The sequence below is a fragment of the Enoplosus armatus genome, chromosome 18 (genome assembly GCF_043641665.1).
Source record: "Enoplosus armatus isolate fEnoArm2 chromosome 18, fEnoArm2.hap1, whole genome shotgun sequence".
NCBI lineage: Eukaryota > Metazoa > Chordata > Actinopteri > Centrarchiformes > Enoplosidae > Enoplosus > Enoplosus armatus.
The window spans coordinates 13,940,350-14,076,523 of NC_092197.1; the positions used below are offsets into that span (position 1 = coordinate 13,940,350).

The 136,174-nt window shown below is 41.3% G+C and overlaps 3 protein-coding genes across 4 annotated transcripts; 1 reads left to right on the forward strand and 2 right to left on the reverse strand.

Moving 5' to 3' along the window:
* Positions 1-19,774: 19,774 nt before the first annotated feature.
* Positions 19,775-21,584, reverse strand: LOC139301615 (claudin-23-like). Its single transcript, XM_070925053.1, has one exon. The coding sequence runs from the start codon at positions 21,505-21,507 to the stop codon at positions 20,683-20,685; it is 825 nt and encodes a 274-aa protein (XP_070781154.1). The 5' UTR covers positions 21,508-21,584; the 3' UTR covers positions 19,775-20,682.
* Positions 21,585-25,355: 3,771 nt separating this feature from the next.
* Positions 25,356-98,874, forward strand: LOC139301028 (poly [ADP-ribose] polymerase tankyrase-1-like). 2 transcript variants are annotated; one of them, XM_070924276.1, is made up of 29 exons: positions 25,356-25,875; positions 27,350-27,465; positions 29,663-29,771; positions 35,211-35,306; positions 53,872-53,908; positions 57,742-57,817; positions 72,640-72,734; positions 73,491-73,557; positions 73,820-74,006; positions 77,174-77,295; positions 77,387-77,478; positions 77,720-77,798; positions 78,508-78,679; positions 79,265-79,344; positions 82,237-82,382; positions 82,534-82,699; positions 87,164-87,383; positions 89,067-89,176; positions 90,359-90,547; positions 91,095-91,175; positions 91,654-91,855; positions 92,011-92,090; positions 94,352-94,472; positions 95,143-95,240; positions 96,409-96,483; positions 96,675-96,780; positions 97,853-98,039; positions 98,251-98,407; positions 98,788-98,874. In XM_070924276.1, exons 1-29 carry the CDS (start codon positions 25,356-25,358, stop codon positions 98,872-98,874), a joined length of 3,873 nt encoding a protein of 1,290 aa, XP_070780377.1. The 2 variants fall into 2 exon arrangements, with proteins under 2 accessions (XP_070780377.1, XP_070780378.1); XM_070924277.1 differs by having other exon boundaries at positions 91,095-91,172.
* Positions 98,875-109,545: 10,671 nt separating this feature from the next.
* Positions 109,546-117,078, reverse strand: dusp4 (dual specificity phosphatase 4). Its single transcript, XM_070924595.1, has 4 exons — positions 116,709-117,078; positions 115,091-115,218; positions 112,694-112,913; positions 109,546-109,993 (listed from the first exon to the last, which is right to left on the reverse strand). Exons 1-4 carry the CDS (start codon positions 117,076-117,078, stop codon positions 109,605-109,607), a joined length of 1,107 nt encoding a protein of 368 aa, XP_070780696.1. The 3' UTR covers positions 109,546-109,604.
* Between the last annotated feature and the right edge of the window lie 19,096 nt (positions 117,079-136,174).

Here is a 136,174-nt window from a genome sequence, read left to right on the forward strand (position 1 = left end):
CCCGGCTTCTACCTGGAGCCTGACAACATTAGCTGCAAGACCAAAGGTACTGTAGGTCTCTGCTTGCATTCTGTGTGTCATGTGAATGTAATGCTTTTTAGCAGCTGACTGTAAATTCTTGGATCTCGGAGAACTCTCAACTGTTGGTGGTTCCTGTGCTCAATCGCATTATTGTCAGTATAACTTTACATATACTAACATATACTTCAGATATGGAAAAGAGAAAAATTTGAAAGCTCTTGTGCTAAAAAGTAGGGGATTTATTTATATTTGTTTCCAAAATGATCTTTGCTCTCCAGTTTTTGTGCCGTTATATTGGTCTTTGTCACTCGCTCTGGAAAAAGACCCAGAACAACTTACTGGTCGAGTTTCCATCTCCAGACGAGCCGTTGCTTCTGGCGTCTGTGCAGTCGGAGCTGTTGCTACTGGGAGTCCACAGTAGCACCTTGCATCTTCTGTCCTCTGCCAATCGACCCGTCTTCTCGCTGGATTATCACTGGGCCCAACAGAGAGTTTACTGGCTGAGCCCCGACTACCAGAGCATCCGCTGGGCGGACATGAAAAGTTCAAACAACAAAGGGACACTTATCAAAGGTAGGGCTGTCACAGGAGCTCTAACAGTGTAATGAGGTCATGTCTGGGTGGTTCACTAAACCAACAAGATTTGAATAAAATGATAAACTAAATGGGATGAATGTGATTGATTTAAGACACCCAACAAAATAATTTGGGGAGTTCAGACTGTAAACCTAATTTTTGTTACAGGAGTGAAGTCAGATTTTATCGCTGTGGACTGGGTTGGTAAGAACCTGTACTGGGTGGATGGGCTGGTGGGCCAGATTCTGGCTGTGAAGCTCAGCGATGCCACAGTGAGATCTCAGGACTACACTGTGGTCTTGGGTGAAGATCTGGAGCAACCAAGCTCATTGGTCTTGCTGCCACACAGAGGGTAAAAAAACCTGGTTTGCTCCCAATTTCAACCCCGAAATCTTTCATCATTACATGTATTACATGATCAACATTTTCAGGTTGATGCTTTGGTCGGAGATCGGCAGCACCCCTCAGATCGAGCGGTCTGGGATGGACGGTTCAAAGAGGAAGGTGTTGGTGAGCCGAGGCTTGAGCTGGCCAGTCAGTCTGGCCTACGACCTCCTGGACAACAGGGTGTACTGGGCCGATGAGAAGCTGCGCTGCATCGGCTCGGCCTCTCTGGATGGAGACAACGTCAAGGTAAACGCCGTCAGCTTATGGAAAAGTTTTCCTCAAATGATGCTACAACTTTGAGAATTTAATTTTGTTGTAGACTGTCTGCTGGTGAACGGTGACACTCTCTTCTCTCACTAGATCCTCCAGTTAGCCGAAACACCAAGCCCTTTCTCTGTGGCCGTCTTCAATGACAGAGTCTTCTGGTCCGACACGAAAAGAAGAACCATCCGCTCAGCTGACAAAAACACCGGCAAAGATCAAAAGGTCATTCTGAAGAGACCAGGGCAGCCATTTGGACTGAGAGTGAGTCTTCAACTTCTAATAGTGTGGTTGTAACTCCAGAGGAGCATTTTTATTAAATACATCACTGTTGGCTGTAACCATGAATATCTAAGAAGTTGCAAGGTTTAAATGAAATTAGTAGTATCTGGGCAGAAAGACCAAAGCGTGTAAAGTCACAGCTATGATACGTTTTGTGTTTCCTCTCTCCACAGCTGATGCATGCCCTTTCCCAGCCAGTTATATCCAGCCCCTGTGACCAGCTACAGTGCACCCACCTCTGCCTGCTGGCCCCGGCAGTGAGAGGCAGGTCTGGAGCACCGGGAGCACCGGGATCACCGGGAGCTCCAGCTGTGAGGGGGCCTACGGCAGTTTGTCGATGCCCAAAGGGGCTGCTACTTTCCAAGGACAAGATTACTTGCTCTCTGCCTATGGAGTCAACTTTCATCCTGCTTTTGTCTCATACCACAGTCTATCAGGTGAGTGGTCTCATTGTGGTGTCAAGACCAGCTAAGCTGCAGGCCTTTATTCCTGCCAAACACTTCCGACAAACAACTTTGAGAAACAAAGTTCTCCTTTCTATTTGGAGGCCTTTTTCATGAATGCACTTTCTTGCTTTTCTTCTCTTGCTCACTCATTACCTCTGTTTATCTCACCCTCCTACTACTTGTAGATTTACCTGCACTCCATGCATCGTGATGGTGTAGCTCTTAAAAAAATGCCAAACAGCCGAGTTTTAGCCCTTCCTGGGGTGACTGAGGCCTCGGGCCTGGACGTGTCCATCCAGGAGCTTTCTCTGTATGTGGCTGATGAAGGACAGGGATCTGTGGATGTGCTGAAACTGAGCAGCTCCAGGTCGAGACAGGGACTGACACCCTCTGGACAAATCCTAAAGCTGAAGGTAAAGCTGAAGGCGTAGTCTGCTTTTCAAAGGAAATGGCAATTTCTTAAATCTCGCCAAAAGTGACCCCTGCTATAAAATAGGATCGTAGCATTTACTGTACAGTTACTGTAGTTGACAAAAAGCCTTGAATGTTGTGTTTCATGACCTTTATCGTTTCCTGGTTTCTTTTAATATATGCACTCTTTGTTTGATTTGCGCTGTTCAATTGACAATGGGACAGTTTTTACTTTCAGGTAAGCCTGCGTAAATCACTTTGAACATTTTTGTCTATATCCTATTTTGAAAGAGAGACTTTGATAATCCACTACTGCTCTACTGTTAAACTATCTTGGACAACGTACATTTTCAGGTGGTTCATGACAGTTAGTGTACTCATATATTCAGCTTCACTTTCCAACGAGCAGTTGTCCAGTAAAAATTGTCACTCCTTGATGACATTTTAATATTGGAAACTAAACTTCTCCGTCCAACAAGGATGATTCAGTCACGGCTCTGGCAGTTGACTGGGTGACCTCCAACCTCTACTGGAGCAGCGCAGAGAGGCCTGATCTCCATGTGACCTCCCGCCATGACGGTCACACCACCTCCCTGCTGCAGGGTTCGCTGAAGGTGAAGTAGGCTTGGCTTCACAGCTCACATTTGTTCTTTTCTGCTCATACATCATCTCCCTCACTCTATTCTTCATGAACAACAAAAAAAATGGCACTGCAAAGTACAAAATGTCTTTCTCAAAATTGTCGTATTTGATAACCATAGTTGGATTTTCTCAGGAGTCTTTATCCTGTAAATTGTTGGTTAAAGTAAACAAAACAGTGTTGTATTAACTGTGTAAAAGTCCAGGATCCAGGACATCCAGGACATCCAGGACCTCTGATGTACAACAAGGCAGTATATGTATATGCCCCGTTCATTTCTTGCCTCAAGACACACTTTTTTTTTCAATGTTATTTTCTTTTCCTGGTTAATTTAGTCCTGGTCTTCTTTGACCTTTCAGAGCACCACATCCATTGCACTGCACCCCCCCTCGGGACGACTTTGCTACACAGCAATAGTTGCGGCAGGTGGGAAGAGCCAGACAGAGGTGGCCTGCGCCTGGATGGATGGCCGTAACAAAGCGCTGCTGTGGAGGAAGTCGAGCATCCCCACCTCGCTGGTCTTTTCAAACCAAGGAACCATGATCTACTGGGCTGACACAGGTGAGGGGTGAAAAGTCTCATACCTGATGCGTTAATAGAACATGTTTTTGCTGGCTTGCTTCTGCCTGTGTGTACCTGTCTGATTACTCTTTTCCTCCAGGTGAAGGCATAATCAGCTCTATTGGAGTGGATGGAACAGGATATAAACAGTACAAGACAGGGCCAGGTCTGCTCATGTCCTTCACACATACTGAGAACATCCTCCTCTGGGTCACCCTGGACAAAGGTAAGGATGGAAGCACTGTTTGTTTTAGTGTCTTTTTTTAGGCTAGGGTTAGGAGCAACACATCAAACACCCACGGTGTCTTTGGACTAAGTCTCAGGGCTTGGTGTATTCTTTCTGTTCCACTTTAATAACCCGTTCAGTCGTGCTTGTGGAATTTAATTCCTAGTACATCTTAATTTCATCCATCTTTATCCCCTTCAGGCAGCAGATGGCATCACAGACTAATGTACCAATTTATTATTCAGTCAAGCTCTTCTAAGCAGTCTGTACTTTTAGACTTCTTTAAATGTCCACTTGTAATCACTTCTCTCCATCAGGCTGGTTATAGTTTCTTCTTGTGTCTGTTTCCAAACTGTGTAGAAGTAACCAAACTGTGGTTCAGTGACGGTCTCCAGCCTAACCAACTGTGGTTTGAGACAAAGACCAGCGTGTTGGAAGCCAGAGCCTACAGCAGCGACAGTCAGTCTGGTAGGTCTATCGTGCTTTGATTCGACGGGTTGAGTAAAAAGCGGTCAATAGTAAAGCTACAATCTGCAACAAGGAGGCATGCAGAGTCAGCCGAACAACTAGTCAGGAAAATAACAGCTTTCACGCAGGTAAAAGGAAACCTGCAGGGATGACTAGAAAGCTACGGCAACATACACAATCTGTACTGAAAGCTGTCCTCTATGTACTGCACACTGGGGTTGGTTGGAGACATGAGGAGCAGATTAGCAGACAGGTAGCAGACAGCTGATCTCAACTGAGGTGACACAAATGGCCGCTAGATGGCAGGTGAGGCGTGACAGGATGTAGAAAATTCCTGAACATTCCTGTGAATGCTAGGAATCTGAAAAGTGAGACCGAGCAGGTCTCACTGTGACACAGATAAAGCAATGAGACCACAAGAGAAATATACAATAGTGTAAAACAACATAAAGCTAAATAAAATACTTCAAATCACAAAGTCCAAAGGAGGACAAAACTAAACTAAAAACAGTTTAACACTTCAGTTGCAAAAACATGGCTGGCTTTAAACACTTATATAACGTCCGGTTTTGCAGGTAATTTGCAAAGTCTTGTCTCTTAATTTGTAAAACAGAAACACACCAAACCAGGAATTGCACCACCTGCACATATTTTTCACATATTTTCACCTCAACTTTGCCTTCTGTTTCTGAATGCAGGAAGCAGAAAAGGTGTGTTATCAGACACTCTGGGCTGAATGAAAAGACTCACTTAAGCTCTGTTTGAGTTGAATAGATGGCAGAGTGATGTGATACCTGCAGAGAGATGGGGCTTGGCAAGCTGTGGGAGATCCCAGTCTGTTAATATGTGGGCTGCAGTGGGACAACACTCCTTGCTTCTTCTCTTAACCTGTCGCACACTCTTGCAGTCTAGGCAAGCATGCAAAAATGCTGTTTTCAAAGCAAAGTTTGTTGTCTTTATGTTGATAACTAAGATGAATATACTGTATGTAGGCACACATAATCACTGCAGGTTTTGTAACCAAATATGCTTTCCCTCTCATGACATAATATATCTACAACAGGGGCTACAATTACTAATACAAATACTGATCATTTACAGTATAATGTTATTAACACCAACTTCATGAAGTTCTTCAAAGCAGCATCTGAATCCAAGATACACAGCCAGCCAGACTACTTTGGGACCAACTGAAAAGACCAATCATATTGTAACCTTGTAAGACAAACTCTCGTGCTAGAATAAAGTCAGTTATCGGTTAATGCAATTTCAAAACTAGAATAGAAATGATAGTGTGGATATGCACAGTGACAGTGATAAATACTGGGAATCTTTGAAGAAGACGGTGAAAATGTGTCTTTTTCAAGAAAAATAATTTGACTTAAACTGTATTGATGAAACAAGAGTTTTTGGTAGTTGAAGAAAAGAAGAAAATAACTTTTTTTTTTAAAGTAAAAATCAAGTGCACATGATAACTTTTTCCTGTATAAAACCCAATGTCACAAATACAGCGAAGAGGAGCCAGATAAATCTACGTCTAATGGGCACAAAAGCTTCAATATTTGCACAATATTTCAAAACAATGTCAGTATTAATTTGCGCACATCCAGAAGCCCATGTCCCACTTTCACAGTTATCCATTCGGAGATGTGGACACACCTGTTTCTCATTTCCTGGACACTAACCAGACCAAAGCAAAGCATGTCATTACACACAGCCACGAGGCTCTGACTTGTGTATAATAACCATAAGAGACTATTGATTGACGTGAGAGGAGGTCTAATGGAGGATCTGGTGTGCGCCATTGTTATTCCCACATTACTGTATGATAACAGTAACCATATGTACACGAGAGCCTATTTACCCACAATAGAACATTCATTATTATGTAAAACTATGTTGAGACACGTTTCTGTTTGTCTTGTGTCTATAAAATATAAGACAACTTGCATAGAGCAAGCTATCTATATGTTACCACCCGGCTCGCAACATAAAACCAGATGGATTTGGTAGAATAGTTTATTTATTTGCAAGGAATGAAAGATAATTTGTTTATTTGCTCATGCTTTATTTCAAGTGTGAAAAGCAGTCACTTTAATTTCCTCCCAGAGACGGTAAAGGATTTCTGTTGCTTAATTTGCTAATCCTCTTTCACCCGTTTCCTCCAGGAACCAATAGCTGCTCCAACAACAACGGCGACTGTGTCCACCTGTGCCTGACCTATCCCGGAGGTCGGACATGTAAATGTGGGCGGGGCTTCTACGCTGTCAATGCCACTTCCTGTGCCCCGCTCCCCACCTGCCCCACTGGGGAAGAATCCTGCTTTGACGGTAACAAGTGTGTCAGCAGCAGCAAGTTCTGCGACGGACATGTGGACTGTCCTGACCAGTCAGATGAACTGGACTGTGAGTTTTCATTTAAATGAAGAAAGTGAAAAGTGGTTTTAAGTACTCTGTTTTGTTGTGACCCAAATACAAGAATCAGACATTTCAGTCATTGGTCACCTACTTTGTTCAAATTTAAGCCTGCGTAACATCCTCTTTTCCACACGTTCTGACCATTATCAGTCTTAATAGGCCCTCTTTTTGTTCATTCTAACTACAGCAATTCCAACATTGACTTTCTCTTCAGGTCCAAACACGAACTCTGCCTCCTTCAGGACCAAAGCCAGTGATGGCCGCGCTCCCCAGTCTTCCTCCTCGCTTCACCCCAACGCCCAAAAGAACTTTGTTCCTTCAGTTAAAGACTCTACATCCTGTGATCTCCAACACTGCCACGGTCACGGCATCTGCATCACAGATGGCAAAGCCACTCGCTGCCAGTGTTCGGCTGGTTACAAGGGAGAGTTCTGTCAAGAGACAGAAACCGGACAAAGCCATGTGGCTGCGATCCTGGGTGTCTTCTGCCTCGTTGCTATATTGATGGCTGCTACTTTTATTTTCGCTAAAAGGTACTGACCATGAGGAAGTGTTTTCACTTCAGCTCATTTCACTGATTGACACTTTGCGCCTGAGAGGACAAACTAAACATTGAAATCAGTTGCTGTAGTGTTTGAGAGACATCTACACCACTTAATAGCTATTGTGTGCCGTGTAACTCAGTAGAAAATTAAAATGTGGCTTTTTTAATCTCATTTCAACAGGAAAGCCTGGGCGTCCATCAGAAGCAGGTCTATAGAGAAAGAAACTCTGATGGCCAACATGGGCCTGCCATGTGAACACTATGATTCAGACTCAGAGGTAAAACAAAAAAGATTCATTTGTATAACTGAGCGGAGATTCATTTAAGAATATGTACCATTAATGTGACTTCTTTATATGCTAAACCAGCTGGTTAATTTGACAATTGACTAATCTGTTTACTCCTATTGGTCACCAATATGACATCCAGTCATAAATGTGGAGACAAATCACAATGTTTAAATACTAATGTTTCTGATAAACATGTAACTCCGACTTTAAGGCCCATTCAATATACAGAATGAGCCAATTCCCTTTCTTAAAATAAGTCATCAGTGGTGTCTCAAAAACTTGCAAGACTTGATAGATTATTTTCCTGTTCCTAACAATAAAGGATGATCATAATATAATGTAATTTATACTACTGACAACAATTTAGGTCCTCTTAATGCAACCTTGAATGAATAAACATTCCAGAGTAAGTTCATTTTTGTGCTTAAGTGATGATTTCTACGCCTTTTTATATATAAAGCACATTTCCTGCGGGGTTTTCTAATTTGTATATAAATTCATACATTTCTAAAGTATATTATGTCTTTATTAGTTGGCAAGATTTCCAATGAATGTTTCTGCTCTGTTTTATAAATGAAGGGGAATAAATCTGATCTTTTCTTCTCCCCAGGAGCTGGAGTCCCCTGTAGACGTGAAGAACCCCCCGCTAGCATTAAAGTCACTCCAGCTCAAATAGAGCTGGAATGACTTGCATTCTTGCATTCTGAAATGTGGCATCCAGTAAACACCTGGTGGACATTACATTTGCAGAGTTGGTTTCATGACCACTCTGAAGACCGCAGAATTTAAACATGCTGATGGAGACAGTCTTTGGTGTAATAAAAGTGGTAAAAGGATGAACCAAAAACCAGACTCTGCCTGTTTTAATCTCGACAAGACAACAACCACTTCTGAAGGTTCTGGTTTCTTACTAAAATACGTTCTTTTAATTTTGTCCGGGTTTCATGACTTGGGGTTTCCAAAGCAGGTATGATTATATTTTAATATATTGGCCATTTGTAAGCCAAGTTTTTGTTCATTAGCCTCCTAAATTCCAGCAATTTCATTCTGTCTCAATTTGTTTCCTAATAGTTTTGTAGTTTCCCTTTATGTTTTATGTAATTTGGTTATGACCAAACATCTGTACTATTCCCTGCAAACCATGCACCACCAGTCAACATAGAAAGTGCCACTGGTGGGAATGAGTTTTATTTGACCTCAACAGTTTCAATTATGTGGCTGGTGATAACTGCATGTCTTTGTACTGGACTCAACTTTGGGTCAAAGGTGTTTTAAATTCTTTCAGTATTGTAACTTTCAGATTGTGACCAAAGAGCTTACGGAAAAGTTGAGTTGCACTTAATTTTGAGATTTGGTTTACAGACCGCAAGCTGTTACATACGAAACGCAGGACAGGGTATATTTTAACTGCATCACATGCAACTTTATTGACATACAGTCCATTTGTTTTAGGAAGTACATATGTTTACCAATGGGCAATAATATCCACCTTAAATCTAAGTACATTTAAATGCAAATCTATGCAAGATTTCTTGCCGAGATTTCTTGTTTCATCCACTAGTGAACTGTTTTACTGATGAGCTTCTGACTGTCAGCCATACTGGAGGACCGTTAACCTTCAGCTGACAGCTCAGTTTCACACAACCCTTAACTCAAAGGCACACCGACATGTCACCATGTTTAATCTCTTCATGCCTCTCTGTCATTACCCGTCTGTCATTGTTTGGAGCTTCTTCAGCCTATATTTGTGTGTGTATATTGTGTATCTTACTAATGCTACTGTTGTGATACTGTTTCAGTGTTGTCATAATGATGCCTGTTTGCTAATGTGTTTGTCTACACACTTTTGTTTATTTAGAATTGGGGGTTTGGTTTGACTGTTTTAATGGTTTAATCTAAGTGGAGAAATGTTTAGATCGTATATATATATCGAATAGTTATGACAGATCTTCTACATTTTTACACATACACATACGTCTCTGAGCAGAAGGAGGTCTCGACCTGCAGGTTGATGGTTATTTTTAATCGCAGGTGACTGTCTGATCACATAGCAGTTCCAAAAGCAAGGAAATACTGTATACCATCCAAAGTTGATGGTTTAATACTTTGTGCTTGTTGGCCTGGAATTAGCACTTTTTCCTGTTTTCATAAAGTACGTACAAAATCCTAATAATTACACCACAGATCACTGAGAGCTCTCCTTTCAGTTTACGTGCGCTGCCAAAATGTTGTCACAGCTTTCCATGTTGGTCTGTAGCTGTTTTGTAATCTGATACCAGTTTCGACCAAATGCTTCCTTGTGACATTTTGGTTCCACAGAAACATAATTGGTGTGAAAGATCCCTTTGTTTTCGTACTTCCACCTATCTATCAGTCAAACACGATCCGGAAATAGTTGAGACACATGCTGCCCTACAAAGCTGATAGACACAGTAAAAGCAGGACAAAGTGAAACTGAATGAAAAAATAACTTTATTATCGTCATCTGACAAACGTATTCTTGATACAGAAATGGATGGATTTTTGTTGTTTGGTCCAGTTCACCCTTACCTTAGTGACGCATAAATATCTACTTTCCACTCCGCCTCCCACCTGAGCCTGAGAAAGCCAACATGGAGACCATGGAGTGAACTCCTCTGTTGACTCAGACACTCAGGTGAAACATCTGAAGGCAACTAACTGAAGGAGACTAAAACTTCTGACTTAAGACAAACATTTGGCAGATTTTTAAGGCAGTGACCAGTTCAATCATTATCTAGAAATGCTGCTATGAAGAGATGATTTACAGTATAGAAAATATATTATAACATACTAAATTGTTACTATTGTTTAGGACGTGTACCTGTTTGTATACTGTTATTGCATACTGTCGCGCATTATACTTATAAATTGTTTATTACATGTTTATATACTAAACATACATGCTAAATAGAGTGTCAATTCATTTTGTCACTTTAACACAAGCTGTTCTGAAATGGTGATCACCCACCGTCCTCCAGGTCCTCCTGGGAGATCCCAAGGCGTTCCCAGGCTGGATTGGATATGCAATCCCTCCAGCATGTTCTGGTCTGTCTTGTGGTCTCCTCCCAGCTTTGCAGGGAAGATTCTGGAGAGGCATCATGACCAGATGCCTGAACCACCTAAATACAAATCTTACCAAAAAGTACTATTATTTCCTTTTCGAGGCCTTATGAAATGTAAATCCATTCTACAAACATTTTCTGACAATCACACAACAAACATATGAAGTGCTGCATGTTACACAGACAGGTCAGTCCTGTCAGGTCTTGCCAGCTGAGTCTTGTTCTAACTTGCCTTCTTCTCCTTCCATCCCCCGCTGGTCTGACACACACACCTACTTTACTTCAGTATAATAGTCCTGAGGCTGAGGGTGTGTTTGTGAACATGTGTGTTGTTTATGTTGTTAAGCCTTCAATTCTCAGGAAAAATGAGGTGTTAAATATGGTCAAATCAGGGCCATATTTAACATCTTTTACACATTGTATATAAAATCTTTATTTTTCTTTGTCACATCATATTTCTGTGTTATTCCTTATTTGGCGTGCTCTAGGTTTATTTAATGAAACACTGTCTGAAAGGTGCCACATAAATTAAGTTTATTTTTCCCAGGGATGCCAGAGAGTTGAGTTTTGTGCGTCAGTGTGAGTCAAGCATAAGATTAAGCACTCTCCTTATGAAATGTAAAGTTGCTACATCAATGTCAGGGATATTTGGCGTGAGCAAGAGTGTGTGTATGACTCAACCCATTTAAAGATAAGGCGGAGGGAGGAGGAGGGGATATTGTATGTGTGTGTGTGTGTGTTTATGGAAAAAAAAAAACAGGCAGGTATTCACAGGTCTCGGCTTTCTTCCTCTTCCCTCCTTCCTTTTGTTGCAGATTCCCTCACTGAAAGAGGAACTTAACATTCTTTTTCAAAGACCAAGGACCTTTGGCAGTCACACGCAGACACCTGGAGGTCCTACAACAACTCCACCTCCTGCATTTTAAGACGCCACGTCTGCATTCTTTGCTTCTGTAAGTGTTTTTCATTTTGTCGTATTTTGATATGTTGCTATGTTATTTCACTATACTTGTATGCCTGCCCTGAAGCCAGTGCTGAGCGCAGTCCTGCCGTGTCGGTGGGAAACCTGAATGACGAGATGTAAAATAACTTCACCACCAACACTTATCTATCAGTTAACCTGCCACGCTGTAGTGCTTTGGATAATAGTCAGTCTTGTCTCTTATATCTCAGCAGTGACTTTTCCACACCAGTGTGTTTGTTGTATAGGAGGCGGTGACGTAATACTTTGTTTAGCCGTCAACTTAGTGTCTTAAGTCTTTATAGTGTGGCTCCGGATGGATCTACAATGTGCTCTTGGTTTCATTCACGTGTTGAGAACCTAACAAATAGAGAAGTAAGGCTTGTCACTGATACTGCAGGCATATTAACATCATTTTATCCTACTCTTCAGTATGTAAGTGAATGTGTACTGCACTGTTCAGTGTTTTAGGTTCAGTTGGATCATACTGTGTGCTTTAACATGCATTTATTTTGTCAGTATATCCTGATATTGTTGATGATAGAGCCGTTAGGAAGAGTACTTCCTTGTGTTTCTCATGTGGAAAGTGGAACTGCAAAACATTTCGTGTTTAAAGGCAAGATCCTTCAAATGGTTTCTTACGTTACTGTGTACCTGCAGTTTGACCTGAATTTCTGGTAAATTGTTAGCGATGATTTAAAAGTAAAATAAGTTTGAGGACAAGACACCTCCCAACAAGCAGCTCATAGTTCCATATTGTATGTAGGCAGTGAACATAGTTTGTAAAGCTACACTATCAATTAACTAAGAAGCCAACTGGGGATCGTAGAAAATTCAGACTGTCCGTGTCATATATGTTTACCACCTTCTTTATGGCGTACAAAGCATGCATTTCTATCAGGGACCTGAAGGCAGCGCATTCTTGAAATGTTAGTTTGAGCACAAAACAATCACTACAGCCATCAAACTGTATGAAAGGCACCAAATTAAAGTTGGCAAGGGGAGAAAGACAGTCATGAAATGTGATGAATTCCACACAGGAAAAAAAAAATACTGATCGAAGGTAAAAGGTCTGATCACCGTTATTTTCATCAAGTGTCTTTCCCCCAGCCAAAAATGGTCCTTGAAGTCAGTTTCCACAAGCTCAGTCCAACCAAGCCAGGACAATTCAACGCAAGTCCAGCCACTTACACAGAGGGAGTGCGCACATTGTTTTACATGTGCTAAACCCACAAGGCATTAGAGGCTTTTCACAGAATGTTTGCAATGCTTATTTCTCCTCCATGTTGGAAGAGCACAGCGGTCGCTGCAGTGTGTGCTCATTTATGATACATATATACAAAGAAAAGGGATAAACTGAATGTTGCCGGGCAGAAATCATTGCATGAGTTTATGACAAATTCTGCTTTGTTCAGTCAGTGAATGAGATTACTGGTTTGTAGCAGAGCGTCAGTCGATTAGCACTTAGCCGGAGTTACTGACTTACAGTAGGACAGCTAAAAACTCGCACACGTTTGACTGAGCCCAACTTCAGGACCTCAGGATTTGAGCAGTCCGACGGAAAAGGTTCTTCTCTTTGTCATGTTTCCTTATTGTGTTTCAGGGTGTGGCTTCCTTCCATTCATCTCTCTCCTATTCTCCTTCCACTTGTCACTCCCACCCTAACAGCCCAGTGTTCCCTCACTTCCTTCTACTCCCTCCTCTACGATGTCCACCTCTTTCCCTCCGCCTCAACCGAGAGGCATCGACCACAGCCTACCCACCTGTGGAGAGACTAAATGCAATGATCACGGCACCTGTGTGGCTCCCCCTGGTGGCGGCACCGATTTGCTGTGCGACTGTGAGCTCGGCTACCGGGGCGAATCCTGCGAGGACACAGTCAATGGGGCGTTAAGCGTGCCGCTGACCCTGAGCGTGCTGGCCGTCATCATCGGGCTGCTGATCCTGGCTTTCATCTTCGCCAAGATGAGGCAGAAGCAAAAGAAGAGGCGCAGGTACTGAAACATCTCAGAGGTGTCTTTTTCCGATGAAAGCTATTTGCTGTTTTTGACAGTGAGACGAGAAGAATGTCATCCAGCTTGTCTGTGTGTTAAAAACTGAGCTGGAATCAGGACGTGGTTAGCCTAGCTTAGCATAAAGACTGGAAACAGCTAACCTGACTGTAAAGTGAAAAAATATGTGCAACAACATCTTAAGCTCTCGAACACGTTGTTTGTCGGAAGTTGAACTGACAATAAAGTTAAGCTAAGAAATCAGAATATCCTTGTTGTTTGTTTTGATTTGTATTCTAATTTGGTGAAATTTTTTATTTTTTTGCACTGACAGCGGGCCAGGCAGAAAAATAGTTTGTAAAATTATGACTTTAATTCCAGTGGCCACACAGGAAGTTAACCAGCTGCAGGCCAACATTGTTAGCCGTTGTTGCTGTGAGTTTTGACAGTGCCCCTACAGAGAAGTACTGAGTGGATGGATAAACAGATTGTCAAGAAATTCCAGCACATAACTCTCTCTAAGATCACAAATTGTTATTTTTACATTTCTCTTTATGTGAAAGATATAACATGTTAATTATATTAATATATAATAATTAATAATTGTTTTGGTATATTTTTGAACATTGGACATAGCCAGGCTGATTTCCCCTGAATCCAGTCTTTATGCAACAGAAAGTGTATCAATGTAGAATCCAAGAAGAAAAATACACTGAAAAGAAGGATTTTGTTTACATTTGTAGACATGTCATCCGTCATGAAAGATCAGGGTTTCATCTGCAACTCAAGATGAGAAAATGTTCACTTATTAATTATGTGTTTTTGTCTGTTGTCCACAGGAGACATCTGGCAGCAAAACATGGCTACAATGTTGCTGTGTAATGTGGATAAATCTCCATTATATCTGAGGTAGGTATTCAGGTGGAAATATTAATTTACAAAATGCTTTCCATTTCAGGAAAGAGTGTCAAATTTGAGTATTTATATCAATCTGAAGTATAGAATGTAAAGTTTGTAAAAGTGTTTTTTTAAGGAAAAATGACTGCACCAAAAGTAAATTACAAAACCTCATAACAAACTAACTTCTGAAACTACCATACTTAAAGGTGCCCTGTGATAGCAGTTTTCTTCTTCACTGCCTTTGTTTGCACATTGCTACGTTTGTTGGTGTGTTACCGCCACCAGCCATCCGCATGTACACTATACAGAAAAAAACAAAACAAAACAAAATTTGCTCCATTGCACCACTAGTGGTCAAAATCTCCACAGGGCACCTTTAACTCACACAGCTTAAATCTGTGTCTAAATGTGGAGGCCAGAAACTTTTCTGTCACCATAATTGAGACACTAATAAATAAAATAATAAAAATAATAAATAAATTCAAGTAATTACTCTCTTGTTCTTGTCCAGGTTGACCATGACATTGTGGTCGGTGACACTATTGAGCTTCCATCAGCATCCTTCTGCAACAAGCTTACAGCGCAGTTTGTTGAATGCTGCATGAATTTTGTTAGAATGGAATCAGATCTGTGAGTCTTGATGGCTGATGGCTTGTGACTATGACTTGTGGCTATGACTCTTCGACTGACGCTGCAGCATCCCAGAAACTCAAACGCTGAACTGAAGAACTGAGCTTCAACAGATTTAACAGTGACACAACTTCACTCCAGTGATTATGTTTTTCATTTGATGATGGAAGAATGTAACTTTCAAGTATACCCTCAAACACATGATTCAAGGGCAAATAACATACATGTATCACAGAGCTCTCCAGCTGTTAACTTAAGGAAATAGATGACTGACTTCACGGTATGTTTAGAGGCATTTTAGGTAGCAGGACTCGGGGCATTGAGTCTTTACCTGGAGACCACAGCAGAGACCTTAAGCTGATGTTGACATAATACATCTGTGCTGGTTGCCTACAACAGCATACATTTAGGGATAAAAATCTAAAAATTATAATTTGTCATAGTAAATAGATGTGTGAAAAACATCAGTTTGGGAATGAGGTTTTGTCACTACCATTATTTGCTTATTAGCGCAATACAAATGTTTTCAATTTCCTGTATCCATCAGCAGCTACAAGTTTTGAACTTCAATGCAATGCTACTGCAATGCACTTATTTCTTTCTTTTTGTTTGTTTGTTTTCTTTAATATTCATTGTGTTATTTATAGAATTACGATGCTATGAGTTATTGTGGCTATCTAGCGCTAATGACCTACAATTAAACATAAACACAAATTGTAACCATCAATCCCAACAGCAGGTGCAGCCATTTTGGTGTTGTGGTCATAATTTTTGACTTTTATGGACTAAATGATCCACTGAAGGTGATGTTCACAGTCTGAATGTACAGTGAGAAATGTCAGGATCTGTGTATACTCACAATCACGATCTATTTCCTTGCCAACATTACCTGTATGCAAACGCTTGTCTCTGCAGATAAGCTGATTGCCTCCTCTAGCACTGGCTACATTTAGTAAAAGAATGCAAATGTTTACCTATCAGTTACTCTCTTTGATGGAGCAGTGGCTTCCTTTAAATACAGAGAAAGCAGAGGTGACTGCTACAGTGACGGTGAGCCATTCTTACTGCCATGTTTTTGTACTTTACACTGAAAGTTCATTCAAGTGGTGCAAACCAAAAGTCTTCAGGTGTCTCCATAGCAATCCATTTCACATGCCGGGAATTATAATGATTTGTCATGGCCTTATGATGAGGACTTTAATCAGGCAGGACACAACAACATGATGTGCAGTTGCTGCTTCATCGTACCATCCCTCTTGCATTTATCTGCTTTTAGCCTCTTTCGAGTGTGTTTGTTTGGGAAGCATCTGGTTTGCTCCCAGCTGAGAATAATCCCATTTTAATCCACTCCTAACAGAAAACCATCACTGTCATTCTTTATCTCAGCTTTCCGTCTGAATAAAATCAAAAAGGGGTCTTCAATTTGTTTTGAGAGGTAAATCTGAAAATTGAGATCCAACAGAACAGTTTCCCAGAAAACAAGCAAGGACAGAATCTTGCAGGTTGTCTCCAGATTTCCTCTCAGTTTACCACATTGTGCACTTTGTTTCATGTTAACTGTGTCTATGTGCTCTCTGAATCTCAGCTTGAAGATTGATTATGTCTCAGATTTATTTTGTCACATCAAAGCCGGACAGTGGACAGTATAGTCTGTTTCTTTTGTACACTACTGACTGAACTAATATATTTTATATGCCAAGCATCAGCAAGACGCATCACTTTTTTATAAACATGTCTGTCTCTGTTTTTGTGTCATACTTTATCAGCACGCTGCATGTAACTACTGAGACTTTTTGATTGACGATATTTTGACAACTGCATGTATATTTTTATGTAATCGTGCAAACACACTGGATTTTAGTCTCTCAGATTTATGAGGATGTGGTCTGTGTGTCCAGGTGTGTGTTGGGCACACTGAGCATTTTTGTATATAAACGGATTGTTAGTGGCTGAACCGTTTGTTTGTCGTTCTTCTGTGTAGGATGTGATGGGTCAGGGTGGTAAAAGAACTAAAAATATACACCTTAGTCCTCAGTAAACCACCGAAACAAACACTGTTGATTTTAAACATCTTGGGGCTGGTCTAGCACGTAAAAGTCACATGTAACCTGAATTTAGAAACTGTTGACCCTCACTGTTCCTGAAAGAAAAGTGTGCTTTTAAACCAAGAGAAAACATGGTACATATTTCCACTGGAGAATGAACCATGTCAACCATCTGAAATTGAACTGTGTGCACACACACATCTTCCCAGATCCTGTTTGTCTTCATTTTTAAATTCCTCTCCTGTCATACACACACACAGGTTTGGCACAGCACAGTTTAAAACATAAGCCAGAATGCTTTAATTGTCTGTTGCCGTGATTATTCTCTTTAAATAGCTCGTAGTGTTTATTTTTAGTCACTTTTGGCACTGAATATTTACCAGCAACTATTTCTATTTACTTTGTTTAGATAATGAGTTTTTTTGTTTCGCATCCTGTTGTTATGTCAGCTCTGTTTGTGGCTATGCTAGCCGCTAGCTTGTCGCAAACATTGTCCTATAAGTAAAAGCTGATAATATTAAGTTAGATTAATATTTGACGAGTTGATAATAAGTATCTTTTAGGTCACCAAAATAACAATAATAATACAAAGTAATGGGTTTGTCACTTTAAAATTGTTGTTAAGATGTTCTTACAAGCTTCCGTAGGGTGTCATTAACACTGAAGTGTGTGTGTGTGTGTGTGTGTGTGTGTGTGTGTGTGTGTGATGTGTGTGATGTGTGCACCAAAACATGCACCGCTGCCTGTTTAACCTCTTTCTGGGATCCAGTGACACTATAGTATCAGCTTCAGTGTTTACTAAACTCAACAGGAAGCGAGACTGGGAACGAATGATCTGTAATCATGCACGCTGACAAGCTCACAGTCTTTGTTATCAGAGAAAATATGAATCTGCTACAAGGAACAGGAAGGATCTGCGGTGAGGGCGACACCATGGCAACACCTGCTTTGCTAGTAATGAGCAGACTTTGCATGTTCGTTCCACAGAGGGAGGAGCACATTGGAATGAGAGCAAAATAAACCGCTGTATTAGAAGTTGGTGGATTGTTGTATGCTTGATTATTAAAGAAGACCATACATAATGGTAGGTTTAATAGCCATGGCCAGTACTACATGTGAAAAGAGTTGTATAATGTCCTCTGTGGCTGTGGAGGAGCTTCCAACAAGTTTAACAATATTAACCCTGAGACAGTGGACTTTGAAAGATGTGGGCCTTTTAATGCTATTGGTTGCATTATGGGAAATGTAAGATTTGGTATTTTATTAATTTGACCCACACTACAAACTAAAAGTCAGGATATTTCAACCTCTGATGCACCAGTCTCACAGTGCAGTACTACTGTAAATCATGGTTATTATGGTAAATGTGAAGATGTATACACTGATTCATTATTCGTGTCAGAGCCCTGGAGCATCCCAACAACAAAAGTAATATTGCTCTCAAAGACATTCTTCCATTTGCCAGTGGAGGTGGTAACACGCTACTCTCATTCATCTGAAGCTACATGGTCTGTTAGCATATAGTACCACTTCAGAGGAAGTAGGACTGGAAACTCTTCCAGAATAAAACTCTCAGTATCAGGATTATCAGAGCCTGATGAAGACTGATGATAGCACTCTCTAATGAAGCTGGCCCTCCTTTCTAAACAGAGTGAAAAGCAAATATTTGAATGTGATTGGTTGCTTTATCATGCACTTCGAAATTGAGAACTTTACAAAATCAGTGTAATGCTTTTCGTATGACAGTTTTCAATGATAGCACTGCTTTGTCAACTTGAAAATGCAAGAATTACTCAAAATGTATTTCTCATATTGTGGCCCAATCAGCAGGAGTTTCCATGTCAAGAAACCATTACTCAGAGTGGTCATTAAAACATACTATTTCTTGAGTTGTTTCTAGTTTCCACTCTTGATTTTACATCTGGAGCAGATTCACTCATCATGGCAGGGCCTTGCTCTAGTGCCTGAGCCTCAGACAGCATAAAAACAGGTAACCTTTGCTTTAAAAATATGCTACATCTAACTGCATTCGTTTTGGCTGTGGCATTCAACAGGTCCTGCAGGGAGAACCGCATCTTGCTTTCTTCGAGGCCAATTTAACAACAAAAGACTCACCAGAAGCTACACAGGGACAATTGTTCAGTACAGTGTCGCCTTGTTTGAGATGTTAAGCCAGTTTAAACAGACGAGGTAATGTTGTCAGACAAGATGCGTAAAGAAACCAACCTCTCAGACCGGTCGGGTTACATTGTCTGTATACTTACGAGGTTATGACTCAGCAGACAGGGAGGCAGAGAAAGAAAAATATCCCAGTGAAATGCAGCCTGTCTGTATGTATGTTTGAATAGAGTCCATAATGACTTCTGCCCTTTCTTTCTTACATGACTCTCTCAGCAGGACGCCAACACACAGACTAGAATCACTTTGCGTCTCTAAAATGTGAACGTTTTAGGTTCTTGCTCTAGAGGCACTCTGCAGCACAGCCAGACTCCATCAATGTGCATTTTAATTTATGCTTTCTTCTTGCTTCACTCCTGCTTTTTACAATAAGGTTGAAACTTCACCTGACTGCATCACCATCATAACCACAGCTTTTTCTAAGAGTTCAGTTGAGGAAAGGGACTCAGACATCTGTTATTAGGAAACACAGCGTACATTTAATGCAACAGCACTTGTATCACAGAGCAATTAAAACAATGTTGATCACCTCAGGATGCCTGTTGTCCTACAAGGTCGGCCATAATTGTAAAGTGCATAAGAATACAGTATTTACATAAAAATGGAGGGGGGAAAAAGAAAAAAAGAAAATGATTTATGCATTTGCCACTGTACACAGAAAAAATGCAATCGCTTCCTTAAAGATTAGGACTATGCTGGTTCAGCATCATTTGCAGCAACTTCAACTCAACATCATTCTTCTTCAGGCTTATTAAACAACGTCAAGAGCTCTTCACTTTCCAGACTTCCCTTCCATTTTCTCACATTATAATATTCATGTCATCTTTGCCTCTGTGAATAACTGCACTGCTTGAGGCGCACACCCATGTAATGTATTACCATGATGTTAGCATTAATCATCAGCAATGAGTCTCACCTGTAGCCATGGCTCTGTCACTCACACATCATTTGACACTATGATGTAAGGCCTTCAAGTATTAAACACTGTAATACTCAAAGAGGCGTTTAAAGTGGTTCTGCTTCAGTTAACAGTGAGTTTACAGTGATTTCACAATATTTAAGGTACTTGATCTCTTGGTACCACAGAAGCACTCTTTTATGGCCTCAGAATAAATTCTACATCACCCAACAATCAGTGTATGCTTTATGGTATTAGTATATCCTATATTACTACAATACTCCAGAATATTATATATAAGTACAGTTTTATTACAGTGGACTAGATTTGTAACGTTATAAAGTCGTTGAGTGATTACCATTACCATTGCTTCTTCCTAATATTTTACACTCTCAGTCCCTTTTGCAAATAGTCATGTCCGTCTTCAAGTCGTTTTGTGTGTCTCCAGATGTGGGCCACATGCCTCTCATAGGTCGGCATCATAGGGTCTGCCGCTGTAGGAGGTGTTGACTGTCCGGACTGCGGGACTCTTGGCCCGGGGGAAAGACACATCATCATCCATGGAGTCCTTGGAGTACGGGACGCTGCTGGCGCTGCTCCTGGCCCGGTTCAGGCTTGGCACTTCCACTCGTCTCGGCGGCGGCTTCTGGCGGCTGAAGCGGGTGCCCACTTCATCGACCCGTGTCTCTCCTCGGTTCTTGCCTCCGCAGCAACGGCAGATCCCGATGAACATGACGAAGCCGCCCAGGATCTCAAATATCCCGCCGATGTAGCCCAGGATGATGCAGTAGCCGACGCGCACGTCTATGCTCGGGGTCACCGATGAGATGTCGGGGAGGATGTGGGTGTACCAAGCGATGGGGATGATGGTCATGACGCCTGAGAGGAAGATCAACAGTCCGCCCAGGCCGGCCACTGTCCAGTTGGGCCTGTCTCTCCAGCAGCGGACCCCCGGGATGGCCACGGCCAGCCCGATGAGAGTCACTATGAGGGAGGCCACCATCAAACCCTGGGCGGGCGTGATGACCTCGTTGTCGAAATACGTGTCGTCCAGCAGGCCGCACTCCGCTCTCGTGTTGGTCGAGGTGGCCCTGCAGATTTCCCAGATGCCTTGCTGGATGAACTCGTCGGACGGGGTGCTGGGGAGGTTGTGGAGGGTCCTCCAGTTTGGGGCCACGGTGGCGGTCAGGTTCAGGATCCAGCCGCAGGGAGCAAAAACCATCCCAAAGATCAGGATGCCCGGCGTGCGCAAGGACAGCCGGATCCACTCCTCTGTTGATCGCCGCGGCATGATTGCTGCTGCTGCTGCTGCTGCTGCTGCTGTTGTTGTTGTTGTTGATGTGTATGTTCTTACTCTCGAAGTCAGTGTTTGGACAAGAGTGACTGAGTTTTGACAGCGACAGCTGGCCTTAAAAAACAAGTCTGACTGAAACCTGGCAGTGGGCGGGGCTTTAGCCTTACCTGTCTGCCTCTCGGTCCCCGAATAGGACAGGTGTGGCGCGCCGTGAGCAGCCGGGCTGAGGGCTGTTTCACCTTCAGCTGCAACAGTACAGACGAGGAGGGGGGAGTTTCGACGAAGCTGCAAATATGTGATAAGTGATAATGAACAAGAAGATTCTTGTCAGTGAAAGGTCTCAGGAGAGGGGTGCACCTGGTCACCAGCTTGCTCAAGTTTAAAAATAAAAAAAGTTCCATATTCATACCCCCTTTGTTAACTCACCCAAATTGTCATAAACGTTTGCATTCTGTAATGAAGGATTGTAGTCCTCAAATACTGTTTAAATAACTTAGTCATAAAGGATATAAATGTATCTAATAAAATAAAAAGTGTGTCTGCACATAGAGGACAGACTACCACATAAACAAACAAGCAAACAAAAGAATACATGATTAGTACTCAGGCTTGTTTTATGTAATAGTAAGTTTGTAAGTAGTAATAGTACGTTTTATTTAATAGTCCCTTCTATGGGCCTCAGCTCAGGAAAACATACTCCAGGCTATTTCTGTAACGTGAACCAGTTTCATATTTGGGAGGTTTTCATTCACATTCAAAGATCCCAGCAGGTGATAAGGTTTGGTTGATCAGACTCATGTCAGAGATTATGATGCTTTTGGTTTGAAAATGCCACCCTGGATGTGTGGGAAATGTTTTTGGTAAGAATGTCGTCCTGCAGGAATCTTCTGACAGCAGCTCAAATACCTTTCTGCCTCTTTATCTTCTCGCCTTCTCTCCTTGTATTTCTTTCTGCACATCGGTCTGTTTGTATTTATCTCTTTGTTTATCTTGCCTTTTCTCTCTTTCTAAAGCCCTGCTCTCTCTGAGGTTTCCTCTCAAGTCAATCTGATAAGCCCATGAAAGTGGAATATTCACAAATGCTAATGAAGTCTCTTCAGAGAGTAAAGTTAGGTGCATATAATGATGCTTAAAGCCCCAAACATGAACAGCTCTCATGGCATCATTGTGCACGGATCCTGAAAGCCATCACGGTATCAACCACACAGTTATGCCCAGAGACTACATTGTTTAAGTTCTCAACTTGATGGTCATCGCCCATCAACATCATTATATTTTTGGTGATTATGAATGAACTGTTATTTGAAAGATTGTTTTTTCATGTGTGGCATGTACGCAATCATATAATTGTTGTCGACGACACAAATCCAAACTATCAAGTCACATGCTCTTGGGATTTGCTTTGCTTTTGCACTGAGAGTTATTTCTTCAGACCAGGTTTGAGCTTTCACACACAAAGAGCAGTTGGAGGAAGTATGAAAGGTATGTCAACCAACCGACCAGGCAGACCTCCCCTGACATCACGGCCAAGTTTTATCACTTGTACCAGCTGAGTCACTGTTGTAGGAATTGTCACGTGTGATCAGCTGTCACATCATTACGTTACTCGTGGGAGACAAAAACATGTAATATAAACATTTGACAAAGGCTAAAAAAGCTTCAGATGGGCAAAATATACATTTGTACATAAAAACCCACAGAGGATCTGTTGTGAAACATATTTCCATTTCTAATTGGCCTTTCGGTGCTGATACCACCACTGTTTGCTGTACTACTACAGTTAAACCTTTTTGGCTTCTTTTTAAACACACCTTCCAGCCCACACTTAAACTTGAAAAGCTGGATATTGTCTGAAGGCTCCTCTTTAATTGCATCTTAACTGGTTATTGGGTCACCTCTGTTGTATCAAGTTTTACTAAGCAGCAGCTATTTTTTTGTTAACGTGTCATACTGTGTATATATAAATAAAACCCCGCAAGTTTGAAACAGATTAATCTTTTAAAAAGATGACAAATCATGGCTGAGTTACAGCTGTCTTTGCTCCAGATTTTTTTTTGGTGCTTTTTACGTAATCTACATTTACAGTTTAATTCGTCATAGGATTTGTATTGCAGATCACTCCACAAGTCATTGCATAATGCAAGTACAAGTTGCTATAATTGGTTTTTATGATTCATGGGAATAAATGAGCTGGCTGTCACTCACATACCACTGACACAGTGTAATAGATTCCTCATGGCTCTCATTATCAACCATCTGTATGAGCATAAATTGCACACCGATGCTTATTATTATCTACGATGGTGGTTGTAGATTTAGTGTTACTGAACTAGTCACTAAAAGGAGACGGGACTGATATACTGTAAAAGACCAAATGAGTCTAATGTAAATCAAAAAGGAGGACAGAACAGTCTATTTACTTTTCTCAGAGACACTCAAAATACATGCACACTATGCCAATGCTTTAGGACGCTGAACCTGCCTTTGACTCAAACACAAGGGTCTTGATTATGTACATGACCCATATTAGTCTATATCTAGTATTCAGTTAATACTGCGAGCATACAATAAGTCATGTGAGAAATTATGTTAGCCACAGTTTGTGTTGTAGCCCAAAACCTTGCAAGGCTATTAACATTTTTCCTGCAGGGCGTCTGCTATCACCTGGCGGCCAGTTAAAGTAATTACTATAATATTCTGTAAGTAAACTGTCTAACATGAAGGAAAGTTATCCAAAACTGTGTATAAAGTGTCTATTTTTGATGTGTGGCTCAGTATTTCAGTCATTAGTCGCAGTGTTGCTTTGCAGCGAGAAAGTCCTTGGCTCAAATCACAGTCTTATGTCTGTCTCCTTATAAACTGGTGGTCTGCAGGAGTAAAGCAGGACTGTTTCCACCTCAGATTACATGTTGGAATATACAGTAGTCTGTGATATACCTCTTAGATTTCTGAATGTATGTTTGTAGCTTAATTTGGGCAAGAGGGTGCAGCTTGAGTAGCTGAGGTGGAACAATAAAGACAAAAACCAGTGTGGCAACATGGCAGAGTGTACAGTAATATGCTTTAAGATTTAAGCTTATCTAGTATATATATATATATATCAATATTGTATAGTTTGTCTTTGATATAACAGTTATGTAATGTTATATAAATGTAAATTGTATAAAATATGTACTAAAATGTCCATAAGAGTTGTTGTATTAGCAGTGGGACTGGGGCAGTGTGCTGAAGTTATTACAAATGGTCTCCACTAGATGGCAATATTGTATTCAGCCAGGCCAGCTGACAACACTCCTCCACTACATCACATTGTAGAAACCAAAGCATAGATATCAATCAATCAATCAATCAATCAGTGTTGTAACAAAAACAGCATGCTAAAGAACAATGAAAACGTACACTGCCATCTGACAGATGTAGCATGCATAAACTCAAATAGCACATAAAATAATAGCAAATTTAAGATGTATACAATAAAAAAAAGAAGGGTGAACATGTTTAAGTAAAAAAAAATCTTTGGCCTACCATACCAGATATTTTAATTGGGTTCTTTTCTTTTCAATCCCCCCGCAAACATGTAATATAAACATTTCACAAATGCTAAAAAAGCTTCAGATGGGCAAAATATACATTTGTGGCAAGAAAACACATTTTTACAAGGTATTCAGTCTGTAATCCTGCATACAGATTATGTTAGTAATTAAATTGTCTTGATATCCCAGTGAAGCTTTATTAAACATTTTTGGAAACGTAATCCCAGTAAACCCGAGCGGAAGTTGGACTTTCCTGGGCAGGAAGTTGTCAGCTGTGTTTGTGTTGCTAGTGGGGACTGTTGTGTTGTGAAAATGGCGACTCCTCGTCGCACCTCTCAGCAGCAGCAGCCAAACTCCCTGCTGTCCTCCCCGCCCCGTGGCTCCTCTCTGCCCGTCACCCCGCCTGGCTCTCAGCCGGCACCCGCCGACGATGCCACCCCGCTTCCCCACAGAGGCGCGATGGAGAATGTGGCTGACGGGGAGGTAACCCCTGCCTCTCCCACCACCACCTCCCCAGCTCTGGCCCTCACCGCCAGCAGCAGCAGCAGCAACACTAGCAGCAGCGCTAGCTCCCCGACCACCACCGAGGGTAGCGGGACCAGCCCCGGCTCTACGCCCGACTCGGGCAGCGGCAACCCGGGCAGCAGCAGCAGTAGCAGCAGCAGCGGCAGCGGCGGCGGTGGTGGTGGTGGTGTAAACGGGGCTTTCAGGGAGCTGTTTGAAGCCTGTCGAAACGGGGATGTTTCGAGGGTGAAGAAACTCGTGGATGCGGTGAATGTGAACGCCAAAGACATGGCAGGACGTAAATCAACACCCCTGCATTTTGCTGCAGGTAACCATTACGAAAATCACTTTGTAAACATATTACAGCCTTGCCAGACTGTTAGTCCAACTGGTGAGCTGCATTTAGGGGGTGGGAGCGACCAGAAAAGCTAATTAACAGGCAGAGCGGTATGTTACCACAACATCATCAGTTTTCATGGTGACAGTATCAACAGAAAAGATTTGAAATGCACCAATAAAGAAAAACACCCTTTTTAGTTTATTCTCAAAACATATGAGAGGGTAATTTATGCTGGTTGGTCTGATTATTTCAAGCAGAAATCTTTTATTTATGATGTCAAAAACAACTCCCCATCTCTCTTTCTCAGATGTCTTAAGTTGTCTTTAAAGTCTTATAATAAACGGGGTGCCAGTACAATACAATAAGATAACAATACAGAGTGGCTTTGGACATCTTAGAGGATATTGTGCAGTCGCTTGTTTAGAGCTTATAGTTAGACCTGCTGCTTTTGCTTTTTCTGGTTTTCTAGTTTCCAGCAGTGCAGAAGACGCATTGTTTGTTTTGCTGCCATCCAATGTTACCAGTCCCAGTCACACCAGAAATCCAAAATTAAAAGTTAACAGTGGACTTGTATTAACACAATATTAAAGTCTATTATATTCTCTTTAAAATAAGGTACTCGCCAACCCCTCAGACAGAATGCACAAGTGACGATCAGATTATGTAAAAACACACAATAACCCAAATACCTGCATATTCAGTGAAATCTACATTTGACACATGGGATGTATTGACAGTTCACAGTCTGCGGCAGGTGAACACATCACCTAACATAACATATCAAGAGTTTTTGTCAGCCAATGAAAGTTGCCGAAATTGTTTTAAAATATTTGCAAACAGGCCTGCAACTAAACAACCAAGGTGGCCTCAACTCAGACTTCTCATATTTAAAAGTTTTTCATTTTAATCTTCACTGTGCTTGTTCATGAATCAAAGAAGACCAAAGTTACGAAAAGTACTCATCTTCACTTCAGGTCTTCAGTTCCAGACTTGAGTGTTTTCAATTCTTTCTTCAGTGCAGATTTCTCAAGCCACACGGCACATTTGTAGTGAAGACATAACAAGCTTCAGCTGCTACAAGTGCCTTACAAAACAAATGAACAAAATGTATAAATAGCAAAAACCTTAGATGATATGAGAGTTGAGTATTAATTATTGACTTGAAATAGGAATCAAACAGATCCAGCAGAAGTAATACAGGACATAAAATGAACGTTGAGAAAGTCCTTATTTTGAATGATGTTTCTGTGTTGCTCCTTAATTTATCAGCCAGTTTCTGGCCATCTGGAAACCTCTCTATAATCCTCTGTCAAAGTTTCAGATTTGATTTAATCCTGCACAAAAAGTTACGTGCAAGAGTTTCTACCGAACATCACAGTTCAACTGAGGTAACACCAGTCTCCTTGTTCCTTCTTCTCTCTCTTCCCCTCTCCACTTTCATCTCACCCTGATCTTATCTCAGGTTTTGGGCGGAGGGATGTGGTGGACCACCTGCTTCAGACAGGCGCTAATGTGCATGCACGGGATGACGGGGGTCTGATCCCGCTTCACAACGCCTGCTCGTTCGGTCACTCCGAGGTGAGACTTTACACGACAACATTTTGATGTACTACTATGTTGATTTTGTCATACTCATGTTGGGGGGTGGTTTATTTTGCCATTGTTGTACCTCTGCAGTATAGTAATTCATGATGTTGGAATGTGACTAAGTACGTTTACTCAAGTATTTACTCTACTTGAGTACAAATTTGAGGTACTTGTATTTTACTTGAGTATTTCCATTTTATGCAACTTTATACAAATATTATACTTTTTACTCAACTACATGTGTCTGACAGCTTTAGTTACTTTTCAGATTACAATTTTTCATACCCTTCCTGTCCAGTGAAAACCGTGTACCTCCAAATTTGGTGATTTTGAATTGAATTTTTCTGATAAACGGAAGGATGAAGTGTTCCTTTATGGGTTGAGAAAATTATCCTACTTCTTAAACTGGGGCTGTTTTTCTCATGAAAAGTTGACTTTTTAGAGATGCGTGGTTCTCACAGGACAGCGACGCTACAAACATATGATGATCTTAAAGAATATGATGCATTGCTGTAGATTAAACTACCTAACAGTATATAAAGTAGTTAAAATTAGCTAAACCTTAAACATCTACAGCAGTAAAATGCAACACACACATAAATGCAGCAGTAATATTAATCCAAAAAACGTCATGTATAGTAAAACACTGACAGGGACCGTTTTCTGCATAATGAATACTTTTACTTTCTATACTTTAAGTACATTTTGGAGTATTTTCACAGTGAGGTATTGAATTTGAATACTTCCTCCACCACTGGTAATTCAATTATGTCTCCCTTGTGTTTGAACTTGCCTACACCGTGTATATAACATGTATGTAACTATGCCAGTGCAGTTGTATGGTATCCGTTGTTCTGGGAAAGCAAGCGTGCCGAAGATACAAAAATCCACGTGAGGGCAGTGGAGGGGAGTGTGCGAGTACACATTAGGGTGACACTAAGGTGACAAATGTGTGCTACTCCTACTACTCAATATCCTGCTTGGAACAAGATATCACTCCCAAACAGTTAGTACTTTAGTAGAGTGTAAATGATTGCTGGTGATAAAAAAAAAAGTTCAGAAAGGCAGTTTTGGTGTGGTGTTAAAATCCAGAATGGATGTAGGAGTGAAGTGTAAGCAGCGTTGTTATGAGAGCAAAAGATTATTCTGTCCAAACATGCAAATCAGCTGTTTGCCTGTAAACTATAATGTGCACAGTCAGCCTTCAGGACCACATTGAGGAAAACCTGGACGTTCACTCTCGTTGCTGCCTTGATATTCTGGTCGTGCCCACGCAGGATGATGTTTTGGGATATCTGCGACAGATGTACTAATGCCTTTTGTCCCTCCTGGCCATTAACCACAGTGATCAATGTTTACAGTTTTGAATGTGTTAGAGGCTTTTTAGAGCTTTCTCTGAGAGCACTTTGCAACTTTGAACAGTGTCGTGCTAATGCAGCTGTACGATCAGAGGGAGGATTAGCATTGAGATGAGAGTAAACACTGCCCAGAGTGAAACCAATCACTCAGCCACTACATGGTTGAAAATGGTTGTTTGCCTTGCTTTTATGTTTTTTTTGGGTTCAAGTGTGATTTGCACACTTTAAAGTCTGGTGGGTGGGAGTGCACAGTTAGAGATATTGTGGAATATCTCTGCTGGAAAATGGAGGATTAAAAGTTTGGAGTTTCTGCTGGAAGTAAAGGAGTATCTTTTTTGAGTGTGAGATAGACAGGCGCGTAGGTGCGGTATCAGTGCAGGCATTGTGCCGGACAGGTATCAAAAGTTGGTATTGAATGGTTGGTCTGATTCTTAGTCTTGATAGAAACTTAGTCTTTGATCAGAAATGTTGCTTTGGGAATGTTTTCTTCTGTATGAAGGTAAAATCAGACACTGATGCTTTGAGAAGATTCTGTTCGGGAAACAGAAAAGGTTATTCTATATTATATATCTATTATTCTATGTCATTCTATATCTTTATTATATTGAAAAGGTCGAATGATACCCAGACTTAGTTGTTGTGAAAAGCAGCAAAGATTTATCATTACTAGCTTGTCTGTGCTAAGATAATGTTGGAATGCTAAACCAAGAGGCTTCACAACGTTACTCCTAGGAGAAAAAAAAACACCCGTGGGGGGCGGGGGGGGTAAAACCACCTGTGATTTTTGCCAAATAAAGACTAAATGCAGATGTTCTTCCTGCTGTTTCCAGGTGGTGTCCTTGCTGCTGTGTCAGGGGGCCGACCCTAACGCTCGAGACAACTGGAACTACACGCCGCTCCACGAAGCTGCCATCAAGGGCAAGATAGACGTCTGTATAGGTAAGCACACAACAACACACGCTGCAAATAATGTGGGCGAAGTGAAACATGAGTGTGTGTGGTATGTGTTAACTGATTTGCAGGATGTCTGATTTACACAGTGAGCGTTAGTGGCATCATAGGGGAGTTTTTTCTTAGCGTCTGTTGACACAGTGAGACTGACCTGGCTGTGTGGACAGAACAGAAGCAGAAACCAGCGGTACTTTCATCATCTGCGGTGGTAATGAGGTGGCAAATGTTTTTAGATATTCAATTCTCTGTTGGTTTTGAAGTCTAGTGTTTGTGTGTATATAATATCTCCTCTCTGGCCCCTTCAAAGTCATAGCCTGGAGTTCTGTATAATCACAGTCATTTTAAAAACTATAATAAACCACCCACAGACTGCACACTATTATTTTCCATTAAGCCGCAAATAACCTGTAAATTGCAATTACCGTGTTACTGCTTATTCTTATTCCCACACAGGGGACAAAAGAGCATTGATTTCTTTGTCTTACAATACATGAGCTGCCACCAACGTGGTTTTCTTTTTAAAAAGTGAAACAACACCACAGGCTCAGTTCAGAGAGGATCATCAGCGGCAGCAGTTGATCTTTTAAAGGTGAATTAAAAAGTAGAAAGGTTGTATTACTGATCCCTGAGGACAGTCTGAAGTACACAAGATATGCCACAGCATGAAAACTGTCTGAGCAGTAACTTGTAGGATAATGTTAATGGCAACTGGCGTTGCTCATTGTGAGTAGTAATGGCAAATGAGTGCAATGACAGTCGGCGTCACCTTGCTACCAGCGTCAGTCTGGAGTGCTGAGAGCAACAGGGAGGAGAAGTTGAATGGGCCCTGAATGACTGCATAGCAGCACAGGGAGCTCTGATGACCACTGTGCACAAACTGCACCCTTTTGCCAGGGCTGAGACCTGTTATTGATTATTTATCAGCAGTTATGAAGAGCAGTGTTTACATTACAAGTAGTTGAAAAGAACGCTTTAGAAATAAGACTATCTAGACACAGCGGAAACTTTTTTACACTTTTATTGTTTCATGAAGAGCAACTCCTGCGGAAAGATTTGTTCCTAAGTTGCACATATAAGTGATTGAAGAGAATTTATGCCACTCACCAGTTCTGTCATACTTTTTTCTTCTGTACAAACGAAATTCACAAGTAATTCTTGTGTACAGATAGTCCGCCGCTCTCCACAAGGGGAAAAACACTTGATTTTAGGATTTGAATGCTTTAATGTGAATTAATTTGGAGATTAAACATGATATCAAAAGCAACTACAATGAAAAAAGTTGACATGTTTTCTGACAGCAGTACTTGAAGCTCCACGGTGTTAAGCTCTTCCTCGTACTCATTTTCATGAATGAAACCTGCCCACGAGTCGAGTGGAACAGTTGATTATCCATTCATCAGGTCGAAATGATTTACGTTATAATTTAAGTTTGTGCAGTTAACAGAGTTTGGTGAATCCAAGAAAAAAGTGTGAGTGATTTAGGATAAAGATACTAAAATCTTCTTGCATGAGGCCTGTCTTCTTGGAGTTACAATCACCAGGCTTTGCAGGGAGCATGTCACGCGGAGGATGTTGTGATTGCTGCCACCTCTCATCCAAACACTCCACTAACTGTTCCGAGGCCACGCTGAGTTTAGTTGCCCACTATAACAATGTTACGGTGACATTCGGGGGCTCACGTCATTGAAGGACACAGACAAGTCGACCTGCCGTCATAGACCGGCTCTGATGAGCCCGGCAGTAAGCATGACTGAGTGCCGTCACGTCGGAGCGCTTCCACCTTCAGTCTGACACATTTTGGGAAGCAAGAGGATGAAAAATAACGTTATCAGCTACCAGTTCAAAAGGCAAATATTTTCAGGTCCCATTACCAATTTGTGAGATAATTTTAAAAGCCGCCGCCTTCACTGCTCCCACTCTCGGGTAACACATTTCACTTCCCTCTGGCACGAAGGATCATTATTCTCAAGTCCTGGACGTGAGCGTCCTCCACTGCAGCGACAGAGGGATGTTTCAGCATTAGAACAGTAAGACAACTGACAAAACATTGACACAACGTGATATATTGTGTATCTGACATGATCTGAAACCAATGCATGTAGGAAATGCTGTGGAAAATAGTCCAAAAATACTGTTTATAAGTAAGGTCTTAACACGGTGATGTTGTTTCCATTTCTGTTTCCTTTTTAAATATTTGTTTTGACCCAGGTCTTCACCTTTCAAATAATGTAGCGCAGGTAATTTAGATTTTATTCCATAATTGAACGGCATAATAACTTGCTTTGAGTGCTGAAAATCAGTACTCAGCCAGTCAACAGATGTAGGTGTGCATATCCAGTCCATAAAGCTTTTAAACAATTGCCTGATGAGTCCCGCATTGCAACATTTTTTGTTGAGGTTAAACCACGTCCACAGTGTTTTTGTTTAAGGTCACTGCATTACGTTTGTTTTGTCTAGTGTTAACCAGAGAAGGAAAGCTGACTTTTTGTTTGCTGTCTTAACTGCACAGTTACAAACAAACCAAGGCATGTAAACAAAAATCATATGACCTCCAGTGGCTTGTTTATTGGACAGAGTTTGTCGTCCTGCCAGGTTAGAGACTGCTGGCAGCAGAACGAGAGTCAAATCAAGTCTGATTCGACTGTAACTTTGGCTCAGCACGATGGCCGCTCTATCCTCTTCCCTGGTGTTTTCGACAACTTGAGTAAGAAATTAATCTGTCATTACCAGACCTGCATCTCTTCAAGCTCGCGGTCTGGCAACGAAAATCTCATCAACAAACTTGGGATAAGAAGATCTAAGAAATCCTAAAGCCGCTGTACGATTGGCTTAAGTTTAAAAACGTTCAGTACAGTTTTAACTGTGTCCTCACTTCTCCCCAGTGTCATTTTACTGGTTATTGATATGATCAGAGGCTGGCTAACATTTGTTTTTGAATTTCTCCAGATGTCAGCAAGTCATTAGTGCTATAAATATACTTTATTTATTTAATATCTGTCTCCCTATGCCCTCAAACCCCTGGTCCATTGTTTATTATTTGGTTGAATTGAATTGTGATGCTTGTTTTGTACAACTAACAGCCCAGCACCCAAAGTTATTGAGTTTACAATGAGGTAAAACAGAGAAAAGCAGGGTATTGACATGTGAGAGGCTGAAAGCAGTAAATGTTTGGCAAACTAACTGAAAAAATGAATCTATTATCAAAATCATTGAGAGAAGTCAAACGCTATGCAGCTCTGCTTTTCTGAGTTTTTACTGTTCAACAGTTACAGCGCAGGAAAAATAGTTTATAATAGCTTATCTTTGCAGGGGAGGTTTGACTTTTGCCCTTATTAAGTGCCTGCAGCTCTTTGCCTAAATGTTCCCTTTTGTAAAACTGGCAAAAAGCCACTAAAAATGTCTAAATGTAAATTTTGACCACACTCACTTCTCACAGAAAGGCTTTTACTGCGAAGCAGCTGTAGTGTTAAGACTGCATTACATATCACACATCTGCTCTCTGACTGTTGTCGTCTGCTGCTTTTATTCCTCAGCAGAACTTTGTCCGCATGATGGGGAATTTTTTTTTCACCAAATTTTTCTAAATTCAGTTTTCCCATGTGAACACCACACCTCAGTTGAGCTGAGAAAATCTGGATATCTCTGAGTTCATCACAATTTTGAGCAAGTTACCTACTGATTGGACATAGACATGGCAGATAGTCATAAGATAACTGTTGCAAATCCGACATTGTCCTGAAAACTAATCCAGTCCAAAAAAGGGATTTAGGTTGTTCAGAGAGGGCTTTTGCAAGTATTACCGGCGAGCTGTGCCCATTAGAGACAAAACACAGAATTAGAAGTTGACAATTGCAAAAGTGTTACTGACTGAACTGGCAGATTTGTTTACTGTTCTGTCCTGTATATATGTGTGAGTTTGTTTTGCAGTGTGTCTCTCTCTGCCTCACTATGGGCATATTCTTTATTCTCTCGCCGTTGTGTGTGTGTGTGTGTGTGTGTGTGTGTGTGTGTGTGTGTGTGTGTGTGTGTGTGTGTGTGTGTGTGTGTGTGTGTGTGTGTGTGTGTGTGTGTGTGTGTGTGTGTGTGTGTGTGTGTGTGTGTGGGATTGGTGCAGAGCTAAATCATATTTTTGTTGAGGGGTGAGTGGGTGACTAAGGTCTGCGTCAGTGCACACACGCGCACACACACACACACACACACACACACACACACACACACACACGTGCATACATATCCGCATGCATACACACAGGCCTGGTTTATCTCCTGTTCTACCCTCCTCTCTGCTGGGTAGTTTTGAAGTGTGCACAAGTCAAAGGGCATGTGCACCGGGAACTGTTCAGCAATCACAGCAGTGGGAAGCGAGATGGAGTGGAAGGCAGTGAGAGTATTGACATTAGCCCCCTCAAAAGAGCTTATTTACAAAAACACTGAGCGCAGGCAGAGTTTTGTTATTCAGCTCACACCTGTTCAGTAGTTGCATGAATCTGCCCTCTCTTCTCTTCTCGTCTTTCCTCCCCTCTCCTCTCCTTTCATTTCTTCTCTGCTCTTCCTTTTTATCTCCTCTGCCCTCTTCCCTCTTCTTTCCTCTCCTCACGTTTCTTTTCTCCCTTCCTCTTTTGTTACGACTTCCCGCTCTCTCTCCCTGTCCGTCACACAAGCCAACACTCTTGTTTTGTTTTGCTCTCCCTCCCCTCTTTTCGTCCTCTACCTCTCCCATCATCTCTGACTCTCACCTCCTCCCCCCTCCCCTCCCAGCCTTCCCCCTCCTCTCCTCTCTTATCTTTCTCTCCGCTGCATCGCTCAGTCAGTCGGAGAGGCGAGAGTCTCTCCGCTCGCACTGCCTCCCCGCCTCGTCGCTGCTGCTTGCTACCTCGAATAGCTGTAGCCACTCGTCTCTCCCTTCCTCACTCATTTTTATTTATTTTCTCAGCTTCACCATAGCCTTCCACCCCACCTCCATGGAAGTGTGATGTGTTTTGTAGCTGGTCACGTAGCCGCTTTGTAAGCTCCGCTGTTTCTCTGGCAGTGTGGTGTAGCGTAGCCTTCGCTGCTCTTGTTGTGGCATGTCTGTTTACATCAGCAGCATGGCTTGCGGGGCAGGGGCAGCCAGGGGCAGCCGAGGGAGCAGCGATAGCAACAGAGGAGGAGCAGCTGGAGGAGGAGGAGGAGAGAAATGTGAAGCAGGACGTGCGGAAGGGCTGCCAGGGGAGCCAGCAGACACAACTAGAGGAGGAGGAACAGGAGGAGGGATAGCAGTGGAGCAAGTGGGAGAAAAAGGAGGAGGTCCGGGAAGAGCAGTTTATGGAGCAGGATGTGGTTCAGGAGCAGGGGGAGGAGGAGGACTAGGAGGAGGCGTGTGTCGGGGAGTTTGCATGTCAGTCCAGGAGCTCAGCTACTGTCTGTGTCTGCCCTGTTGTTGCACAGTGTTACTGCAGCATGGAGCCGACCCCAACATCCGCAACACCGACGGCAAGTCCGCCCTGGACCTGGCTGAACCCTCCGCCAAGGCTGTGCTCACAGGTCAGTGTCCTGTCTGTCAAATACCACACACACACACACACACACACACAGGTCAGCACATGTCTATTTCTTTCTGTCTTACTCTCTATGGCTGGTGTTCTGTTGCAGGTTGCTTGTGTTTGTTTATATCTTTCCTGTTCTTAGTTCCTTGTTTGCTTTCTGTGTTTTTGTCTTTTCTTTAAGGGTGTGCATTTCCAGTTCTGTCTTAATGTTGCACTGCTGCAGGCGGTATCACCTTTTTTTTTTTTTCCGTGTCAGTCTATCACCCTTTTTATTTTGCAAGGCTGTGCCGCTCAAGTACTCATTATGCTTGTAATTCAGTCTTCGGGTCCAAGGCTGTACACCCATTGGTTACTCCATCACATTTTCATCTTCATCTTTCATCAGCGGTCGGAAGTGTTTGTGTCTCTGCTTTCTTTTCAACACTTTTTTCTTCTCTTGGACTCCTCTTCTGGCTGAGGCTGCATTCATTGATCAGCTACTCAATAAACTCACTCTCTGTGTTGGACTTTTGTTAGCTTGCCGTTCTTTTCATTCCTTGTTCTTTCTTTCTTTCTTTACAAAATAGAGGAATAAACCAAACAATGACACAGCAGACCTTGACTAAGCAGTGTTTAAAACAACACAATGTTGCAAACAATGACAAATTGTATTTAAATGCAGTTTGAGACTGTAAGAGCCCCACCCCTCCCTCCCCATCCGTTACATACTGCTGTGGCCTCATGGGAAGCCACTTGGGGTTAGGCCAGTACTGATATGTGTAGTATCAAGTCACTGAAAGCTAATAGTTTGCATTCAAAGCTTATCAATTTCTCGCCAAAATATTCAGTGTTTTCCAACAATAAAACTGCAGAAAGTGACTTACACACGGACAAGCAAAACAATCCATAAACCGGTTGGAGAGCTTTAGTGGCCAACATGGGACGCTAAAACTTTCCAGTGAAACTGAGACTAATTACTGGTTCTTTCATTGTTTCAAACTCTTAAAGGCAGCAGGACTCATTACACCTACTCAGTCGTAGAGGAACCACTGGGACACTGTTACAGCTTTTAAACGAGGTTCTAATTAAAAATATATGTCTTTTAAATAAATTAATTTTGGTATTTCTTCTTTAGTTGGACAGCTGTAAGTTCAGACAGAAAAAACATTTTGTAGGTTTTCTGGCCGGATTTTGTTTGACATCTTTCCTCAGCACTTCTCATCTTCACACCTTTTGATGAACGTCTTCATCACGTGTTACACGTGTACGTGCTGTATGTGTTGGCTGATGTGTTGTCACTGTTCCCTCAGATGGGAAAGGTTAAAGACATGGTTCTTATTGAAATAAATTAGTCCTGTTTTGTTTGTTTTTTCAGTCGTGGAGGAGTTTTAGATTTAAAATCTCTTTCTGTGTTCACTGTCTCTCTGTGGATATTGACGCGGGACCACTTCTGTATTTACATCATCAATTCCCCTTGTTAGGCCTCTGTGGTGAATGAGATAAACCTCGAGATACCACAGCGACGAGCTGTGCAGTGTCAAAACATGGGGAGGAATCTCACCGCAGCTGTCTGTGAAAAATGACTGTCCTTGCCAGCTAGAATTGAAATGAGGTAGTTTGGTGCCAGAATTATTATTAACATTGCCGTATATGCTGCAGTTAGCCCCTTTGCCCCTTCTCAGTATCACCCACGATACAAGTTTTACAGTGGAGCTGTCATGGACATGAGATTTATGAGCAGTAAAACTAGAATATTTAGCAGAGGAGTAATTGAATTGATCTTACAGAAAATGTTTACCAAACATTGCACACTTGATCAAATGTGTGTGTATATATAGTATGTAATAACTCGCGGAGACTAATAGTGTAAACAACAAACTGATTGAGACAGACTCAAACACGGTGTTGTTTACAAATTGGAGTGCAGCTTTGTTGTATGTTTAATGACGCCAGTAGAGGACAGCATCAAAGATGGCTCAAAATTGAGAAATAAGAAAAAACCTCTATCTAGTGCCGAAAGAAAGATGAAGAGCAGAATCCGTTAATCAAAAGAGGAACAGAGGATTCTCTCAGCAACATAGTCAGTGTTTTTGATATTTTAGACCCGAGGTTTTCAAACGGTGAGGCAGGGGGGTGCGCGGAGGGAGAGACAGGTGGGTCAGGTGCATGCTGGTGCTCTGAACACAACAGGAGTTAAGTTATTGTAGTTTTTCCTGCCTATTTGGCCTGCTTCCCAGCAGTCAGCGCTTGCAGCAGCAGTGCCTTTGACACACAGCTCATGGAGGCAATTAAGGTACTGAAGGTACTTCTTCTTGGAGTCGTAACTCAGTCAAATCTGAACCCAGAGACATGATACGCATGTTTTAGATGCAGTCTGACACTTTCCAATGAGATCATCTCTGATCTCCAAAAGTCCATTCATGGATCAATATCCAAAAGTCCTCTTGCAAATCGTAGAAAAAAAAGATCTTATAACTCCAGCATGCCTGAGAACAGTCACATTTTTAAGTTTCCTTCAGTGTAATCCGGAGATAGTTGTCTGTACATTCATGGGTACTTTGCAAACTGGGACTGCTAATAGCTAATTCAGCATACTTAATGATGCCAGTTTGCCAAAACTTAAACAAATAGGCAATAAATCTGAGGGTGGGCCCACCGTGTCAGACCCCTGTTTTGGTCTCCTGGTGAAACCCCTTACCAGCCACATAGATATACTGTCACATAGACAGTACTGATGTATGAGGTAGTCTACATTTTAAACACGATGCAGATCCAAATCTTATTCAACACTTTCTTTTGTCTTTTTTAGCCATGAGAACCGACTGAAGGCATCAGTGTGCAGCAGCTGCCTTCACACATTACATTCATTTATGAGACAGGGTTTTTCCTGCCTCAAAGTGAGGCAAAGGTCGTATCTCACCAGTGACCCACTGATCCTTTGATTTATTTTTTAAATGGAAATAAATTTTAAGCAGATGTATAATGCTCCACCTGCCACCTCTATAATGGAAAAAGTGATTTGGTATTAAAACATGTTTTAATTTACATAAAACAGAGGCCGTAATAGACATTCTTCAAGACATTTGAACTTGTCATTGTAGGAAAAGCAGAGGTGTAATTAATGCCACCTTTTCCATTTAGGTGATTCACGAAGCCATGCCAAGAACCAGTACGCACAATACCTGGATGTTGGAACTGGATCACCTAACTGGATTGCAGCCTTAATTAAAGTTATTAATTTTACCGGTGCTTTTTCCTGCCATGACGTGTCATAATGTCCTCTGTGAAAAAGGTCCATTAGATGGTCGTCAGATAGATACTCATACTCCTCATGTCACTCACGTCTAAGCCTCTAAAAGAACCAGATGGGTGCGTTTTGAAATATTAATGAAAAAGACAACAACGAGACATTTACAAGGACAGCTTAATGTGACCTTCCGTTCTCAACATCTGCTGATTCCAGAGGCATCCGACGATGCATTCGGGTGAAGATCAGCCGTTAACAGAGAAACTAGTTGATCCATAACACCGTCTGACTCTCCCCTCCATCATCGGCTCCGTCCTCCTGCAGGGCTTGTTCTGTATTCTGTTTGTGGTTCAGATCTGACAAATGTACTGCATCTTGTTAGTGACGTGAATTATGCTTTTTAACGGCCGACACTAATTACCTAAACTGTCGTCCTGTCACATTGTCTTTTTAACCCAGTGGCACCTTGGAGTGATTCCACTGTTGTAATTACTGTTGGCAGTGATGCATTTAACGTAATGCCCTTTCAAGGCTGTTTTATTATTGCTGGCATGGTCAGATTTTGGTAAAAAGCCCTTTTAAATTCTCTTTCCAGGAAAAAAACCCTCCAAGAGTGTAAATGTGAACATGTATAATTAAGTGTGTTTGTGCATTTGTAGCCTCCATATAATCTTCTGCAGTGACACCCTGCATGAACCCTTTTCTTCCCTGTCCTATATGTTCTGTGTCTACGATTTAGAGGTTCTGCTCCATTCCTCATCTCTGCCGCAGGCCAGCACAGCTTTCAGCTTCAGTCTGTGGTGATGGAAGTTTATATTGACCCATAAATTAGCTCTACTGCTCTGCCACATCCAACAAACTGCTCTCAGAAATGATAGACTCTGTTCCCTGTTAGCTGGAGATGTGGAACGGAAAGACAGAGAAAATTAGTTTAAAAAAAAAAAAAGCACCCTTCACACTGAATTTTAATTAAGTTTTTTTGTCAGACAGTTTGTTTTCCTGATCAGGGTGAACATACGCCAGACCAGGGAGGTGTTGATTGTCAGGTCTTTGTTTAATCCCTCAGACGCTCCTCAGATGTGCCTTTTTGACATGCACAACCAGGGAGTTCTGCAGTTTAGTCTATTGCAAGTATGAGACACCACTATTCTCACCGCACCCGGGGACAGACTCACATGCACAACCGTACTTCCCACATAGCGAACTTGATGACAAAGGCCGGGGTGGTGTGTGCCTCTTAATATTATTTGCAATGAGCTACTAAGGACGAGCTCATCCAAATAACAATGTGTATTGTTACCTGTCAGAATCTGCTGTTGCATTATCAGTTGCACAATAAAAAAGCAATTAAGTCTGATAGAAATGTAAATTCTTCAAAGCCGGGAATAAAAAAAAAAAAAAATCCTGGAGGTAAAACTCTCCTCATTACTGTGTTGTGCTTTTGTAGTGTAAACGCTTAGAGAGTCTCAAGTTAATTATATTGTTCCTTATCAGGTTACAAAGGAGAGCATGCACAGATCTGCTATGAGATTAGCTTATCGCTGAATTGGTCACCGGCTCCTGGAGCTAAATTCGGACGTCTCTCTGTACACAGCATTTATCAGATGTTGGAGCGAAGCTGGTCTGATTTATAGTCCTGCGGCAATGTGGAGCATGTTGAGGAATGCTAGACGAATTAGCATTTTGTGATCAAGCAAAACCCTTTCCAGTACAAACACTGCTCTGTACCACTAAGTTAATGAGGGAATGTACATTTTGGGTAGCCTATATCATCAATTATTTTCAACATGCTCATTGATGGACAAAGTATTTGACTGAATTCCTTTAAAACCAGCAAACAGTGGACTTAAATCAAGACTATTTTGAAGTTTTGCCGAACAGCGGCTTTAAGTGACAAATAACAGGATAATTGTGAACACTAAACCTAGTGTAAGGGCCGGCATGTGCTAGAAAATAACTAGTTTGTACGATGTCTTGTCTGACCACATCAGAAATCAGTTAATCTACGTTGACCTGTTCACACACAGGTGATTCCAAAGGTCCCTGCACCAAGGTTTTCGTCAAAACCATCAGACTGCAGATGAGTGATTGAGAGAAACACACAGTAATGATGTGAAAAGCCCCCCAAAGAACTAACCTAGGAAATAAAAACATTACCAGGAGGATTTTTCCTTTCATCCGTCTTGCCTGTCGTTGGTTGATTGATCTTCCTCTTGCCCTGGCAAGCAGCGATTAGGACACTTTCATCAAGTTGTCTCTGCCCTTGACCATTCTTCCTCTTCTCCCCTCATCTCTCCGTCGCTTTCTTTTCTTCACTCATCAATTCCGGCATTGTTTAATGAGCTTGCAAGTACAGCATGTACTCCATCCACCCCTCATCCTCACATCAGCCTCGATGTCCCGACACGCCCCCTGCTGTCTCTCACCCGTCTCAAGCTCTGTGCCGATCAGCCTCTCCACCTTCCCTTATTCTCTTTCTGCTCTTCACTTGAAAATCTCTGACAGTAACATGATTCCAGTGTTATATCAGTCTATGAAGTACTAGATAAAACTGTTGGTGCATCAAAGACCTCAGCAAACCCTTAAAGAAGTGTTCAAAGGTGGAGGTTGGGGATCAGCATCTCTGCCAAAATATAATCAACTTGTCTTTAGGAGGCTGTTTGTCCACTAAATTTCATCCAGATACTTTAAGATCCTGTTAATCAACCAGGCTGGTAAAACATAAGCTCTATGTAACTTAAGCGGTAGAGGTAATGTGGTAATCTCTCTGAGATTGTTTTAATTTTCTCTGGTATTAAGCTCTTGTAGCTTTGTTTGTTTTTGTGTCAAATAGGAAACAAACTGTGTTAAGTCTTGGCTAAATAAAAAAAATAAAGATTTCTTCTACACCTGTAGAAGAAGAAGAAGCTTTATAGATGCCCCGGGCTAGATGACAGAATGAGTGACAGGTGCGTGGGTTGAACTTTGAGCCTCTGATGGGGGAGGAGGGCGTGACTAACGGTACACTTATTGCACAAAGGTGAAAAGTTACATATTGTGGTGTTTCGTGTTGAGACTGAAAGTGCTGTTCAAAGTGTTTACAGCTGTATTATAAGAAACAAAGAACGTTGCATGATAAATGGAAGCAGTCAACAGGAATATGCTGGATTTTAAGTGGCAAGACTAAAAGTCTGCAGCCATGCTAGCAGCTCCGTGAGGCTGTATTTAGGCACAGTGGTGCTTTGAGCTAAATGCTAACAGCAACATGCTAACATGCTTGTAATCAATCTGACTCGTACTGATCTCAACAGGTTCGCTTCATGTGTCTAGATAAGGATGGTAGATCTAATATATATTTAACAGCACCTGTACTTTCTGTAATTTATATCTCTGCAACTCTAAGATGTGTCTGCAACTAATTATATTATCGATTATTAATCTGTCAGTTATTTAGTGTGTCAGAAAATGGTAAATGCTTGTTTTGTTTGACCAACAGTTGAAAATCCAGAGATTTCAATTTACAATTTTTCAATTTACAGTGATAATAAACAAAGAAAAGCAGCAAATCCTCACATTTGAGAAACCAAATAAGCTAATGTCGCCTGGCATTTGGACATGATTTTTAAAAATTGTTGGCAACTTGAGAAGAATGGCGACTTGAAAAGAATGGATTTTGGGATACCGAGGATACCGAGCTACAAACGATGTACCTTTTGCAAACGAAGGCTGCATTTCTCTGCTGCTCTTGTCTTAGCAGTGAGACAACATTTTCTACTAGTTATGATGTATTTGGTCTTGAAATGTGGCCTCAGAAAGGTGATGGGTCCCTGAGTTGGTACTCTGTGTTCCATTTGGCCATGTCGGTGCGCCGCTTGTTATGTAGCAGCAAGGGCATGGAAACAGGCTTAAATGGAGTGCAGACAGTGCATGAGGCAGCAGGCATGATGTTGAATCTCTATCAGATGATAATCAAACAGCATCAGGTGGTGGAGAGAGAGGCTGTGGTAAACTTAAGTTGGCAGAGACACTACAGAACCTTTTTCCATTTGGATTCAGTCACGAGAAGCCATGAGAAATGTGTGTATATTAGTAAATATTGTTTACAATGGTGTTGGTACACGTGGTGTTTTGTTTACTCGCTGCATAGAGGTGTCAGTTCAATGCTGAATTTAAAAAGGAGTAGACTCAAACGGCACTGGTAATGCTCGGATTTTGTACAACATGGTACGACATCGTCCGGCACCAAAGACCAATAGACCAATAGCCAATAGCAGAGGGTCATTTCATAACTTTGCCTGAGATATGGAAGTTTGAAATGTCTTTCTGGAAGCCTACAGCTTAGGACAGTAAATAAAAAAGGAAAGAAAAGAGTGAAATCAACCCTGTGTTCATTACTGCTACATAAAAACAAGCAGAGAGAGAAACACTGGAAGGGATGAATGGAGACGGAAGAGAGACAAGAACAGAGAGAGAGAGTGAGAAACAGAGTCCATTAGCTGCTATTAATTGCCTCTGATTGGTATTCACAGACTATCTGCCTCTGAGCCTCAGAGAGATCAATTCTCAACTCTGGACCTCTGTCAACACACACACACACACACACACACACACACACACACACACACACACACACACACACACACACACACACACACACACACTTGCTTTTCCTCTCACTCACACTTTTACACACATATTCCCTTTCTGATTTCATTTACTCTACAGACTACTACTAAAATGACATTTTATATAACATGAACTCCCAGTGGCTAGAAATGACACATGTAAGCAGAGTAACATCAGAAAGACATGTTTTCTTGTTTATACGAACAAATTGGCTTCATTTCAGCCGGACTGTGTGTCACGTTGCTGTTCGCTTTAAGTGCCAACCAGACGACATGATGTTGTTGCCCCTTTGATACGAAGGTACTGGATTATCTCCTTTTTAATTGCCCTACCGTGCTCCTCCTGACCTATGTCCTATGTATGTGTCCAGGATTATCAAGCATGTTTTCTAGCTTCACAGTTGGTGTTCGCTCATGTGTGCTGTGGAATGAGCTGTTCAACTTGTCACTTGAAATGAAACGACTGCAGCGGGCCTTAGCTTCTGATGTTGTGTCTCGTTGTCTTTCATCCTAAACCTGCTCATTCAAGCTGAAAAAAAAAGAAAACAACTGTCTCGCTTGTTGTCACGTCAGTGCAGGTAAATTCCTGCGAGCATCAGTGTGAGTTCCTTGTACAGTAGGCGGGAATCTCAGGATGTGTTGTAAATCTGTGCTGACAAAACATGGCTTCTACTTTTAGCTGTGTAAATTGATCTGGAGTAGACGTAGGACACCTCCAGTGACACTGTGAAGATAGCCTATGATCCTTCTTCTTCTTTTTATTCCTTTTGATGCAAACGTGTAGGCGCACACACACCCATGGTGTTGCTCAGTGTGGGTCAGAAAGTGCAAGGCAATATCTGTGTGACCTTTTACCAGACTGCTGCCGTTAGACAGGTGAGAAAAGGTCCTGTATTCCCCTATTGTTCAAAACAATGGATCAGAGGATATGAAGGATGTATCATACAGTCTTTGGATTAGTGGACTGAAGTTGCAGCAGTTTATTTTCTTTTCTTATCAAAAGTGTGGCTCAATCCATATATGAAAGCAGCAGTGTGACCAGTGTGAGTGAATGATAAATGTGAGTTATTGATGATCTTTTTTCCCCCATTGTCTTTCCTTGATGAATCCTATTACGTACTGAAGCAATGACCTGGTTGCCCTATGAAAATCAATTGACTCATCGTATGATCTTATTAATTCTGTAAAGCACGTTTGAACATTTCCAGCTTTAGAGTGTAATCAATATCAAAAGTTGAATAAAAAAAGCATTAGTCTCACTTAAACAGCCCGAGTAGTCAAAGTTGGCGTCACCCTTTAGGATTTAAATCTTGACTCTGGAGACTCTCGACGCTGGATTTTAGTCATATTCCTACATTCTTTGCTATTTCAGTGACAGTGTCGCTCGGTTCAGATACGACAGATACAGTATGTATTCCCCATATGGTGTCGGTTTTCAGCTCCATGTCCAGCTGTAACTCGCATCTTGCTTCGTCTCCAGTCTGTCATGAAGGCAGAGTGGGGAGAACTTGAAGAGGCTGAGTGAACAAATGCAGAATTAAATAACTTTGAACATGTTTTTTTTTTTGTCAAGAACCCCCCCACCTGTCATCTTGTCCTAGTTAGCTTTTCATCGTCAGGAATGAGTTACAGACGGCAATAATAGGCTGTCACGACAAAGAAAGTGCAGCTGCAAGGATATGCTGATATGAGTGGGACGGGGGAAAAAAAAAAGAATCTCCAGAGAATAAAATGGCTTTCAGTTGTCCTGCTTTTCTACAGTACAGAGGCTCTTTTCTCCTGCTCACTGCTTTGTTTTCATTTAGCTATTATTTTTTTATATAGTGGTTCCCTGTCACAGCTAAATCACCAGGAGGATTGAGTTTGAACCTTCGTTGGGAGGATAATGTATGACTGAAACTGAATGGACTACTGACAGCAGTGCTTTGGACAACACCGTGCCATAAATTACTACAGAAGATGGCCGCACTTTCACCTGTGAAAAGCATGAAATTCTACCACTGTCTCCCGCCGGAGAGTTAACTTAGCAGAACTCGACACGACTGAAGCGGACAGCAAACTCTATCTAACGCCATAAACTTTTCCCAGGCTCATGGAGACTGAAGTGAAGTCAGGTGCTGTGAATGTGATTTCTACCGGATGGGATAATCTGGGTGCAAACATTTACTCCCACGGAGGGCAACGTTTACAGCTTCAGCTCAGCCAACTTTGACCCCGGACATAAACACAGACACGCAACATTAAAACTAGACAACAGGTTTGAACCTCTCCATGAGAAAGAAATAGAGATGGGTACGAATAGGAATGGATGAGGGAAAATTATGATGCTTTTGAGCCAAAGGAAAAAGGCAAAAAAGACATGCAAGGGAATGGAGAGGAGGGGAAGAACTCATCTAAAAAGACAGTTCATACTGTAACTTTGCTTGTGGGAGACGCAGAGGGTAACTTACATAAATATAAGTGGTAAGACAATTAAAACATACTGCTTTCCAGGTGCTATGGTTTGTGATGTAAAAGAAAGAAATCCCTCAACTGGCATCTGAACACCCCCAAATTGATCAAATTATTCTACAATGGTGTTTGCTGAGAGCAATCAGAAGTACTAAAGCAGGATTTCACTGAGCTGTTTAATGGCCTTGACAAACTGGAAGGTTCAGCAGACTTTTATCACTGAATACATGGCTCAGCAAAACCTGCGGCCTGAAAGGGATCTACTACATTGATAACTTTAATCTGTTCTGGGGACGTAGGCATCTTTTCAGGGCAGGCAGCCTTGTAAAGCACTAAAGTACTGATGGACCATTTTTGGCTCAGCCTGCGACACCCAACGGCCCAAGATGATGCACCCTGACGCACAGCAGCCTCGGTTCCACGGAGACAAAACACCACAGCCTCATTGCCTTGCCTATTGTTCAGTGCCCCTGCCGTCTTGTCGTAACTGGAGCTGGTACTAATCCAGACAGGTTTTCATCTCTTGGAATCAATTAGGGCCTGTGTCCACCCTGCGCTGCTTTAAAGCTAGTAGTGCTGAACAGAAGCTTTGGGAGGCGTTTGTCCCTGCTCCTGCTGTTGCTGTGTGACTAGCAAAGAAAAAAACAGTTTGAAGCATGATGTACTTTAACAGAAATCATGTGCGTGTGTGTTTCCATTAAAACTGTATTCCTGCCATGACGTGCTGTCAGCAAGCGCTTCCACTCTATTGTAAATAAAGAGAAAAAGAAAATTGTTGCTTTGAAGAGAGGTCCGTGGTGGGCAGGCAGCTTTAACATAGCAGAAAATTAGCCAGCGCTCTCTCTCACAGGGGCTGGCGGAAAATGATGAGAGATTTAAGAGGGGTGGGGGGGCTGGGAGATGGAGAGAAAGTCGATGAATGAGGGGAGGGGGAAGAGAAAGAGCCGGCGTCTGAGAGAGAATAAGCAAGGGAAAAGGAAGAAGGCAACAAATGCAGGGAGTGAAAGGAAAGAGTGAAGGAGGCAAGATGAAGATACTCACTGGCTTGGGTGACAGACGAACAGAGAGGTGAACTGATGCGACGTCAAGTGAATGCAAAGACACAGGAGGAGAGGGGAGCTCTGATCGCTGTGTATGTTAGCAGCCTAATCATGAAGACAAAGGACTGCTGTAGCTGCTCTGAAGGCTTCGTCCTGCTAATGCGGCGGGGGCAAAGGCAATCCTGCACCTGTGTGCATCTTACACTGCCTTTGTGTGTGTGTGTGTGTGTGTGTGTGTGTGTGTGTGTGTGTGTGTGTGTGTGTGTGTGTGTGTGTGTGTGTGTGTGTGTGTGTGTGTGTGTGTGTGTGTGTGTGTGTGTTAGAGGGAAAGTGTGAATTCCTAGCTTTCTTCGTCTTATCAGTGACATGCTCATTGATTACCACGATGACTGCTGTTTGATTGGTCCCCTGTGATGAATGAGCCCCGAGACCCATTTCTAAAATGACCTAGCAAGAGAAGCAAAACAAAGTGACTATTTTTTTTTTTAGTGTGTGTGTGTGTGTGTGTGTGTGTGTGATGCACTTCCAAGGTTCCCTCACCCCATTTGGGCCATTTTCCTGCAGCTGAAATTGGCTAGTTTTCCACATGGCTGCACAGCTCCACAACACGGAGTGAGTTAGTGAGGGCAGTCGGCCACTCTGCGAGAGTAGGCTGACAGAATTTGGGTAATGAACTAAAAAAAAAAAAAAAAAGAAGTACATACTAATCCGTATCTCCTGGATGTGGAAATCTTCTGGAAAAGTGAAAGGATTTGGTTGGATTAAATACACGCCTAAAGACAACGCTTACACAATGTGTGTTGGTGAGTTTACTGGATATCTTCTTTGAAACCAAAAGCCTGGTTTGCCTTTCAGGAATTGTAAAATGCTTTATACTTCCACAATGATTATTTATTAATCACTGAGGAATACAATGCTCTTTACCCTCAGGAAACAACCAGTTTTACACTTAAGACACAAGAGTGTTCTCCATAAGATTACTTATCCGTTTAAAAGGGAGAGAAATCAAATAATAATAAAATATAGGAAACACATTCTGTAAAATGGTTACTGATTGAGGTTGCAACATATCCGTGGAATAGTGCAATGATGTGTTTTTCATTATCTGCCATGAGTCATTGTGTAGAGCAGGCCGGACCAGGCTGTGTGCTTGGCGGACTACTGAGGATCAGATGTGGAGGAATGAGCTGACTGCGGTCTGTTGTGTTTCTCCTCGGTTGGTGCGTGACTCCCGTTTGCGTGCCTCACTCAGGACCGCTACAGTATGATCTAATCTTATCCATCTTAGTTTGCCCTCAGCTAACTTTGTTGCTTTTGTTGTTGTTTATAGTTTTGCCCGTGAGAGGAGAGGAGTGTCCCTTGTATCCGTTTCGCGAACAGTGAAGGGAATCTGTGCTGATGTGTTGTGGCTTCTTTCGGCCATGCTAACTAGCTTCCTGATACCATCATGAATAAGCATTTTTGGGGTTTTCTTTTTAATCGTTATCCAGGAAAGCTTCTCACAGCCCTCAGGGCAGTGTTGCTCTAGCTGTGAGAGAAACATGTTTAGGGAAGGAAAAATGTGGTTTAGAATCATAGGAAGTTCTTCTACTCTGAACTCCAATAGAGGGGCACCTCAGCAAGGCACTTACAACTCTTTTGGACATTTAGTGAGAAGGAGGCTGGAGATGGAGAAGGATTTTGTCACATGTTCCACTTAAGGTCTGAAAGAAGCCATTTTTCAGCAAAGCAGGATCCAGAAGCCTCCCTGCTGGGATGACAACTGTCTCACGATGCTTGCAGGCGGTATTATTACTGTATAGATAATGGCACTTACTTACCTTTTGTTTCTATATTTTAAATCCTTGCAGTGGTTTTCAACTTGGGAACAAAAATGCTTTACGTGAGCATGTACTGTATATAACAAATCATGCTCTATGTGTATGAAGTCAATAAAAGCTTGTCTATAAACTTAATTATGTTCGTAAGAATCCTAATCTGTGTGCTGAATGAATTCTTATCGTTATTTTTGGTCACTTTGTTCAGTAACTTTTGCTTTCGTTAACAATATCACTATGTAATACCACACCCAGATTCTGGTGGGTTGACGGCAAACAGTAACAAACTCATTGAAAACACCGTAGAGATGAAGCGTTTATTCAGAAGAGTGATGAAAACCCAAATTGAACGCCCCCCGGCTCACCTCTGGCTACACCCACAGTGAATTGTAATTGCCCCAGAATGACCGCAATGAGTTTAAAGAAAGTGATTCGGCAGTGCACACTCAAGGTCACAGACAGATATTGTATCATGATAAATTACAAATCCCTCTGGTTCAGAGAGGTACACGCCAACAAAAAACGTCCAGATTCGTACGTTCACAAAACTCAGCAAAGTGAAAGAGGGTGGAGCGGGTGGCCAAAAAACACACAGTTAATCCATCCTCTTTGGTGCACTGTGTGAAGCAATTAATCACACTGGGTAAGTGGCGAGGGTGTGTGAAGTAAGCTGAGCCAGCCAGAACAGGGCCCAAACACCATCGCTTATGATTTCCGTTCACCTCCCATATATTTATTTTTTTCCCCCCCTCGTTTGGTCTCAGCGCGCTCAGATCCACTTACAAACTCAGCAGTTGCAACCTTGCCGGGGTTATAAGTGGATCTCTCAACTCCTGACTCAAAGCCAGTTGTTGTGTAACAGCGGATAAACTGCTCCTACAATAAATGATATTTGATTTGAACACACCAAACACACACACATATACACACACACATATACACACACACATATACACACACACATATACACATATACACACACACACATACACGCATACACAAGCGGACAGCTGGGCATTGAGGCGACTCATGGTCCAGTCAGCTTCAGTCAGCATCATCTGTGCTTGTACAACCACTTGGTACATGTACACACACACACACACACACACACACACACACACACACACACACACACACACACACACAGAGTATGCTAGGTCCTTGCTGCATGGTCAAGATATATATAGGATTGTGATGGTGTGACATTGACTTGTACTCACCTGCGCACGACCCTGGAAACATGCTCATGCATGCGCGCACACACACACTCACATGCATGAAGAGGAATGCATGCTTTCAAGTAACAATTGTAATTCAAACAGTGATCTCTGGTGTCTACTGCACTCTGCCAAGCGAGTGACACAGCATCACACACACACACACACACACACACACACACTTATACTCTCACTCTCACACACACATAATATCATCATTCAGGAGGCAGCTAGCCTGTCCCGAGCTTTAACCTGTCCTTGTCTCTTCTGTTTGGAGTCAGCAGGATTGTTGACACACACACACACACACACACACACACACATACACACACAGCCTGTCAGACTCCGATGTGTTCATACATACTTAAATGCATACATCCTCCTCCTGTCTTCACTTTGAATGTGTAGACGCAGCCAAACGCAGGTATCTGTTGCCTGTACTGAAATGAATATTTTCCTATTAATAAATGACATTTGAAGTGTTTTGCTGACTTTGTGACTCAATATCAATTACGACGAGGGAGCAGTCGTGTCCTGACTCAGTCTTGCTTAAAAGAAGCCGTTGGGATAAAGCCAGTTCCTCTCCTTCACATCCCTACCGCTGTTCTTTTCATCCTGGTCAGTTGTCATCGCTAACACTTAGCCACTTTAACAAGCTAGCCACAGCCCGGTCGGGGACGTGTTAACAACACGTCATTTTATTCTGGCAGCAGCAGGCTCGATGATGTGATACGGACTTGCAGTACAGTCACAAGGAAATGATAAATGACTTTGTTTATTGTTTCCCATCCATTAAATACTCTTTGATTGCATGTTACAGAATTTGTGTCTTTGGCGACTCCTGCTGGTAGTATCCAAAGGAAAAAAACTGTTTTTTAAGTCAAACATAAGACAGACTTAAATGTAATTTTAGTTTCACAGTTACCAACATTGTGCTGTATTTCAGAAAATAATAAGAAAATAAAGTCCGTCTTAGTTAGTTGGTTATTCCTCTATTTCTATTTCTCTATATCCTCTATTCTTATATTTAGATAGACAGGAAAAGCCTATGAAGTCTATGTATGTGGACATAAATATATTCTTGATTTGCAAATGAGGTGTAAGTGAAAAAGCAAAGTATAATCCCTGCAAAGGAAAAATGTATTATAGCTAAGTTTTGGTGTGGTGCCTAAAGTGTGGGAGGTATAGTCCAGCAGAGTGACAGCAGATTAACAGCCATACTAAGCTAACCTGTCCTTGTCCTTGCTGTGTGTGTGTGTAATTAAAACTGCTGAGTCACAATCACTTTAGCTCTCAAAGCATGAATAATATTGAAAGCAGACTGTTGCTGAGCAAAAAAAGTATATCTCATTGGCTACAATTCATTTGTACGGCTTCATTTGCACGCTGTGCATGACAGCAGACTCTGCCGAACATAATGACACAGAAATGTTTCTGCTCAGGTGTAAGTTACTCTCTAATTGATTTGGGAGACTGAGTCACTCCCTCGCTGTCATTAGTCTTAACTCAGAAAGTAAATCTTTCCTGTAGACTTTCAGACTTCAAGTGGAAGGAGGCATGGTGGAGCATTGTGATGTTTGAAGGGTGAAAGTTGTGGGAGTGAAATCTCTTGTTGTTTAGAAAACCACCGCTGCACAGAGAGGTTAACAGCATTGATTGCTTCACCCACTTTATCTGTAACAGATAACAAAAAGCTTATAAGCTTCATTTGAAAACAACAAAGTTTAAAGTTTGCGTGAAGTTCATATAGGAGCGGGTTTGAGCATTCCTCCCAACTCTTTCCCATTTTTACAATTTTATAAAAATCCATACAAATGTTAATTAGCAGAAGAAATAACACGACAATGCAGACATGTAAAAAATAATATTAGACAGTTAAAAATAGTTGATTAATAGCGGTGATAATGATTATAACAACAATAATGATGATATAATCCAGACAGCTGTAAGGACTGAGGCTGTCAGGTGTGCAATGGAAAGTGATTCTGTCTCAGCACATAAGTTGGTTGAAAACTACAGCATCTAATTTAGTGTTGATCTCTTTGTACATTTCTCTCTCCTCTCTTTGTATTCATATTTTTCTGTCTCTCTGCCCCTCTCCGTCTCCCCCTTTCTTCTTCCTCTGACTGTTCCGCCTTAGCCTCCCTAACACCAATTATACTGTGTCAAATCCATGCATGTCAGTTTCCAGATCCCTAATCATCCCTCCTCTCTTTCATCTGCAAATCCTTTGTTCCTCCCTCCTCCCCCTTTTCCCTTCTCTCTAACCTTTTCTTCTTCGCTCCTCACCCTACCCCACCCCTCCGTCTGCGCCGTGTACAAACAGCCCATCCTCCTCATCCTCTTTCCATTTATCTCTATCACACTTACCTCTCCATCTTCCTTTGAATTTTTTCCTATTTCAATTTTATACCTCTCTCTCTTTCTCTCTAGCCCGTTTCAGAGATGAACTTTGTTGCGTAAATGTGCTGGCAATTTTGCATATCGTGAATAAGCCCTCAAGTCACTTTTTAGTAAAAGTTGCAAGGACAATCTTAGGTCAGATCTTGTCGTGTGGTTTTCGGTAAAAGGCATTGTTTACCTAGATGGCCGCTAACAAAGTTCAGCTATAGCTGCTAGAGCTATTTCACAATAAAGGTCTCCCGCTGGTTTGCCATTGAAAGCTTTTAATGTGACACTGGTCTGTGAAAAAAAGGAATTAACAGAACATTTCTGTTCTGTTATCATTTCATGATAACATAACAGGTTTTTATTTACAGTAGTTGTCAAATATATTTTAATCAGAGTTTGAGCATTTCCATAACATCAACTTCCCTCACAGCACAGAGCAAGTCACTGCACCCAGAGAAAAATAGTTCCAGCCTGGTACTCCCCACAGTTGGTGTACAGATAAAACAAACAAGATATAACATGTTCATTAGTGATATTTAGAAGCTAAGCTAACTGTCTTCTGTGGCTCTGAGGGGAGCTTTCCAACAGATTAAAAAACTGATATCAGACTGGGCTTGAGATGTAAAGTCATGAGAAGAAAGCCTGTGTTAGAAACCAGGGAGATGTGGAGTTTGAAAGAAGTGGACATTTAAGAGGCAGGGAGGGTTTGATGTATTAAGTTGCATTGTGGGAAGTGTAGGATCCAGTGTTTTTGGAGCTTTATCCATGCTACAGACAAATAGTCAGGAATCATCACCTCTGCTGCTTGACTATTCCTTCCTTCCACATGAGTCTCACAACTTAATGGGAGTGAAGAAAGCAAATAAGCACTATTTCCCATAACTATTCCTTTTTTAAAAATGATATTTCAGTTCTAAATGTAAAACACATTTATGAAATTATCAGTGGATTATCACAGAGGACCAATCAGGATTTTTATACGTTTCAAATACATTTTATTTTAAAATCGAATGGGCAATCTTCTTTTTAATCATTGATAATCCATATGATCATCAAATGGAGCCCCCCCAAAGGAAGACATATGTTTTTTTTAGTGCTAGAAAGCCGTTACTAAACAGACAGTGTCCATGTCTGAGAGGAGCCTCCGTCTCCCCTACCCATGTCTGTTTCCCAGGCAGAAAAGACACATATGGGAAGGTGTGTGTGTTGTGACTGTAGTAGCAGGGGGGCAGGGCTAAGAGAGGGAGAGAGAGAGGGTGAGGGAGGTAGGGGGAGGGGTTTGTTTATTTCTGTTGTGTTTTTTTTTATGGTAACTGCGCCTCCTGAGCCCACAGGGGGAAAAAAGCAGGGAGACGGAGAGAGAGAGAGAGGGCGTGAGAGAGAGAGGGACAGAGATGATGGAGAACGAGGGACGATGGTTAGCAATATGAGTGGCGGCCGAGAGACGGGAGACAAACACGGCAAAGGAGGGAGGGATGGACGGACACATAACGGACGGATAGAGGCAGAGCGCGTGTCAGTCTGACGCTCGTCGCCCAAACAATGAACGTGCTGTGGTCGCTGCCGGCAACGCATCGTCACGGCAACCGGAGCCAGAGGGGTGCGCACTGACCGAGAATGGCAGAGAAGGGGGGGGGGGTAGAAAGAGAGATGGTGTCTTCCCCCAATAGATAGATCCTTCCTCTCTGTGTGTGTATGTGTGTGTGTCTTTACATGTGTGTGTGGTTGTTCTCTGTGCATGATCATGTGTGTCTGTGTGTGGTCGGTGTGTGTTCACGGCCAGTTGTCTGACACCATGATCTTCTGTAACCATCTAGGTGAATACAAGAAGGATGAGCTGCTGGAGGCGGCGAGGTGAGTACCAGACTCTGCATGCTCTTTGTTTTCATTTCTCCTATTTTCTCGCTGTGTGATGCTCTTCCTTTCCTACTTTGTGACATCCTCTCATGTTTTTTCTCCTTCTTGTTCAGCTGTTCAGTTCTGTGGTTCCCTCTCGTCTCTTCTTTCCATGCTGACTTTCTTCTCTCCTGTTTTTGTTTCCTCTCTTCACTTAGCTCCTTGTCTCCTCTACTCTCCTCCCGTTTCACCATCTATTCTCATGTCATCTTCTTATTTTTATCGTTTTCTCCCTTTCTCACAATTGTTTTCTCTTTTATTCTTCTTTCCATGTTTGCCCTTCATCTTCCCTCTTTTCTATTCTTTGCTTCCTCCCCTTCCTCTCCTCTCTGATCCAGTTATGTTTTCTGTTTCTGGTCCTTGTTTCTTATCCTCCTGTCTCCTTTCTTGTTTTCTTGCTACCCCTCTTCCGTCTCAGCTCCTCTCTTGCTCCTCATTTCCTGTCTTTTCCTCTCCCATCGTTTTCCCTTGTTTCCTCTTCTTGATTCCTCCTCTTCGCTCTCATTTCCTGTCTTTTTTTCATCCTTTCTTGTTTCTGTTTCCTTTCCACTTCCTCATCCTCTCCTCTTCTCCTTCCCTCTCTTGTTTCCTTGCCTCTCCTCTCCCTCCCTCTTCCTCTCTTTTGTTAATTTTCTACTTTTGTTTGAATTCCATCATTTGCTGCCGCCTTCAGTTTTCCTTCCAACTTGCATTCAGTCTTGTTTCCACTCTCTCACTGTCTGTCAAACTGTTTATCACTTGTTCTTTCTCTCCCTCCATCACAACCACACACACTCACACTAGACAGGTGTTTGAGATCCAGAGAGCTCAGTACAGGGACACTTGTGCATTTTGGAGGCATGTTATGGTTGCAGGCAGTGCATGTGGGCAACGTGTGTGTGTGTGTGTGTGTGCATGTGGAAATGGCATAGCTTTCGTTTGGGATTGTGTGTGGGTGGCTGAGCGCTCAATGCCTCAGCAGCCCCCCCCCCCCTCACTATCTCTCTCTCAGGCGCGCACACAAACACACACACACACACACACACGCACACAAGGAAGCAGCTGGCCTAGCATAGCAGTACCTCAGTGTATTATGGGGTCAGCAGGCTGTTTAAGTGTGAACTGTGAACTCAGTGTGCCTCTATCACAGCTGAGCCACTGACTGGCTCTTCACCAACGTCATTTTTCAGAAGAATTTCTTTTTCTTTTTTAGTGTTGTGTTTGGTCAAATAACTCCCACACATGGCTTATGGGATATTGTTGTTTTTCTGCCTTATTTTTTTGCCTTTTTATTCATGTCCCACATAGCATACTTGCACAGCAGTATAGAGGAATAATGAGTAGAGCAGGTAAAATGGGAGAGTCTGAGAGTAATTCAATGACTCGATGCATTGACTGAAAAAAACTCATCGTTAATGTTGATGACAGCAAATGAAATTATATTTCTGTCCAGTAAACCCAATCAGTCCCTTTAACGCTGACAACAAGCAAGTGTAGTCTGGTTGCTTCAAAGTCTTTGCTGGGTTTCTCTCATGATTTATTGGCTGTAATATTGGATGTTGAGTTAAATTGAGTTCCTATAGATAAACACAGAAGTGAGGCTTAATATTCCACACAACCAATTTATTTAATGTTTAAACCCGCATTATTTGATTTGTTTTCGCCACTCGGGGGCAGCGAAGCACTCTTTAACACAACACTCACATATTATCATAAACCCAGCAGACGCAGAGCAACATTAGCGTTCATTTGTTTCTGCTAAACGCTCCACTGTGTTCACCAGCTAGTTGCTAACTTTGTCTGTCTGCTGGTTGATGCCGGGCAAGTAGTGCCAGTGTTTGAAGAAACACACTATCTTTTACTTGACGTGAAAGTAGCACTACTACAGTGTAGAAACAAGTAAAAGTATAAAACTATTAGCATCAAAATATACTTAAAGTACTGAAAGTGAAAGTACTCATTATGTAGAATGGAGTAATATGTATTATTCTGTTGAATTATAATTATTAATGCATTCATGTGTCACTTTAAAACCCATAAAACCAAAACAATGAGCTGAAATATGTTAAAATGCTCCCTGGAGCTGGGGAGAGTGGTGGAGTCAGGTGATTAGTTTCTGTGGGTTTTTACTACAAGTGACATCTTTTCATATTACATCTAGTTATTTGATCCACTGAAGTAAAAGTATTGATTAGATCAGCTTAACCAATCCCAATGTAAATGTTAAGTACCTAGAAGGCTGTTGTTTATCTTTGGTTACTTCATACCGTTAACATGCAGCTAAAGTGATTTGGAAGGCTTTGAGATAAGAGTTAAGATATAAGATAAGTCTAGATGTAAGAAGCAGTGAAGATCCAGTCTCAGAAATGCATTTTCATTCTCTTCACGTTTAAAAAAAATAAAAAATAAAAAAGCTAAATATTCAGGCATGGTTGTGAGCACTGTCCCTTGTGGGCCACTGTAGATCATTTTGTGAGAGACCAGACGTGCCTTTAGAAGTCACAACAACAAGATAGTAAACTGTTACTGATTGTGCCTTTTGAAGTGCCTCAGTGAGACAGAGTTAGACAGAATCAAGATATGATATATGGCTCTTTTCTCTGGATTATTTGCTTTCTTTCCGACAGTTAGATGAGAAGATTGATACTACTGTCATATCTGTCCGTTAAATATGAAGCTGGGGCCTGACCACGGTTAGCTTAGCTTAGCATAAAGACTAGAAACAGGGGGTAACAGTTAGCCTGGCTCTGTCTGAAGGGTGACGTCAGACTGGAGACTTCCTATTTATTCAACAGACATGAGAGTATCTTCTCGTCAAGAAAGCAAATGACCTAAGACCTATTCCTTAATTTTTTTGGTTCTGTCTTTTAATTTGATTCGTGTTGTTTTTAATTGACCAACTAAGTTGTACTGTCCATAAATCCATTAAATAGCACACACACAAACATACAACGCCATGTCCTCTGTCCCTGTTAAATCCTTTAGAAGTTGTTTGCATTGAAATGAATGCTCTCTTGTGTTAGGGTATCCAGCAGTATGAGAAAAAGAAATAAAAAAGAATGAGAGAGCTAAAAGGAGGATGCTGTGCAGTGGAGGTAAAGGTGGAAAAGAAGAAGCTGAGTGCGGAGAGGGAGGGTAAAGGTGGACAGCGTGGATGAAAAGAGAGTGAGAGGGTAAAAGGGTAGGAGAGCAAGAGACAGTAGATAATGGTGGTTGGAGAGATGAGAGGATGTGAATGTCCTTTTTCTGGAGCGACAGTGAAAGATATAGAAACAAAGAGAAGGAAGGAGAGGCCCAACCGGAAAAAAAACAAAAGTAAAAGGAGAGAGGGAGAGGAGGGGAACATAGGAGAATAGAAGAATAATCCTTTTCTTTCCATCTGACAGCTTCTTCCTTTACGGCTGTCACGGGGATGATGGTTGGACTGGCCGCTGCCTTGGCAACACTTTCTTGGTGGTCACCCAATGCCAGGGCAGCGAGCCTAAGAACCAGGAAGCACAGATCAACAACGTAAACAAAATCTCAACTCCTCTGTAGCAAGGCTAAAGGGCCTTCTCTAACAGATTTTTTTTTCTTCAGCTTGTTGCAGTCAGGTTTACAAGAAAACACACACACACACACCCTGCAATCCATCCCCCAGTCTGTTTCTGCAGATGAAATTTCTCAGTCTTTTCCCTTCAGTCTCAAGCCTCTTATCTCATTCGCCCTCATTTTCTCCCCCACACTCTCCTGCAGAGGAACAGTGCTAATCCTCTATGGTGTTGGATGTTTTCTATCTAACATGTGTGTGTTTGTGTGTGTACATTTTGCAGGAGTGGAAACGAGGAGAAGCTAATGGCCTTGCTTACTCCGCTCAACGTCAACTGCCACGCGAGCGACGGCCGCAAGGTAAGAGCGAAGAGTGCGCACGCAAAAACACACAAACAGCAATGCAGTAGCAAGCTCATCACTGGCGTTTTCTGTCAGAGTGCACCTCAGGAAAGTCATTAGGGTTACAGATTTTATTTTTTATTTTGACCAGGAACGTGGAACGGTTGTACCAAGTAATCCGAACAGCCAGTCGTTGGCTGTCACCTTAGCTTTCACTGATACCAACAAAAACATGACAGCAAATAATACATTTCAAGTGTTGCTTTTTCTGCTCTTTCATTTAATTAAGGAATATACAAAAGGTGAGGATGTTCTTATTTAGTAAACATGTGTCGCCGTATTAGCGGTGACCGTGGTTCCTTCTGATGAATTAGTTTTGAAGCCGAGCCGAGCAGACAACAGTATTCCTGCAGCTGCTTCCTAAATGATCTCACTTATATATCGCTTTTCAACCTTCACGGTTCAATCACACATTCACACCCCGATGGCAACCGAGCTGCCATGCAAGGTGCTGGTCTCCATCGGGAGCAACTTAGGGTTCAGTGTCTTGCTCAAGGACACTTGAGAAGCCCGCTTTAACCTCCTTTACCTTACCATGCCGCCCATAGTAAACACTTTCCAGCAGAGAATTGAGTCTAGCTTTTACTTTGCAAGAGTTTCAGGAGAGCACTCCCCACTGTGCAAGAATTTAACCGACATTGGGTGAAGTTTACACAAAGACATGTTTTTGTGAGCATTAGTTGGTTATTTTGGCCAAGAGCTTATTGAAGTTTGGGCGAACCTGAACCTCTGACACACATAATGAAGATAAGCAACTGCTTACCCAGCCTCACGGTGAGCCCAATCCATCCAAGAGTAGCACTGGGCTGTGAGGCAATGTGGGCGTAGTGCCCGCAGACTGAACTACAGGTCACATGACACACTCTGGCCCAAAAAGACTGTTTCTCATACTCAGTGATCAAAAAAGAAGCGTGGAACAATGAATACACTTTTCTAAACTTCACAAACACTTTGACATTGCTCTTTGTAGTATCACTATTTGGTGCACTGGGTCCAATAAAAACAAAACAAGCCTCAATGATGAGACTTAATTGATCCCAGAGGGGAAATTCACATTACAGCACAAGAAACAGTCGAGGAGGTAGGAAACAGATATCAGACAGAAAAATAAGAAAATGAAGTAAATGAAGCTGTATACATGTCATGTATATGTATCATATACATGACATGCTTTGAGCAGTGTGTAGGAAGCTGTGCAAATACGTACTGCCACATATCCCTATTTGGTAAATACAAATTAGTCTGCAGATGTTGTAGTCCATGTGCAGTAATCAGAGTCCAGAGCTCTGGAGGATGCAGAGGGAGAGGAAGAAGTGGTTGCGTGTCGAGTTCAAAGAGCTGCATCTGTAAGCAACATTTTTTTTTCATCATTTGTGCCCGGTGAGGAGAGGTAGCTCTCACGGGAACAAGTGGGTCGCCATCTTGTTCTCCAGTTCTCCAGATACATCCATGGTTGAGCCAGAGAAATCCGGGTTAATTAAGAGCCACCCAAGTGTGGGTTCATTTCCGGTGCTGTGATGCACAAAGCTCAACATATTGAAAGAGTGAACTAGAATGAGTTTACAGTTTCTCTGAGTTTCTTGTGCTGGCCACCTCTGTGTTATATTATGTGTGTAACCTGTTTGTAATTAGCTGTATGTTTTGCTTACTTGAGTAGTACCAAAAATTAGATCAGATAGATGGAACAGCTAATGTCGCACTCGGGAGTGAAAAATGCTGGACATGATGAATGAAATGCCAGGTAACACCAAAGGTACATTTGCCAACAGAGGGAAAGTGCTGTTTTATATCGTGTTCGCTTAATCGAAGTTATTTTGTGACCACAGTTATTTTGTGACCCTTATGCATCCTCAAGGAGTCCTGAGCCTCGGGTTGAGCTCCGATGCATCACAGCAGTACGCCAGGCTTGTGACTGTTTACTCCCTCGGATGAATGACTGGAAGAAAAAAAACAGACCACTTTCTAGTTTGGTGTTTTGTAGCTTTAGTTGAAGTGCTCCCTGTAGTCCATTGTATCACTGTTTTCTAACCTGACAGAAATACAGACTCCTGCTGATCCTTTTTCCTTGAGAACTGAGCGAGATTGAAGCTCCGCTCTGCAGTGGCAAATTGGCCGAGTTTGGTGTCCTTCTTGAGTTCTTGGCGCTCTGCTCTAAACCATTATCCTTGTCGCAGTTTCTGAAACAACATTTAGATTATCATGTGAAACTAAAACTCTCCATTAAAAACCTAAACTGCTGACATATTACAGTGCAGAGGACATGGAGAGAGAGAGAGTTTCATCTGATTGGTCAAAGACATTTTTTAGAAAACTGAGATTGCTGTAATTTATTGGTTGCTAAAGCAGAGCCCACTGTATTTTTATTGGTTGCTATGACGACTGTTGGGACAACCAGGGAGCCAAAGGGAGCCTTTTACTCTGTACTCTTAGTAACTGTCATGTAAATGCTATAACAGCCTTGACAGGGCTCTTTCCTATAATTATGGGTTCTTGAGGGTCGCTGATGATGCTCAGCTGCAGCTTGTATCCATCATATCACCGACATACCCGTAATTGTGAGAGAACATCCTCTGGCTATTATCTGCACAGGTGGCCTGCCGGGGATGTGATGCCCCCGAGGGGAAACCGTGTAATTTGAAATTCTTTGGAGATGCAGGGAACAAACACAAGGGATCATCGAGAAACGCTGGAATTTAATGGTTCATAAGTAGATGAATGCGACCATGTCCAGAATATGAAAATGGTGCTCAGACATATTCTGAAATGACCTCGCCTACGCAATTTGTAATGCGCTTTAATTGCTCAGACTGAAAGCAGCCACGCACAGCAGATGGAATATATTTTCACGCCAGTGCAGTTTCATCCTCGTTATGGTTTTAGGTTAATTTAATGGGGTGATGGGGATTTACATTCCCACAGCTAACAGAAATTATTGAGTGAATTCTGTGTAATAGCTATATAGGCTTTAGGTGAAACTGAGGGACAACAAAAATGTTCCCACTTGTTGTTCTTGTCCTTTGACCAAATCCACCAATGGAAATCAATAGATATATAGAATGGAAATAGCCCATTACATGAATACCAGGGATGTAAACAAATGAATACATTATTGGAATATGAACAGATAATGTGCTCTGAAAGATGATCCAGATTATTATAATAAATCACAATTATCAATCACATCAGTCTCACACATGCTGGGCAATAATTGATTATCTGAAGTAAGAGTCCGTCTCAAAAGTGCATACAAAATAGCCAAGAGAGCTTTTCAGGTGTTCAATATTTTTCTCTTTTTCTTGTCATTGATTCTTCAGATAAAGTTTGTTGTCAGCTTGGCCTCCTCTCATTATACACACAACCTTCAGGTTTTACAGGAAAATCATACAACATGACCAAATGCAGTTGTTACTTGAAGGTGGGGTTCAAATACAAATCATGTTTTATTATAGGATTAGTTTATGTACCTGGTTTAAACATGATGTAGTTTGGTATATTTTATAGTATGACGAGTGTGAATGGCAGCAGAAAACAATTTAACACAGAGTAAGAGGCCATCTAGACAATTCCTGACAACAGTATATGTATGTGTATACTCTGCCCACTTCTGGTATCAATCCAAACACAGAGATCTTCGTGACATAAACAAAGACATGCGCCTTTGATGTCTACGAGTGCAAGTAACAGACAATTAGATTCAAGTATGATAACTATTATATAACTAATAAGAAGTGATTTAGAGAGACACAGATAACGGTGTGACATTTTGAAGAATATTTTCCAGATTAAATTCATGCAGACATGCAAAAAATTACACTGTCGGCGGCACATCAAGCGTCAGTCAGACCACACACACACACACACACACGCACACACACACACACACACACACACACACACACACACACGCAGACAAATTGTTACGAGGACACTAATGATAATCATGGACAAGACAGAGCGTGGCAGAATCCAAATGACTGACAATAATGATGCTTCCCTTAGAATTAGACAAGAGCCACTTCCTTCTTCTTCTCTGTTTCATTTTAATTGAAAGTGGCACAGTCCCCTCTTCAACCTTACACTCGCATACAAACACACAGATCTGGAGCATAAATGTTGATTGCAGCCGCCTCTTGGGGAATTAAAAAAGCTCAGCTTCAACACAACATACACACACACATAAGAAGAGAGGGAGAGAGTGATACTATGTGGCCACAAGCATGTCGATGTCATAATATTATTGGTTGAAATCGGTTGTATGTAAGCACATATCATATTTTGTTTTTACAGGAAGAAAACATGATTGGATTTTAACATAAGAATACAAAGAAATACATTTTTTGTAATTTCTTTGGCATATATTGTTAGAAGGGTGCACAATATGATCTAAGGGAATTTTTCATTTCATCTCGATTTTAGTGCCCATGTTTCTGGAACAAGATGTTCATCAATCACATGTGGGTGTAATGTTGCATTGTCCACATACTTTTGACCATGTAGTATACTGTTCCTTTTTCTGGCAAACAGTTTTCCCCCCACAGCTCCAATCCTAGTAAGAGCTTTTTGTTCTTGTTACACTGCTCTATAGTTTAGGCAACAGCAGTATAACAGCTGCCTCTCTGTGTGTGTGTGTGTGTGTGTGTGTGTGTGTGTGTGTGTGTGTGTGTGTGTGTGTGTGTGTGTGTGTGTGTGTGTGTGTGTGTGTGTGTGTGTGTGTGTGTGTGTGTGAGAGTGTAAATGTGTGTGAGTGCGTGTGCGCGCACACTCGAATGATTGAGGGCCCATCAGAGTGGGATATTATTAACACAGCTGAGTGGAGAGCGTTATCAAGCTGCCTCTATTGAAACTTACCGCTTACTCCCCCACACACACACACACACACACACACACACACACACACAAGCGGACTCATGCACGCACACACACACACACACACACACACACGCTTGCTACTGCAGACATTGATTCCTCACGAAAAAAGCCTGTGCTTTCTAACTACCCACTGAACACACACACACACACACACAGGCCACACAGACTCATTTATTTTTTCCCTCTTCTTGTGTGCTTCAGCCAGACTGACTGTCAGTAGTTGTGCTGGAAATTCTGTTTTCTGTTCGTTTTTTCAGGGAATACATTTCATGTTGAGCTCCGTCTGTTGTGAATGTGTGTTTGCGTTTGTTTGTGCGTGTTTGTGAGTTTTTGGATCTATATCTTACCAGTGAGAATCATCGCACCCACTCGCGTCCTAGCTGGCACCGACATCAAAGAAACAAGACAGCTGAAGAGCAAAAACCAAGATTCAGATTCAGAGAGAGAGAGGGAAGAGAAGAGAAAAGACTTTCATTGAAGCCTTGTTTAAATGTTGATTATGGGAGCTTATCCTGCTGAGAGCACCACGCTGGCTGTTTATCATCCGTATCTGGTGAAAAACATCTATCTCCAAAAGTGAACTTTTCAGCACTAGAACATAGTGGATATTTGACTTTAAGGCCCTACAATATTATATGCCATTTGAAGACAAAGAAGAAACATGTAAAGAAATGTTATATTTCAGTCGACCACGTCAATCACTAAGATTAGACGAATTGTTTACTATGGAGCCCCAAAACTGACTAAATGTAGTAAAAGGTTATCAGACAATTTAAAAATGATTTTTGTTTTGTTTAGTTAAATAATTAAAATGGAACGTAAAAAGAAATTAGTTTTATACTTTTTTCTTTAACCTCCAATCAGTTGATTGCGCCATTGGCCATCATATTGAATATGCATGAGGAGAAAAGGGAACGTGGTTACGAAGGTTAAAGAAACAGTATAAAGATGTATGCTTCTTTTTACACTCTTTCTATTTAAAATGATTAAATTGCAGTTAAATTATTAAAAGACAGTATTATTTATTCATGTATTCAGCTATAGTTTGACTTGTCTAATAATCATTTATTGCTACTTTTACTCAGTTTCGGGGCTCCAGAGTTTGCATGACAGCACTGCTATAAGGAAAAGTTGCAAGCACACTATGCTGACATGTAAGGTCGGCAGTTTCCTGAGACTCTACAATCGAATGAGGTTCTTTTCTCTCCAGCGTTGACATCTCTGTGAAACTCTCCTTCGATATTAAGCTCTCATGTGTTTGGTCTCCTCTGGGGTCCCGATGAGTCCGCAGATCAGAGTCAACTCTTGTCTAGGCGGAGGTTCGCTCATGTTTACAAATCCATGGCGAACACGAACAAGGTCGTAGGAATAACTGTGAGTTCTGCTTGACAGGAGATTTTTCATAGAGTCGGTGTGTGCGTGTAAATGTAACCTGATGCCCTGTCTGAGAGAGAGATTAGACTGCTGCTCCTTCGAAACAAAGAATAGAAATATCCAGAGGCATTTGTTAACTGTTCAGGTGACAGATGATGAATAGGGTAAGGAAAAGTTTTAATAAACTTTTGTCAGTGACAAATTTAACCTCTTGCTTTCATGCAAGCCCCTGGCATGTTGTTGTCTGGGGAAGATGTATGCAGCTGCAGCTCGCTTTAGGTAGTTTATCAGGAAGAATCAGCAGTTTCCCAAACTAAAAAACGTTAAATTAAGTGCTAAAATTACAATTAATTAAGTCATTTAAATTATTCTCCCTTGAAACACCCTTGAAACATCTATTAAATCAATCTGTATTGTCTTTTCAGACTGCAATTTTCTCACCTAAAATGTCATGCAAGATTATTTTGTTAGTTCTTCTCGGGCTAGGAGGTTTGGCTTTACAGTTTAATTGTTGAAGATTCCTGATGAAATGATAAATGAAGGAAGAAACTGGACAGACTGATTAAGAAGGCTAGCTCTGTTCTGGGATGCCCCCTTGACTCAGTGGAAGTGGTGGGAGAAAGGAGAATGATGGCTAAGCTATCATCCCTGAGGGAGAACATGTCCCACCCCATGCAGGACACTCTGGCAGCACTGGGCAGCTCCTTCAGTCACACGCTGCTTCACCCGCGGCGCGTGAAGGAGAGATACCGCAGGTCTTTCCTCCCTGCTGCTGTCAGGCTGTACAATCAGCACTGCTCCCAGTAGACCACACACACCCAAATGGACAATCCACTCTCATGCAATATTTCTGAATGTATAACAAATGGTGCAATATCTATATCTCTCTATGTGCAATACAGTATTTTCCCTCATTCGTTCTGTGAATTGTAAATGTGTACATTTGTAAACTTGTAAATTATAGTTGTTGCTTTTTATAATTGTTCTTATAGTTTTTTATAACTGTCTTTATTGTTTTTTTATTTATTATATCTTGATTTTTCTTACTTATGGCACTGCTATAACAATGCAAATTTCCCCGCTGAGGGATTAATAAAGATTATCGTAAAACATATGCTTCTGGTGGTTTGTACACCACATATGAACATCATAATATCATGATGTTTTTTTTATAGCGCAAGTCAACCCTGTAGATGAACCCTGACATTTTAGCCCAGTATCCCCAGGAATTATGTTCATATTGGATGATTCTGCGGTGCTCAGTGTATGCCCAGTGCCAATGCAGGAAGTAGTGTGCCCTATATAAGTAGACAGTGAAGGTGTAGGGCTCAGGGTGGTGGATGGGTGTGTAAAGGTTCTTCTACATAGGAGATGCTTCAACCATTTTTTTAAGTCATCCGTCTCACGCTTATCTCACAGAAAACATAGCTTCTACTTTAATCAGTACAGCTTACACCACAATCTTTCCATACCATTGTTGCCATGTGCAGATATTGAAGAAACAAGTAATTTTAAAAAAGTTGGCATTGTACATAATCCGTAATATTAATATTCTTTTCTGGTGATAGTAAGCAAGTTAATAAGTAACTAAAACTCCAAACCAGGGTTACAAAGTGTTCCACTGACATTGAAAAGCATTTGAATAGATATTTAAAACAAGACAAGCTAAAATTTGCCCTAAATGGAGAATAAAACAGGTCCCAGAATTGACCCTTGAGGAACTGATGAGGAGTTGATACAAAGAAGTCACAATTAAATAATACCCACTTCCTGAGACAACCTAATAAAATATTTGATCTATGGTATCGATAGGGTTGGACATTTTGTTACATTGGTTTAGAGGACTTTTCATTCTACCTATAAGAATGTACAGCTGATGCTTTTGAAATATGATCCGTCTGAGATTGAAAGTAAGGAGGACACTTTCTGTTGCTTTCGAGGAGTGTTTTTCCTCAAGTAACTTTCTGAGCTGCTGAGCTTTAAACTTTCCACGGAGCCCTCAGCTCATCGGAAAAGTCAGTGTTTATAGCTGAGAGGCAGAGCAGATTGACAGGTGATGGCTGAGATATCAGCGTGTGTGTGTTTCTGTGTGTCTGACTGTGCGAGTGTACATGGAGGGCATAAGATGAGAAGACTTGCTGTAGGTTGTTTATCTTCCAAGCTGCTGGCTGGCTGAGCTGTCTGCAACTTATACAGTACTGTGTGTGTGTGTGTCTGTGTGTGTGTCTGTGTGTGTGTCAGTCAGAGGAAATCCACAGATTTGCTAATATGTTTATTGATCCAGCCAACTGACACTACTCATCTCGTTACTGCGTCCACCTGCTGATGTGCAGCCCTGACCGGAGTGCTAAAACAGCTGAAAGAGTCGAGCACAAATTACAGAGAAGTTCTGCTGTTTATTTTAAAATAAAAGTTTTAGCTTTACTCTTATATTTGAAATGTATTTTTTACCAACGACTTTGGAAATGTGTTAACAGACAACAGCTCACAATTCTTTTAACCTAATTTTCTAAGTCACTGCATAATGAGAAAATCTATTTTAATTGAATGAATCACTGTGACCACATACACTGATGGTGGGGGGTGTTTGACTTCAGTTTGACTGAATCCTTCATTTGATCAGTGTTGTCGTTCAAAGAGATAATTTCAAGAGAGACCTTGAGAGAAATGTGGGAACAGAACGTCTAGTTTCAGATTAGTTTTGAGGTTATATGTATCTGAACATTGAAGTACAGTCTGACTGTATAGATTTATCCAGGTAATCAATATGGGGATGTCATTTCGATGAATTATGAAATTCAGCTCTCAGCAACAACCCGGTGGATTGTTTTAATTTGGTTTTGACGCATTAGAAAGATGTTTTTAATGCATATTAGCCTGTAGCACGGAGCCAAGACTGCTCTGAATACCAGAGGAGTAAAACCTGACTTACTGAGGAACATCAGTGACTGTTTATCCACTATCGAGCGCAGTATTATTGCACCCATCCATGCCTGTCAGTAATGTACAGTGAAATATAACAATTAGATGAATGTGTGTGCCAACTCTACCAGGTGTATTCTGTGTTTCTGTCATCCTGCTGATCGATTGTAAAGAATCTGAACACCAGTGGCCTTTTTTTCTTCACAGCAGAAGATGTTTATTACCCCAAAGTGCATTTTTTTTATCAAAGGATAGCTTGTCTTATATGAAACAGACAGATTCATTGGCTGATTGATGCTCAAACCGATGCTGTAGATCACATAGCTGCACCTCTAGTTTCCACACCCACAGAGCGCAAAAGGTATATATATCTTAAGTTTCAGTTCAGGTGGAGACAGCTATTGATTCTTCCGTCCGTGGGTTCTTCCTCTTTTCACTGAAAAAAAATGTAATTGTAAGTCATTTAAAGAATTTTCTTGAATCTATTTTCTTATACAAGTGCAGCAATCTGTAGTATTATCATTAACAGTTTAAAGTGATCTTGGATTGAAGTTGAATAACCTCACCCCACTGGCAGAATATTTTCTTGTCTTGAGCTAACAAAATTGATAGGACAATGTTGTTTGTGGTGTGTGTGTGTGTGTATAATATATATTATATATATTATATATATATAATCAGACTGTTGAATTTACACATTTCTTGTATGGGATAAATAGGAGACTGTTAGGTCCTGCAGGGCGAAGTTAAGGCATGACATCAGAGCTTCACACACACTCGTGCAAATGACACCAAATAAAAAAAGTCCAAATGTGGCTGTTCGCCCTCCCAGGTACATCATGTCTCATTGCTATGGCAACTGCTGACAGCTAGCAGTCACCGTTGTCATGGGAACAGCTTGACAGGCTCGTAAAGAAAATAGGAAGACGGAGAGGGAGAGAGGAGGATGTAAGAGAGGTTAAAGAAAAATGGAAACACATAACAAAGAAGGAAGTAACACAGCAGCAGATTACACACGCCATATGTTTTTAAATGGTGTGTTAAATCTAAATGTGCGATTGATATTTGTCTGACTTCTATTTCATGCTGTTTTTGAGACGATTGCGTTTCCTGTTAGATGACCAAATAATGTAATGTGCTTGCATCACTTTGCAGCTAACATTCAGATGCATAGTGTTTCTGTGGAGGGGGGAAGGGAGACATAAAAAAGAAGATAAATGCTACCATGGGAATTCAGAAAGAAAGATTAGTATTTTCCATCTTGGCTTGAACATGCCCTCTGCATCTCTCCTCGCTTCCTGCTTCCTTCATTTTCCTCCCATATTTCCCTCCTTCACCCCCCCCCCCCCCTCCACTCCCCACACACTCCCCACCCCCCTCACAGAAAGGCTTTTAGGTGATTAAAACACAACAGAGTGGGTATTTTTATTGCTATTGTTCACTTTCAGTCTGCCACTGTGAGTGCTGATTGCATCTCTTTGAAATATCGTCTACTAGGTTTTTCACTTTAGAGCAGTATATTTCATAAATTCTCAGAGGACTTTATGGAGAGAGAAACCAACGGTTGAAGGACGCAGGCACCAAAAGCTGAACTACGTCTAAATAACTAACTGGTCAACAGTCACTTTTACTCTTACTTTTTAAAAGTAAATGGAAGATAATGGAGCTTTGGACACCCAGTGCATGCAAGAAAACAAAAATAAACCTCCAAAACAAAAACCCCCGATATTAAAGTCATGACAGAGGTCCTACTCTGTCCTGCACTTTAAAGGAATAGACAGATCATCTTCTCATCTGACTCTCAGCAAGAAAGAGAATAAGGGTATTTCCCAAAAAACTATTCCTTTAATTTCTTTATTCAAATGTAATGTTGTTGTAATGTGTTTGTCAAAAATTGTCACCCTTCTTTTCAGTGTCATACATTATTCCTACCAGACATCAATCACATATTCCTAGAATAAGCAGAACAGTCATTTTCAGCAAGATAATTTTCTCCGGTGTTGAGGATAAATGTCCATATAACTGTTTAGAAGTAATGTACAGTATAGATGCTCCTTATGAATTTAGGTCTCGCCTCATAATCGTCACATTTTCTTCAGTATCAAAAGTAATGCAGTAATGTAATGGTTTTATCTCAAAATCTATGGTTACATGCATTTTTGACTGTACTAAGACATTGAATTTTCTATCAACATGGTTTTCTTATATCCCTGCATATTTGGTCATCAACCAACTGGCGTAGTATCACTCACATGACAAATGATGGTATTTGTGAGTGACCCAACTTATCCTGAAAATAACATGCATAGCTAAAACATGAAGTGACGATGCCATAAACCTGTAAATAAAGAGTGAAAACCACCGATCAAAACCAGCCCAGGGTTCAACATGTTTTTAGGCTAAATGCTCTCATCTCTTAAATACATCATTTGTCATTTCAGGCAATTGTGTAAGCAGCCTAATGTGACCTTCGCCACACTTGCAGCATTGGCAATAGCACAAATATTGTGCTTATGTAAACACAGGAATATTTAAAGACCCTCGCGTTTGCTCACTGCACTGCTGCTGAACTGTTGACTGTCTTTAAAGAGCATTCATAAAAAAGAAAAAGAAAAGAAAAACTTTACATTTTTTTCTTTTCCTCCGTCTGAAGGGTCACCATGTAGCTTTGCAAATACTGAAAACAAATACATCTTTGTTTCATAAATTCAGTGCACTAGAAGAAGAACAGGCTGCAGTGGGGGATAGTTGGAGGATATTGGATGCATCAGATAGATAATAAATGGGCGACACCTTTGATTATCGGCAATATGGGCTTGTGGCTGCTGGTCAGAGGATCATAATAAAAGTTTCAGCTGGAGCTGCTTTTTTATTACTTAAATCCAAATAAGCTTCTGTGTGGAGAATCCAATACAAGACTTACTGAGGCAGTGATGGTGTTTATGTGTGGCAGTGTGCTCTCTCTCTCTCTCTCTCTCTCTCTCTCTCTCTCTCTCTCTCTCTCTCTCTCTCTCTCTCTCTCTCTCTCTCTCTCACACACACACACTCTCACACACACACACACTCACACACACACACACACACTCACACACACACTCTCACACACACACACACACACACACACACACACACACACAAATATGCATGTACCCGCTCCTCTCACAGGGTTGGCAGATTGAGGAGGTGGAGCTTAAACTACCCAGTCTGACCCTGGCAACAAAATCATGGTGATGCAACAGTGTGTGTGTGTGTGTGTGTGTGTGTGTGTGTGTGTGTGTGTGTGTGTGTGTGTGTGTGTGTGTGTGTGTGTGTGTGTGTGTGTGTGTGTGAGGCCTAACTGATGACTCACTGGTAGCTATAGGTTTAAAAATGTACTGAGGAACCGATTAATGCTTTACATTTTCGGTTTATCTACATCCACACCAATTTGCAATAACAAGTACACAAGCACAAGCACACACACACACACACACACACACACACACACACACACACACACACACACACACACACACACAGAATGACGCTTCATTTAAAATGAGGATGATGACTAGCTGTGTACCATGTCCTGCTCCTTCCAAATGCTGCTGTCACATCCTGTAAATACGAGTGCACCATCTGTCCACCCGGCTCTGCCCCTCCGTCTCAGTGCTGCTGAGTGTGCAGCAGAGATCACCCAAGATGATCTGTTTTTCAAGATATCCTGTGACATCTGGTCAACACTGATCACGAAGCGAAATGGCACCTGGAGCTAAATTGCGACTTTTGTATGACTGTTTGTCGGTTGCAACCTCTAATGCCGTTGCAACCTCTAATGCCATTTTTTAGAGGTTGCCCAAGTGTAACGTAAAAGTATTCCTTCTTTGATAAGACTTCCAGTATCGTGTCGTGTCATGTAACCTTTTGAAACTGTGCTGCATAATTTACAAAAGAGGCAGCCAGCAATGAGGACATGAGCATCTTCTTCATTTGGTCTGTAAAAAAAGTTAGAGATGAAAGTTAGAGAGGCTCCACTTTGAAAACCACTGCTTTGTAAACAGTTTTTATGTTTTTGATGTTGCCAAGGTTTTGCATCATGTCTTATGAAATAATGTTGTAGTGTGACTCTTTAAAGAGAAATGGTTCTCTGTAAGCGACCTGTGAGTGACCTTTTTATGGGCTTGAAACAGAAAAGTATGAAGAACACCAACACCAATACTGCCAGTGGCTATGGTCAAACCTTCGGCTGTAGTCTGTTAACTGCACTGTAGCATTTCTGAATGCTGCCATCATTGTGTGACTTCTGTGGTGGGCTTTTTTTCAATTCATGTTTTTGGCGACATTGATAGTAGTTGACATCCCAAAAAATGCTGGTAAGTTTGTTTGCTTACAGCTGGCTTGCTCAGCTGAGATTGATGCACTGTTTTGGGGTTTTTAGATGGTTTGTTGGTTTGTTGGATGGATATCACGCTGATGTTTTGTCATAAGATCTGGGTGAAGTGTGCTACTGTTCAGCCTTCACACCACCAACACCAACGCTATACACCAACATCGTCAGCTTGCTGCCGCCCCACAGTCATGACTTTCCAGCCTTCTTCTTTCAGAGCATAATGTGGCTGTCAGCAGAATCACTTGCATTGCAATGACTGTATGCGTGATGTAGAGGCTCACTCCAAATCCCAGAGGGTGATGGCACTGAAAAGAGTCAAGAGTTGCTACCTCACTGACGATCAGCAGACATTAGGAAGCGGATTGAGTATTGGCAAGAAGTGACCAATCCACATTTCTTTGTCAATGTCGTAATAAAATTTGACTCAGTTTTTAGTGCCACAGCAATGCCTAGCCGCATGTTACCTACAGATAAGTGATTGCAATGCATTTCAATGTGTAGGCATGTGTGAAAGTATAACAGAGTCTGGTATACCGTACTTAAGGCATGTTGTTGATGCTCCAAAATGCAGCACGTCTAGTTAGCTTAGTGTGTTTTATCTAAGAACTTTTCTATCTCCCTGCTGCATGTCGTACCTTTAATCCCAGCCCTATTCACAATTCGATCTCTAGTACATTCGGTGTTGTAAAACTGCTTTTATATCATGACTTATAGGCAGGTTTTCCATTACTTTTTTGCTGTAACAAGTTCCATTTGACTGAATAATGGGAAGATTCTCATGGCCGAAGAATGGCCTTTTGCTGAGAGCATATAGAGGAGACTTTGCACGGACAGCGGATGCCATCTCATCTCAGTCCCATCTTAAAGCATTCAGAACTGCAGCTTTTCATCAGTTTAATGGAGGAAATATAGTCAGGCTTTATCACTTTAGACTGATTCAGTGGTGGAAAAGACCCTTTCTCTCCGAGAAATCTTTCCTTTAGAAATGTTCGTACATCTGGCTGCTCAGTGAGAACCAGAGTGTGTACTTCCTTATTGCACTCTTTGTATACAGGACTGATGCTATGAAATCATGAAGATAGGCTGTCGTGCTGTAGAAGAAACATGTGGGCTAACATTTACTTTATATTTCTCTCTTTCTTTCCTCCCTCTGTGTGTCTCCTACTTCCCCTGTCTCTTTTTTCTCTCTCCTCTTGCTCTTATTGTCCCTGTTTGTCTCTTTCTGTGTCTCTTCCTGCCTCTCCAGTCCACTCCACTCCACCTGGCAGCAGGATACAACAGGGTGAGGATAGTTCAGCTGTTGCTACAGCATGGAGCAGATGTTCACGCCAAGGACAAGGGGTACGTACAAGCAAATCAAAGTAAAATAAAAAATAAAGAGGGTTTAAAAGAAGACAGGAAGTGAGAGAGCAAATTTATAATGTGCCAGAAGTTTGACCTTTTGAAGATCTATAATATTTGGATGGTAGTAGTGGTAGCAAGTAGACTGGTTAATATAGGATCAACAGAGCTTTCTATCACTGAGACATCGTCAAGAATCCTTGCTACATCTGATTGTATGAACACACCACTCGTAGGGCTTTCATTGGCTCTCTTATAATTTTCAAACTAAACCCTTTTTATCTAGGGCCACCACGAAGTGTGGTTTTGAGTGAAATGTCTCAAAAACTACTGGATGGATTCCGAACTCACATTCACATCCCCCTCTAATTGTAATAGCTTTGGTGATCACCTTATACTTTTCATCCAGCACCATCATCAGGTCAAAGTTTGTCTGACCTGATGAGACAAACTTTCTTTGGTTTTATGACCAGACACCTGCAAAAAGTAATGTCATTCCCCTCAGTCTCAGTTACACTTTGTGTTTAGTGCTAATTAGTAAATGTTAGCATGCTAAGCTAAAGTTGGAACATGGAAAATATTATACCTGCTAAATATCAACATGTTTGCATTGTCATTGTGAGTGTGTTAGCATTTAGCTCAAAGCACAGCACATAGTGGCTGGCGTGTCTGTAAAGACGGGTAAAGAATGATGCTGTTTTTGAATAGTTAAATTGTATATTTATTGTTAATTAAAATTGTGTTTTGCCCTTCCAGTGGTCTGGTGCCTCTACATAATGCTTGCTCCTATGGACACTATGAAGTTACTGAGCTGCTGCTAAAGGTACACACTCACACACACTAGCTCAGTATTTATTTCAGCAGTGGCATTGATTTTGGTAATAACAAAAATGGAAATTGAATCCCAAGAGAATCAAGTTCCACTGTGTTGTGTTTGTATGGACTGACTGCTTAGTTACCTTTAGAACTATCCAAAATGAAATAAACGATGCGAACTTTGCTCTGTTTTTTCCTCACTTTCTTCCTGTTACTCCATGCTTCCATCCGCCATCCATTCATGTTTCTCTGTGTTTTTTTTCCTCCAGCACGGCGCATGTGTCAACGCCATGGATCTGTGGCAGTTCACGCCGCTCCATGAAGCGGCGTCTAAAAACAGAGTGGAGGTCTGCTCTCTGCTGCTGAGCCACGGGGCTGACCCGACCCTCCTCAACTGCCACAGCAAGAGCTCCGTGGACATGGCGCCCACTCCCGAGCTGAAGGAGAGACTAACATGTGAGTGGGGCGCTTCATTTACATAAACTGCAGCTGCAGTGTGTACTGCTAAATGTGTCACAGTGCTGAATTAATGAATAGCTTGTTTTAGGAAGGATGTGTTTACAACAGTCATGTTTGCAGCAGTTGATTTGAACTTATTTGAGCTTGGAGACGGTTTTCCTTTTTTGATAAGAGAACTGTTCTGTGTTCTGGAGCTGCAAACAGGGAGTTAAGGGTTAAAGGAGAGGTAGATGCTAACATCCAAAAGCCAGAACAAAATGAACGAGGACCTCTGTAGCCTGCTCCTCATCTCTGCTCGAGGCTAGCGGCTCGAAACTACATCAGCGGCTACTAGCATAACACACCAATGATCTCCGACTGAACTGTTGCCAGCCGAATTGCACTGTGGGTTCCTTGAATACGTAAATGTCTAGTCCTCAAATATAATATGATCCCCACTTTATATTAGTCTTATATTCGGACCTATACAGTAAAATAGTCACGATCGAGATTTACTGGTAGAAGAAAACCAGCTTTGTTAATAGTTAGTACCCATGTTGGGACATGTACTGTACACACACCTGAAGAAAGCAAGCAGAACACAATTAAATGCAAAGAATGCTAGAAAATGATCTGCCTCTTATGTAATGATGTATGCAGACATTTACACTGGCATAAAAACTGACATATGTAGAGCTAATCCAAATCCATTACTTTCCCACTCGACTGACGCTTTATAGCTCCTGCCTTTGAGTTTCTTTCATACAGCAGCTCATTCATAGAAGCACAGCACCTTCACTTCAGGATGTCAGCCTTTCACTCCAAATGTCCTTGAACAACTGTGCATCATGCTCTGTTTTGATTTCAACCTCTCTCAGTATATTTGTACTTCTTTCCATTGTTGCTTTTAAACATGTGTTTTTTGTGTGTTTGGAGCATGTGACTTGTGTTTAAGCAGCTTTAACAACTGTACATGCATGTGTTTTCTTCTTCTTATCTTATCTTATTGAGCATTTTTGCAGATGTGTATGTTCATTGAAAGAGCACTAACATTAAATCCATTTCTTCAGAACAGCAGCGTTCCCTTTACGTCTGCAGCTACCACAGAGTCAAAGCAGACAAGCTAAGCCTTTGTCTCTGCCAGAAAGCCCTCTGCAACTCTTTGAAAGTTAATTAGCGAGTCAGTTCTCTCGGCGCTGCACTTGTTGCTTTATCTTTGTAATGAGGCAGATCAAAACAAAAATCAAATGCTACTCAAATCAAAAGCCGTCTTCAGTTTGTGTACAACTGCAGGACAATTGCTTCTGTTAGTTGTGTCTTTGTGTCTCAGCGGGACAACAAGACTCATCGCAGGAATACAAATATAATATTTTAACAGAATACATATTTTGGTATGTATACAATATACTTCTAGTGTGGAGGTGGGGCCTCTAGCTGGTAGGGTTTGTGTCTCTGTGTCTGTGTTTGGTGAAGGTATAGATCATGGGAGTTCAGATGAAACTCTGTGCCAGCCCTTTTCTTCCTGCTTTTCCTGGAAGAAATAGTAATCTGACCAGTACAGGCTGTGAAAAATACTTTGGATGTGTTTTACTGAACCTTTGATACTCTGACAAGTTTTTTGTTGCATAGAAAATCAATGAAAAATCAGAGTCTAGTTTTCTATGATGAATAAGTGAAAAGTGAAGTAATTCTGGGTAACTGGTTTTAAATAAGTAAGTAAGCCAGGTATAGTACTTTAATGGGATAGTCTGACATTTTGGGAAAAACACTTATTCTCTTTCTTGCCGAGTCTTTATCATCGTGGGGTTGCCAGGCAACCAGCAAAGACTCCGGGAAGTCACAGCACCCAGCCAAGAAATAGTCTGCACATAACATTTTATACTTAAACAAATTAAAGAAGCAAGATGTGACTTGTTAATCAGTGAGCTTTAGAGATGCTAGTAGGTGCCTGTTTTTAGTTTTTATGCTAATTCATTCATGAATTCATTCATGTCATATTTACCCTGCAGATATGAGAGTGGTATCAACCTTCAGATTATTGCTCTAAAAGTTCCGTATTGATTGTTTATGGCATCATGGAGTTGACAGGAAATTGATGAAATGCATAAATCATGTACATTGTCAAATGTCGATGTCGAATTGTCCTTTAATGCAACAACAACAACAGCTTATAAATCAGATGAAATGTTCACCGTACTAAAAGGTTGTCTCTCATACTGTCTCTGGCATGAAAGTAGCTGCATGTGAGGAAGGAAACACTTTGTATATTTGCAGTAATGTAGAATATAGGCCATTTGTAGAACATTCACGTAAGACCACCAGTAAGTGTCTCATTATCCTTGTGATCTTAAACTAAATTCTCCATGCATGTAACTCTGTTACTGCTACACAAAATTGTGTTCATAATATCTGACTTTTTAAGAAATACTGGATACTTTCAAACGAAACAATCAGAGAAGGAAACACCACTTTGGTTGACCTGCTCACAGCGCATGTCCACACAAAGGCCGTCAGCTGTGACGAGGGCTCTAAAGCGTTTCTTCATTTTAAGGGGTCACAACAAGACTAACAAGAATGAAAAATGACTTTAAGTTTCTCTTGAAGAATAAACTGCAGAGTCTGCTTCTGTTTCCCATTCATCAGCTGTTTTTTTTATGTTGTTGATTTCATCTCTCTCGTGACCACGTTCCCTTGAAGACGTGACTTCTGTGTGGCGCTCACACCATTTGTCTAAGTGTCTGATTATAAATGCATGAATGCTGTTGCTCAGTTGGTAGATAGACTCGAGCGGACTCCTTTTTTTACGCAGCCTGAAATGCTTCTGAAGCAAAATAGTTTGTTGTTTGTAATCTTCAGTCCTCGGGGGGGATAATCACTTGTTTCCGCTCCAACTTCAGCACACAGACTGTTGCATCATAAGTTATTAGCTCGCTGGCAAAAAACTTTTAAGTAATCTTTCTGAAGTATTGGTGTGCTGCAGGGTCATTGCAAGTGAAGGAATATATTGTTATGGTCTGGTGAGAACCTCCTAACTCCAGTTCTGGTCAAGTTTTTCACCCAGTCGGAGCCCCAGGGGCTCCTGTCAAGATAAACTCAAAATGTTCTTCAAACTGAAGCCGAGGCTGTTTTCTCTGTTCCTGACATGTTTACATTGTGTGTGTGTGTGTGTATGTGTGTGTGTTCAGATGAGTTTAAGGGCCACTCGCTGCTTCAAGCTGCGCGGGAGGCTGACATGGCCAAGGCTAAGAAGACCCTGGCATTGGAGATCATCAACTTCAAGCACCCTCACACACACGAGACTGCACTGGTAAGATAAACACACACTTTACTGCTCACACAGATTCCCACACTGGCGCAGAGATGCTAAGATGCTGTTTCCATGTGTGTGTGTGTGTTAGCATTGTGCAGTAGCATCGCCGCACCCGAAAAGGAAGCAGGTGACGGAGCTGCTGTTGAGGAAAGGCGCCAACGTAAATGAGAAGAATAAAGAGTGAGTGCTGTTTTCATCTGCTCAGAAACACAAAGGGACGACATTATATTTGTATACAAAATAATTGAACACATACAGGTGATTGAAGGTTGATACGTAAGTGTTTTTGGACTGAAGCTGCCAGTAGGTGGTATTTTGTGCTGATAATCAAGTGTTCGTTTTCGTTTTAATGTGTTATGTTTCTGAATAAATTATCATTATGTTTCTTTTGTACCTTTATCTCCTCCTTTTGTCTCTGCAGTTTCATGACTCCTCTCCATGTGGCAGCCGAACGTGCTCATAATGACATCATGGAGGTGCTGCAGAAACATGGTGCCAAGGTAAACCAGGACTCTATATTCAGTTAGCCATTTGTCGTCTGTCATTTCTGTCACATCTTCATTTTCATCTATTTGTGCATCTCTTTACTTCCACCTTAATCCTTTTTTAAATATATGTAAATATGCCTTTTCCAGTCATATATAAATTTCTCTGTTTGTACACCTATCTGCTTATCCACACATGCATATCAATTGATGTCAGAAATGTTTTTATTTTGTCTGTTTGGTTGTTTACACATTGACAGAAAGTAGACTAGAATGCATCGCAGCAGCAAGAACCTGGTTTTTCTGTGAAAGTGTAGACTCATCTTTTCATTCGTGGAAAATGTTGTCCTCTTGCTCTTACTGTGCTGTTGCTATTGATACCGACGCATGCAAGTGGACATATTATGCACATAACATGTATCTGAATTTGGGTAAGAATACGGGGACAAACAGGATAAAAGTCGCATGACTGTAGTTAATGTCGTTTCAGACATCAAACATCAGATGGTCTGATGAACTGATGTTGTGCAGAAAACGTCACCTTTGAGATAAATAAGTGGACATTGGACTTATATAACTTATAAAATCTTACCTGAACCAGACATAATTTAGATGAGGCTATTCTGATAACAGATAATGACAGATTTATTACCTAAAGGTGGATTTTTAAAGAAGTGATGAAGGTCCTTTCAAGAATCGTATACAAAGGTTTTTGTGTTTGCAGGTGAACGCCCTGGACACGCTGGGTCAGACGGCGCTGCACCGAGCGGCGATGGCAGGCCACCTTCAGACCTGCAGGCAGTTGCTAGGATACGGGGCAGACGCCTCGCTGGTGTCGCTGCAGGGCTTCACTGCTGCTCAAATGGGAAATGAAGCCGTACAACAAATACTCAACGGTATGCCACCCTTTGTGCGTGTGGGTGGCTGGGCGTGCACACGTGTTTTGGTTGCTATGCACGGGCTAGCAACGGCAGGATTAACTGGAAATGTTTTTGAAAGGTCAATATTGATACTTTCAGACTGTATGCAAGTCAGTTCAAAATGCAAATCACTTTGAACTGACTTACAAATGACATATGTGAACAATAAATAAAAGTCTGCAAAAATCTGCAAAATGGCAGATGTAACTGGATGTAGTTGTAAAGGAAAGTTGTACGCTTTGCTGTATGGGGTGGCAGAAACTTTTCTAATGCAAGATGTCCACCCTTGAAGTTGTCCACAAAGTGACATCAATGTGTGTAAAGTGAATTTAAAGCCCTCTGTATGAGCTTCTTGGAGTTTTGCGACACATCCAGCAGTGACATCCTTGGGTTGGGATGTGGTCGCTGACTTTTGTCTAATGTCATCTTCTCTCTTCACCTCCACCCACTTGCAGAGGATACATTTACTGTCATGCTCTTTTGTAGCTTTTACTCATGTTTGTGCAAAGCATTTTTGGATCTATGTTTCTCCAATGTTCTCCTGTGTGTTCTGCTCTGTAGAGAACGTCCCGGTGAGAAACTCAGACGTGGACTACAGACTTCTGGAAGCTGCTAAAGCCGGAGACCTGGACACTGTCAAGGTAGTTTGGTTGTAATTTGTCTCGTTTTGCAACTGACAGTTGACATGATTGTCCCCAACTTGAGTGACATTAACATGAATAAGTAATGTATTGATAGATTACACTCTTCTTTTGTGGTCATTTTGGTGACGATAATTCAGATGCTCTACAAAGTGACACATTAAATACAGTATATGGTCTACCTCTACCTTCAGACCAGTCTGTCCAACAACGTAATATATCTTTGAAAACTTTATGTCCACATTTTTTACAAGGGTCTAACTTTGTTTTCATTGAGGTAGACCACACCTGATAGTGGTGTGGGTATTAAAGGGTTAAATGAGAGAAAGAAGTCCAAACAATCAATAATGCCTTAATTTGATAAATGGAAATGGACATGGGGAAGAAAGAAGATGACCTCAGTAGCCTTGGTATGTGTAATGAGACCAATCCTGGGAAATAATTTGCTCTGAGGGAGCAGAAATCTTTTTAATTGCCTCATTATGGTTTGGAAATAATGTGGGGATCCTGTCCAGAAAAAAATTGACCAGCTGCATGATTGAACGTGGGCTGAATTTCATAAAACCCTAAAAAAGGCCCGAACTGACATTCCTCCGGTTATACACCGGTTGAGCTCAGTGGTGGGAAAACACGATAAAATATATTAGTTTGTTGTCCTTAAATCTATAAAGAAAATAATAATAAGAAGAATTTAATCAGTAATGAAGGACTTTGATTAATGACTAAGTGACGCAGTGACATACAACAGAAAATGATGAACCATAGATGGACTAAGAACGTATATATAATGTAAATTTGACGGCGACTCATCTTAGACTCTTTGTTTTTCAATGAAAATGGATCAAAATGTTCTGACCTTTGCCACTGCTCTTGTCGCTCTCATGGAGTCCTGGTCGAAGTGATTTTTCTTAAATGTCAGGTGGATATTTTTCACCGCCAGTTGAACGTTTGCTGTTCACGTCTTTGTAGTGTTGTCCACATTGATTCCAGTAAAATTGCAAACCTTTTGTTGTTGTGAAAGGCCAAATTTCCCACCTCATAAGATTCCTATAACATAACACTCAGTATAAGCACCGTCATCGTCTCCAGCTCATTATGCTGCCACTGTTGGCAATTTGATTTGCACCGGGCCCACTCGTGTTCAAAATGTAGCCGCTCGTGATGCACTGTAATATGCCTCAGATAAAACCACCCACCAAATGTCAGGACCTGGTAACATTCGCTCAAGTATTTGACAGAAGTATCTGAAGTGAAAATCTGCGTCTTTACCCGCCGAGACAGACAGTAATGGGGTTATCCAGATGAAGAGGGTCTGTCAGCGTCTGAAGTGTGATGCTTTGGCAGGCTGGCAGGGGATCGCAGCAGAACAGACGATGAGCTCTGGTCTGGCTTCTGTCAGTCTCTTTTTACCTGATGCGCGCACACATACACACACGCACATGCACTGGGGTTAACGGTCTGGCTGAGCTACTGATTGACGTTTTAAAAAAAAGTAACACTTTAATCAGTCAGGGACTATTTTCATTTTCTGTAAGCTAAACACACATTGGTTTAGGTTTAGGGCTGTAACTAAGGTTTATTCTCATCATCGATTAATGTCATAAACATTGTGAAAAATCCCCACAGCCCTTTATATCTTCTTATATCTTTAAAATACATTTCTGTCTCTGAACTAGTTTGAAGTAACAGGAGAGTAGCTCTGTTATTTTCTGTGAACAGCAGGTGTCTGCCTCAGTTCAGCAGAAGTGCATTTTTTTCTCAACTTCAGTTAATGACTTCAATATTGTTGTTGCTCCCTTAAACCCCTTTTTCCACATATTTCATTTCACGGACATATTTTTCATCATGAATCCAGGTGGTAGGGCAGATGAGCAGTGCTACTCTTTTCCTTGTTTCTTTTTCTTGCTGTCTCTTAGAAGTACTGTTTGTCTTGTTTGAGGGTGGTTTCGGTTCGTTGGCAATTTTTTTTAGGGTGTAAAAAGGATGATATAAACCTTTGAGTCTGGGAGACATATCAGGGTGATATATCACCTCTTCACAACATGTTCCTACTGGACATTTGTCCCAATTTCCTAGCTTACATTGAGAAAAATGTGTTGTTATCTGGCGTGGGGTTAACAAGATGCAACCATGCTAGCAGTTCTGTGAGGCTGTACTTAAATACAGAGGTGCTTTAAGCTAAATACTAATGTCAACATGCTAACATGCTGATGTTTAGCAGGTATGATGTTCACCGTCCTCTCCATCTTATTGTAGTGTGTTAGCATGCTGATTTGCTAATTAGCATTAAACACAAAGTACAGCTGAGGCTGATGGGAATGTCATTAGTGGTGGTACAAATGTACAAATGTGAACCTCATGGTGGCGCTAGTGTGGCTAAAAAACAGAATTAAATTAGTTATAACGTGAATTGTTTCTCTTAAAAATGACACAGTAACAGAGACGCCAGCTCAAAAGAAGAAGATTCTGGTGAGGAGCAAAGATTAAATCTGCTGAACTCAAGGGAGAACAGAGAAATGTTCCCTGTTCATATTTGTCTGTAAATTATATTCGATTTCCCCAGTTATCAGAGAAAAATGATGTGTCCTCTTTCCAACCAGACTTTTTTTTTACGACTGATCATCCATCTTCATTGAGAAACTGGTGTTATTGCACTGAACAATCAAAAACACTGTCTTCATGCCCGCATTTTACTTCAACAACCTCTTGAAACGATCTAATCCTGAAATCAAATCTCTAAACAATAATGAAAATACATTTAAAAAAGGATTTCTACATGATGCCATAGATTGGAGATTTATTTCTTCCTGGCTCTTTGGTGGATCAGCTCTTTCATTTGAAAACAGATATTAATTTTGATCTTCCCTCGTTGTCTCCTCTGTCTCTCTGCAGTCACTGTGTACGGCCCAGAATGTGAATTGTAGAGACCTGGAGGGACGGCACTCCACTCCCCTTCACTTTGCTGCTGGCTACAACCGAGTGTCAGTGGTGGAGTACCTGCTGCACCACGGGGCCGACGTGCACGCCAAGGACAAAGGGTGAGGCGCTTACGTTGTTGTTTAATTTGAGGCAAACAGTAAAGTAAACATTTACAGACATTTTGGGTTGCCGTAAATTAGAAAGTCGTTGCAAAGTGATGGAAAGTAAAATTAAGTATGTGTGTGTCTAACTGTTGCGGTCCCTTTACAGTGGTCTTGTCCCCCTCCATAATGCCTGTTCGTACGGTCACTACGAGGTGGCCGAGCTGCTGGTCAGACACGGAGCCTCGGTCAACGTGGCCGACTTGTGGAAGTTCACGCCGCTCCATGAAGCCGCCGCCAAGGGCAAATACGAGATCTGCAAGCTGCTGCTCAAGGTTAGACCTGCACTTTCAGTTGCATCAATGCATGTTCAAGCCCGAGCAACCTGAGCAACTTCAAGTAAGCCTCGACCACGAATCAATAATGAAAATGATCGTTGGCCTAATCATTTCTCGATCTAAAGGAACGGAGAAAGCAGGGCTCACGGCTGTCGTGTTTTCCCTCTGTTGTCTCTTTAGTTCCCTTGATAAAAAACGTCACACCAGCTGCATTTGCAAACATCAGCATGCTGTTTGCAGTGACCATACAGGACCTCTGGGCATGTTGGAGTCTGCAGTATTCGAACATTTAAATTCCACTGCAGTTTTCTTGGTGCAGCTTAAACGCTCTGTAAACACACTTTATCCTCTTCTACATACAGTTTCAGAGGACAGTATGTGCAAGACATCAAACTCACACAAGACACTCACACCTGGCGGCCTGTGAATACTGTGTGGTTCTTAGTTTTCAGACCAGTTGGGATAAACTCGGACCAATCAGAAAATAGCTGTTGCGTAATACCTGATTGTCACGTCTTATGGAGTCTAAATGAGACCTGTGAAATGTTGCAGTTTCACAGCTGAATGTGTTTTTGTTTTTCCCATCATAACAACCTGCAGACAAGGCTACATCACCGCTGTTGTTGCCATATGGGGCTGCATAAATTATTATTAGATCAACTCCGTTGAATTCACGCACATGAACGCACGCACCAAAGCTAACACGCATCAACTGCAGAGAAAATAATGTGCTGCTTTGAGACTTCACACTGTCATTGCACGGTGAGATTGAAGTTTGAAGTTTGGAGCTGATACGGTCGGACTGACAAACTGGTAAAAGAACGAAGTACTGCACGCAAACAGTCACAGCAGCAAGCACTTATCACTTTGAGGCTAACTGCCATTGAGCAGTGCTGGTGGAAGTAAAAGTTTGATGATGCAGTGAGTGAGTGAGTATGGATGGGGTGTTACTTTATTGATCCGTCTGTACTGAAACATCCGAAAGGAACCTGATTGACAACATTTCTGATAGCGATTAAAGTCATTTATCATGGAAAAATTACAAATGTCTCTGTCAGTAAGTGTGTTTGCTGTTTTTACGCTCGGCTGAGGAGGAAAAGTTAATGTATCGATTAAAAACAAGATGCAGCAGAGTGCAGTTGAAACAGACTCGGTGAATAAATCATGACTAAAAACTGCAGCAGATGAAATCGTCAGATCTGTGTGAGACTGTACCGTTCCTCAAATGAATACACAAGTTAAACACAAATGTCGTATCTCCACGCGGTTTTCCACTGCTGCTGTTTTAATTACGTCATCTCGTTGTGCTCTCTTCTTCTGCAGTGGTTTCATGGCACCCGACTGGAGAATTAGTGCCACCAGCTGTTTATCTTGATGTGCTCAACTCCTAATATTCACATAACTGCAGTTTCATTCACATTTCCTTTTTTTCGGTTTTTCTGGAAGTTTGGGAAAACGTTTGGATGGAAACCTGACTATTGTTGATTAAATATCTTTAGGTTTTGAACTGTTGGAGGAAAAACAAACAAACAAGCAATTAAAGGGTGTCACCTCCGACGACACCCATGAATTGTGCTTTTAACCCTGTTGCCAAGCATGCAGTCGCGCTCGAGTGTTTAGGGTTACGGTCTGCTGGTTTGAATGTCCTGGTACACGGAGGCTACCTTGGTATATAATAGAGTGAAAGCGTTAAAATCTGTTATTGAACTGTCTATTATACGGTATGTGTGAAAGGCGAGTGAAATACTGTTATCCATTGTTCTGATTGCCCCAACAGTTTGTGATTATGAGGGCCACAGGGTAATAGTTCAGGGTATTGTTTTGCACTGAACTAATACAGATGTGTTGCAAAGAAAAACCTGATTAAATGAGTAGAGAAATAGAGAAAATGCAGGTGCTTCCTAAGAGAGCACGAGGGGTCACTGCATGGTTGAATTGAACACCTGTGGGGGACTTTGGATTTTCCTCCGGGAGAGTTCCAGAGACTAGTCTAGTTGCTAACTTGTGGGAACAGTGAGATGTGCTGCGATGCTCATGAGGGCTGGAGCTACAGTAGCTGGTCAGCGCAGGACTTCAGCACACGTCAACAGCAACGCCGTCTGCCTCAGCAGCTTTGTTTGTGTTCATCCAACATAAGACTCGCTTTACATAGTGGGAGTACAAGTGATTATTGATCGTCGTCTGGAACCTCAGTGATGGACTCACTTTTTATTTTATCCAAAGCAGTTCGTTGTTGTTTTTGTTGCTCCATTGGGCAGATCAGGACGTCTGTTAGGGGCCGTCACCCTTGTCCTTAGCTTAGCTCCCTCAGGCCTCACTTTCACCGATTTGAGGGTTTCAGTAAGAGGTCTTGAGGCAGAGATTAGAAACGCAGACAGATGATCGATTGGTTCAAGGTGGTGGGAAGGTTTGGTATTTTTCCACTCTGGTTAGAATATTCTCACACATGCGAATTTCGGCTGGATTTTAAGCATGTGTTTTGATTCCTGTGTACCCATGGCAGCGCCCTCATTTCCCCTTTAACACACACACACACACACACGCACACAAGAGTGTTCCCGCACTTTGGTGTTAATCTGCCATGGCCTCAGGATGGAACTGTTCCCCTTTCTGAATAAACTGTTCCAGAGTTCAGCAGTAGGTTTTTCTTTGTCTCCTCTGTTTGTTGTCAACTTTCTATTGTCCCTTTTTTTTGTGGGGGATTTGTGCTCGGAATAAAACTCTGCTGCTTTTGCTCCCAGTGCTGTGATATTCTGCGGGGATCTTGTGAGATATACAAAACGCTCATTATCATTTTCTTTGTTAGGAAAGAAGTGCAAGAACATAATGAATCTCACCTCAATTAAAGAAGAATCTGTCTCGTTTGCACTCATGTGACTTATGATCTTGGCTGGATGTGTTATCATCTTGCAAGAAACCAAACGGTCGATCAAGAAGTGTGACATCTTTCTTCTGTAGGTCTCTTTCTTTTGTTTGTTCAGCCGTTGTGGCTGCCACTGTTCCTGATAAATACCCAGCTTTGTTTGTGTTTGCTGCCACACCAGCGGCATGACTCTAGGGATGGCAATGTCAGTCAGTCCACCACTTTGGTCCAGACGAAATATCTCAGCAGCTATTAGATGGTTTGCCATGGCATTTGGTACAGATATTTATGGTGCCCAGATGATGAATCCTAATGACTTTGGTGATCCTGATTTTTTTTTCCTCTAGTGCCAGCAGCAGGTCGACATGTGGGGCTTTTCCTGAAATATCATCTACTGGAAGGGTTGCCATGACATTTGGTTCAGTCATTACATTTTTCCCTCAAGATGAATTGCAATCTCTTCAGTGGTTCCTTAACTTTTCATCTAGCGCCATCATCAGGTCAAACTTTCAATTAGTTCTTACTTTTATGACAAAAAATCTGCAAAACTAATAACATTCCCATAATTAGCTTTAGTGCTTATTATCAAATTTTAGCATGTTAACATGCTAAACTAAGATGGCGAACATGGTAAACATTACACCTGCTTATAATCTGCTTGTTGGCATTGCCATTTTGTGCATGTTTGCCAACGTTAGCACCACTAAGCTCAGCCTCGCAGAGCCACTAGCATAGCTGTAGACTGTTGACAAGAGCTTTCAGGTTTTAAAATGGTTAACTGCTGTAAATGGAAAATCTTTCATAAACTGAATGTAGGCTAAATCCGATGGAAGAGCAACAAACCCGACATTTATTTATATGTAAATTTCCCCCAACTGTTACTTAAATGGGTCTCTATTCTAATTTTCCTGGACAGAGAATAAATTACAGTGAGGATGTGATTGCATCAGCAGCAAAGAGATAATAGAAATGGAGAAGTAGGGCAGAAAAATCATAACATGGATAGGCTAAAAAAAAAAAAAAAAAAAAAACCTTTAAAAAGGGGAATACAGTCATGAGAGACGTATAACGGACAGTTTCAGGCCAGCAGTGCAGCAGATACCCAGGGGAGGGGTCCCACGACATCAAATTTTAACGAGCAGATTTCAAAACTTACAATGAAATGACAAGTTAAACCGTAACCTAGGAGACAGTTGAGCGATGAAAATGTCTGCCCCCCCCCCAGCCCCCCCCCCTCCATCTCCAGGGTATGTGGTGTTTTCCACTTCACTGGATGTCTTGTCCTCACCTCTCTTCCTCCTTTCGTCTCTCCCTCTCTTCTTCTCTCCGGTGAATTACCTTCATCCACTTCTCAGTTGTCACTTGTCATCGTCTAAGTGAAATGCTTCCCCTGGTATTCAAACGATAAGGAACTTTGAGGACTGATATTTTTTAGAATTAAGTCAATTGATAGCTAATGTTTTGCACCAACATTCGGTCTTTAAATGTAGTCTTTATTAAGATGGGTTGACCTCTGCATTTGGATTGGAAACACATGATAGATGTTAGTGTGCATGGTGAATACACATTTCTCCTCCATTCTGGCCTCCTCTCGCCAGCACGGAGCAGACCCCACCAAGAAGAACCGAGACGGGAACACGCCCCTGGACCTGGTGAAGGAAGGGGACACCGACATCCAGGACCTGCTGAGAGGAGATGCCGCGCTGCTGGATGCCGCTAAGAAAGGCTGCCTGGCCAGGGTGCAGAAGCTATGTAGCCCCGACAACATTAACTGTCGGGATACACAGGGACGCAACTCGACACCTCTGCACCTTGCAGGTAAAATGACTGTAGAAACACCGAACAATGCACACATTTTAATGAAGTAAACATCTCCCTGATTAGGTGAAGCTGACACATTGCAGACACACTAAAATGAGGGATAGAGCCAGAGGTTTTTAGTTTCCGTTTGGCTGAAGTTTGCAGGATTTAAGCGACTTTGGACTTTTGCTGGTGCCAATCACTCCGGCTGCAGCATCTCAGAAACAGCCGACCTCCTGGGAGTTTGGCTCAGTGCAGTGCCAAGAACAAGGCAATAAACACATCCAGACAGCTGAAGTCTTGAGGGCAATAACACCTTGTTCATAGACAGGCGGGCTGGGACAACTTAGCAGTGTATCAATGATGTTTGATGATACCATTTCTGAGACGAGTTATCTGTTTTTTTTAATACATAGGGAAGGTATCGCCATCATCATCAATGAATATGAGCTCTTTAATGTCAGCACCGGACCAGCTTATGTAATTGTTGACATAGTTAAAGAGCCATGTGGTTCTTTGATGGGCATGACATCCCTGAAAAATCCTGTCAAGTTATAGTCAAGTTATATCCAAGCAGCCAGATGTGCTCTCATCTCCTTGTAAAGAAGCAGAGTTTTGGTAAACGGATTTATGAATGGGACCTGAACAGATCTCTCTGATTAGAGATTTAGATGAATTCAGTTGGTTTTGTGCTATCCATCTTATCCCATTTAATAATATTTAAAGGAAATATGGGTTTTCTACTAGTATGACATGCTCAGTCATCCTGACTAAGGCTTTGTTTCTGCCCACTGACAGGATCAGGATGTTTTTGAGCACTGGCCTGTTAAAAACATAAATGGTTTTCAATTAAAATCTGCAAATATCATATGCAATATATCAATATAGATTTATAAATATGTCCTAATTTATCAATGGCTCAAAAGACCATATTATCTGACTTTACTATTTTATTGAACAATATAACTCTAGTAGCTGTACTGAACTGTAATGACCTTGGATCTCACACAAAAGAAAATCCAGATAGCAGAGACACACACACACCCAGATACTCATGTATTTATTCAGGGTCTGTATAAATACATGAGATAACATCAGCTTCAGAGATAACACCATTCTGTTACAGCACCTCACAGACATAAACACACACAAAGCTTGAAAGACACAGTTTGCTTGAAAAAGTTTGCTAACAGCTTACGCAGGGTTAGAATAAAGCAGGGTGTCCGGGGCGTCAGGGTTGCAGGTAAATGTCTCTGTCTGTCTCTCAAACTCCTTCATGTTTTTCTAGCAGTGTGGAAGCAGCTGTCTTTGTCTTCCTTTAGACTCTGTATTTATAGAGAATGTCGTGACCAGAACAGCTTCAGCACGATGATAAAGTATATCTTAATTAGAAAATGTTTTGTGGCATGACTGGCACTTTTAAAGTTAAGAAACTGCTGAAAACTGCTGATTTTTTTTATTTCATAGATCTGACCACTTAGACACACACCCACGCACCCTCTGCCTTCATGTACCCGCTTGTAAAAGGAAAACATGATTATACGCTGTCACACTGCAGCTGATGTAGGCTGACATGTCTCTCTTTCTTTCTCTCTTTATTTCCTCCTCTCTCATTATCTGACTACATTTTTTCTCTATTATCTCTCATCCATCGTCTCTGTTTAACGTACAACCCAACAACCCCCCCGCAACGCTCTCTAGCCGGCTACAACAACTTGGAGGTGGCGGAGTATCTGTTGGAACATGGAGCCGATGTGAATGCACAGGACAAAGGAGGGCTGATACCTTTACACAATGCTGCTTCGTACGGGGTAAGACACACACACACACACACACACGCTTCACTCGAACTGCAGACTGGAGTTCAGGGATGCTGCTCTTATTGGTTAGTGATTCTGATAATCAATTGTGTATTGATTTCAAATTTGGTGCTTGTTTTTCTGTAAATTATAAATGGTATCATTTTAATTTGAATACCTACTATTTGTTAGACAAAATAAGCAATTTGACGACATCACGATGGGCTCTGGGAACCATTTTTAACACTTTCCTGACATTCGATTGACTAAATGATTAATCAAAAAAAAAAAAAAAAAGGAAAGATTCAATTGATTATTTGACTTCCTTTCCATGCTCTCGTCGTGTTGTCGTCTGTACCAACGCTGCTTATTCTGGCTCATTTGTGTTGAGGTGAATGTCATGAAGTTAGCTAACTGTTACGGCGACATTTACAACTTCTTATTTAAGGCTTTAAATCCATATCACATGTGGGAAACGACAGAATCTGAATGTGTAGCTTACATCTACTTAGTGCTGATGGGGACTGAAACTAGTCTAGTCCTGCAGATATTTTACATTCTGTTGGTTATCATAGGAACATCATTTAAATCATTATTATTATTATACTTGGGTTAACTGAAGGAGTGCATGTATGCACTTTTCCTTCCTCTGGACTCCTTGTTTGTCTCTCAGTCACATTTTACTTATAGCTCGACAGCATTCTGCTACTGAAACAGTCTTGAAACACGTTTGAATGAAAACTTGATGAGCTCAGTGTTTTGGAGACAGACACACTCCCATACACACACTTTACACTTTAGCATCCCCCACTGGTACTCAGAAACAAGCTACATAGTGTTTGACGCTAAGACAAGAGCTGGAGACAAGACGATGAGGGAAAAGAAGGGAAAGAAGGACCGCCGGGGAAAAACAAGAATCATGATGGAGTTAATAATTCACACGTTTTCTGTTCCAGAGGATCCCACATATTACATTTTCTCTGATCACGATTTTTATAGCACTCATTCTCCAGACTTCACACATTTGCTCTTGTTAAATGCTCTTCCTCCTCTCACCACCTCCTCTTCGTTCTGCTCTCATTTTCTACCATTCTAATCTTGCCTCTCTGCTTTCCTTTACATCTCTCCTCTTTCATCTTCTGTCTTGTTCTCTCTGTATCCGTCACCACCACCTCCTTCCTCTCCTCTATGTAGCACGTGGATATAGCCGCCCTGCTGATCAAGTACAACACGTGCGTCAACGCCACGGACAAGTGGGCGTTCACGCCCCTCCACGAGGCGGCTCAGAAGGGGCGGACTCAGCTCTGTGCTCTGCTATTGGCCCATGGAGCCGATCCCACCATGAAGAACCAGGAGGGACAGACGCCGCTGGACTTGGCAACGGTATGAAAGGCTTTCTTGGAAATGTTTCACATCATTCGTCCTCATTTCTTCGTATTAGGAGCCTCACTATGAGTCAGCATTTGGCAATATCATTAGCTTCAACACATATTTGGCTGGTTATGGTCAACTATGACAGTGGAGCACCGTGAAGAAAGTTTGCCGACATTTAGAAAGTGGAACAAGGTTGCTTCCAAACTCCTTGCACCCTAATGAGGCTTCCTAATAAGCCCCCCCAGTAAGGTTTTGTTGTTTGACTGTATTTACCACGTCACCAGCTGACACAGGAAGTGAAGCACCACTTGTGATGTTGCCAACATTAAGTTAATACAGTAGACACTGTGCAGTCATGTGATTTATTGACCATCAAATGGAGCCTCAGCTCGGCACTGGTAGGGCACTCCCAAGAACAACGTGGATAATCCAACTGCTTCTGCGAAGAGAATTAAACAACAGAGCTGACTGTAAAAAATAATTTGATTTGATTCTAAATTGAAAGTATGTCTGTCTACATCTTGTCATTCTGTCTGTCTCTATGTCTCTGCTGCAGGCTGACGACATCAGAGCATTGTTGATTGACGCCATGCCGCCAGATGCCCTGCCAAGCTGTTTGAAACCCCAGGCCACTGTGGTGAGCGTCCACACACGTGCATACAAGTATAGACAGAGGGCGTCCGGCTGAAACATAATCCTGTGGTGGCCACCTTATGTGTTTGCTATAAGAAGAAGAAACGGCGAACATATGTGGAAACTACAAGGCTCAATTCAGTTTAAGCTGAAGCACAATAAGTGTGAGAGATGAAGCGTAAGCAGTGAAAGGAGTTGAATTGTCAGTTTAAGAACTTAAAAGAGCTGAAATCAGTTGAAGTGTGATGATTGAAAGCATTCCAAAGTTTCATAGGCTATTGTCTGTTTACATGTAAGCACTGAAAGCAGTTAAATCATAAAAGTGCAAGAGATGAAAGCAGCTGAACTGTCGTATACAGTTACAAATAAAAGCTGAAGTGTGTGCACTGCAAAAAGTGTCAGTCATTATGAAATGTCAAGTTTAGCAGTAAAATTTGACTTATTGGCCCTTTTAAACCAGAACTTATCTCTTCCTCTCTCAGGTGAGTGCAAGTGTGGTGAGTGCAAACGTGGTGAGTACAGGTGCTGCAGGGGGCGTGGTCATCTCTCCCTCTCCATCCCCGTCCTGCCTGTCTGCAGCCAGCAGCATAGACAACCTAACCACGCCCCTTAGTGACATCACAGCGGGCGGGGCCACCGGACCAGCAGATGGAGCATCTGGGTCTGACAGGAAGGAAGGAGAAAGTACGTACAAACACGCAAGTTGCATCTTAAGTCAGGGGCTGGTTCTTTTGAAAATGTAAAAAAATGGCTCCATAGGTGTCACAGATGTTGATGTAAACATGTGTAATAGCTGGGAGTCTTCTGATAACCCTGTTGACATCTCTGTGTCGCTGCAGGTCTGCTCGACATGACCATCAACCAGTTCTTGAAGAGTGTAGGGCTGGAGCACCTCCGAGACATCTTCCAGAGGGAACAGGTACACACACACACACACATTTATTTTGTCTGTCTGGGAGAAGACAAAAGTGAGAGGGAACAGCAAAAGGTGTGAAGAACTGGGGTGGCACATAGATGCAAGAGGGATAGAGAGACAGGGAAAGTTGGAAAAGATGGACCAGGAAAAAAATTCAAATTGCGAGTGTAATATTTTCTAATGTAAATCTTTGTAATCATCTTTTTAGGCTTGTTGTTTATTTCTCTCAGGGTTACATACTCATTCAGACTTCTTTTGAACTAATTTATTGACATTTTACATTCCTCGTGTTAGTTTTGTTAGTTAGTTCTGGCGAGGGTTGCTCAGGGGATGCAGTTCTGTTGGTCCACCACTTTGGTCCAGACTGAAATATCTCAACAACAGATGGATTGCCATAAAAATTGGAAATCCATGTTCCCCTTAGGAAGAGCTGTAATAACTGATTTCTTAACTTTTTATCTAGCGCCATCAAAATTTGAATTTGTCCAACACTATAGCTTATTATGGCTAGCTAATATCCCTGATATCCCATCAGCCTCAACTGTAATTTGTGTTTAGTGCTAATTAGCAAATGTTAGCTTGGTGACGCGCTAAACTAAGAAGATGAACATCGCACCTGCTTAGCATCAGCATGTTAGCATTATCATTGTGTTAGCATGTAGCTCAAAGCACTACCATGCCTAAGGGCTGCTTCTCAGAGCTGCTAGCATGGCTGTAGACTTTTATTGTTGTTCTTTTGTAAACGTTAATGTACAAAAAAAAAAGGAGAGACGTACAGAATGAGATAGAGCAACAGAACCAAAAGAAGGATTCAGATGGTCGGAGTGAGAGGACAAGGAAGAAAAAACAAGAATCTGAAAGAGACAAGGAGACAGACAGAAAATGAGACAGATGGAGTGACGGAAAGAGGAGAAAACAGACAGAAATAGAAAGTGAAATTGAAAGGTGACAGCGGGCAAAAGGCTAAGTGTCGAAGGCTGTGTGTGTGTGTGTGTGTGTGTGTGTGCGTGCGTGCGTGCGTGCGTGCGTGCGTGCGTGCGTTATATTATATTATATGTATTCTTGGTCCCCCTAAAGGGAAACAAGCCATCATGAATATTCAGATGAAGAGTGAGATGGAGGTGAGAGTCAGCTGGATGTTAATGAAAAGTACATTTTTATTTCAGAAGAACACAAACAAGGAGTTATAACAAAGAAATAGACATTAGTTCAACTGATTTCCGTCTATTTAATAGAAATGATTGTTAAAAAAAAAAAATACTTTTACGTGGAAATTACAATATTGTGTTAAAAGTTGAACCAAAGAACACAACTTATTTTAGCTGTAATGATTAATAACTCTTATCAATTGTGTAAAGCCTCCCTGCTCACTTGTTTGTTGTTGTGTAGAGGAGGATTGGTAGAAAACCTTTGTTTGATGAAACAGTTTATGCTCTGATGCTGCTTTTTCATATCACTGTGATGAAATTTTAAGATGGCAGCTTGAAGCTTCAGCCAGTGGTGATGTGTGTCTTTTATTAGTTTTAGATGATTACATCAAATTGGGTGTGACAAACTATTGTTAGAGGGATCATACAGGTTTCTGCAGAAGTAAAAAAGCTAAAGTTTTCATCTCTATGCGGTGATTTCTGAATTGAATCAGGCATTTTTTGTATTAACTTTTGGTTCCAGACAAATTTCCAGTTTGTGTTTTGCTTATTTCTGCCTGGTGCTTGTATCAGTAAACTCCCAGCAGAGTTTTTAGGCTAAGATGATTTACACCTGTAGTGGTGATCACAGCAGCACAGAGGAAAGTAGATAAAGGTTACCGTTTGAAAAGTGGAGTTCTGTCTGCCTCCAGCATGAATCTCATCTCTGCTCTCCCTGAACAAACTTGCAAACTTCACCATCATCAATTTGCATATCAATGGCTGACCTTTTCTTCATGCCGCTTCTGTCTTTCTCTCATGAATATTTGTCAGACCTATTGTCTCTGCAACATGTCTTAGATCACTGAACTCATTATTGTTTGTTGGCAATTTTGATGATCAGTTGTAGGATGACCTACTGGTGTTACCACTGAACTGTAATGTTTTTTTTTGTTTGTTTGTGCAGAGTTTTACAGTTAAATACAGAAAAACAACATTTGATTTAGTTGACAGATGTATAATTAGAAGTATTGCTAGAATAGTCTAAAATAAAAATAAAATGTAATTTTCCTGGCAATTTACAGCAGACACAACCATGAACAAGACTGACATGACTTCTTTGTCGTTTCCGGGCAGATTTCGCTGGATGTGCTGGCAGACATGGGTCACGAGGAGCTGAAAGAGATCGGCATCAACGCTTACGGTCACAGACACAAACTCATCAAGGGCATCGAGAGGCTGCTGGGAGGCCAGCAAGGTCAGGAAACACACACACACACGCTTAAATGAGGGTACACACTGTTCCCGGGAAAAAACAAACAAAACTAAAACTATTTCAGATAATGTCAACGTGTAATGTATTTATTGTATTGAAATTAAATTGATATTCAATCTTAAAATAAACAACACTAGGGGTGCCCTGTAGCTCACCTGGTAGAGCAGGCGTCCCATATCCAAAAGCTGACTCCTTACCACAGCAGCCCAGGCCCTTTGCTGCATGTCGTCCCCTCTCTCTCGTCTGTCACTATTGATTAAAGGCAAAAATAAATAAATAACACTGGAAATGTTAAAACACATCATGATTGATGTGTCTTCAACACAATCAAGCAAGTTATCCTGATAGTGTAAAGTTGTCCTATCTTGTAAACCTGCCTCGGATCAGCTGAGACACACTCAAAATACTTATTTTACATATATACACACCACACTCTCGGGTTATATGTGTGAATTATGTCATATGTAATTTATGATAAAAAAAATAGCTGATTAGGCCTTAAAAGTGTTAACATGCTTCTGTAACAAAGCCATCAAACAGACACAGAGGTGGTTTTACTATGATCAGAAATTGGAATACATGACATGTAGGCCAGATACCATCATCATCATTTATTCTTTGTTTGATGCATTTTCAAAATGTGTGTTTGTAGGTGCAAACCCATACCTGACGTTCCACTGCTCCAGCCAGGGCACCGTGCTGATCGATCTGGCACCAGACGACAAGGAGTTCCAGTCTGTGGAGGAGGAAGTACGCAAACATACGTTTTATCCACACATCTAACTTTATTTACACAGAAACAGAGAAACGCTACACACACTTAGGTTGATAGTGGTTATTTTTTACCTCACTGCTTGCATGACTGTATAGCAGTTTGGTCAAATAATTGAATGATTTCTCTAGGTGGGTTTTTAATTTTAAATGTGTGCATGTCCATCATGAGTAATTTCAGCCACCTGGCAGAGGACACAGCACACAGTGTCACCACAGTACAGTAACACGACAAGAGACTCCATATCAGTGGAACTGCTCCACTGACTATATTGCTCTTGTAAATGAAAGCAGTAACTCAAAGAGACAGCAGATATCAGTCTGAATGGGTTTAAAATTAATGAGGACCGTCAGATGTTAACAGAAATTTAACGGGTAATTTAAACTGTAATTTTTACTTGAGAAGTTGAAAAATGACTGACATGAGGTCTCTGTAGACGGTTTCTAACACTAGAAAACGTAGCTCAAGTCCCTCTGCATGTCCACACCAGTATTTTATAGTTATTAGTAAGTTCAGTCATTAGGATGATAAAATCACCATCATTTTGTAAATCCAGCAGTTGCAGCTTCTGTACTATTTTACTTTATGTTCTTCTTGTGCTCAGTTCTGTCTTCTTCACTGCTGATGCCACACCGTCTCACCGTTTATTAGGCACACCTAACCAAAACTAATGCAGTCTAATACAACAATCCCTCCATGAAGGGAGGATTTATTGTAGACTGCTGTATTAGACTGCATTAGTTTAAACTAATACCTAATAAACTGGCAACTGAGTGTATGTCTTTGTCCACAAGTCAGTAACAGCTGAAACACCAGATATCAATCTACAGAACTAAATAAACAATGTCAGTTAACAGAAAATACAACAGATAATCTTTTAATTGTTAATGGAGGTTAATAGGAAATCACTTGCTTTTCTGAATACGAAAACACACCTGGGCTGCCGAGGTAAAAAATGACTCATTAGGTCTCATTGTGCTAATGCTGTCCAGAGAGCTGTATGAATCACACCTTACGCTATTCACATTTACATATGTGGAAACTGCATTTCATTAGCATGTTTTATCCCACACATTTCCCAAGTGTCAAAAGCTTTGCATATGTGTCTCATTTTGATTGTCTTCTGTCTGTTTGTATCCTCCTCAGCTACAGAGCACCATCAGAGAACACCGCGATGGAGGCAATGCAGGTGGAGTCTTCAGCCGGTACAACATCATTAAGGTGTGTACTGAACACACACAGACCAGTTTTCTCTCTTGATGATCACAAACGAGGCATTTGAATTTAATTAACTTACAGTCAAGTTTAAATGTGGCGTTTGTCTTTTGCAAATACATTTAAATTCTTAATTCACAGCACAAGTGACACATACCTTTCTCTCTTCATCGCCCTCTGTTCCTCTGACTCTGCAGATTCAGAAGGTGGTGAATAAGAAGCTACGGGAAAGATACGCACACAGACAAAAGGAAATTGCAGATGAGAATCACAACCATCACAACGAGCGAATGCTCTTTCACGGTAAATTAACAAGTGATATAGTTCAGCAGGGTGGCTTTCCTCATTGTAATAATCATAATAATCTTTAATTATATTAAGTTTTTCAGCAGTTCTTGTTGCTTTACTGTCACTTCATTTTTATGTCACTTTTTGTGACTGGTAGGGTTAGTTTTAGTAAAAATGCAATCGCATGACATTGTTGAAAGAGGCAATGTATAAATTCAGAAAAGTTTGGCAAAGTCATATATAACTCTTTGTTTTGCTGCTAAACCTGGCTGTTTGACTGTATACACATATCAAGACACATCTTGTTTCCAAGATGCACTAGACTTGAATGTGTTTCCCTCTTCATTGCCTTTCTGTAGCTTCAGTCACTTCCTCTTAGTTGTCAGAAGTAAACGCAGCTTGATCTTCTGCATCAAGGTTCAACCATTCGTGTGCTCGGAGATGAACTCCGTTTTGTACTGCAATGTTTTCATTCTTGCAGCCTGACCGTAAGCTTGAATGAATCTCATTAATCTTCCACGTCCCCCTTTCAACCACAAGGCCCAGTCAGGACTGCAGTCGTGTTCTGTTTCTTTAAACACTGTAGAGTAGAAAATCCCAGGAAGTCATCTGGCTTCTGTGATGCCTGAAACGGTGCGTCTGGCACCAACGATCATACTATGTTCTAAGAGCCTTAGATCACGGATTTCCCAGGACAACACTTAGTCAAACAGTATCTGGATCTCTCTACCTTGTCTGCATTCTTTATACTTTGTGCTTTATTTGTTTGTGATTCACTGTCTCGACAAGACAGCTGTTTGGGCTGTTTATAAAAGCGGAGGTGCACTAATTGCAGCGGATGGTAAATATAGACTTGACATCAGAGACACTATGTTTTTATGACAACTCTTTAAATTAGTATTGTTAGCTACTTCCATTTGGGGCTCCAGAAAAGGATATAATACTGTTTTCAAGCAGGTTCCCATAAAGGAGACATGTCCACACAGGAAGTGTCCCTGTCTCCACAGTGGAGGTCTGCAGACAGAGTCTATTGCATGGACTTAATATGAATGTGTCCTTTCTCCCTTTTGAAAATGTCTCCTGCCAGGTTCTCCCTTCATCAATGCCATCATCCATAAGGGCTTTGATGAGCGACATGCCTACATCGGCGGCATGTTTGGCGCCGGGATCTATTTTGCTGAGAACTCCTCCAAGAGCAACCAGTACGTGTATGGGATTGGTGGAGGCACAGGATGTCCCACCCACAAAGACCGCTCCTGCTACGTGTGCCACAGGTCAGACCTCTTATTACTTTAGATCAAATGTATATAGCAAAGGGAAACTTAACTGAAACTAAAAAAAAACTAAAACTTACTGTAACATATTATTACTATCATGTATGAATTAAACAAACAAATGATTGAGTGTGACATCTGATACAGACTGCATATGTCCATTTATGTGACCTCACCGTTGACAGCATCATTCTGTGTGTTTGTATTTCAGGCAGATGCTGTTCTGCAGGGTGACGCTGGGTAAGTCGTTTCTTCAGTTCAGTGCGATGAAAATGGCCCACGCCCCCCCCGGACACCACTCTGTCATAGGACGACCCAGCGTCAACGGACTGGCGTATGCAGAGTACGTCATCTACAGAGGGGAGCAGGTTGGTACACAAACACACACACACATTTGTTTATGTCTGTTCATGTGTGCAAAACACCTTTGTTACATAATTGTATGAAATAAGTAGAGTTATGCCAGTTATTTTCATTATCAATGAATCTGTGGATTTTTTGATTTTATCTATAAATATTTCAGAAAATATTTACAAATGCCTCACAATTTCAAACATCTTCAAATCCAAAAGATATTCAATTTAAAAGGATATAAAACAGAATGCAGCAAATCCTCACATTTAAAGAAATGACTTAAAGGCTAATCCTCATTCATTTATTTTCTGTTCTATTAATATGCGTTTGTATGCCTTCAGCACTAGACCTAATATTTAGTTTTACTTTGATATGATGTGTTCTTTGTCCACAGGCTTACCCAGAATACCTGATCACCTACCAGATTGTGAAGCCTGAGAGTCTGGCCACGCCTGCAGCAACCCCAGAGCAGAAGTCCTAAAACGGACTAGAGACACTCTCTAAGAGGACTAGAACTGAACTCTAGAAGCTGTTTCAAACCTCAGACCCAAAATGAAAGTCTCCACAGCTGAACTTGAGGTGGGTCAGGTAAAGTGTCGTCCTGGCAGTCGTCAGATGGCCCTTGGGAACGAGACGTGGATGTGTCTAAACAGAAGAGGAAGAGGAGGATGAGGAGGCTGAGGAGGCAGTGTCTTTTAGTTTCGGGGTACAATACAAAGCAACAGAGAGCAGAAATCCATCAGCTTCTTTAATTAATTGGGTCTAATTTTGCAGGAGAAAAAGAAAATCGTTTGATCAACACTTCTGGAAGTGTACCAGTGAGCTAATTTTTAAATGTGCAGGCCTCTGGCTGAAACAATTACGAAAGCAATTAGAACAGGACACAGTCCAAAACAGAACAAACATCCCTGATTTTGCGCCTATGCACTGCTCATGTATTCTACCCCCCATTTTTAATGTGTTGTTTTGATATCGTGTCCTCTTTCGGCTTTGTGCATCATCCACAGCAACAAAACAACACCCCGAGGCCACTTCCAGAAACAGCAATTGTCGTGCTGAGAGAACAGAAATCCAGTGCATTTTATGTTACAGCTTGTCACATTTTCACCAATGAAGCTCGTGTAAACAAGACACAGCTTTCTGTGTTCTCTCACATCTTTTCTGCTGCAAACAAAGAAGAAATGATGAAACAAGTGTGAGCAGGGAGTAGTAAAACAGATTACAGCGGACAAACACCCAGAAGTCAATAAGCAGAAAACAACAGACGACCACAATACACTGCTGCTACAGACTGTCCACCACACCCCAGACCGGGACCACCGTTTTCCAATTCAATGTAATCCTGTGTTTCGGACTCAGTATCTAACGGTCATTATCGGAACTACATCTTAAACAACTTCCACATTGGCTCTGACAGTCAAACATGGTGGTTGGTCCATAATTGACCATAAGAGAGCAGACTGTTGCTCTGTATTTACAAACACACACACACACACTGCACCCAAACTTGACTCATACTTTCCCTCTTCATTTGTATTACAGTTCACTCAAAGCTGCACGTGGCAACTCAACGTCTCGATAAAACAATACTGAGAAATCTTGTCAGGTGATGTCACTAAACTGCACACAGCAAGCACTGTTTACTGACCTAGCCAGTGTGTGATCTTTTATGTCGAAAAGACAGATACAAAGATAAAAACATTAAGTCAGAGTGCTTGCTTTCTGATGTTGTAAAGCTTAGTTACATCGCCGCCTTTGGTGTGAGAAGTTACCAACACAAGAAATAATTTAGGGACAAAAGTTTGACTTTGATTGGGAAAAATATGGGATGTTATTGTCTCTGAAGCCCCACGTCGTGATTAATCCTGATCTTGTCACGTGCAGCTTAACCTGTGTCTCTCATGTACATCTGGAGCATATTTTTGTTTTGTGTTTTAATCTCTCAGAGGGACCCACATTCCCCCTGTGTTGTTGTTTACATGAACCTGCTGCCTTCTTCCCCCCTTTCCTCTCAACTTGTAACTGTTGATGCCCCCTAGTGGTGCAACCGAGGAGTTGCTGGCGTACAGTATTGAGTTGTTGGGTACAAATATACTGTATATCAGGAAGGCATTTATGTCGGGACTCATTTTTACACAGAACTGTTTATTTGTGTTTGTTGGAGGTATATTCCATTTTAGTTTTCTTTTTCCATAATTTCTAGGTTGTCTTTATACTCTGAGTTTACACTCCTCAAGCATTATAAGCAAATGTGAAAAGTGAGCCTGGTCACTGTATCTTAGCAAGCCATTCAGCGGGCTGGTCACAGGCTTCAGGAAGATATTTATATAACCAGAAATCTGCAGGTTTACTGAGGTTGATGATGACGAAAAGGATGATGGATATGTTGTACATAAAGCTGAGCGATCACACATCTGTTTGTATTAACCATTCATAGTGACACACTAACAACAAACTACGTACTGTAAGCTTGAACGGTTTCTTTTTTCTTTTCTTTTTTTTACTATACTGACCATGTTCTTCTGTTGATAGTTTATTTATGAGTATTGTTTTTAATTAATGACACTGTACACCACACGGGGCCACACACAAGTTTTGTTTCTTTCATGTCGATAGTGTCAGGTCATGTTAAGCAGTGCTGAAAGAAATTCCTTGAAACCTTCCTCGGAATGGAGAGGCAAATGGCCTTAAAAGTTTTTGAGAATGAATAAATTGCCTTGAAATCACTTGGAAACTCACATGCAGCAGCAAAAGACAGATGGCTGGTTTATGTCTATTACAAAAAAAAAGATTTTTATCAGTTAGGGACGGGCAGTTTCAATTTGACAAAGCTGTTCTTATATCTGATTTATTTTTTTATCCTGACTTTATTATTACAGTTTCTGCCAGTCAAACTCAGATTTCAGCTGATTTGCACTTTCAAAGTGAAGATGATGTTGGTCTGAGGAAACTGCAATCACACATTAAATCCGTGTTAAGTGTTAACTGAGCCTAAAATCTTAATGTTTTCATTGGCAGGTTAAAATAGCCGCCCCTGAGACTATTACACTAAAGCCTTTTTGTCAGACTATTTTCCAGCCGTGAAGTTTTCACATCAGAATTTTTTTCCCTCCACTCTGCAGCACACACATTTGATTTCAATAGTTCATCCCAATAACAATGAATGAGAAATTATTTGAGTAGCATCACATTTCAGCAAATTACAAAGTGATTCGTTGCAGGGAAAAGGAAATGAATTAAATGCAATAAGTAAGTACGTGGAACAACAACTGATGACTCAAATAAAAATGAGAAAAACTAATCTGCTTGAAATTAAATTGTAATGGGAAAATATTTTCAAAGGGAAACAAAAACAGTTACAGCACTGAGACACAATTAACTCAGTATATGGCCCTATGTTTTTTTGTTTGTTCGTTTTTAAGATATGACTGAAATTATGAGACCTTTCTCTTACACACATAATGTCCATCAAATTATTGTTTATCCTCACAAAGTCAGTTATTTTAGATAATTTCACAAAAGCATTTATGAAAATGCCCTTATCTCACTTTATGAAGCTTGGATTCCATTTTTAAACAGGTAAATGACTAACAAAGCGAGTGTAAAGTCGGTTTTCGTAGCTTTTCCTCTTTGTTTGTTTTTTTAACACCTTCTGTGTTGATAAGTGTTGACTGTTGCTGATCAGAGTCAGCACTAGGAGAAAGGTTTCAGATAAAGTGGCAGCGTCACTGCCGGCTCTCTCTGCATACAGAGCAGGTGGAGTTTATGGTGTTGACCTCATTAAGGTCAACGGCACTGTATGATTTATTAGCAGAGAGCCGTGGGCTTTGTTTTAAATCAGTCTGTAAATAAACTAACTCCAGATGGGCCTTTTAATGGCTCTTTTATGGATGATTTTGAGTTTATTTTGAGTTGCTTTTTTCCCCCTTTGAAAGACTTTTCAAAGACTTTTTTATGTGATAACTATCTGAATTGTGTTTTTGCTGGTCTGTCTAGAGGGCCAGTCAACCATCTTGTAAATAGTTTTGAGGGGGGTGTGTGTGGGCGCGCACGTATGTGTGTGTGTTCAATCAATCCATGCCTCACCTTCTGACCTGCCTTCTAGCAAAAGCCACCACTTCAATTAACACATTTCCTCATCAGTAATGTTTGACCTCCTGTTGTACAGACGGTTGTACAGAGCTGCTGACCAGCCAACATGTGGAACAGAGAAACTCCTCACTCTTGTACAGAAGAAAATCCTTAATAAAAAGAACTTAAAGGGTTTTTTTGTGTCTTATTTCAGTTTACTGGCACCATGTGGTTACTAAACACGATGTACTTTTTAATTCATCTTGCCTTCAGTATTTTTTTGTTAATTTACCTCAAGTCAATTTTGTCAATCCACGAAGCAATTTTCAGGTCTATATATATATATATATATATATATATATAGTCCAGAGCAATATATATAAGCCCTCAATGCAAAATATCAGAAACACAATACAATTCAACTGCACCACAAACCACAGCCTACAAAATGACCTCAAAGTTCAATCAAAGCCACTCAAACAGTTTCAACAAGTACTGAACATGAAACTCTTCCTTCCACTGTCAAACTACAACCCGTTTTGATGAATGTACTTTCATCAGAACAAGGTAATCAACAACTATAAGCATCTCTTGGTATCTAGTGCCGAATGTAATCCAGACACAGTGAGATCTGGCAGACCAAGAGGGTTCATCTCACTAAAGGACATTTATCTTCTTGTCTGAGATAAGGAAGGCAGTTAACTGTCTAAAAACTCCAGTTCATCCTGTTTCCTGTACTGTTCAATTGATTTTCCATGTTTGCTAGGAGATGAATGGCCATGAGGGTAAAATCGTTTGGTGCTTCAGCCTATCCAACAACAGAAAGAAACACTGCAATTCATCAACCCAAACACTCATCTGGATGGTAAATCAAGATAGGGAGAAAAAGCAAAATCATCAATACCCCCACAGATAAAGAGAGCCAATAAACCCTTTTGGTAATCCATCTAACCACCGGAGGTTCTGGCATATTGAAACCACAGGGGCCAGACTGGAGCCAGCTGGGCCGGTATATTTCACCCAAATAAGCACTCATTTTAGCAGTGAAGAATTTGTTGGGAAGCAAAGTCTGACAGGTTATCTAAATGCAAAAGGTGTACAGTAGGACACTGTGACTTTACCAAACAAAAAACAGTTTGTAGTACCATTGTTTTGTGGTGTAAGAACTACTAGAAATTTAATTCTGCATTTGTATGCACATGATATATGACAAATTTAAAAAAGAACAATTGTATCTTTTCATGAACACGCATGATTACTGCTAAAATAAGAATCAAATTGAAAACTACCTTGAACACTGGGTGGGAGAATCCTGCCATCATCGCAGTGATCGCAATGACCAGCATCTCAACGCCACCCCACTCCTCATCCACCAGATACACAACTTCCTCAGTGACAGATCGCAGACTGGAAGGGTCAGCACAGCAACATCTCCAACCAACACTGGAGCTCCACAAGGCTGTGTCCTCCGCCCCTTCCTCCACACCCATGCTAATGCTAATGGCTGCACTAGCCCATATGATGACAGTAACTCTTATCAACACTCTCTCATTTCATACAGTGGTGTAACAGTAACTGTCTACAGCTGAATGTTAATAAGACAAAAGGAACTGGTCATCTGCATCCCCAACACACACTACACTTTCCTGAGCCCCATTTCCATCAGTGGTGAGGCAGGTTGAAAGCTTCAAATACCTTTGAATCACAATGGACAATAAACGCACCACTTATAACGCTGTAAGCAGAGACTCTATGCCATCAAAACTCACAGCACTGCTCACATGAAAAAACATTTTAGTAGAGATTTTGCCATACCACTACTCATTTCCACAGCTCAATTACCATTTCTTTTTCATTCAAAAATATGATCAAATCAAGACGCAATTCAAATTTAAAAATCCACTTTAATTCCACTTCAATTTCAATACTGGAGGTTAGATTGATAATGACAGCAAATCATTAGCCTCTACACACATCTGCGATAGGCTACGAGACATCAATTATTTTAAACTTAAGTAGCACTTTAAATTACTAAACCACAGCATCACATTTACATTCACACATCTCTTATCCACCATACAAGAATATATACACTACTACCAATATAAAGCTGTGAAGTAGATATCAAGATAGATACCACAAACATACCACACTATCAATGAATGTATACCTCCAGACCTCTTTTTATGCATGTGCTTGGCATCCAAAAGTAGCCAATAAGGTCTACAGGTTACTTATTTAAACTCATTGCACACTATGCAGCTCATCTTCACATCTAAACACGAGCAGCTACCAAACACTCACAATCAATCAACGAATAAATGCAAAGTGAAGAGATTATTCAAAGTTCCTGTGGGCTCTGTCCTCGTGTGTCTGTGTAGACAAACAGCAATAACATTAACAGCTTCAGGGTCCAGGCAAACAAGGCACACAACAATATATATATACTCTATAACAACTACACAGACACGGAACATTTAAGCTAGCTAAGCACCAACAGTAGCGAGCAAAAAGAGACCGAGAGGGTATATGTTTGACTCACGTTATTTGACGCTGAAGTCAATTCTCCTTTTCTTCATGAAGGCAAAGTGGTTGATATCCATTTCCTACTGCACGTGTTGCTACAATGGTAGTTATCGTATGAAACTCACAGTTGTTGACACAAACTCCTCATCTCCTCCCTCCATCACTGCTAGCTAGTAACGCTTGCAGAAAGTGGAAAACTTGCTAAGTTTCTTGGTTGTTTATTTACATAACTAATTGTCTACAGTTATTTGGAGATTGGCAAAAGTGCGGCTGGCTTCACAATTACACCGTCTTGTATATTTACAGTGTCTCGCAGGCAATGGCGGCGACCGTATCTGATTGTTTGACGCCAGTTACTTTAATTACCAATCAACGGATATCACCTTGGATTCACTTGCGCAGTACCAGCCGTTAAACACCGGAGGGCGCTGTTTCACTCGTCTGCTGAAAGCAAGCAAGCAAGACTTCATATACTAAAGCACATTGTATTCGGGGGGAAAACAAGCCTTACAGAAAAACAAATATACTGTATATATACATTGTGTACAAACAAAAAATAGGCCAATTAAAAACACACACAACAAAACAAAGCAAATATAATGCTATATTTAAACCTTGGAACAACCACAGTGTCCATGATGACAGATGACCTTATAGGTTCATACTGGACAAGCAAGTCAGAGAGGTGCCATAGGAGCAAGGCCAGGTAGAAGAATTCAGACGTTGTACTCAATTCTGAGACTAATCACTGCAGAGATTTGATAAAACGGATGTGCTTTCTTGTAATGACTGTGGCAGCAGCATTTTCATTTAATTATAGTCAGCGGTCAGGTAGACCAGTGAGGAGAGTATTGCCAATAATAGGTAAATATATGTATGTGCCTGAGACATGAATAAGTTTCTTATAATTTTAGGATGATACTAGGTGGCTCAGATTTCTGACCCGTACGACATTTTCTGGGAGAGAGGCTTTACAACAACATTTTTCCTGCTGCAGAGGCACCAAGATGAAGAACTTTCAGTTTTGCCAGTGTTAAACTGCAGACAAGTTGTGGGGCATAAAGTTGTTTATTCTTTTAAAGCATTCAACCTGTGACTTAACAGGGCTGAGGGTTGAGGAAAGTCAATGGAAACCTATAAGGAGATTGGAAAATTATTAAAACTTTTTATTAAAATGACAATAATAGGTATTTTGGATAGTAAGTCAGTTGGCTTGCGTTAGTTCGTGAGATCCTGCATTTTTTCAGGAGGGCCACGACGACATCCCAACGTGCTGTCACAGTGGCAAAGGCCCCCCTATGGACCACCGGGTAAGTATCATGAAACTCTCCAGTGCTTAGCTCAACGTTTTGTGGCTGTCGTCATCTGACATAGGACAATTAAATAATCTCACCACTAGATGGCGCACCGAGATAACGTTCCTTTCTCTGAATGGTGGAATAAAAAACATCCGCATGAGTTCCCAAACAAAGGAGTTCCTTTTATTTTAAATGACAAAGAATACACATGCTGTTCATTGATTTCAAATTTAATCACATTTAAAAACAATTGTTTGAGCTTTTATATAGATTTTATTTATTTCACATGAATATATATTTGTATATGCATCTATAATTTTCACCTACTGGTATGTACATAAGAGTTCTATATTTATTTCTACCAGTCATGTTATTGTTGTTTGTCCTTTTCATGGAAATTTCGTGTCTAACACTGGAAACAATTTAAACCATATTCAAATTCCTTGTATGTGTACACATACTTGGACAAAAAAGCTAATTCCAAGTAATGTAAAGCACAATTAGAGAGGTGCCTGCATATGGCTGTGGAGATTAGAACACCAGTTGTAGTACTTGTGTATTTTGGTTTTCTTGTAACATGTTACTGTTATTGCATCACCTTCACTGTATTTGACATGCTGCAGTTTGTCTTTGACCTCTGGCCTCACATTATTTTGGACAACTTTCGAAGCAAAGTGTGATTAATTGATTGGAAAGTTGTATGAACTTAAATAAAAATCCCCCTCTACTTGCTTCGACACTATTATGTGGAAATAAATCTGTGATTAGATGAGTCATTCGATGATGACGTTTTTCTTTTCTTGAGCTCGCATTCGCTAAACCTGCATTATCTATTGTATCTATTGTTCTACATCTGTGTGAATCAGCACAACTATACTATTCAGTCTTAATTTTCATATGATAGCCTTTTATCAGATTGTGTGTATCTATTCAGTTTCACACACCATCATGCAAAGAAAGCACATACAACTTAATTAAGAACATTGTTTATTCAACAGTGGATCTTCAGTAATAAATAAATGCACAGATCATTCATTCCACAATAAAATTCAGGGAAAGTTTTTTTTTTTTTATATATATATAAATGTCCAAGTGGAGGATTGATATTGCCATGATGGGTAAACAGCATTGACCAGACAGAGAGGGCAGTCGAGTCAGATGGACTAACACAGAGAGGCAGACAGGCTGACGGACAGACAGACCACACAGATGTGTACAAAGTATTGCGTTTTTCACTGATTGGCTCTCTTTTCTTTTCTCGCTCTCTGTCTCTCTCTACATGGACAAAATGTCTAGTCAGTCTACCATCACCATGATGTACAAATCAATCATAAATTATAAATACAGTATTGCATCACTTCAAAGTGCTACAGAGATAGGTGCCCACAATCTTCAAAAACAGAAAAGGGTTTGTTTTCTTTGAAACCCTGTGTGTGTGTGTGTGTGTGTGCTTGTATATCTGTCTGTGTGTACATCAGGACCCGGGTATAAAAGTGGTTGGACTTTGTGCCTTTGGATGTCTAGCACGGAGTGTAGAGCTCAGCCCAATCAAAAGCAGAAGCAATACAAACATTGTCTCAAATTGTGATATTATGAAACGCCCTAAAACTTCATTGCTGTGGTTGTTTTCCTTGAACGGATTGTAAGTACAGTATTGCATGACTTCAAGGTGCTTCAAGGAGAGAGATGTGGACAACCTTCAAAAACAGAGAAGGGTTATGCTCGTGTTGTACACTTGTGTGCGTCAGGACTCTGATATACACTGAATGAACTGAATTATAAGGACAAGTTCCGGTTATTGGATTATGGCCCCAAGGTCAAAAGTGTTCCTCTCTTTTTCTCCATCACTCCTTTTTTTTAGCATGGACAGTCCCTGATGTTTGGTAAGCAGAGTGTAAAACACCCATGTTTGGTAGGTGGATCTGTGAAAACATCGGAGGAAATATTGCTCCTAAAATTTCTCCAATTTGCTCAAATTCAAAATGTCAAAGCACACTTCAAACATCGCTTTAAATATATCTAGTTTTTAAAGTTTTGTCAGCCTGAAAGATCGCCATTAGTCTGACGCCTAATATGGACTCACACCTCCTCAGATACAGTATACTGTGTGTTTGCGTCCATCTGCAAGTGTGCGAAAGTAGAGATGAAGAGAGGAGTTTTTGCTCTTTTGACATTGTGGGAAAAATTTGCCCTCTGATCTAAAAGGAAAATCCAGGAAAAGACGACGTCGTCACAAAATGTCCCAGAGGCAACACATGCTCAACTAATTTTTTGTGATGACGTCATTCTCTCTGGGCTTTTCCTTTCAGCCCTTTCATCCAAAACAACTTATATTTTTTGTGATATAGCAGAAGGGGTTTCCTGCAGTGTGTATCAGGGGCCTGCAGTGGGGTTTCCCGGTCCATTTATGAAGGCCCTGGCCTTTATTTGGCATCTTATTTTATTTATTTAGCCTCTTCAGTGAGGAGGAGCAGACGAGGGGGCGGGCGGAGGGGGGTGAAGATGAGAGGCAGAGATGAGAGGAAGAGGAGGGAAGGAATATAAAAGGATGAAAAGGAGATGAGAGGAGAGGAAGGTGTGTGTGTGTGTGTGTGTGTGTATGGGGGGGGGCAGAGAGAGGAAGAGGACGTATGAAAGACAGGAAGCTCCGGTCGGATCACCGGCAGAGCACCTGTCACTGAAGAGGCTCCTGCTTTCTATCACCGTCTCCTCCCCTCTTTTTTCCGTCCATCTCTTTTGTCTGGCAACAGGAGGGACACCCAAAGGGGAAAGAGCGGGTGCTTAAAATTCCTCCTTCCTTCCTGTGTCCATCTTCTCTCCTAAAGACCTGTTGTCTCCATAGCAACAGACCCTGTCTTCATACTGAGCTTATTCAGTTGGTAGTCATGAATGTGTGTGTGTGTGTGTGTGTGTGTGTGTGTATGAGGCAGAGAGAGAGAGAATGTGTTCGCTGCTCCCTGTGTCAGTGTTTGTGTGTCAGTGTGTCTCTGTGCATGTTGTTGTTGTGGTGTTCAGGGAAGAGGGTGTATCTTCGGTACACGTCAGTCCAACACTCTGAACTCTGAACTCGTTCGCTGAAATAAGTTGTGAAAGCCAGTTCATTTTTGGTCAATCTGAATAAATCTCGTGTTAAAATGGAAGGAGCGTTGGCTGGTTTCTGAACTTTAAAAAGTCTTTGAGTTTTGAATCAGGCACCGTGACGCTTCTCACCTCCCCGCCCTGGAAGCATGTTCATTCTGACAGCTCTTCCAGCCAATGACAGCCCAGTCTGTGCTCAGTTAGTTTTTCAGGGGGAAAGGCTGTGATTGGCTATCCATCAGCAGCCGGGGGAGGTCGTGATCTGGCTGTGGTGTAGGTAGGCGGGGTTCACCACAGAAACCGGGAAGTTGAAAATGAACGGAGAGGTGGGCGTGGCCGACGTGGAGGTGGTGGTCGTCGAGGACTTGGGTCCGAGCAGCGGGCTCGCCGTAGCGGCCGCTTCGGCGGCGCACGAGGTGGCGAGGAGCTGCGACTCGAACTGCAGCAGCTGCCCCATGAAGCTGAAATTGGGGGAGATGATGCTGCGACGCCGGCGCACAAACTCGAAGGCTTCGTCCAGACGCACCCGCTTCCTCTTCATCAGGTAGGCCAGGCAGATGGTGGCGGAGCGGGAGATGCCTGCTTGACAATGGACTAGCACTCGGCCACTGGAGTCCCGTACTGAATCTGAGGAGAGAGGGGGTCAGAGGTCAGAGGTTTCTATGGACAATAAATATAATTCAGTTTTTATAGGCTACTACTAAAAATCTCCAGACTGAAATATCACTATTGGATGGATTGCCATGAAATTTGGTACAGACATTCGTGCCCCCAGCAGGATGACTTGTAAGAACTAGTGATCCCATAACGTATCCTGTAGCGCCAGCCTCTGGCCAATTATTTGTATTTGTCCAATACTTCTGTTTTTGACCAAATGCCTGCAAAACAAATTACATTCCCATCAGCCTCAGCTGTACTTGCTAATTAGCATATGTTAGCATGGTAACACGCTAAACCAAGACGGAGAACATGGTAAACATAACTCCTGCTACTGAGCAGTATGAGGTTTTCTATGAGGTTACCCTTGCAGAGCAGCTAGCGTGGCTGTAGACTCTAAGTCTTGTTTTTGTTTTGTTGCTATCATTTTTTTTCCATGGTGGTTTCCTGCTAAAGTGAACTGAACTGCATGTTTTCCTGTTCATTTTATCTCGAAGCAAGGGCACTAAGCATGTTTGTAGCATTTCATTTGAGGATGAGCTTTTCCATCAGTTAGTTTCTTTAAGGTGAAAAAGGACCCATTTGAGCTTGAACAGCACTGCGGTGTAAAGAAGGGAGAAGTCGATGGCGAGTTCCTGATGTTTGCAAAGTCAAACAGAACAAAATGAATGCTGGACTGAAGCTTATGTTTAGCTCTTTCTTCTTCTGTTCAAAGAGCACAGAGAGTTTTTCTTTTCTTTCTTTTTTTTTCTTCTTTACAGCCACCAAGTATTCTAACCACCACAGATGTACAGTGACGCTTTTCCTCTTTCATTTCCCCACCCCATGCAGTCAAACCGGTAACTAACCTCAAAGTGAGAAAGCAGCAAATCACATTTAACTGAAACACGCAAGTGCAAAAATTTGAGTCATCAGCCTCTTTCACACTTCCTCCCCTGTCCTATTTCTGTCTCTGCCTCCTTCAGTATGTTTAGACGCATGCCATTACTTCGTTACTGTGCATAACCAGATTTAGGTAATAAGTTTGATTAAAGCGTTTACAGTAACTCAATTTCCCCAACAAGCTCAGTTTGAATGATTCGTCGCACAGGCATGTCAATGTCCCGGAGCATGTGTGGCGACTCGCAGGAAATTGGAGGCACAGAACATGAAGAAGATAATTGAGGCACTTCATTTATTGTTTTTTCATGTTGATTAATTTAATCTAATGTTCCACCACTGCTGGCCACGCTGCTGTTTGAATATAAAAACGGAATCCAGTGCACTCCATGACCTCTCTGGAATATTTACTGGCGTTTCTCAAAATGCACAGACGCTTGATTGCCAACAACCCCATCCCTCATTCTTTGTGTCTTGCTCTGCTTTTCAGATGTCTACATTTTGTCTCTCTCAAACTGTCTTTCACACACACACACACACACAGACAGATTTCAGGTAACTCTGTTCACCCGGTAACAGTGGATGAGTCAGACTCTGGTCCCATAGCAGCTAACTATGACGCATACCAGCACCTACACACACACACACACCAGAGTACACACACACAAACATACAGTCACAACACAGAAACCACACACACACACACACACACACACACACACACACACACACACACACATACAATGTCTCCGCACAGCGTGGATATGCAAAACAAAAGCAAATCTTGCATATATTATATACACAAACACAAATAAGGAATCACGCTGCAGAGAAATGATTGATTGGAATATTTGCAAATTCTCTCCTCTGTCTCTTCCCTGATTGTATTACATGGTTTTTTTCTGCACTGGATTGATTAGATTTCGGTAGGATTTTCTTTTGTTTTCTGCCTCTGCAAAGTCTGCTGAAATGCGTGTGATAAAGGGCTACTTGGAAATAATAATTGGCGACAGATTCCAACGAATAAATGTGTGATTTGTCATCATCTGCCTGCTCTATATGCACAGTGTACCTGGAGCATGAAAGCTTTTCCATTGTAGTTCTTTTCTGGGAAGAATTCTCAGACTTTAGACAAGAAATGATGTGCTTTACATTTATAGTCAGTTTGGGATTAAAGAAGAGGGCTTGTTTAGTTATCAGCAAGCAATGATAAAGATATTCCATGAGTTAGACTCAGTTCAAGTAAACATATGTTTAGAAAATTAATTTATTTTGATAATCTACGGTTTCAACTTTCAACTCAAATGTTAGAATTTGCTGCTTTTCCTCATCTTACATTAGAGTAAATTGAATATCTTTGGGTTTTAGCTGTTGCTGGACAAAACAAGACATGTGATATTATCACCTTGGGCTCTAGGAAATTTTGATGGACATTTTTCTGATTAAATAAATAAAAATAATCAGCAGATTAATCGGTAATGAAAATAATCGTTAGTTGCAGCCTTACATATTATCTAGTCATTAATATTCAAAAAGGTCTTTACCCTTTACCGTGTACCTGCAGACACTGTTACAGCTTACATAAAAACATTCCAAAATTAATGAACTTAACTAACATTAAATCTTTTAATATGTGACCTAAAAACGAATCGCACAAAGCACAAAACATGCTGTAGCCTGAAGGAAGCTCATTATATTTGTGGTTATCCACCATGAGAATGCATTTGTTCTGCTGAGATACCACACACACACACACACACACACACACACTTCACACACTTACTCACTGACCTATGAACTCAATGGCCTCCAGGAACCAGCAGCTGATGTCTTCTTTATGGTTGTCCTCCACAGGAATACATTTGTACTGGTACGCCCCCTCGAAGTGGTTGGGACAGTCGGCGGACACGTTCAGCAAGGCAGAGATTCCTATGGCGTCCAAGACCTCTTTCTTTGAGGCGTGGAGGGCGCTGCCAAGGTAGAGGAACGGGAGGATCTCAACTGGGCCGCCCTGGACGAAAGACAGATGGGGGGGGGGGATGATTAATTAATTATTTCTTTATAAATCAGCAGTGAAGAGAGACAGATTTTCTGTTCCAAGGCAGTTTGTTCATAATTCAATCATTCAGTCAGTCAGTTCATTGAGTCATTACACGCAGAAACATCTCCTGACCCGACTTAACTTAGAGCCATGTTGGACGCAATTTACTTAAATGAAAAACAGCTTACATGATAACACAAAGAATCCACTGTCTCAGTGTGCAGCAGAGGCCACAGACCAGATGTCTTCAGTATAAGTGTGACCTCGCTTGAATATTTCTTTTAATCACATTAGCCACGCTTATCATCAGACAGGGGTAGCTTATTATCTGTGTGATTAATGCAGGGTCACTCGATACGGGCCGTTTGTTTCAAGCCAAGTTATTTCCCCATATGGAGACACATCTCTGCTCGCTGTAGGGGCTGTCCGATGTTTCATGCTCGAACCATAGAATTCAATGCAAGCGGCATGTTGTCGATTCATTGATGAGTACAGCAGATTTATCTCAGTGATTTACGTTCACCAGGACACCTCGTACTTTCTGTGATCACACTTCATCAGTGGAAAAAAACACAGATCTTCTGAGAAAAATATACTCCACAGCAACATTTCCTCAGAAAGTCAGTTCTACTCAATAAACATGTGTTTGCAGCTGCTGCAGTGTAAGTGATGTACTTAACATAGCACTGACTGAGGACATGAAGGTTTGTCACATTTCCTGGAAAAAGGAAGTATCTTCCTGAACATAAACATGTGAATATGTGTTTGTTCTTTCCGGTTTTGTTGTGTTTTGCTTACGTAATATTTAAATGCCTAAGCCTACACCAGACCTTCACCAACACTGCTGTCACCCTTTACAATCAAAAGCATTACGCAAAAAAAGTAGGTTTTCATGATTAATACAAAATGTTGGGTTGTCTTCCACGAGTATTTGTGCAAGCAAGCTGTGTCTTATCTGATGTACTGTAGCATCTTTTGAACACATTACATGCCATATATTTATAAAATATTCTCGTCTATACTACATAAAGAGGAACTGTATCCTGATGTTTATATGTACCAATCCAGTTTTTGATTATTTTGAAACATATGTCAAAGTATATTCTAATGTAAGAGTGGAAGTATTGGATCTGAGGGGTCAGCCGGTTTGGCGGGTCTATACCGGTAGTGAGACTTATTGACGAGGGCTCTGTCTGTTTATGTCACTGCCGCTGACGACCTCGGTACTGACACAGCGTCAGGAAATGATCAATACTGCTAAGAGATGTAATGTGAGGAGGGTGGGGGGTGGGAGTGGAGGAAAATAGTGAGTGGGATACCCAACTGGCTATTCCACCCAGTCCATCATTTCTATGCTACAACAGGAAGCTACAGCATTCCTAGAATAAAAAAAGCAAGAAAAAACCCCACCTGACAGTGTGGCCGAGACTATCAAGCATTTTTCTTAGAAAACACACAGAGGCTGGATTGTGTGCATCTCTCTCCTCATGCGTTCCAGGGGAATCACACCCACACCACATGTGACTGTGAACATTGCATAAAATCTGCAGGCTCAAGCAGCCGATCGCTAACCAACAAAAGCGAGGCCTCCCGGGTCACAGGAAGTGACGCAGAGGTGAATCAATGGTGAACTAAGACCTCCAGTGCAGCCTATCAAAAGACAAATAACTAATTTAAACAAAAAGAGGATTTTCAGAAAAGCTTAATCTTAGCATTAAGCTTTTCTAGCATGGCCTTCAGACTGCAGAGACAAGTTTGTAACTACACTTTCACTGCTTTGAATACTAAGACAGGATATGGAAATGCGGCTGAAAGAACGTGGGAAAGTGAACAACAGCTGAGTAGCAAGGCAAATAACCTCCAGTGTTTGCACATGGCAGCTCAAGACTTTTACAAAATAAAAAACTGACTGATGTTGACTGACGTGACGTTAATAAATTCCAATTTTGCTGCATATTATTATAAACTGAATACTTTTAGTCTGACTAAGCAAGCATGTTAAAGACATTGCTTTTTGGTCTTGTGGCAGGCATTTGTGATTATTTTTCACATTTCTGAATGAAAACACTTAGACTTAACAAGCAGCCGCACACACTCAGTAGCAGCTTACACATCAGGCTGACACTGGCAGCACAGTCGTGTCTTACCTGGTCATGGTGTGGCGTCCCACAAGACGAGCAGGCAGAGTCGATGCTGGACTGGCTGGTGAGGGCTGGTAAGGATTTGGTCTTTAAACAATACTCTGGATACTCAGTGAAAAACCTGTCGTAGCCACCTGGAGAAAGAGACGTCGTGATTAAATGTGATGCATCAAATGCAGTGCTTTGCTGTAGGAAAAGGACTATAGTGAAATAGAAACAATCTTATAGTAAAGCATGAGAGATTCAGCCACTACGGGGGACCACAGAAAGACTAGAAGATCCTTCAGGAGCATTACAGAAATAGAGAGTTTTTTTGTGTGCGCATAAAACACCACATAAGCATAGTTGACGACAAAAAAAGGCATGGCAACCCACATTAACATCCCAGCACAATCTGCACCAGGCTTTATTTATTTATTTGAACCGACCCCTGACCTACTCCGTCCTGTGTCTACTGCCGTGGATTTGAAAACAATTTCATCATCCCTTTGCTTTTTGCTTTTTTCTATATGCCTGCAGGCTGACCACCGTTCTGTGCACCTCAGGGATCAAATAAGATTAACTGGGAAAATGTCATGTTTATAAGCTACATACATACACTCCTGTGCTTCAAGGCGCCTGCGTCATTAGGATGCACAAAAAAAAAAGAATGCGCCACAGCTTTGCAGCTTGCAGCAGCTCTGGCTTTCAGATTTCCTGCAGTCTAAATATAGCCTGGTGGGTATATCGAGTGTTGATTTTTGATTTTACAGCCACCCATCGGTGATTTACCCGGAGTGGACTGTCTCTGAGAGGATCATGTGTGTCCTGCAAGTCCCTCCGGTTTGAGGTGGCTTCTACGCATCAGCATTACCTCATTCACTCAGCTCACGGCCATTGGTCTGTGTGTGAATGTGTGTGTAGCCGTGAGTGACTGAGTGAGTGTGTGTATTGTAAAAAATAAAAAAAAATAAAAAATTGTACACCAGTGGATAGAAAGAGAGCAGGCACAGTTAGCAGGATATATCTGGTTTATATGCTAATGGGAAGCTACTAAAACAATATTCAGTATCTTTATGGAGGCAATGAATAATAATAATAATAATGATAATATTATGTTGCTTTAATAATAAAATGAGCAATGCCCCAGCTGGTGGCATATCCATTAAACTAGACTATTAATGACAGGTGGAGCTATTATTATTATTGACTCTAATTTAAAGCCTTAATAAGATTAAATGGACATTATCATTAACATAAACAGTATAATCTTCCAAGTAAGTGTGCGTTTGTCATTATTATTTTCATTATACATCATTTTTTGACTAATAAAAAGGCTTATCTAAGAAGAAACTCACCTCTTGTGACTAAGAAATTGTATTGTAGGTTGTTACTGCCCCATTTAAAGGCTGTATGAAGAATGAAATAAACGTAAAATGTGCGTTGCCATTATTACAACAGCATCATGGGAATCTATGGGACTTGTCATTTATATTTTTTATACCTCTTTATTACCCTATTTTAAAGGTAAAGAATAAACAGCCATTCATCACTAACATTAAATGAAATGCTTCCATGGACCCATTGAGGGTAAATCCTGACATGTAATGACCACATTGAGTGTGATGATGAAGCATATATTCACCTTTGAGCAGGTACATCTGTGTGCCGGCGGAGTCCCTGCACAGCGCGTTGAGCACCAGAGTCAGAATGCTGTCCTCCTTCACAGCGTCGGAGTCCTGCGTCCTCTCGTCGTATAGCACCACGGCGGAGTACATCCCGGAGCGGAGGCGGCCCCGGACCTCCTCGTCCCCGGCCAGTATCTGGTCCAGGCTCAGCGCGGAGCCCTTGGCCCTGCGGCGGACGATAGTGTTGCAGCGGGCGTTGACGGCGCCGCGGATGTGCCCCGCGCTGAAGGCGAGGAAGGAGCGGCAGTCCAGCAGCAGGCACTTGGCGCTGTCGTCCTTTAGGAGACGCTTCACCACCGGGCAGTCCATCTCGCCCAGGTCCTCCATCGCACGTCGTTTCAGTCTGCGTGTGTATGCTTCACTGTCGCTTATCTCCGTCTCTCTGTCTCTCTCTCTGAGCCCCCACCGCCCTCCAAAACAAGGAGAAGGCACACGGATCCTGCGGTGGACTCCCTTAGCGCCTCATCCCGTGCATTGTAACCGCGCTACTCTTTACGCTCAGTCCGGTCACCTCTTTCTTTCTCCCTCTCCCTCTCTGAGTGTTCCTCCTCAGGGTTGTTTCTCTTTTTTCCTTTTTTTTTTTTTATGAATGGGTGCATCGCGTCACGGCGGAGGTGACGTCAACGGATAGCAGCCTATCACAACGCGTCCAGTTTCCCGTCCCCTTTCCTCCTCTGCCGTTCATTCATAAAAAACGACAGACATCAATGAAACGAGAGCCGATGGGGATGGAGATTGGACTCCATGAGGCGAACAGAGGAGTTTTGGCACTCGCCATGCCCTGACCAGCTCAAGACCACGTTTGAATGATAGTTTCTTATGATGGATTTAAAATGAGCAGCCTTAAAAACCACAGCCCAGTGTTATATCCTGTTAGCTTCGGACTTATGTTATATTTCACCCTGCACTCATAAATATTTTTTATAATAAAAAAAGACTGTGAAAAGATTGCTTGTACATAGGTTGCTGATATCACTGAGAATTAAAACACAACTTGGTAGCTAGGCTATGTGGAGCAGTTTAGCCTCTTTTAGCTTTTAGTTTGTTTTAAGCCACAAATATACTGTATATTCGGTCTCACCGCTCCCATTTCCAGCAAAATAAACTGTCATGAAGTCATAACTGTCATATGCTACTTGCCCAGCACAAAAAGGCAGACAGAAATTTAGCAAAGCTAGCTTGTGAAGAAAGACAAACAGCAATATTTTTCTCAGGGTTGTTGGAGATAAACACAGAGCCGAAAGAACAGTGAATATTTAACTTGTGTTTCGCATTTGGCCAAAAATACAACTGCAAATGAATGCTAATGTTGCTTTGTTTCCCCTGAATGCAAAAGTAGGCAGCTGTTTGCTAACTTTTTAAGCAACTTTATAAGATGGCATTAGCCATCAGCTTGTTTTGATGTTTTTCTGCCCCCTAGTGGCCAAAAATCAACTAATGAAGCTTTACGGTCACATCACTTCAATTTGATACATTTTACATGTTATTTATATTAAGTGCAAAAAATGAAATGATTTGAATGTTAAGTTTTAATGGGAATATTTCATATTATCTTACTTATTAAATTACTTAAACTGTATTTGATTTAATTCTCATTTCTCATTCTCTATATATAATTTCAGTCTACTTTCAGTTTGTGGTGTAATGTGCTGAGAGACGTGCTGGACTGCAGGTGGGTGTGCTTACGTATGTGCGCGCACGAACGTTTGTGTGTGCGTTTGTATACGTCTGAGTGTGCATCTGTGTGTGTGGGTGTGTAATCCTACGAGCGGAAACACAATTTGCATCTTCTATCCCACAGCCTTAGCAAGCCTGCTCAGGTATTTGCATGTTGATCTCATTTCCATGGTTACGAGAGGAAAGAGAGCAGCGTGGCAGCGGATGAGAGGAAAACGCAGACACCCTGACACAAACAGACTGGCTGAAAAATAGGCAGACGGATGAACAGATAGCTGATCATTAGGTTTATTATGAATGGGTTTATGTGGGAAAACGTGTGTCTGTGTGTTTGAGTAGGCAGTACATGGGCATATGGATCTGGATGGATGTTTGTTAAGCTTTTGTTCACAGCCCTGATTTATTTTTAATGAATATTCCAAGATGTAACTCATGTAATACAAGTATAAGCTGACAGCAGTGTTGAAATCACGCTTGTAAGCAGACGATCGGTATCAGAAGCTGCTTGTTTCCTCCCAGCTTGAACGCAAAGGAAATTGGTAGGGTTTATGTCATGTTTTCTGTCTGACATGGTAAAACAAATGAGACTGTCTCGACTCAGTAAGCAAAAGCCAAACCTCAAAACAAGAAATGTGGCAGCCAGCTCACATGGTTAGAAGGGAACAATACACATTTGTGGGAAGCAGTCACTTTTTGCATAACATAATTTTTTTTTCATTTTTTGTAAAATTAAATACAAAATGTTTTGATTTTCGTAGGATAAATATGACCTGGAGTTACCAGCCGTGAAAATATGTTGTTAAAACACAATTGGATGTGGTATCTGTCTTCAGTTTTAATGGGGAACTCCAGCCATTTATAAATCATCTATAAAGTTGGGGCACTTGCAAGAGACAGATTTAAAAAACATAGGTCATAATTGATGTAACAGAAATTGAGATATCCTGACTGTTTGTCCCTAGCATGGGTCAAACTCCAAAAACACTGGATCCTACATTTCCCAGACCTCAATAGCATCTTTCATTAGACCTTCCCTTCCTGGTGACTGCAAATGCCACAGTATGATTCAAAGCATTCCCATCAAAGCACACGTATTTGTTGATTGTCCACTAATTTATTCAGCTTTTTCTTTTAATTTGTTATTTGTCTGTAGATTCACACGCCTCTGGATCAGATTTTGTGTGATATATCCACATTGCCCAAATCACATGGAAAAAAAGTGACTCCATTGCAGAAAAAAAATTCTGAATTGGGACACTATGAGGTGTGATGTGTGTGTATGTGTATTCTGTGTTTGCTGCGTGTGAACATGAAGTGCGAGTAGTTGACAGAAGCACTGCAGCAAAAATAAATCATGAATGAAAGGACCTTGAACGTTAAGACGGAGAGGTGAGATGGAAGATGGAAGACGAGACAGCGACGGGCACAACAGGGATGAAGAGGAGGAAGAGACGAGGGATGACAAAGTGGGAGAGGAGGAGAGGGGGGGAAAGGATGATTGATTAAGAAAATAGAGGTGATTACTTGTGCTGGATTGCAGCCTTTAGTGTCCCATATTAACACACACACACACACACACACACACAACCATACACACCACACCGCATTACTACCAACCCCAAACAATGCCTCGCACAGGCGGGATGGCGCTGCTGCCGTAGCAACAAGGGAGAGGTGTGGGAGGGTGGAGACAGCAGGCGGGGGGCTGCGAGGGGATTGGCCGGAAACAGACTCTGCACTGATGTCATCCCTCCCTCCCTTTGCTCTCCCCTGTCCATCCATTCATCCCCTCACATCTCTCGCCTGCATGCTGTCATCCGTCAATACAGTGGACGAGAGAGAGAGAGAGAGAGAGAGACAGAGAGAGAGAGGATATTTTGTATATGAGCTCTGCACACGTCAGCGTTGGTAAATATCTCTCGTACTCGTCCTCCTTTTTTACTCCATTTTCTTCTCTCTAGTCCCTCGCTCTGTCTCTTCTGTTGAACTCTTTCATCCTCTCTCTACAGTGTTGTCAGTTTTTATATTTAGTGCATATTACAGTAATGTATCTTCATGTGTAGTCCATAGACAGATGTTACATAGCCCCCCAACAACAGTTAAGCATGCTGAGCAAAAATAAAAAAGGACTATACAGGACGTCATTATGCAAATTGTCAGGTACTAACTAAAAACGTGCAACACAGAAGCATCACTTACATCACACATGCAAGCAGGCAACAGAAAAAAAAAAAGCCACATAGCAAAGTGACAGCAGACAACAAGATGAATACCGCACACAGACTGATGACAAGGTGACGACAGCAAGGAGCAATTTACAGCTGTGGCTCAGCAGGTAGAGCGGCCGCCCATCACACGGTTGGGGGTTTGATCCCCAGCTCCTCCTGTCCATATGTTGAAGTGTCCCTGAGCAGCACACTCACATTGCTCCCAATGGCCAGGACTTTGCATCAGTATGTGTGTGTGTGTGCGCGTGTGAGTGAATGAGAGGCTCATTGTATACGTATAAAAGTGCGATACAAATACCACCAGTGACCTACTGGTGAAAACTACAGCATGCAGCTGGTTAACTTAGCTTAGCATAAAGACTGGAAGCAGATGGAACAGCTACTCTTTTTGTACGGATTAAGCAAACAAGATGGTAGACAGATTTTTACATCTTTTGACCGAGGAAAGCTAGCCGTTTACCCCTGTTTCCAGTCTTTATGCTAAGCTCAGCTAGCCAGCTGCTTGCTGTAGCTTCATGTTTTTTCTATGCAAAATGAGAGTGGTATCAATCTTCTCCTCTAACTCTCGGCAAATAAGTGTATTTCTCAAAATGTCAAATTAACCCTTTAAATGAGCTCAAATGAATAGTATGTAATGTAATTGTAGTATTATATGTATATAGTAAAATAGTGCAGTGAACAGCTGGTGATTTATAATGGAAATCCTGCATACAATGAGTACACAAAGTCCACAAGGCCGGATAATTATAACACCAACATACCATAAAAAACAAAACACACACACACACAGACTTGTATGAGTGTGTGTGTATATACGCTCTAGATCTGTCCCACTCTCTAATCCCATAATCCAGTGGTTAAGCCTTGACTGAGGGCCGCAACATTTTCATGAATGAGTTTGTGTCATTTGTCATGTGTCTGTGTGAGTGTGTCGACAGAGTCAGAGAGAGAGGGATGAAGGAGAGAGAGACAGACAGAGTTATGTATGTGAAAGGGAAAAGAAGAAGATTGAATATATGAGAGAAAAATTGAGAGAGAGATACTGTAAGGCCAGAGGAGAGAGAAATAAGAGAGAGATTGGGGGGGGGGGGGGGGGGGTTCTTGTGGCTGACAAGCAGTTTAACCTTTCCACTGCAACGACCAAATCAGAAAGATGATGTTTTTCCACTCTTCTGGTCAAATGACAACAGTAATAAACCACATTTTGTGAGTGCTATTTTGCTTGTTGGACAAATGCATCTGTTGGACTCTTTGACCATGCTATTATGGTATTATCTGGTTTTACTCTTTAGAAAAGTGACAAATAATGGAGATGCCTCGCACATATTAAAAGCCTGGTTCACCAAAATCACAAAAAAAACATCCCGACCCCTCAATACAACAGCAGTGAGTAGAATCTTGTTTGTGCTGCTCAGAGCATTAAAAAATAAAAGAAAGAAATAACAGCAATGTGTCTTTCCAGAAAAACATGTTTTGGAGATTTCAGAGAAATGACAGATTAAAGAACTATGCTGACTATTTGTAGGCACACAACTCCCTAAATATCATTGGTTCTCAACCTTTTTGGCGTGTGACCTCTTAAAACGAATGATATATGCTTTTAGTAAATGTAGCAAACTGGACTGTACTCTTAATGTCAATAGACATTTCTGTTTGAATATGTTTAGTAAGTAGGTATTTTTAATTTCTTACATCAGTAGATATTTAGATTTCTGCTGACTGTTTATGTTACTTTAATGTTTTGATTTAGGTTGTCTGTCGATGATAGTAGGAGTTGCTTTGATTTCTGCCGCCTTTAAGGGTTAGGGAAATGCCGGAGTTTGTGGGTTGATGCCATGTTTGACCAGAGCGGTTTGTGGAGACTCTGTGGGTTAATGAGTAATAAAACAGGTCACCAGCTGCTTATCCCCATTTCAATGGATCAACTTACTGAACACACACACACACACACACACACACATATACACACAGATGCGAGGTCATTGCTCTGAATCACTTCTTGTCTGGCCCTCACATGCTAACCGACTGAACTGAAGGCTACAGACCCTCTGTCTGCACACACGCACGTGCTGTTGGTCATTGTGTTGCCTACTTCCTCCTCAGCCTGAAGTGCAAACACAACACTATTTGACAATCCTTGACTTCTGACATGAATGAGCTTCAGTTTGTGGGAAATGTATGTTTATTTTTCAATGTTAACCTTTATTTAAGTAGGTGAGTCGATTCAGAACAAATGTACAATTATGACCTGGCAAGAAGAAGTTGCTGTGACTTCAAATTAGGAAAAAGAGAAGAAATAAACAAACTATAAATATTGAAGAATTGAAGTCAAGTTGACATCCATGTCTGTCCAGACTAATGATAATGTAGCAAATACTTGGGAGGAATTGAATAAAAGATATAAAGTGTACTTTTTTGGCTAAATGGAAGTTATCACTATAGTGTTTATACATATGTATGATTCCAGTGAATATACATTGTTGAACTGATTAATGAAGGATTATCATAGATGGCTAATCAGGTACACATGATTAATATATAAAGATGGATTATTATTATTATAGAGTATAGCTACAAAAAATGTGGTGCTTTTGTTTTCCTGTAGATGCAAAGCCTCTCTTTGAGCTTTAAGTGAATCTCACTCACAGGATCACGATTAGCTAGGCACGCTCCAACACATCACGTGATTCCAAAAGTGCTTGAAATTCAGAATGAAACAGGAAGTGAAAGGCAGAATGGACGAGATGGAGTAAAGCCCATTCAATCAACATGTGTGTGAAATCTGGAATCGCTCAATTCATTCTTAAATGATCTCTAAAAACCTATTTCGAGGTCACAATGACCTTTGACCTTTGCGTCAAATGTGTCACCTATTCAGCCACCAGCCAATTCTAATCAGTTCAGCCTTGAGTCCAAGTGGACATTGCAACAAACCATAATACGGCAATGGAAAACAGAACTGAAACAGTAGTGTTAAAAGAAATAGTTTCTGAAGCTGAACCTTAAATAAAATGCTGCTAGGTGGATTTTGTTACCTTAGGACAGAGCCAAACTAGCTGTTTCCAATCTTTATGCATAGCTAAGCTAACCGTCTCCTGGCTGAGGCTACATATTTATATTTATTTTCAGCAAAAAAGCAAATACATGTGTTCCCCAAAATGTCGAACTATTCTTTTAATGTAAATGTTGATTTCTGCAGTGGTGTCAGCACTACATGCTAAACTCCTAGCACTGTGAGGACCGTGCATCAACACTTCTTACAGTATGTCCATGGAAACCAATGAGCAAAAAGTAAGAACAAATAATAAAGGCTTCCTGTGGGCATACCAGACTTAACAGTGAAGTCTCACAGAAAATGTACATTAGATAAAGCACATCTTTGCTTGTCATGTAGGATTGTTTTTACAGCGGCTTGACATTTTCAACTCAAATTGTGGCAAATAAACCTAAAGTAAAAGTGACATTACAATGTAAATGATCTTTTTTTCCTTCTGTCTCTATCTCTTCCTCTCTCTCACACACATTCAAATCTCACTGTATGCTTTGAATAGTCAAAGCTGCACAGGATGAAACGGTGAGATCATATTCAAACCTATTCATATTTTACTCAAACATCTGTAACCCAGGGGCATGTGTGCAGCCAAACATTCCTGTTACACCTACAACGTTCAAACTGTGTTTTCAGACTACACAGCTAATACAAATATTTTTTTAGTAAATGAGAGCAGGAGTGCATGATCATAGCCCGGAGGAAGCTTACGTTTTTAAAGTACCTTCCTGTCATAAATACTGTCTCACAGCTCGGGCACGAGTCCAGATTGCTTGTTTTTACATTTGACAGTCTGGGTAATGTCCACAGGCTGGTGCTGAGGGATTTACAGGCAGCAGAGAGAGGTGAAGGTACAAGCAGCCGTCATATTTGGATGATGTGATAACACGAAACAGTGTTTCAACAGAGTTTTGCATCACTTACTGCTAAAGTTTAAGTTGTTATGGCTCGCTCACACACGTTTTCACTAAATAAGTGAAAGCTTGGTGACACTGTGACTTCTCGCAGGGCTAGTTGGTAAACTACTGTAGCAAGCAAACTTACCACTAACACGCAAGCCACCTGGAAACATGAAAGCGCTAATCAGTCACAATAGCTCTGCAAGTTTCTTTCTATTTTCAGGGCGTTACTCCTCTTGGCATTTTGTTCTCTGGGCTGTACACCATTTCATTCAATAATATCATGTTATTGAAGAGAGATAAAAGCTGTCTGTGTTATCGAGCTTTTTAGCAACATCTTCCTCCATTTTGAACTCCAGCTCTCTGTTCCCCCTAAGGTCAGCACTGTCAAGAGGTGTCAAAGTTCACCAAAGTTGAAATATGCACAGATTTACTTGATTTTGCTGTGAAATGTTGCTGTTTTAAATGGTGATGTGACCAGCAGCCTTTACTGTAAATGTGAGAATAAAAAGTTGCAGTCCAGAGTAGTCCCCAAGTGTCCTGGATTAACTTTCTGTCCAACACAGGCTAACGCTAAAACATCATATAGAGAATATTTCTATTTTGCATCAGTGAAAACAAAATATCATTAATAACATTAACATTTAATTCATTACAATAAAGTAAAATAAAATGTTAAATAACTGACAGTTTTTTTTATAATTTAGTACTCTGAAGGTTTATGTGCACACATGTACTGTATGTGTAAGTAGGTGTCAGGGTGAATATGTGTGATGTGGAAAAAGAAAAGAAAGAAAGAAACAAAAAATATATTTCGATGAACTTTGATGAACTATTAACCCTTAATGACCTCTTTTTAAACCCAAGTTTTGTTTTTGAAAAAAAAAATTGAAAATGATTTGCATCAGTGGCTCAGCTCCTCTCAGTGTGTTTGTGAATGAATGCTTATGAATGAAGACTTTGAGGAGGATTATCTGCAGGTCAAAAGCAGGCAGGACTAAAGCACAACTTGTGTGTGTGTGTGTGTGTGTGTGTGTGTGTGTGTGTGTGTTTGTCTGACATGTGGCAGTCTGAGCAGAACAGACACGGGGATTAAAGACAGGAAACAGACGGGCGTTGAAACCCTTTTCACATCTGTACACAAACACACACGCTCTTATTTGCCTTTCTCCTGCAGTTTGTTCGTAAACCAGTACATTGAATTTGTGAATCTGGATGCAAAAAGTGTTGCTAACATGCACAAACACACACACACACACACACACACACACAACCTGGCACTGCACTCCCTCCGCCATCTTATGTGGCAGAGGTGCGTCCGACTTGACACACAGGTTGACGTCATCAATCTGTTTTTGTTTGAGAAAGTGTGACAAAGCCAGAAATTGTGGTTACTAAGGCAACCAGCGGGGCAAATATGACTGGTACCGACAGGTACAGACACACACATATACACAAGCATACAGTACTCCCAAAGCGCACATGCATATAGAAAGACAATGATGAACTCATGTTGACCTGCGTCTCATATGATGCGCTATTTTTCTGTTCATTTTCCCAGAAAACAACATGAAGGGCAGCTGACCAGTGATGGAGGGTACAAGGGGAGGAGGGGGGAGGAGAGGAAGACAGGAGATGAATGGGGGAGGAACAGGAGGAAGCGGAGTGTCCTTGTTAATGTGACACGGTCACATTTAAGTGATTGAATTTCCTCTGTGTGAGTGTGTGTTTGTGTATGAGTGCATAGCCATGAGTCAATTGCCCAGTTGCTTGTCAGCCAACACGAGTAGAGTTACACAACTGAAACATTTCCCTCCTCGCCCCCCTCTGTGCCTGCTGGAGGCTCAAAATGAAACACGGGGCTCGAGGTGTTCTCACAATCTGCCACAGTACAACGCGACTGAATCTCATTATGTACTGTGTGTTGTAACATTTGACAAGCTCTCTCTTCCAGCTCTCATGCTGCACTCAGCTGTAACAATATGTAGCAGAGAAGTCAAGGTGAAATGTAAGATGTAGATTGTTACCTAACTTCAACTTCAACCTTGTGGAGCCTCATGGAGGAGCTTGAACCAAACAACCATTTAAATGTTTAATTTATCTTGAATTTGTCTCTTTTTATCAAAATTACTTGTGTAATTTACAAATTTTATGTCTGTAGCTACCCTCACACATTTGGTAACAGATTAACATTGAAACAGAAATGGACCAATAACACTAAAACACTTCAGCCCGAATCTATTAAAATTAATTAATTCCAGCAGAAACCAGTATGTCCTGCAATGAAATGTCTCTCATGGATTTCTTTATCAAATTACACAAAGATGTTGCCTGAAAAGCAAACACACATTGTTGTGTAATGTTGCCTAAAGGAAAACCAACTCACAGTCATGTGTGAACCTGCTAACAATAGTATGCTAACAGAACAAACCTGCCAGCTGCTGTCCACAGACACAATGTGGGTGGACACGGTGGAACAAACAGACTCTTCATTTCTACTCACAATTCCTTTAAATATATGGAATGGTAAATGGTAAATGATCTCCCTTATATAGCGCTTTTCAATCTTCACAGTTCCCAAAGTCTCATTCACACATTCACACACCTATGGCGACCAAGCTGCCACACAAGGCATGCTGGTCTCCATCGGGAGCAACTGAGGGCTCAGTGTCTTGCTCAAGGACACTTCGACATGACGGGGGCAGCCGAACCCCCAACCTGCTCTAACCAGCTTTACCTCCCGTGCGACAGTGCTAACCACTGCGTCACCATGCCGCCCATGGAAGACTTGCAGATTTTGAGAATTTGTTTATATAAGTTGTTCATTAGCAGATGGAGGTACAGCATGTAGCAAACATAAGCAGCTGATTGAGCTAGCGTCACACGGAGGTCGTGTGTTTATCCATATTATGGCAAAAATATGTGTATTTTTGTAAGTTTTGAAATTGGGTCTTTTTTAGTAATCTAGTGCAACTTTTGTGAAAGCGACTACAGCTGCTGCCCTCTGCGAAAGAGCAATAACATTTCAATCCTGCAGGCAGTGAGTGTTTGATACTGAGCAACTAATGATTAAATATTAATACACCTTTTGTTTGTACCTTTGAAAGACAGAGAGGGGGAGAATGTGCTTTTAGTAGTTTCTATTGTTTGGACCAGTTTCGCATCATAGTGTGTTCATACATGTACATCAGATACAGTTGTTACTTTTTTCCAAAGAAAGCCTTTGGTTCATTTATTCGGAAATTTGACTCCTAGCTTCTGTATTCTGTATTATTCTCTATTTAAATAGAGCATGTTGTTTATTTCCATTTAAGCAATGAGTATCTCCAACTATGTGGGTTGTTGTGGATGTGCTCCTACATTAAAAGAATGTGCCAAGTGCAACTTTAAATCACACAAGGCGGTGGGGAATTGGGCTTGTAGCTGGAAGATTACCAGCTCGAATCCTCGGAACGATAGAAATACTGAGAAGAAGACGGAGGCGAGAGCTGCGCAGTTACGACACTGATGTAAGCATTTTATTTTTAATTCTGTGAATCAACGTCTCAGCACATACGGCCGTCTTCAGGATAAAAAATCAACGCAAAAATCAACAGAGATGACTAAGGAGACAACTAACATGCCTGCCTCTCTATGGGTTACCCTAAATCCTATTACAGATGTATTTTATTTTAATGTAACTGGATGACATCTTCATGCTGTTTCAGGGTGTTTGTAATAAACCGTTGCTCTTTCTTTATGTAAATATTGTCTCTTTCTGTATTTATGTGGTTGTATGTGAATATATAGGCGCATGTTTCTGTGTATATGTTTTATAATTTTATATTATTACATATTTAATGTGCAAATAAATAAATAGTGTATGCTGGTTCATAAAATGTGGACATGGATGAATAACTACCTCTATTGACTCTGTTTCTATGATCATGCTGATCAATCGTCTGTTCACTCCACTGTGCTTTTTTTGTCCTGAGGAAAGCAATATGTGCTCAAACGCTGACTCACAGAATTGCATATAAATGTGCAGTTCTCTCCTCTTCCTTGGATGTCTACCTGCAAACCAGCACCTCACTTCCCTTCACTTAATATATATATAAAAAACAAAATCCTGGGGATAAAAGAGAAGCTGTTCCCTCCACCAACCAGTAGTATCCTCACAAGGCTTTTTTCATGGAAGACATTTTGACATGTAACCGTAGGAAAAGCACAGGTGTAAATTATGGCTGAATTCCATTGAGCTTGTTTTTAGGGTCCTGACATTGTTCATGCTAGCTTATGGCGAATAAATCATGATGTACATGAAGCATGTGAGTTAAATGTCCACTGAAGCTTCCGCTCCGCTGGAGAGACTTAAAATTTTGACACACGAAATGCGATGAGAATGGAAATGCTCATTAATTTGCATTTCTTTTGGCAGATTTTCTGAATGATGGTTACAATTTGTGCTACATTTGGATGGAAACCTGACTATTGTCAACTGAACACAATGGAGCCACCGTTAATGTTATTATTAACATCTGCGCTTGTCGTCCTACTATAGTATGAGAAGTCAATATCGCTGCTTTGACAACGGGCCTGCGACCAGTAGCACAAGATTTGTAGGTTTTAGTGGTGATCTTTCTGGTGTGGATGCTTTAAACAATTTCAATTGCGGTGAAAGAGCATACTGTACACGCCGTGCCGACTGTTCCTTAAATTCATAAAGGTCAAACTGCTCTCTGCGGTCACAGGTTACAGCAACATCATATTGTCTGAAAATCACATTCTCATGTTATTTAATCTAATTGTACGCTGTCCTCTTCCTGCTATTCTAACTTCCAACCAGACAACTGAATATCGTATTTCAGACGTGAGGGTCGAGTCACATTTATCGGACCTCTCAGCTAATCTCATTGTGTTGTGGCTGATATGGGGTGATATTTTGCTCTTTTAAAGCACACTGCATGATCCACATTGACTTTGCCATGGATACCCATTGTCTGTTTATGCTGCAAGCAATACTGCCCATGCCCTTTGCTTTAACATGCTGTCTATAAATAGCCAACCCTTGATAAAGAGCAACTTTTGGACAACATTAACAGGAGAATTGGGCTGTTAGATACAGGAACTTACATAATTTTGAGGGCAGACTCAATTCTGGGAAGCAAAGATATTTTGAGTGATTTTATTTTTTAAAGAGGACTGTGTTATCCATATCAGATATGTCCCACTAACAAGTTCCCATTCTAGCTGCAGGGGAAATGCCTCTTTGCCTCAAGCCTGTCACGCATTCGCCTCAGCATTGTGCTTTAATGGCACTGGAACTTGTGGTTGCCAGGAAACACTAGATAATATTTTGGGCCATGTGTCTCATTTGTTGTCACCGTGTTTATCACGTGCAGGAAGACACTATTGTGGGGTAGTTTACTTCAAGTTCAAATCCTGAAACCAACAAACCTCCGAGGAGGAGAATGAAACACTGGAAAATTCACTGGAACTCACAGCACTACTCCTACTCATTCCACCAGCAGCAGCCAAACACCCAGCCCATTCTTCAGTGTGTTTTTCTCTTTTTGCATCAGTGTGTCGGAGAGTTTTGCTGTTCCCCTTGTTCTAACTGCTGTTATCTTCTCCAATTGTGCAAAGACAAACACCTCTCTCCCACTGGGACAAATTCTGAGGAACGAAAACACAGCGTGGAGGACACAATGATGTAGCATTGAATTAAGACAACACTCTTACAAGCGTGACGTCTGACTAGAATTGGGGAAAAGTATTTCTTACATGCTCAGTGAAGAACCGATTTAGTTATAACTGAACCCACATTTAGGACGCTTCCAACAATTGATCCCCATCCTGTACTTCATGGCTTATGTTTCCATTTTACTCAATAAACAGGAGGTTTTACGCTCCTCGCATGCATTCAGATTACATGATTTGACTTGATGCACGAGACTCTAGTATTGTAAATGTACTATTTCAAATACATTTCCTTTACAAATGTGTCTATTTATATTATTATGGCTTGGTGTTTTACAAGTAGTTGTTTTGTTGTTTTCAGGCAGTCACGGGTTTCCCCGTTCTTTGCGGCTTAGCTGTTCCAATGAATGGATCTAGTTAAGTGAGTCCACTTCTACTGCTTTTGTTATCATTACAATGTGATTATTTATTCTCATGTCTCTATACAACTACTGCTCAGTCATCCCCACAATTCACCCATGTACTCACTCATCTCTACTGAGTGTGCCTTTGATTCAATGATAAATATGCTCCTTTATGGGAGGTTATTAGTTGTGTTCATGAACCCGCATGCTGTTGGCTGTCCCTGGCACAACGTCCTCTTTTCTGATGCATATCATAAACTATATAAATAAAGTTGAGTTAAGTATTTGTGGAATTAATATGAAGTACATTGCTGCAAGCTAATTGAGGCAGGCGACTCGCGTTGCTTCACACTCACATATGATACAGCCTTCTTGCTATGACATATTTCCAATCCACTATTTGAAATAGGGTAATACATTTAATGCTTCAATGCTCTGCCATGCCAGCTGCTGCCTGGCTCACCTGGAAACTCTGCTGCTACCACTGCTACACAAGCCACACCTCCCCAGTCCCTTGGGGGAAAGCTATTATCGTCACTCCCCAAACTCCAAATATTGACTGTACATATTCTGCATTCATATAATTATCTGTTCCACATGAGTTGGCTGACTGAAAAAAAGAAAAGTTGTAAAGGCAAAGATTACAGTAAAGTCAAGATGGTGCATGACCATCACCCGTTTCTGCATCTGATTTATATCTGAAATGATGTGTGATCATATGTATCCCGAAATATACTGCCATTTGCTTGTGAACCTACTTGAACAGCTAAGCTCAATATGTGTAAATCATGGTCAGGAGTGAAAAGGGGACTATTAGAAAAGTGGCCTGACCTCATAATTCAAACTGTGTGAGCACGGCTAAAGCTGTAGAAGAAACAGGCCTGCTATTGTTGTCTCTGTATCTGAGCGTGTTGGGACGCCAGCTTTCCTAACAGCTGAGGATAAACATACTGAGCTCTGTAACACCAAGCAAACGGCACAGATTGAGGGTAAGAATGCAGTCTGGATGGTGCCCTGGGCTGCTTGCTCACTGTGTGTCCGCACAAGTGTGCATGATGGGGCCTGACCAAGATTTAGAATATTTTTCAGCAATTTCATCCAGAGAATGGAAGTTAGTCGTCCAGTTTGTCTAAAAGCGAAGTGAAAAGTGAACACAAATTAAAATGCATATATTTGTCATACATGCGAAAATCAAACAGTTTGCAAGTTGACTTTGGTGCTGTGTTGGACATGGTCATGTGAAACCCAGCTGAGCCCCACTAAGTGAACATACCACCCACAGCTTAAAGGGTAAGGCTGCTTTTATTTTATATTTTTCTTTTTGTCAACAAATCCCATGATAAGACATATTAGTATGTCTCTCAATACTTTACAACTTAACTACCCTGTCTGAGGTTGTCCATTGGCTCCTACAGGAGGTGCAAACAAATCATGAATATATACTTTCATTTAAAAACAGCTGGGCACTGTAGTTTTTAGCAAAAGTCACTCAAACAAAAATAGTCCATTTGTTTGGGACTATTTTCAGAGGCGGACTAATCCACATTGGATGGGCTGGTGAGTATTTACAACACTAGTACAGAGTAGGATTGACTCAAAATTAACTACGGCGTCCATGTTCATAGAAATGGAGAAACATGTCATCCAGTGCAAAGATGTGGTGTTCGTGTGTTAATAGAGTTATAACACAATAGAGGTCTACAGCAGAGAGGGATAAGATAGATCATGCTTTGGATACACAGATATTGTTTGTTAGTAGGGTCAATTCACTGTTGGTTTGGGTCTTTTCATGGGATTTGTTAAGAATAAGAAAAAATAGAGCATCACCAGCCCTCATCTCATTCCATCAATCTCTCTTCTCTTTGCCTTTCCCCTCCAATTCCACTTCTTCTTCTTCTTCCCATGCAGACGTCACCGGAGACAGAGCCATTACCCCGTCAGCTAAAAACGGGTCAAATGTTGTTCCGTGATGTTGAAATTAATGACTGCAGTCCCAAAGAGAGGAGAAGGGGAGAGATATGAGAGACAGAAGAGGAGGACGAGTGGTTGAAAGTGTTTAAGAGACAGAGTGAGAGTATGTCAGTGAGAGAGGGAGGAGAGGGATGCTTTTACTCATCTGTACTTCCAACCTCTCATCTGACTCCCCTGCTTCCTCTCCATCTCACACATCACAATTGCAATCATGGAACAACACTTGATTTTAATTTTGAAATTGTAATGAGAGTCACAAGAGGATGACAGCTAGTCCTGAAATAGTCGTCATGCCTAGTGAGCTGTTGAGTTATTTCAGTGTCAGAAGCATCTGGGTCAAGATAATGTCCATGCAAATGCATTTAAGAGGACTAAAAGTAGCAGTTGCATTAAGGGAAATTTTTTCAGTGGGTTTATTTTTATTGTGTGTGAATAAAGCCTTTGAGTATTTATAGTAATAAAGCAATAAGTCATATATTTTGAATGAAGAACATTAAAGATTTTCATTTACATTGGAAAGATTTGTAGTATCTTAAACAGGAAACTGACAGTGATATTATATCATACGTTATAAGTCAAAGCGTTTTTCAATGGAAAAAACAGGAGCAGATCGGTTTAAACCAAAGTTCACCCAGATCGTATACTCACGCAACCATGTTTCTTGCTATAAGATGACATTTTAAGTAAACAGGTTCCTATTGTGAAGAGCACAGCTCAGAAAAAGGCTTTAGTAATAAAAGCTGAAAGAAACTTCTTTCTTTTTTTCTTTTTAAGCCATGCTAGCTGAGTGGCTCTAAATCGGTCGGTTCACCACTTCGGTCCAGACTGAAACATCTCAAAAACTGTTGGATATATTGCCATGAAATGTGGCGCCGATATTCATGTTCCCATCAGGATGAATTGGTGATCCCTCACTTTCCATCTGGCGCCGTCATCAGATCAAAATGTTAATTTGTTCAATACTTTGGAAAACTAATGACACTCACATCAGCATCAACTGTACTTTGCGTTTGGTTCTAATTAGCTAACATCTGCATTTTATCATTGTTATTGTGAGCATGTTAGCATTCTGACATTAGCATTTAGCTCAAAGCATCGCTGTGCCTTAGTACAGCCTGACAGAGCCACTAGCATGCTGTAGTCTTAGTCTTGTTAATCTGATCTGCACATAGGTTGTACATTAAAAAGAAACATGGATAAATACCCTGATTTAAAAAAAAAAAATTATATGTAGGCCATGCTGTCAGACTCTGAAAATCAACGTTCGAACATGAAGGCATCTCTGATGTCAGTGCTGACTGTAAGATTGTAAACTCTGTCCGCACATCCATCCACTTCCTCAACAAGTCACAGGAAGTTCATTAATATTCCATGGAGCTGAGCGACTCAACTGATGTTACAGTATAACCGGCAACCAGCTGACCACTTCTCAAATTCTATCAGAGACACTCGCATCAGAAGATATAAGACCGTTTCCTCCAACAAATGATTATGTACTTATATTTGGCGGAGTGCTCTGCTCCTGAGGGCTCCCCGGTGAATCTGAGCATCAGCACGGAGTTCAGCAGAACAGGGAAGATAAATGAGACAATTAAACAGTGCTTGATGGCACCTCAGTGACTAATGGCTTTTCCTTCCTGCCTGTCTGAGCACAGACAAACACAGTAGTAAGCAGCCAGGAGTGTGTGTGTGTGTGTGTGTGTGTGTGTGTGTGTGTGTGTGTGTGTACTGCTTTGACGGACACATGCTTGTGTGTTTATGTGAGGGTGAGTGTGTCTCTGTGTGTTTGTGTGTGGGCTGGAGGTTTGCTGCAGAAATTGCCAGATAGACAAACACTTGCAGATGTCAAAACAATGAAACTGAGATTACCTGATTACCTGGTGAAACACAAAGGCTGCACAGTTTTGTGAATGTAACAACAATAATTCTTCATTATACATTTTACTGCTAAACGCAAACGTTAACATATCTGGCTAACTAGCTTATGGCCTACTGTAGTAACGCTAACATGTTAAAGTCATTCTCCTGCAACCCCAGCCAGACCTGTTACCCAAGATAGCGTTGCAAAACACACGATTAGTCCTCATCTTCGAAGCCTTTTCTCTCGTAAAAGTGAAACATACTGTTTAAAAATACAAACAATGAAGCATAAATCAGACCTCTGTTGCTTGTCAAAATATGTATCTCTATAATGACTTTTTGGGGGACATGCATCTTTAGAAATTGCACATTTAAGACCCTTTTACAATGTTCTTATCTTAAAATGAGCCAGCGGTTTCAACCAACTCCCGGAGTTAATGTTAACTAGCTAGCTAGCTACAGCTGATAAAATCTGCTAGCAACAGTTGTCATGACGGCCGACAAAACTGACGGGTCACAGACAAGAAATGAGGAGGCTGCTGTTGTCTACATCTGTTTGAAATCATGGACCCGATCATTTCAGAAATTTCAAAGAATTTTATACAGCGGTAAATCTGCCTCTGTTGTCACTGTAAACTGCATATGCAGTTCGAGACCGGAAAGCTTGACAGGCGTAACAGGTAAACACACGTTGTTTACAGTGACTACTATTTGTGTGTGTCCCAGCATGTGTGTATTTGGCGGGAGTAGGGGCTGGGGTTTTCCTGCCTTTACTTCCTGTTGTATACACTATTAAAGGCCAACAGTCCACTGGGAGTGGACAGATAGGACAGTCATGTGGTAATTAGCCCTGCTCATTAAAACTGACCTCAGGCTTTGTTCTGCCATCTGGATACACTGTCCTACCTCCTGTTAGACATGTGTGTGTGTGTGTGACTGAAATGATTTCCTTTTTCTCACAACCCTGTATGGGAAATGACCCCACTTGTAGTGTACTGTTTATTTCTAACTTTCTTTTCTATCTACTGATCATCACCTGGCAGACATATTGGAAGTCCTCTGTCCCTGGAAAACAATAAACCTATAAAAGCTGGTTGCATTTCTGAACTTTCATCTCATTTGTCTCAAAATTATTCATTTAACCTTCCACATCTTCATTATAAATGTATGAATTGTGAATCATAAACACATAACACTAAATGAGCTGCATTTTGTTGTAAACTACTTGTAGGAAAGAGATAATATGCCACCTCTGCTCATCACATTCTTGAAATTCATTGACATTAACTTTCACAATAGCAAATTCACTGGGCCATTGTGTGTGGGTACATGGTCAGCTGATTTTTAAATTATGTTTTAAAATGTGACGGGATGGACCACAAGGAGGCACATAGACAGTTGGTTTGGTCTGTAACGCAACAAATAATGCCACGTGAAATGCTGATCTGTACGAATCCTTGCAACAGGTAAGTAATAAGAAATTGATTGTTTGAATCCAATCAATTTCTTATTTGTCAAATGTGCAGTAACAGAACATCAGTATTTAAACAACCATATTCTGCTTGTTGAAGACCATAAATTGTACAAAAAATATATATTTTTAAATATCAATTCGCAGTTTTTACGGGCCGTTATGTGCAGGACTATTTGTTTGTT

Bases quoted from the DNA above. Each gene is read 5' to 3' on its own strand.
- LOC139301615 (XM_070925053.1), bottom strand. From the start codon at position 21,507: ATGCCGCGGCGATCAACAGAGGAGTGGATCCGGCTGTCCTTGCGCACG.
- LOC139301028 (XM_070924276.1), top strand. From the start codon at position 25,356: ATGGCGACTCCTCGTCGCACCTCTCAGCAGCAGCAGCCAAACTCCCTG. The intron at 29,772-35,210 runs GTAAGCACACAA...GTTGTTGCACAG, and splicing joins CAAGATAGACGTCTGTATAG to TGTTACTGCAGCATGGAGCC. The intron at 82,383-82,533 runs GTGAGGCGCTTA...GTCCCTTTACAG, and splicing joins GTGCACGCCAAGGACAAAGG to TGGTCTTGTCCCCCTCCATA.
- dusp4 (XM_070924595.1), bottom strand. From the start codon at position 117,078: ATGGAGGACCTGGGCGAGATGGACTGCCCGGTGGTGAAGCGTCTCCTA. The intron at 112,914-115,090 runs GTAAGACACGAC...TCTTTCGTCCAG, and splicing joins GGACGCCACACCATGACCAG to GGCGGCCCAGTTGAGATCCT. The intron at 109,994-112,693 runs GTCAGTGAGTAA...CTCTCTCCTCAG, and splicing joins GGAGGCCATTGAGTTCATAG to ATTCAGTACGGGACTCCAGT.